This window comes from Tasmannia lanceolata, unplaced genomic scaffold (assembly GCF_043159265.1).
Source record: "Tasmannia lanceolata isolate RefF3 unplaced genomic scaffold, GAP_Taslan_0.1 ptg000037l, whole genome shotgun sequence".
Lineage (NCBI taxonomy): Eukaryota > Viridiplantae > Streptophyta > Magnoliopsida > Canellales > Winteraceae > Tasmannia > Tasmannia lanceolata.
The window spans coordinates 7,509,975-7,654,153 of NW_027518714.1; the positions used below are offsets into that span (position 1 = coordinate 7,509,975).

A 144,179-nucleotide genomic window follows, 5' to 3' on the forward strand; every position below is an offset into this window, starting at 1 on the left:
CTTTCTTTAGAGCTCTCAACCCTCTTTGCAAGACTAGCTAACGAAATAAGCCCTAAAAGCTTTAAGTTAGTCTTATCGGGCGGAAAAACATATTAAACGGGCCGGGGGGTTCGCCCCCAGACCCCCAGGCAATGGTGGGCAAAGCCCACACATTGCCGAATAAACGGGCCTAATCCGGGTCGCACACAATATTTCGGACCCTAAACGGGTTTGTATTCAAGACACCCAACTCAACAAAAAACTAGATGTTATTCTGTCGCACAAACATTGCGCACAAACATTGCACGATCCCTCAAGTCCAAGTGAAATAGCTCTAAGCCACAGAAACCATAACCCATATCATTTCATGAAAAAATGCCATCTATAATCTCATGAATGTCGATAAAATTCAAGCATATAAAAAGCAAGGTTTTAAATTTCGTCCGAAATCCGAAATCCGAAATTTCAGGTTTCGATCGAGAGCGAAACCGAAATTTCGTTAAGTCGAAACGTTACAAAATTTCGAATTTTTGAAATTTCGGGTTTTCCCCAAAATTTCGGTCAAAAAATAAGGAATATCATGATAAAATCTGGATTTCATTTAATATTATCCTGAAATTTCGGCCAGGGATTTTGTTGAAATTTGGTACGGTATAAAATATTAATTCATCTGATTTCGATAGATTTCGTCCGAAATTTCGGTTTTGGCGAGGACCGAAACGCATCCCGAAACCGAAATTTAAAACCTTGGTAAAAAGAATAATTCATTCTCCACTATAGAATCTTCAATTCATTAGATCCAAATCCTCCAGAGTCACTTGCATGGGGAATTTTTTTTTTTTTTTGGTAAAACAAGTATACAACATATGAAAAGTTGGAAGAGATATATGTGAATAACTTGTAGCTGTAATCAACTCACAGATATCCAAGCATGCTAGGACATGGCTTGACACATATATGATAAGGATAATGACCCATTACAACACACCTGAGCAATGATCTTCTAAGGGATGGAGTATCGAATCGAGCTTCTCCAGATCTTTGGCAAAGCTGTCCATAAATAGAAGATTCTCATGGAAAAGCGTCTTTTCAATGAGAAGATGAATATAATGCAAGGAGGTATCAGATTTTCAACATGGCCACATCCATCCTTCACTACTTTATGGTGTTTGCTGTTTCGCTAAAGAACAACTCTAATGCTTATGTATAGGAAAATCCATTGTCATGTTGATGACATAAACAGTCTTCAACCTTAACCAGCTGAAAAGCTCTTTTTCTCCTTCCATTTGAGAAAGTCTTGAAGCTTAACTAAATGAAAAAACAATTTTATCCTTTCATTTTCTTCAATCTTACGGAAGGTAATTCAGCTATGCGGAACTTCCTAAGTCTTAACAAAAGCCAAAGACCTTGTTGAAGTGTTATTGTTCCCCCCTCTTTTTGTTTCCATTGCCTTTGCCAGTAAGTTAGTCCGTGGCTCTGGTATCATCCCTTTCGAAATCATCTCAGAGAAATAATGTAAAGCCTCATCTGTCCTCTCTTTGTCGTAAAGTCCATGGATCACAATTGTATAAGATCGCTGATCAGGACCCATCCCATTTTTCTCCATCTCAACCCAGATAGATCGGACTCCCTCTGGGTTATCCCAACTCATAAATAGTTTCAATATCAAATTATAGGTGTCATCTGTAATTCTGCACCCTGTTTGTCTCATTCTCTCCATCAGTCCAGGAACTTCTTCAGGTTTCTTCATTGATTTGAGAAAATAAGTATAAGTTCTAGCATTTGGGGGGCACCCTTTTCGTTCCATTTCATCCAAAAAATCATATGCTTCTTCCAGTCTCCTAATCTTGCACATGTGCTTTATGAGTGAGTTATATGTTGCAACGTCTGGGAGGCAACCACGCTCATTCATTTCACCAAATATTCTAAGAGCGTCCGGTATTTTCTTCTTAAAGCACAAACCATCAATAATGCAGTTACAGATTGCCACATCTGGAGGGCAATCTTTCTCCCACATGGAAGTGAATAACTTTACCGCAGTGGCCAATTTCCCTGCCTTTGTCAGAGAATTGATGAAAATTCCATAAGTGAACAAATCTGGCTTGCACCCAGAAGTGATTATGTCGTTCCAAAACCTTTTAGCTTCCCTTAAGCTACCCAACACACACCAACCATTGAGGATTATATTTCTGCTTTTTATATCAGGCGGGAACTCCTCTTGCTTCGCAAGAAAGAGAGGCTCTGCTATTTCAACCTGTTTGTATCTACAAAGAACCATCAAGAGTGTCTGGAAAGCAAAGGTATCGAGTTTGAGGCCAAAGTCTTTCCTCTTGTAAAACATTGCTATAGCTTCTTCCACTTTACGACCACCAGCATATCTGTTCAAGAGAATTGAGAACGTACTTTCATTGACGAGAGACCTACGTTTCTCTCGTGGGATTTCGTCAATCAGTTGTGTCATCAATGTGAAACGTTTCATCTTCCCAAGAATATCAAGCATCTCATTGTAAGCCCTAGTTCCATGAGAATAACCTTGTTGGCCAGAGGCCCAATTAAAGAAAAAGAGAGCGGGCTTCCAGTCAGAGCGATGTCTACAAAGCACTTGCAGGACTAAATCCTCAGTCAAGAAAAGCCCACATTGAGCAAGGGCCGACTCTAGCTCCGCAGTGTCTTGATGAACCTTCAGAAGGTTTTGGATCATGGCAGCATCTTTACTAGTTAAGTCACCACTGGGTACTGAACTATCAGAACTGGGAATTGGTTGACACGCAGCAGGTAAACTTGAATCGACATTAGCCGAGTAGGATTGTGTTTGAGCATTAGAATTCCTTTCTGTACACAAATTTTGGTAGGAAACATAATTGGGGAAAATAATGTTCTGCAATTTGTAACACTCTTTACTGGATCTAGTGCAATTATGTCTGAATCTTCTATGAATGTATGATATGAAATTCGGTATTAGACCAGGAAATATCCGCTCAAGTAAATGATCTCTGTTTGTTAAACGCTTGTGATCTGAAGCAGAATATTTCAAATTAATTTCACTATTCCTTTCAAGGGAACAAGAAAGTTATTGTAATACTATTCAAAGCGAGAAAAAAATTGGGCTGAAATTTGCAATGCCGAAACGAATTTGTGGTATAAATAGCAAAATAAGAGAAGGAAAATCACTGAATTGGAATCTAATTGTTCGATGATGCATAATCCCAAGGTCTATGATTTTCGAATTTGCATCGAGATTATGTTTTCTAGGGTTTTTAAAAGAGTATTTCAGCCATTTCTATTATCATTAGGCATCAATGAAGGAAAAATTGGCAAAATTTTAAACCTGAGAAAGACCCAGCAACAATCTATGTTTGAGAAATGGAAATGTTTTATTATTTAACAAATCAAGCAATCGATAAGAGAAAACTATAATTCCAATGCCCTAGAATCTAATAAAACGATACATGATGGCTATTGGAAAACTTACAGTAGATAAAGTAGGCAGGTGAGAGAGGGTTTCGGCCCCTGGGAAACATTGAAAGAGAAAGAGGACGAAGGATTCTAACTGGGTTTTTGCGTTTTTGAGGAGGTGGTCAGTGAAGAAATGGACGAAACTATCCCTGAACCCTTGCTGGAATTACTATCCCTGAACCTATCCTCAAAGCAAAGGTATAAAAGCAGGGGAGGGGACATCTATGTTTGATGGATAGGATTTAGGAAGATTAGCTGGATCTTGACCGTGTATATTGGATCCAGATCATCGGGTCCAAAATTATTTCAGATCCTTGTTTTTTTTTTGAATGGTAAAATTATTTCAGATCCTGATCCAGATGTAGCATCAAATTTCGATAGTAGGGCATCCTTTGATTTGAACTTGATCTGAATGGAGGGCAACAGAGTATGAAAATTCCATTCATGCTTTTGTTCATTTAGAACTATTCAAAAGGGGAGTTTTTATATGGTGTGGCCCTTATAGTCCCGTATTTTTTTCAAAAGTAATGTAGTACGGACCACACTATCGGATGATCCAAACCATCCATGTGATGGGCCACAACGTAAATAGGTTGTTCCCAAAAAAATCATTTCTTAGGATAACATTAGGACGAGTTTTAATATGATTAAAGGCCTTATAGTCCATTTATTTTTCAAATAGTACCGTACGGCTCACACCATAGGATGATCCAAACAGCCCATAAGATGGGACACAACCTAAATAGGTTGTGCCCAAAAAATCATTTCCATAGGTTGATCCTAACCCTCCGATCTATGGAGGGACCGCATAGTAGAGGGTTGATCCTATCCCTCTATATATCGGAGGGTTAGGATCACCCTATGGAAATGGTTTTTGGGGCACAACCTATTACGGGTTGGATCATCCTATGGTGTTGGCCGTACGTTACATTTTGAATTTGCTAAGGTTCATCGCACAAGGAGCTTTTGTCTCCATTCACGAGGTGGCTGGTCTGACGTGCAACAGACCAGCCACGTCATGAAAGAGACAAAAGCTGTTGTCTTCATTAAAAAGGTGGCTGGTCTGATACACAGACCAGCCGCGAAAACCCTTTCGCGATGGACACGCTATAAAAGGGGGGGAAATTATCTCTTCCTTCTCAAGTTTCACTACTCTTCACAACACTAACCGAAGCCCTAGTTGTATGCATCGTGACCTAGACTCATAAAGTAGGATCCTAAAAACGCTAGAAAGAATACGACTAAAAGTCATAAGTGACTGCTTGGCACACCTGGTAATGGTATAATAGGGTCGATAACTCGAACCTTCTTGAAACTGACAGATCCAAGAAGTGGGCCCGAGATAACGGTCGAAGAATACTTTGTTTTGAAACAAGAAAATGGCACGCCCTATAAAAGGGAAATGATATCACGCCCCCCCCCAACACACACACCCCTTAAACCGATAAATCCCCCCTATAACGGTTTCTGTGGGAATGATTCATTGCTTGAGCATAAATTCACTCATTTAACGTTTTCCTTTGCCCTTTAAAACTTAACGAATAACGTTTTTTTTTTTGCCGGGAGGGGGGGGGGGAGATTTTATCCATCAGAGGGAGGGGGGGAAATATCATTCCTCCCTATAAAAAAAAATTTCATGTGAAAACGACCATTTATGAAGAAGTTTTTACGAGGTAAAAATAGAGTGAGCTTTAAAATATAAGGTGGTTAATAGTATAAAGAGATTTATATTTTATAGCTAATAGAGATAATTACCTGTATAAGATTTTTTTTTGGTAGGTACCGGTATAAGATATATTAGGAATGATAGATGGAAGGGCCTCTTTATGCAAGGGCTAAAGAAGGGCTCTTGAATAGATCCACGTCATTAAGTGCAACCGAATTCAGTTTCTCAACAGACGTTAAAAATGACGTGGATCTATTCAAGGGCCCTTCTCCGGCCCTTGCATAAAGAGAGCCCTTGCATCTATCATTCCTCAAGATTATAAATATCTACAAAGGAAATTTCCATGTGTTAGGTACTTAGGTTATTTAATAGTAAATTGGAAGTTTATATTTATAAGGTTTTAAATAAACTCAGGGCCACCTATTATTTCCTCCAAGAATTTGTTGCGGGCATGGCCGATTGTTATCAATTTCCTCATGTTTTTGGATTTTTTCTCAATTTTTTGCAGATTGGACGTGGCTTGTTTTGAGATATACGCCAATCACACTTGGCCCAGTTAAATCCATGCTCAGTGTGGCAATCCAAGCCCTTGATCAAGAGGACCCACTTTAGAGTTTCACACGGAGAAGCATAACCGTTCTTACTTTCGAGCATATTTTCAAAACTTTTGCACAAATATAGCACAAACATGTTGTTTGGGGTATTCTTCTCATTTAGGATCTCATTAACCCTAACACAAGCGACTATAACGTGGTTTGCTCATGGCAAACGGTACTGCAAATTGGAAAAAGCGAATCAATTTCTTAAAGAGTATGCAATAGTTTGCCAAAACTAGTTGGGATTGACTACCCTGCATGTTTTCTCGACCAAGGATAGCAAAGGTAATTTAGCGGAATACCCTACGCAAATCATCTGACATTGTTGTTCTAAATGCCTTCTGCGGAATTCCCTAGCAAATCCCTTTGTTATAATTACTAATTTGCAACTGTTAGGCCACATTTGGATTCCTCATGTTTTTGTATTTGGATACAAAATACATCAGTCATGCATATTTTGATTGATGCTGCAGCAAGGTCAAGGAGCAACGAGGGTGAAGGTAATTGCCACAAATATTGATTTCCAAATAATGTCTTGCAAAACAGATTTGAAAAAGAGGTAGGAAGAGGCAACTCATGCCAAATTCATGGAGTAAAAAGAGATTGGGGAAGACCAAAAACAACTTGGGTAGAAACAACGAGGAAAGACTCGATAGCTAGGAACATAACAGAGAACATGACCTTCGATATGATAGAATGAAAGAAAATGATCCACGTAGAAGAACCCAACTAGAGCCAGGATTAGAGCCGGATATATTCCTTTCACCTTCTTCGTGAAGTTTTTTCTAAAGGATTCATTTAGCCGACCCCAACTAGTTTGGGGCAGAGGCTTTGTTGAGTTGAGTTGAGAACAGATTTGAAAATTGAATTTTTTTTCACTGTTGTAGCTCATTTAGAAATCTAAGGATCTGATCCAGCTCCAAATCTCAACTGCAAATGTGAGAAATCCAAATCTAAATTTTGTGGGTATCCAAAAGTGGCCTTACGGGATTGTGAAATACAAAAAGCTTCACCCAAACTATTTGAAATGACACTTAACCAAAAAAACAAGGAACAATCCAAGTAATTTGTCCTTCGATAAAAACAGTATCTTACATCTGTAGGGAGATTCCTGTACAAGATAGAACAGCACTCTTAAAATCTGTCGGCAGTCATGACAGCGGGCTGAGCTTCACTGCGCTGTGTAGTAAGATAAGGGCCCCTTCTAACAGCTTCCTGAATCTGAAAACAAAATTTAAAATCTCACATCTGAGTCGAGGCACAATGAAAGCAATCTTTCTTAGTTACTTTTTTTAAAGCAATTGGTGGACCCAAATTTATAATGAGATTCAACCATACCTTAGCTGCTATTCCAGCAAGAGCAGCATCATTGAGTTTGTTTGAAGCAGATAAAGCTTTGTAGATTGCAGCACAACAATTATATCTGGCTTCCATACCTGCAAGTTTGCACTCGCACAATCAGAACTATAGTAGTGAGAAGTTCTCAATAAAATAATATGGATCTTCCCTGTTTTAGTTCCTGATGTATCTGCGGTAGTTTAATTATATTGTTGCCAGTTTAAAATTTAAAGATTAAGCTAAATCATGTAGAAATATATCAAGTATAAGTGACCAACACAAAGCTAGTTGTGATTTTCCATGTAATTTTTTTCTCACGATGAAGAAATAAAGGCACTTGCATAATGTGACCATAGCTCAAAATCAGTAAGCATTTTAGCAGGGATCAACTTTCAGGATCTGCTGGCGAAGCAAAAGCACTTTTAGAGACCATGAATCTGGCCTCGATTTCGTTAGGGTCACCAATGCAGCTATGAAATGCAACTGTAAGAAAGAGTATGCAAGAAAAAGAGAATTGCACGAATAATGATGAGAAAACAAACCATTCTTGCTGGTTTCATTGTGCGGATTCGTCGCTATACTTATTATCTCTTGGCTTGAGCAGATCTCCAACAAGCACCATGGCCGAGCTACTAGGCCAGTTATCGCTCTGTAAACCTGAAAATATTTATAACATATTACATGATCTAGTTGATAATGAACTAATGGAGCTACAGTTGTTTTCACGAGGAACTTCACCATTTAAGTTGATGTGGTGGAGCATATATTTGACCATCTCAGCTTGGTGTATTTCACCAATGCCAAAAGTGTGTGTGTGTGTGTGTGTACACACACACACACACACTTCAGAGCTGAGGGGCATAGACGGAAAGAGGATAATCACAAATAGATACTATCGGGCAGGGATGACTAAAACAAATAGCTCAGTCCAAACAATCAGCCTAGGAACGTAAAAAACAAATATGAGAATTTATTCACATAATGAACGTGGATTGAGAAAAGGAAACTTGGAAATAGAACAAGTAAGTGAAGATCAAGCAGGTGTAGGTGATCCTTTACTCTGCTGCATCAGGAGCGATCTGTGAAGTTGACTAAGTTGTATGTTCAAAATTGATATGAAAAGATAAATTTCCACGTATAAAAAATTCTCAACCTGGTTTGTATCTAAAGCTTTTATACAATGTCATCTAATCCCAAAAGAATACTTCAGAGCTTTCGAAATGGATCTTACCGCCAACCGAACTTCTGAGTCCTGTTGAAGAACTGATAGAAACAAACCCTGCAAAACACAATAGAAAGTTTGGTCAGAAGAATTCCAAACAATTTGGGGGTCACAGGCATGAGAGAAGGATGGAGATGAACCAAGACAAGCACGGGTATGCGCACATGCATGCCTGCCCACCAAATACACTAGTGCAGTGATTAGCTGGGTGAATGTGTGTTGGCTTATGGGGGCCAGCAATGCCGCTATGGATCGGAGGGGATGGCCAAAGAGGGTTTGATCAACCTAGCCCCGCGCCGCGATGGTGCTACTCAATAAAGATAATGGTTGCACCTTTCCCATAACCAATTGGTTTTGGGATGGTATCGCCATGATCCTTCAGTTAGTATCAGAGCAAGGTTGCGGATTCAAGACTACCCGTGACGTCGCGATGGTGCTACTCAATAATGATAATGGCTCGCCTTTCCCATCACAAATTGGCTTTAGGATGGTTGGTAGCGCCACGATCTTACGATGTGGCTAACCTAACTATGCAGAACAATTCTATGCTAATTGATGCAGGCACGCCAAACAAACCCATGTAACAGAAGCTACAAACTGGCTACCCCACCCTCAACTTGAAAAAGGAAGATTTAAATCTGCTATAATCAGAAAAAAAGAAAAGAGACATGGAATCTAAAGCAAGAAAAGTCTAAGGCAAGCAACTAACTGATGGTGTCAGCTTTGAACAGTTGGCTGCTGTTGCATAGATCAAACTCCGAAGGCATTCTTCTGCATGACCAGTAAGCAATAGGCTGTCTTTCGACCGGTTTTCCCCAGAAATGTTTGCAAGAGCATGCAAAGCTGCCTGAGTATTGATCAATAGAAACCAGATCAGATAAACAACATAATTGAACAGAACATAGCATGCAAAGCTGCCCGAGTGTAGATCAGTAGAAACCTGAGTCTCAGAACAGATGAACAGCATAATTGAACAGTACATTTACCCCCATCAGAGGGATTATTCTCTCCAAATAAGGGAATAAAAAATAACTATATAAAGTACACTTTGATTTCTTCCTTAAAGCCAGTTGACCAACTTATAGTAAACCTAAATCCACGAGTTTCTGAAATTGGCAAAACATTCTGACAAAATGGAAATCCGCAAGCATCCATGATTAATCAGCACTATAGACATCCAATGAATAAAGCACATAAAGAATAAATACTAAAAAAGCGAATGCTTACACACCAGCTGTTTGCCTTTTCCTTGCCGATCAAACCCGGCCTCAACAACGTGTCTCGCCAGAGGTAATGGAGTTGAAAGCAGCAATGTTGCTCCTTGAATTGCTAGAAGCATCACAAAACAATGAAATGAACTTGAAAAAATATACTTGGGAAGCAATGGGCAACATGAATATAATAAAATCCAGATCAAACAGGATATGCACAAGAACATTAAGATGTTTAGGCAAAATAAAGTCCATTAACGAAGCGTGTGAACGGTAAAATTATTAAAAAAAAGCACATTTAAACCAATTCATATCACTTGCAAGGAATGTGTGGAACAATTCATATATCATTTCTAAATAACATTAGTTGTGAAGACCACCCTGCTAAGTGCTAACGTTTTAGAGCAAAATGGCTCTTCAACTTTTGTATGAACTTTAGCTTGTAAGATGATTGTCATGCATGATTTCAATTTGGTCCAAATATTTTATATAATCATATGTTGATTTGGGACACTGGTGCAAAGGTAACCTTAGTTGCTATTACATGACAGATAAACTTAGTAAACTGATTGTGATGGTTTGCCATGCAATAAACTGAAAAGGGAGGGTAGTATAATTTCCCTCATGTGACAGCTGCAATACAACTATAATTAAAATGCAAGAAATCCAAAGTAAAAATGCATATTGTCTTGAAAGAAATAAGAACAAAGTAAAGTTTTTTCAGTTTACCGAGGATAACTTTGTCACTTATGTTATACCGGCATACTTACAAGTTCCAATTTGACCTAGAGCTTCAAGTGCACTCTCACATTCATCTGCATCTTGATTTTTCAGCAACTCCAATCTTTCATCAATGGCTAAAAGAACAGTTTTAACACCTGAAACACAATGGTCCTGAAACAAAATGAGGACTCTGATCTAGCAAAAGTCTCTATATAAGATTTTTGAAAACAAGCGTATCTCAGAGTTAATTTCTATCTGACTATGATGCATGAAAAGGAGCTTATGTAAAAAATCCAGCAGCAAGCATTAAATTTAAATAAATATAACTGAAGTTGGAACATGAAGAAACCGCGCAGTCCGTGCCTGCCACAGGGTCCGTTTGGATGGCACAGAACAATGGGAAAGTACAAGTAAAGTGATGTTTTTTCTATGATTTGTGGACACGGACATGGAGTGTTGGACACGGCGAACCCCTAAAATTTAGAAACGGGGACATAGCTAAAATAGAAAGTATATATATGATACAACATCAAATATTAGTTAAACAAGAGTGAAAAAAGAGTTTATAATAGAAGAAGAGTTAATAATAAAAGAGGTAACCACAACATGCAATAAAAGAAGAGTTAATAATAAAAGAGGTAAATTACCATTCAAAAAGAAAAAAGAGGCAACCACAATATGCAATAATAAAACAGCATGTCACACTTGTTACAGCACAAAAACGTATCCACGCACCCACATTAAGTCTTTACACTTATAGCAATACATTGAAAAGTGTCCAAACGAGTGTCGACAAGGGTGGACACGCGTGTCGTGTCGGACACATCAGGACACGTGTCATCAATGAATTTAGAGTCGGCTAAATCATAGTGTTTTTTCCCTTAAAAGTTAAAATACTATTCATTGCTATGTTTGGATATCTGGGAAAGTAAAATCTCGAAAATGACACTTTCCTTGTGTACTACTTTTCTGCCCATGTGGCAATGCATTTGGAAAAAAAAATCTCCTCCAATCTAAGATGAAAACGTGGGAAGTAAAATTCTCTCTCTTACTCACAAGAGAGATTCTCTCTCTCTCTCTCTCTCTTACTTTTTGGGAGCTATTCTCTCTCATCTCTCTCTCTCTCCCTCTCTCTCTTACTTTTTACTATGTACTCCTCCTTTCCTCATGCCTCCCAAACAGCCATGGGAACTCACCATCTTTTCCCATTAGTATTTTACTTCTCCTTTACTTCTCTTGTCTGTGATGTCGTACTTTCCTTTTCCTACAACTTTGCCAATGTCCAAACAGACCCTAAGGGATGTATACATATCATATATATAATGATAGGTAAGCTGGTAAGCTGGGGTTTGGCAGGACCTCTACATGATCTATTTAAAAAAGAAAATGAGTAACAATATGGTGTATTCCACCCCATTACAATTGTCTGATATAATAAGTATCTGCAGCCAGGTCATTGGGAATGGAGGAAAGAGGAATACAAATGTTTTTTTTAAAGGCAAGAGGAATAAATATGTTGTGAATAGGAAAGAAACTTTTCGATATTGTATCTGCAGCCAGGTTTGCTTCTCTCAAAGTATGTGAAAACTTCCAATACATGAATCTATCAAGGCATTTCTTAATATCAGCCATAAAACTTCTAGCTTTCTAAGGGCGTGAGAATTCCCCACATTCACTGCCAAAAGAGAGTCAGATTCAATTCAAAAGCGGTTTATGAGAGTTTGATAGCACACCGAATGCCAACATATGTACCTTTTAGCTTGAGCAACCCAATCTCATCACTTATTTGTGTAATCCAGTAACATGAGGGGCGGAGGAAGAGGAACCTACTGAAGCAAAGGGAAACACAGGGGCAACAGAGAGCTATAGGAATGAGAAAGATCAGGGCATACACTAAATTGCATATGGATAGCTAATTCCTTGAGATTCCCCATTTAAAATCAAGGCATACACTATATCATTCTCTTCCACTTCTACAAATTTAGCCATAGAGGGTAAATTAACACCCTAGCCTTGTTTAGGATTAGGTGCAATTTCCTCTTTGGATGCAGCTAATATTATTTTCTTATTTCCCTTGTGGAAGGTATAGGTATCTTCAACCCATAATGAATGAGCCTATTAACAAGCTGCCAACGTCTTCCAAATAAATGGTGGCATGCATCCAAACTCATGACATCACGCCCCACTTAATCAAAATAACTATTAGCAATAGATAAGTTAACCAAACAACGCTTAGTAACGTGTACCCCATTTTTTTCTACCTTCAGATCCAGTTTGAAGACCACCACTTGTGATACAATATTTTTGTAACTCCCACCGTCAATAATTAGCTTGAACTTGTCCTCCAATAGTGCAAATGGCCTGAAATACATTGATGTGAAGCTAATCCTTAGTATTTTCACAATGAGGTGTGATTAAACTCTTGCACATCACCGAAGGCAGCCCAACATTACCTCTGACCAATGCCTCATTATCTTCACAATCAAACTTTTCATCACAATTTGGATCTTCTCCTTCATCCAGGTGATCATCCTCATCTTCACCTCCTTCAATAAGCAACACTTGACCCTTCCCTATTGCTAGCTTTTCTACAATCAGCAGATTTATGACCTACTTTACCACACTTGAAGCATTTAATTGTTCCGCTATTTTTTTTTCTGCCTGCACCAATGCTCGAAACCTAAATCTATAAGGTTTAAGAAACATTCCAAGCCATCAAGGCAAAGGAGGGAATCGGTTGTTGTCTGCTATTTTAGTGTGGCTGAGAAGTAGCGTTGCTTCCCGTTTGAGGTGAACACATGTTCTAAGTAGTTCCCTATGAGCGGACCCTACCACTTATATTTGTTCTGGAGATCATTGGCCAACAACTACACTAAAGTGCTTATGAGGAAGCAACATCAGTTCATTTCTTCCAACCTGGTAATGCTCAACATTTATGTACCAGCAGCGTGAGAGGAGTGCAAGAAAATATAAATCATAGTTTCATAGTGTTTTTTTATGCATCTTTTTTACTCACTTAAGTTCCTCATTAAAGGCATTGGTATAATATTTATCTTTGCATGTTGATTCGTAATAACAGAGGGATGTCCCCACACAAGGGAGACACCTCTCGAATTCTCTCTACTCCCATCTTCTTCTTTTACTCCTCATTCTTCCTCTTCCCTTTGTATTTCACATAGTTAACCTTGATATGAGTTCCATTAGAATGCAAAAGAATTTTTTTTTTTTTAAAAACACGTGTTTTCAGAAGCATAGCCAATTTTGTTCCATGCCATTAGAGAGACAAGCAAAATAGGTACAGTTAGTCACCTTAAAGTCCATAACAGATAATGATAGTTTTTATAGTTACCAATCTGTAAAGCTCATTCTGCAAGCCATAAATTGTAAGACAAAGATTAAATAAATCGTCTTATCATTTACACCCAATCCTTTCAAAAGTAGATCTGCTGTATCATTAATGATAAATTAATAACTGGATAAATCTTTCAAATTCAGTAAGAAATAAATTTAAGGTAACATGAACCTGTAGTGTTTAAAGGATTTTCTTACTAGCTTGATCAACAACTGTGAAAATATCATCTGCAGAAAGAAGTCTTCCACTAATCAAAATTGCTCTTGATCGTAAAATGGATTCCACTGATGAATTGCTGCAGACCAAAAAAAGAATATCCAACAACTTGAAATGAGCATGAGTTTTAAAAATAAAAAGGAAATTGCAAAGATCAGCAAATAGATGATACTATTTAACATAGTACCTGATCATAGAAGACAATAGCTGAAGCAAGGTGGTCCTTAAAAGGAATTTTATACCATGTGGGGACTCTGCTAACTTCACAGCACCAACCACATACATTATAGTAAATTTTTTTTTTCTTGAATAAAAGAACCACTCTAAGATACCCAAGAGATTAAATGCAATAATTGACTAATTTTTAGCTTTGGAAACTTAGAAAGGCAACCATTTGTTCGCATCATGGTTTTAAATTTCGGTCGTATTTCGGCCAAAATTTGGTCATTTCAACCGAAATGACCAAAATTTGAAAGAAAAAAAATCTGTTTCTGTAGGACCAAAACAGAAATTTAAATCCTTGGTCAGCATTACTTAGCTAATGTGAGATATTCAGATTCAAAAGAACAATTTGAAGGCACTCGGTGAATGGCAACAGGCAACTTTCAGAGAGTGTAAAAAGGATATGGAAAGGTTTTTGACTTGGGATTCGGGACAACTTTCAGTCAACTGCCCCAAGAGATCAGGGGAAAACGAGAAGCCATTTTCAGGGAAGTTTGGAAAAGAACATTACATTGTAGATGCTCCTAAAAAGAATTTGTTCCACCACTTCCAATACAAATGTGATTTAGTATTAAAACAAAAGACAAAAAACTAAATACAGCAGAAATTTGAAAAAGATACGAGAGGAGCTTTAACATAGGTTGGAATCATGATCAGAACTAGACTTATCAGAGTTATATAAAATACTTTCTGTACAACAATCCATTCTAACTTCAAATAAGAACATTTATTTATTTGACGTTTAAACAAAAACCAGAGAACCCATATTCGTAAATATCAGTATTTTACAGAGATTATTCAAAAATCTTAGAATCATATGTTAGCATGGATCTGTGAGGGACATCGCCAGTTCCAACATGTGTCCTACAAAATCCTGACACACAAATGATCAATCAGAAACCACATAACGAATCAAAATTATCTGTGTTGTCATGGCGAAAAGTCCTTCCACATTTATATAAAAAAAGAGAACATGGAAGCAAGACATAACCATCTAGACAGCACAGAGAAAATAATTCTTTCTAGTGTGTTGTCCCAAAAGACAACCGATGCTGAAGGGGAGGCACACCACGATCTACCAACACAGAGGACTGCCTAGGATCCTCACCATGAAAGCTCGACAATCACCACCACCGGAAACTATGAATCTCACTAGAAAAGGTACTTTCCTTTTTGTTGTTTTTTTTAAATGATAAATGTTATAAGATCGAAAGGAGAGACCGAGATGGTCAGTACAAGAAAAGAGGAGGAAACAACAAACCAAAACTAATACAAGCACAAAGATCGGAGAAGGGTTATGCAGGAGCATCCCCTGGGCATTTCACATCAGCCTTCCATTGCTCATTTGCATAGGTTTCTTTCATTTCATTGGTATTAGCTATGTAGTGGTAGTTTGGCCATTTGCTGTTTTTTAAAGTCCTTTTAGCTTAGTAGGAGCGGTTTGGGAGATCCATATTTCATTAGGGGTATTATGGGCATTTCTTGTAATAGGATAGCCTATATAAAGCCCATACTATGTCATTTCTCATTGGTTTTTGTTGAATTGAATTGTGTAGAGATTCTCTTCGAGAGAACTTTGAGAGAGTTTTCCCTTCTCTTATATCCCATTTCCTCTTGGATTTGGAAATTGACAATTAGGATATTTCTAATCATTTTTTCCTTTTCTTTCATCCATTATCTTGTTTTATGCAAGATTAGATTTCGGATTTAACTTACCAACTTCTCCAAAAGCTTAAGCTGTTGGAGAAAGGCGTTGTTTATCTTTTATACTTTTAACACTCCCCCGCACGTGTGGTCCACTTGGCAAACACGTGGCAGATGTGGTCCCGCTTTGGGCCGACCATCGCATGTAGATTTTTGCTATCCAGGAGGTTTGAACTCAAGACCTTTGGCTCTGATACCATGTTAACTTACCAACTTCTCCAAAAGCTTAAGCTGTTGGAGAAAGGCGTTATTTATCTTTTATACTTTTAACAATTCCCAAGTTGTTTCGAAGAAAAAATCCAAGATCATCATGCAAGAATCAAGGAAAAGGCAAGTAATCTTCAAGAAATACAGATTAGTATTCTTTCATCGAAACGCTTTCGATTTCAGGGGGGTTCAAAAAGCTCGATAGTTGCTCAATCCATCCCTAAACACCATTGTCAAGTAGAAAAAAAATAGGAAATATGAAGTGCCAACTTAGTTCAAGATGAAAGGAGAAAAGAAAAGGTCAGGGAGCATTTCATATCAATACTATTCATGCATAAATGAATGAAGCAAACAAAATCTGAGTACATAACTTGTTACCTCGTACAAGAGCTCGAGAGCACTTAAAGTCATAAGTAAATCATCTGTGTTGTTAACTTCAGCCTCAAATAAGCTTAAGAGATTAGAGTTGTAAATCGCTGATGCCACGGAAGGAGAAACGGCGAACAGTTTTGCAATGACGGCCAAAATTCGAATCCTTGCCTAAAACGTCCACATAAAGTCATCAAACTTCCCAAATACGACATCAAATATTTAACTGATAATCTCAAATTTGGATAAAGCATGGGCAACAATATTTAACTGATAATCTCAAATTTGGATAAAGCATGGGCAACTTGAAACAGCATAGCTGATTGGTTTTTGCATAAAATAACAGTGTTTTGATCTCCTACGAAGAGTTTCCCAGAATGTAAAATATGGCTCTAAATATGTAGAATATCCTTCAGACAATAGTGAAGTGATCAGGTGAAAAATAGACCATGACAACAAACAAACTTGGCATGCCAAAGCCAAAGAGATACGATCGCACTAGAATAACTTTTTAGCACTGCAGAACAAATCCAGATAATTTGAGTCAAAGTCAATCAATAATATGAACAATGTAGTATTAACTAATCACCACAAATCTCACAAATTTCTAGCAACCCTCAATTTTGAGGATGAAAACAGAAAAGACGGAATATGAAGGAAGCGAGGTAAATGACGATTGGAGAGACGATGCCAATGATGTGAATTCTGGCCTTCGATGGTTGGGAGATGGGATACTATGGGGGTTGAGAAATCTAAAAAGGCTCGAACAAACCCCTTTTCACACTATCAAAAATCCCCATGTGCTCTCTATGCAACGATCTCTTCAAAATCCTCCAACCTGCTGCTCAAAGTCTCCAAAGCCATTGACTTCTCTTCGCAGATCTTTGACCAAGAGTTGCTACTCCAAGAAAACCAAAAACCCATCACGGTATAATTAATTAGGGTGGACTGAATCGCTCAAGGAAACATGAAACCATGCAGCTATGATTGTGTTCTATAAATACGAAAGACGTCAATAGGGTTGTGGCCTTGGAAGAAGAAAGGCATCAAAAAAGTATCCCTCATTAATGAAACTTTTTTTTTTTTTAAATGGTAGCCAATATTATTAAGAGAAGAGAGACCGAGATGGTCAATACAAGAGAGAAAATACAAAAACAAAAGAAAGATACAAAGAAAGGTCTAATCAAGGGGGAAGAGAATCAAACAAGGCCAAAGATTCCTTGGAAACTCCCATTTTAGCAAGGCTATCCGCGACCTCATTGGCGGAATGACAGACATGCTGGAAGACGATTGAAGCCGATCTCACCTGTTGAGAGAGAAAAGTGAGAAAAGAGAAAAAGTAAGTTAGGGCTTCTCCCCCTCACTCATTTATTTATAATATAATAAAGAGATGTACAATGACTAAAATGCCCATAGGCATATAGGCTTATTCTAACACTCCCCCTCAAGCTGGAACGTATAAATTATACATAGCTTGTTACATATATCACTAAGCTTGGAGTTATTCAAAGGTTTTGTCAACATATCTGTCAATTGTTCTACAGAACGAGTGAATACAGCGTGTATCTCTCCTTTCTGAATCCTCTGACGAATGAAATGACAGTCGACTTCGATATGTTTAGTTCTCTCATAGAAGACAGGATTTGTCGCAATATAGATGGCTGCCCTGTTATCACAATATAACTGTGAAGGAGAGGGAAATCCAATACCAATCTCAGTTAAGAGTGACCTCAACCAAATAATCTCAGTCGTAGTATGCGCCATGGCTCTATATTCTGCTTCTGCACTCGATTTCGCAATGACATCATGTTTCTTACTTCTCCATGAAACCAGGTTACCTCCAACAAAGGTACAATACCCGGTAGTCGATCTCCTATCCGCAGGAGATCCAGCCCAATCAGCATCTGAGAACCCCTCAATCCGTGTATGACAATGCCGTTTGAATAGTAATCCTTTCCCTGGAACACCCTTCAGATACTTGAGAATTTGAACCACTGTGTTCCACTGAGATGTGCGAGGAGAGATCATGTACTGGCTAACTACCCCAACGGCGTAGGATATATCAGGACGAGTAACAATAAGGTATATGAGCTTGCCCACAAGTCTTCTATACCTACCAGGATCTTTCAACAAATCACCCTCTTCTGGAACCAATTTCACATTTGGATCCATGGGTGCAGCTACTGGTTTCACACCAAGATTTCCTGTCTCTTCTAACAAATCAAGAACATACTTCCTTTGAGATAAAGATAAACCAGGAGTACGCAACTTCTATCCCAAGAAAGTATCTGAGACGTCCCAAGTCCTTTGTTGCAAATTCTTTTTGTAAGAAGTCTTTCAATTTTTGAATTCCTCCCGAGTCACTGCCTGTAATAATGATGTCATCGACGTATACAATCAACATAATGCATCATGTTGAGGACTGATAGTTGAATACTGAGCGATCTACAGCACACTGTTTGAGACCAAACCTCATAACTGCCTCACTAAATCTACCAAACCAAGCACGTGGTGACTGCTTTAACCCATAAATCGCTTTTCTAAGTCGACAGACAGATGAGGACAACTCCCCCTGAACAACATAACCTGGCGGTTGCTCCATATACACTTCTTCAAGTAGGTCGCCATGCAGAAAGGCGTTCTTCACATCTAACTAGTGAAGAGGCCAACCATTATTAACGGCGAGGGAGAGTATAACACGGACATAAGGTATCTTCGCAACTGGAGAAAACGTCTCATGGTAGTCTACACCGAATGTCTGAGTGTAACCCTTTGCCACCAGACGTGCCTTCAGTCGATCAGCCGTGCCATCAGGAAGATACTTAAGGGAGAAGACCCATCGGCAGCCAACTGGTCGAGCGCCGGCAGGTAGAGAGACAAGATCCCATGTGCTGTTGGACTGAAGAGCGCCCATTTCAAGGTCCATTGCAGCCCACCAGCCTGGGTGGAGGAGAGCCTCATCCAAAGACTGTGGTAACACAGCAGAAGACATAGACAAGACAAAGCTTTTGAAAGGGAGAGTTAGACGATCATAAGAAACGAAATTAGAAAGCGGGTGAGCAGTAGAATGGGAACGAGTACATGAAGCAATAGGAGAATCAGATACCTGAGGAGGGGGTAAGAAGATCTCTGCCTGTGAGGACGATTTCTCGGCTTGCGAGGGACATGCCTGCTGTGGACGACGTTTATATTGGACTGTAGTAGGGGGATGAGCTACCCTGGGAGCACACGAGTCGACTTGTCCAGAAGGGCAAGCAGGAAGATGTGCAATAGGAGTAGTAGGAATGGGAGAAAGCTCAGGAAGAGAAATAGTCACCTCAGGGTCTGATCTGACATTGGAAGGACCAGAGGAAGAGCCAAAGAATGGTTCTGATTCAAAAAATGTGACGTCAGCTGATACATACCATCGGCGCAGACGTGGACTGTAGCAACGGTATCCTTTCTGGGTGCGAGAGTAACCCAGAAAAATACACCGTTCTGAACGAGGATCCAGCTTATCACGGCCAAGACCCAAATGGTGAACAAAACATACGCAGCTAGACTCGCGGCGTAAGGGAGAATGAGTCCTGATGTGGATAAACTATGTGAAAAGGAGAATCACCGTGAAGCACCGAAGATGGAAGACGGTTGGATAAGAAACAAGCAGTGAGAATGGCGTCAGACCAAAAGGATTTAGGAACCTGCATCTCAAAGAGGAGTGTGCGAGCCACCTTAAGTAGATATCGCAGTTTCCTTTCAGCATCGTCATTCTGCTGCGACGTGTATGCACATGATGATTGATGAAGGATGCCATGAGAAGAGAGATAGTCCTGAAAGCCATCAATAGTAGAGAAAAACTCACGAGCATTATCAATACGCAGGCATTTAAGATTAGTACTAAATTGATTTTTTATTTCATCATGAAAATTTTTAAAAGCAGAGAAGACCTGAGAGCGGTCTTTCAGAAGATACAACTAAGTCATGCGTGAGTAATCATCAATAAAAACCACAAAGTACTGGAATCCATTATTTGACGCGACCCGAGAAGGTCCCCATATATCGCAATGAACTAACTGAAATAAACTATCAACCTTAGTAACGACTCGGGAAGGGAAAGACACTCGATGATGCTTCGCGAGTTCACAAGACTGACAATGAAAATGAGAAATAGAACTAGGAACTAAAGATGTCTGCCGGAGACGCTGAAGGGAGGGGTGACCCAGTCGACAGTGCCACTGAAAGGCATCCACGGAACTGTGTAAGGCTGACGAAGAAGGGCTCCAGTCAAGACGGTACAAGCCATCCACCTCACGACCCGATCCAATCGTCCTTCCAGTCAAAAGATCCTGAAAAAGACAGTAAGAATGATAGAATGAGATAGAGCACGACAGATTTTTGGTAATTTGGCTAACAAATAATAAACTAAAAGGAGACTTAGAGGGAGATTAGGTGAAGGACAGGTGGCACCAATACCAATAATAGGTGTAGTGGAACCATCAGCTAAACTGATGGACTAAAAATCAGATGGAAAGGAGCGAAAAGAAGAAAGCTGTGATGAGTTACCAGTCATATGGTTTGAGGCTCCTGAGTCAATAATCCAGGACCCAGAGCTAGAGAATAACGTAGTGTGTGAACTACCTGGCTGGGCAAAGCCTGCAGTAGCCTGGGAGGCACTCTGACGAAGACGCTGGAGCTCCTCATAGTCTGCCTTGGTGAAGGAGACTGACCCATCAGCAGGAGTAGTGGCTATTGTGTCAGACGAACCAAAGGTGCTGAGGTGGGCTGATCGGGACGAGCGAAGCTCTGGATGCAGCGTATAACAAGTCTCAATGACATGGCCATCATGCTGGCAGTGGGTGCAATAAGGACGACTACGCCCACTGCCAACACGGCCACCACCACGGCCACCGCGTCCATGAGCCCGGGAAAAAGAACCACCACCCCAGGAAGGACGAGGACCACCACCTCCATCATATGAGGCAAGGGCCGAACTATCAGAAGTAGGACGGGAGGGGGTCGCGCCAACACACTGTTGGGCGCGGAAATAGACCTCGCGCAACGAAGGAATATCTCCAGAACCAAGAATCTGATGGCGCAGATGTGTAAACTCTCGGCCAAGGCTCTCAAGATAGTGTACGACTCGAATCTGTTCCCGTTGACGCCGGAGAACATGAACATCAGAGGTGAGGGGCATGAAGACATCAAGCTGCTGGCATAATGAAGTGAACTTCCCATAATGGGCCTCAAGTGACATGTCGCCACGACGGAGCCGCATCCACTCAGAGTAAGTAGAGCAGATGCGGGTCAGGTTCTCAGCCCCAGAATACGTCACGGCCGTGTGATCCCAGACCTCCTTCGCAGTCGGAAGAAAAATCATAGAGAGTAAATGTCTGGAGTCATACTCTGCCATAGGAGACTCTGAATCAGCGCATCTTCCTGTTCCCAACGTGTATATAGAGGATCCTTTAGCGAGGGAGGATCCTCGCGAAGAAAGCATACTTTACCCCAGCCAAGAAGATATGTCTCAACCGCAACCTTGCAAGGTAAGTAGTTGGTTCCATCAAACTTGGCAATATTCAACTGTGGATAGGAATTTTCCACAGGTGCCAATTGAGAAGACGAAGAAGAAGCCGAGGGTGTGGATGAAGCACTGACCTCAGCGGTCATGCCAAGAGAAGGATCAACAATGCCGGGAGGATCCATACTGACAGGAAATGTAGAGAAACAAAGAAACCACGACCCACAGCAAAAAAAAGATGAGAAACGAATAGACAGAACCAACTAATCCCGAGAGTTGATCATGTGACAATATCGGAAGGAAAGGACAAGAAAGTAGAGAAGCCCATAAAGGAAGAGGGTAGGGAAAATGAAAGACAAAAAGAAGAAAAAGAAAGAAAGAAAGGTGTTCAGCACGTAGATGAGAAGAAGAAGGCTTCTAAAGAATGAAAAAGGGATGGTTCGGTTGGAGCGAGCATGGGGAGGCTAACCTGGAATTGGTCCAAAACAGGGAATGCCGGCCTTTCTGCAAATCAGATTTCCAGGAAAAAAAGTAAACAAAAAAGAAAAAAATCTAGGAAAATTTTGGGGGGGTGCAAATCAGGTTTCCGAGAAAAACTTTTCCGGAAGTAATATTCCTGGGAAATCTGTGTTGGGGGTGCAAATCCAGATTCTCGGTGGGGGGGGGGGGGCAAATTCAGATTCCCGGCTGAAGAGGCGAGGGGGATAAATGGGTGGGGTTGTATTGGCTATATGAGACAGTGGAGGTGGAAGGGCAAGGGGCGGGTGGAGGAGAAGGGTTGGGGCGACAGAGAGGGGAAGAAGGGTTCGAGTAGGACAGTAGGGGAAGGGAAACAAATAGAGAGAGAGAGAGAGGAATGAGGGTAGGGCTGGGAGAGAGAGATGATTAGGGTTAGAGGTTGACGGAGAAGATGGCGGCTAGGGTTAGGTTTTGGATCAAGAACCCTAAGGCTCTGATGCCATGTTGAGAGAGAAAAGAGAAAAAGTAAGTTAGGGCTTCTCCCCCTCACTCATTTATTTATAATATAATAAAGAGATGTACAATGACTAAAATGTCCATAGGCATATAGGCTTATTCTAACATCACCCAATCAAACATCTCATCAAATAAGTTGTCAAACCTCCATGGCGGTTTTTGAAGGCCGTTCAACCAACGAATCACATTTAAAGAGTCCCCTTCCACCACCACGTTATCAAGGCCCTCTCTTACTAGAAACCTTAGACCTTGGTGCACTGCACGAACCTCCGCTTTTGCAGCATCCGCTTCTCCTATTGGCCCCGCAAAAGCCCATTTTATTTCCCCTTTCTCATTTCTCAGAATGCCCCCAATCCCAGCTGGGCAATGGATTCCCAATACTAGAACCATCAAAATGAAACTTTGATGGATTCCCCATATCAGAACGCCCCCAATCCCCTCGTTAATGAAACTTTCACGTCTAAATCCTGAGGGCTAATCAAAGAGGCTAGTAAATGCTCTCTCTCTCTCTCTCTCTCTCTCTCTCTCTCTCTCTCTCTCTCTCTCTCGGTTTTAAATATCGATTTCGGCATGCATTTTGGTCATCACGGAAATGGAAACATGTCGGTTTTGGTCAGATTTCAATGGAAATCCAGTAAAAACAAGAATTTAAAAAAAAAAAAAACAAGCAAATGATGAAAATTTAAGATGAAACTTTAGGAAATGATAGAATAAGAACACATAAACACTTAGAAACCATTACATAAGAAACACAACAATCCATAATAGTTTATAAAGATCAAATACCGAATAGTAAGGTCCATCAGATGCATGTATTACTGCTCATGTCTGGAATAGTAAGGTCCATTCAAAACTGGAAATGTATGCAACAGCATAAACATAAGCATCAAATAAACAACAAATGTACAGAAAGTAAAATATAATGGAGTGCAATATAGTGATGAAAATTAAAGGATTTTCTAAAAAAATAAAATAAAAGAATCAATATTTGAGATGGAAAAAATGTTAGACTCTGTTAAGAGGTAGATGAACCAAGAATAACTCACATATAAAAAAAATTGATGCTAACATACATATATGATAAGGGTTTTTTTTCAAATATATTTTTCCCTATTTGCAAGATTTTCCAATATAAATTAAACTCATTATTTTTTGAAACAATAAAAAGAGTCCACAAATCGATAGATAGGGCAAGAACTTCTAATAAAATTAGAAGCTAAAATGAATATATGAATAGTTTTCTTTCGAAAAGAAACTTTCCCAGATATCAAGACCATTAATCCACGAAAATAAAAATCCATGCACTAATCAATGTGCAAATGCATCAAATCAATAATTGGCTCATGCATTTGCACCCGTTTGCACTGTAGTTGAAGAAACAAGCAAAAAAAAGAAAAAGTACTTACCAGCACTTTGGTTGACATCCTGATGTTTCAACTGAAGTTCTGTAATTTACATAGTGCTTCGATCGACATGACTGAAACATTATCAAAATCTATAAATGTCGACTGAAGTATATCGTTTCGATCGGGTTGGTGACAGTTATTTCGTGTTGGTTTCGACCAACAATTAGAACCATGTTCTTTCTCTCTCTTGCTAGACCAACATTTAGAACCATGCAATCTCTTTTTTTTCCACCTCTGAGAGGATGAAGAGGGTGATAAAGATTCTCTAATTAAAATAATTAAACTCCACTCACAATACAAATTCCAACATTCATTTCTCTCTCTTGCTACGACCAACATTTAGAACCATTGGGGAGTTGCATCACACAGAACCAGAAAGACTTGCTTTTGAACCACTTGAGAGAAAGCAACAACCACGGCATCTTATCTACCCCAAGCCATGGGAACTCCTGAAACTAGATTCCAACGAACTCCACTCCCAACCCTACGTGCACAACCAGCTGCCTAAAACCGAAACCAATTCCCTACCCCCACTCTATACCTGATTCCCTTCCTAAACTCATCTACAACATGGTATACGAACTACCATGCACCCAAGCTACCCCCTCTTAGTAGTTATCCCATCCAAATTCCACAACCAATACATGTAAAGAAAAGCACAAATACAACTAAAAATCATATGTAATAGCAAATCCATATTAGAGGAGCACTTAATTTCCACATAGTATTAGGCACATCTGAATAACATTTTATCTGCTGAATAACAATTCTCAATGTTTAGTGACTAATCCTGATGAAAGGGACCGCTGGAAACTTGAAATAATTTTGTCATCTAAAACATGAAAGCGATGATAACCAAGTTACAATGACCAATTCATGAAAAATAGCAGATATAGATCACAACTTCAATAGACATGAATTGACTGAACATTGCAACAAAAACTACCTAAAAGAACTGCAAATCAACCATCATACCAGTGATGAAGAATGGATAGCCAACTTTTCAAGGCGTGTTCTTTCATCACTTTTTGTTGGAAAGATTATATCCTAAACACAGTTAGCAAAGCAGATCAGAATTACTTATAATTGTCAATCGTAAGTCACAAAACAAAAGAAATATGAAAATATCTGCCCACACAGCACACAAGTCAAGTAAATCCTTACAATCCCTTGAGGAGACCTCGCAAGATTCTTAATTGCATCTGTTGAAGCTGTTGCAACTAGTTCATTGCTGGAATAGACATACAAATGCACTAAAATGAGTTTGAATGTTTGATTATGAACCAAAGTGAGATCAGGTAAAGCAAAAAGACAACCACTTCAAAATTGTATCAATGAGGTATGCTAGTGTGATGCATAGTTTTAAATTTCGGTTTCAGTTATAATTTCGGTCTTGACTGAAACTGAAATTTAGGCCGAAATTTGGTAATTAAAATTTTATTATTTAATTATTTACCAGATTTTGGAATAATTCTATTTTTTTTTAAATCAATTTCTTGAAATTTTTGAACTTTCCCGGACATCGACAACATCCTTCAAAAGATGCATATTCAGGAGGAGTCTTGGAACTGGGAAGACAATATTCCCTCACAACACGAACCATTCTCTAAGAACATACATAAGACTCAAATTAAGATGAGCCAAGCCACCTCAACTGAGTCACTCGACTCGGAATAACTTGAGTGTATTTTCTCGATATCTTTTATATTAAAATGCCAGAGGTGAAAGCATTTTCTACATATTGCCATTTGAAACTTCAAGATTTTATGATTCGACTCCATTTTACGCCGCCGAATTGACATGGCAGAGTTTTGCATTGACTCATCGAGTTTCTAAACTATGATCAACAGAAACCACAGAGAAATCTGTGTCAGGATCTGATTGCAGGTCAGAAGTGTGAACTTGTTGCATCCAAAGCGATTCCTATCTAAGAATGCAGTATAAAAACATACCAGCAGCTCTAGAAATGGGTGCATGTATCAACATGCCCAAGTAAGTCCTAACAAGTATCACACCCACTAGTGCATATTAATGGAAGCATGGGCTGTATGGTTTTTTTCAGCTTCTAGATTGCTTGTGTCAGTGTAATGGAGAATATCAATTCTTCGGCAGTGTAAGAACATCAACGGCAAACAACTAGATTCAGATTAAACGGATCCTCGAACAGATCCAAATCCAGCAAATTAGTGCATCCTTCTGAGTTGTACACGAAAAGGTTAATTATAGGGTTGTTTAAGCTTTAAAGCATTCATAATAGTCCCGACATTAATTTCTCAAGGAAGCCATTTAGGATTTCCATCCCCAAAATCAGTACATATACTGACAAGTTTCTAGCAGTGTGAGTTTGCACTTACTGCCATTGGTTTGATGATATCTCCCTTTTCGGGCAACTCCACGGTGTTTTCTATGGAAAACTGAAGTTGGGAGATAGTATCCAGATAATCCACAATTTAAGACTCTATTTATAAGAGCTTCCCCAACAATCATGAAAAGAAATGGCAATAAAGCATCCCCAGCCTTAACCAGCTTTCAACATCTGAAGGAAAAAAAACTAGAATCACGTTGACGAGAGTAGTACAAGAAAGTAGTAGAGAATAGAGATACAAGCCTTTATTCATATTATCTAGCACTCTCCAAAGCCCATTCTCATCATCAAGAACAACAAAGAACCTAATTCACGCAATCATAATAATATCAAGATCCATCTTACAAAAGAAGATTGGGACTTCTTTTTCTATTTCTCAACTCAATAATCATCGGTGATCAACACCCCATCCAAAATTTGCCTAACTTCAACGAAAACTCCTCATAAAGGAGGAATCTCTAGGTCTATTTATTTACTTAACATGGAAATGAGCAACCATGATAATGCCTTGAGAACACAATGTAGCTCCAGCTTGAAAACATTTATCCATAACATAATGTGAAGCTGATATGATCATGCCATGATCGCCCAAAATATCAATTTTAATTGCACTAAAAGATGTTTTGACGGATATAAGATTTATGTGCCATGCATAACAAGTGACCAACTAAAATCTCAGTATCAATTTGATCATATAAAGTCATGGGAATAAGGGACACAAAATTGTATGATAACAGCCAAACATGCAGCTATATGAAATGAATGAAAAATATAACAAAATCTGCTCAACGCTCCAATCATATAGAATCATGGGAATAAGGAATTAAAAACCGTAGAGTAAAAACCTAACCACACAGCTCCAAGAAATGAATGAAAAATATAACAAAACCTTATCAACATCAAATGAATGGAAAATATAACAAAACCTTATCAACATCCAATATTTGTAAATTATAATTGTAATAAAAAAAATAGCCCATTATGAGGTTTACTGACAAAAGAAAAGCTGAGATTAAAAAAGCAAGCATCTAGAAAGGAAAGAATTTCTCAGACATACAAGAATTCATAATTACGAAGTTAAAAGCAAACAAAATATTGAAAAAATGGCACTACGAAAGAGCCTTTGGCTGCTTTCATACTGAGAGAGAGAGAGAGAGAGAGAGAGAGGGGGGGGGGGGGGGGGGGGGGTGGGTGTTGAGTGAGTGATGATAGGTAAGAAGAGTGAAAACCATGCGTAAGCAACGTAAGAGATGAAATTGCTAGATTACCCATCAATGAGGCAATTAATCAGAAGTGGGTATATGTCATATTCAAGAAGAAGCTGAACAGCGTTTCCAGCATTTTCATCGGCATTTTCTAAAAAATAAGAAACCTGCGCAACATTATTACAAGGATGGCATAAGTACCTATAAAAACACAGCTTAGCTGTTAAGGGGGTAAGAAAAATAAAGTTTATTGCAAAATTAATAATGAGAATGACCCCGTGGCATATAACTGCAATAAATTTGACCAGAAGGCATAATATAAGCCAAAGCATTACCAAATATCACATCAAAAAATCAATTTCAGGATAAGTTGTGACAGCACAACTAGTCAGCTTCAGCAAATGGGCATATAATAGCTAATCATGTCAACTCTCAAAAAATCGACCCATCAGCATGGTCCATACAAGATCAACTTGAACTTATAGCATGCATTTGTCATTGCATAGTAATGCAAGAAACTCATTATAGAGAGACTGTTCTAAAACCCAAAGCATGCCTTGAAACTGAAAGTATTTCCTAGTACCAGATATGAAGTGGAAGTAGGGCCAATTTAGAGAACTAATTATCTATGTCGTTAAATCGGTCTTACGGCACTAGTTACAAATGGAAAGCAGACCCTAGTTACAAATGGAAAACCAACCCATATACACCAAAAAATTGTGTACGCATCCATAGAGCAGCTATGACATATATAAGTGCATGGATCATGGCAGCAAGTATAGTAAGTCTAAAATCGGAAAATCTAATTTTTGTATTAATATAGACTTACAGTTGCCGTCCAAAAAAAGTCTAAAATGAAATCTGAAAATCAATCATGCATGCATACAGTAATGTAAGCAAAGAACAACATTTATTCACTCAAGGCTTCCACAACTCCCATACATGAACGTATACACCACAGTTGATGTGTGTATCTTTTAGCGTATACACCACAGTTGATGAGTGTATCTCTTTTTAATCATGAAAAACTTTGTTGGAGAGAAAGGAGAATAGATTAATAGAAAGTAAGCTCACAGACCAAGCTTGTCGCGAGTGGAGAAGAAAAGCAAAAAAATGATGTGTACATCTGAGAACAATATTTATTCCCAAATAAAAACAATTTGCAGATACTTAAAAATTTAACATAACTTTGCACTTCAAATGGTCATTCATTCTTTCATATGCATCCACATCTATCATGTATGAAGATGCCAGAAACAAGATTAATGTTAATCTGGAGAATGAAAAATCTTACAAATTGATCATAAATCATGATAATGAACATGCTGATGGATGAGTAGATGTAGAACACTGGTGTAGGACTTTAAGGGAAAGATAAAAACTCCATAATGAACGGATTTCAAAAGACAAAAAATCACAATGTTTCCTTATCCATAGTTGGGAACTTTAACAAGAACATCTCCAGTTTAGAAGCAAATGGAAACCGAGAATGTGTAGAGAAGATAACATGTTACCACAAGCTAGTCCAACTGATCAGATATGCATAGAAAGATATTGAAGATAAGTGGTATCAAGCTTATTTACCACTGAATGATAGAAAAGTAAAATTTCGACATTAGAGCACATCTAATGCTACTTATAAAAAGGAACTAAAAACTGTAGGAAAAGATCAACAATTGAACAGCTAAAAGGGGATTCACGGATTCAGTTATATAACTTTAATCGGTAGCACGTACAGCATTACAAGCTAAGCATCTGAGAATTTGAGAGTTTGCCTGCAGACCAGTTTGTACAAAGGGCTGAAAAAGAAAATGTAAACAGCATTAGCATAAAAATTAGGCATATTTATGTTAAACAATCTTGATTTTCAGAATGAACTCTCTTTTCTACATATACTGAGCAGATATGGAATTTTTTGTAAGCCCGTGAGAAATAATTGAAATTTTGTATAGTGTGATTTTAATGTGACCTAAACTGTTAACCTAATCCTCCTAATACTAAAGAACCTGCTTCTTGAAATTGTGTAGCAGTGAGGTAACTACTGAGAAATGTAAAAATTCATCCATCCTCCACAAACAACTACACATAACTAATTCAAAAATTAAAATAATGACACATACATAAACAAAAGAAAGGGATAATCTACACACATACAAGCGCATGCTAAATTTATCAAAGTTGGCCTCTTCTTACACTTCCTAAGAAGTACCAAACAGGGATTAATCGGACATGGAGTAGATCTGCTCTGATCAGAAAATACTTCCATGAAAAAGCGAATATTTTATGTACAGAGTGAGGATATCATTATTGCCAGTGAAAAAAATGTATACAGCCTTGACCTGTTTTTCAGGGAGAGGAAGAGACTGGAGAATAATAATTAGTCATTTGGGATTTGTATGGGAAAATTTTAAAGACTCCATAACAAACCAATCACCCATGGAGTTCATAAATGTTCTATTATAAGGCTGGCATTCAGCAATCGTTAAACATAAGTAAATGCTAATATACGTACCAACAGGAAGCTGATCAACCATAAGATAGTACATACCATATATTGAGGGATAAGAGAGGAGCCATATTTTGTTTTGAATATCCTCTCTAGACAAGAAACCAAGGTACTTTCTAGCCCAGGTGCATCCACTTCACTTTGTAAGGCGCTATAAGAGTAAATAACTAATCAATGACACAAAGCAACCCCATATAGTTTAAGATGTCTAAATTCTTCAAAAAAAAAAAAAAAAAAACTAATAAAGCTAGATGAAAGATAAAATAGTTCAAAAAGAGCAGTTCAATTGTAACTGTTCTATTTACATAATGTCTATAACAAGTCATGGAATCATAGAATACTTTGAACTTCAAAAAGATGGTGACACGGAGAATGGCGAAAAAACTATAAACCTGGGAACAATGTAAAGTAGTAAACACAAAAACAAACATCCAAGAAGAATAAAATCTTAGACATTCACGATAGTATAAAATATAAATGGCGGAAATGAAATCGATGACAGAAAGAGTTGTATCAGAAAAAAAAAAAACACTAGCCAAAAAAATAGATGAAAAAATTAGTTAAATGAAATGAATTAAAAATGGGGAATATACACAGAAGACTCAAAGCTCGACCTACAGAGACCTAAATTTCCATTAGACCCATTCCAAAGCAAACAGAAATTACAATTTCCTACAGAAATCAAAAGACAAATACGAAATCTGTGACGAAACGTGAATGAATAAACAAGAACAAAAACCTCATACGAAGGGCGCTCATGGAGAAGTACCTGAAAATGAGGGGAAGAGGAAAACGGTAGAGAAATTCCTCTGCAGCAGCATCGTTCTGCACGCCTGTAATAGCATTTTTTTTTTTAAAGAACTATTTGACAATGAAATTTGCAGCTGAATTTTTGGGGTTTTCAAAACCCTAGAAGCAATGGAAAGAGATGCAGAAAACTCAAAAGGATCAGTAGAAAAAATAGAAACGAGGAGAGTACCAGGGTAGGAGGCGAACTCGGAAGCTGCCTCGGCTAGCAGAGATAAATCAGAGGGGTTTAGGGTTGAAGTGCTCGACATTGCTGAAGAAGCTAAGCTTGTGTGAGACTTTCCTTCTCTTTCTTTCCTTTTTGTTCTTGCTTTTGCTTTTGGGCGGTTCGTAAGACTCTGTGAGACAAATGGAGTTCGGGCATGGTTTTATAGAAAGCGCAAACCAGAAACCGGACAGAGCTTTTTGGCTACTGATATTGGCACTACCATGTTTTAATAACTGCATAAATTGCATAAATTCAGCTTGTGTTTTTGTTATTTAATCGGCTTCTGACAGCTTTTTGGGTACTGTATTAACATTTGACAGCTATATATATGTTAAACAGTGAGATGGGTTGGTGCAATTATAAAAGGGAAATGTTATCAGCGATACTGTATTTTGATGAGAGCACTCCTTACTTTTTTCAAAGTACGGTATGGCCCGCACCATAAGATGATCCAAACTGTCCATTAGATGGGCCGCATTCTAAATAGGTTGTGCCCCAAAATCATTTCCATAGGTTGATCCTAACCCTTCAATCTGAATTTTAGAGGGAGGGTTAGGATCAACCTATGTAAATGATTTTTGGGCACAACCTATTTAGGCTGTGGCCCATCTAATGGACGGCTTGGATCATCCTATGGTGCGGGCCATACCGTACTTTTAATAAAGTTAGGAGTACCATCATCAAAGTACAGTAGCCCTGAATCCCTGATAACACTTCTTTTATAAAAACATGGCAGTGCGAATATCATTAGAATTTATTTTTGGATTTTTGAACAAGAAGTCTTGTACTTTGCTTCATTTGCAAAAACATGCTTATAGTTTGACAATTTACAAACGGAGTCTTCATTAGGGATTTGCTAGGTACGACGCAGATGGCATTTCGCGGACTGCCTGTTGCATTAGGGAGCAGCCACCTCAGATGAATAAATGAATAAGACGAAATTAGAGCCTATGTGGATGTTCTCTAATGCAACAGCTGGTCGGCAAAATGCCTTCACCCATGGTCCCTAGCAAATCCCTCGCATTTGAGTGAAATTTGCAATTCCAGTCATGCCATCCATTTGTGACCAAAATACCCATGGTAGATTTTTGTTACTCGTACAAAGACCAAAACATCCCTATATGTGAAAAGTAAAAAGACCAAAATACCTATGACACTTAGTGATATATTTTGATAAGGTGGGTTCCACCAACTCTGCTTAAACACATGCATCACATGGAAGCGTCGAAGGGATTTTCAAGGAGTGGATGTAGGTCCTAAATTTGGACTGAACCACTATAAGACTTTAGTGTACTCTTTCCTAGACCTGGCAAATGCAAGCCGTGCCCGCGGGTCGACCCAACCCACCGCAAATTTGCGGGTATGGGTCGGGGTTTTAGTGACCCGCCAAAACCGATCCGCAGGTGACCCAACCCGCAAAAAACAGGTTAGGTCAACCCGCGGGTAGGGCTGTTCATTCGGTTATAACTGAACCGAATAAGCCGATTTGGACTAACCGAAAAAAAATTGATTAGCCAAAATCCATAACCGAAACCAATATCGAAATCTCCTTGAACCGAATCTAACCGAAGCGAAATAAACGTTTCGGTCCATCGGTTAGTTCAGTTATAACCGAATTATGAAAAATAGACAATCAAAGCTCAAACACCATCTAAAATTAGGGCAGTGAGATATTTTCATCTATAGTTAAATCAATCACCCTTGAAGAAAAAATCATCAAAACCCTAATAATAGAGAATCAGAAATCAATGATTACCTTGGCCACAGGATCCGCAATTTCAATCTTCGAAACTTTCTTATATTCATAGCCACAGGCTACAACAGTGAGAAAAGGGAAGAAATATGGTGGTCATTAGAAAAGATAGTGGAGGATCAGGCATGGTCGCTGTCACCTCCATCAACCGTAGCCGAAATCCAGTCGGAGAGGCGGCTGAAAAACCCTAACCCTAAATGCAAAAGCCTTAAAAATGGAAAAGAGAGAGGAGGAAAAAAATGACCGTGGAAATGAATTAATAGTATATATTATATAATATATATCTACTCTTTAATTTACTCTGGACAACCCTTTCATACTTTTTCAGGTAGACTTTTATCTAGTGGGGGCTGTCCCTAGTAAAAAACAAGGCGTGGGTTTAATCAAGTACAACTCCGAGATTACTTGATTTCAAACCGAGACCGAAACTGAAAACCGAATTTGGTTTGGTTTCAAAACCGAAACCGAACTGATACAGAACTTAACCGAACCGAATTATCGGTTCGGTCGGTTAATTCGGTTTTGACTGAGTAATGAACACCCCTACCCGCGGGCACCGACAATTTTTTGGATTTTTTTAAACATTTTTTATTTTAAAATAGAAAATGAGATCAGGGGCTAAGAGCATCTCACTTTTTAAGCTGGAATAGTGCACTAATGTCTAGAAATCAGCCCTTCTAACAACATCTCACTTTTTGAGGACTCCCAACTTCCAGCAGCTCATGGGCATTACTAATTTACTATGCATGAATACACTCCCTATTTTTCAAAATAGACGATTGGAAGGTACAGCCCACATCATAGGATGATCCAAACCGTGCATTTGATGGGCCATAATGTAAATAGGCTGTGCCCAAAAAATCATTAATATAGGATGATTCTAACCCTCTGATCTAAAGAGGGACTGACAATATGGAAAGTTCTATAGATCGAACGGTTGAGATTGTCTTATGGCAATGATTTTTGGGGCACGATCTATTTACGTTGTGGCCCATCAAATGGACGGTTTGGATCATCCTATGGTGTAGGTTGTACTGTCCATTTTGAAAATTAGGGGGTGAATTCATACATAGAAGGGGGTGAATTTATCACCGCCCAATAAAAACTCTGTTTTGGAAAAACATGCGGGTAACCCGCGGGTCGACCCGACCCACCCGCAGTGGGTACGGGTCACCTGGTTGTTGACCCGTAGGAATGCGGGTCATTTTGACCCGCACCCGCATGACCCACGGGTCGACCCGACCCGACCCACCCGTTTGCCAGGTCTACTCTTTCCTCTCTTTATCTTTAATTGTATCTTGGTGTTTATTTTCATTAATTGGACTTGTATTTGGTTTTGATTTTTTAATTAATTTTAACAAGTGTAAAAGTTTTTAAAAACTTAATTCACATCCCCTTTTGGGTTGCCACGCCTAGGCCTAGCATATCTAACCGAACTCAAAAAAGTCATTAGCTTCCCTAAATGCCATTTGTGATTGAATGGCATCAGGATTGGGCCTAAAGCTAAAGGAACCTCCATGTCCAAAGAAGTTGAGCAAAGAGTTTAATTTGTGCAACAAACGAAATGTCAAGAAGGATTTTTCGAAGAAAAGGAAAGAAACAAACCTGGGAGAGAAAAGAAAAAGAACGAAAACAGATGAAAAAAAAAGAAGAAAAAGCCAGAAAAAAGGCATCAATGATTACAAATGTTGTCAATCCTGACAAGTTCGTAAGTTCGTCCCGAAAAATTTGTCATTTCACTCAAATGGGTCAATGCTATTGAGAAGATTCTCACCTACAACATATCAATCATTCCAAAACAACACAAAAACGTAGCTTTGATGATTTACATTATGCGATCAATTTAAAAATGGAGCTACTTCGCCCCTTGATGATGACTTGCGAAATGGTGACTAGTCGCAAGACGAAGAGAAGAAGAAAGACAAGGAGATAGAAAAAGGAAAAATAGAAGAGAGAAGGATTTTGGAAAGTCCCTTGCAAGAAGACCTCATTTTTTGGAATGTCAAGGATTTTGGGGTCACTACATGGGCCTATGAATTGGGGTGTTCGTTGCTACATTGAAAAAGATCTAAACCAAAGAAAGGGCTCGTGAAAATCCTTAGCAACTAGCTAGTATTTAATCTCTAACCTTGAAGACAAGGTTGATTTCAAGGTGGGTAGAATGTTAGGTACATGGAATGGTGAGTAATTTAGTTGTTTCTTATCTGACAGGATCTTATCAAGAAGGTAGGATAAGAATTATGAGTCAGCATGACTCTCTATGGTAAGGATTACTAGAAGGCTCGTTAAATTGTAATGTTTCTATTTTCACCGTCGAGGAAGAATTTTACCCTCTAAGTAGATCAATCGCGCGTTAGGAGCCGGACAGGTTCCTAACAAAAAATCCAAATTAATGAGCATTAATCTATACTTTTCTTTAACTTTAATAGGTAATTTCATTCCCACCCTTTTCTCTGTTTTCTCATAATCTTATTCTTCATGTTGGTTTAGTTGCAGTGACAGGGGGAGATATCTTTACCAGTTTTTACTTTATCGTAAAAGTGTTAGGGCCTTTTGCATACGAAAGTTTTACGCAAAAACTCAGATTTCTACTGTCCACGAGTTTTTTACTTAAAAAATCAGACAGGGAAGATATTTTTATCGGTTTTTACTCTACTTGAAGGGCTGAGATTAAATTGCAAAATTAAAATACGGCTGACATAAAGCAACCAAACGTTTTCGTTTTTGGCACGATTAGCTCATGTTCATTTCGGGTTTTGAGAATTGATTAAAATTTGATTTCAAGTCAAAAACTGATTATGGGACTCGATTGTTTTTTTTCCCATTTATCTTTGAATTGATAAATCAAAGATTTCAAAGATTTGGAAATTGATGACCAACAAGTGTCTCCATCTTGCATTCTCCACCCCCCAACTAAAAATATATTGATGACCAAAGATTGCCTTTCATTTACTCATCACATTTCCTCTATGAGACTAGTCAGAGGACGTGTGCTGAAGGAAATGTAAAATGCTAATCATCTGCTATCCATGTGATCGACTGTTGATTTACCAGATATTCAGGCGATAAAAATATGGCAGTTAGGCAATCAAGACTGTCACTGAGAAGATTAAAGCGGCGATAGCAGAGGCTCCTAGACCTGCTCGCTCAATTGGGTCCTTGTCGTAGTAATTCCGGAAGCAAGGAATCATGGCGTTGAACCAGAGAAGCAGGAAGGCGACCGAGATAAAAGAAAATGACCCAATCTTAGACCCTAAACATAAAAGAGGCTTATCATAGAGGCAACCAATGTAGCCATCACCGCAACAGAGTTTAACTTTGAGTAATGCAAAACCAATTCTCAAAATCCAAAACGAATGGGTATTAGATCACTCCCAGATGACATTGGTGGTTGGTACGGTAGAACAAATATTTCATTACATTTTGGATGATAAATTTGCAGAGAACCCTTTTTGAGGATCCATTTCCGCTAGGCCTTGTGGGTCTTTAGCTTCCATACCGGGGGAAAAAAGAAAGGAAATAGTAAGGATCAAGTCAGGCACAAACTATTGATCTCTCTACTTTATGAGAATCATCTCAGTACTGCAAGTCTCCAACAACAAAAGTGAGAAACTAGAATAGTAGAAAATGGAGAAGCTACGAATTCATGTTACAAAAAGAATGGCATCTGTAGAGCCTGAGCTCCTTACAGATTTTAGTTTGAACAGCTACCAGGTATGCAGTTCCATGGATCCTTTAAAAGAAACTAGAACTGGATTCAATTTATTTTTTATTGATTTTTTTGAATGGTTGGATTCAACTTATAAATGAACAAAATTGTAGGTATTACCTCCAAGTTACCAACTTCTCGCCCTGCTTACCATGGATTTCTGCCTCTGCACGAGAATGTGCCATTCAACTCGGTAATTATGAGGCAATTCCAGTAAAGATTTGAGTTTGATGAATTGAGTCCTGTTCCACTAACTAATCAGATGACTCCAGCTTGTCGGTTGTAACATATTGTCACCAATAATCTCCACAAGAACACGATCCATCTCTGAAATGATGGAATCGGTTAATATCTCTCACAATAATCTCCCTCGAAACAATTTTACATATGAACTTAAATGCGGTATGGCAATCCCTACACACTCGTAAGTTTTTCTTCACTCGAATGGGAGCCCCAGCCGGTGTGCTAATCAACCCAAAAGCCACGGCAAGCTTCTCGCTATGGTGGGAGAGAAGCAACTCTTTCTCACTTCTTTCCACATCATGAAGATCAATCTCTATCATGGGTACATATCCAGCTTTGCTCATCAGATCACTCAGCTCATCAAGCTTGGCATATATCTCTCCAGCCCTCGAGTGGTTTCTATCCCCTACTATAAAGGTATGTATTTTGTCTTTCACCTCAATCCAACTCATCCCAGGCTCCTTTTTAACTTTGCTGTCTTTCATCAGTCTTCTCACTTTGGCTACATTTCCCCACATGCCCGCCGATGCATACAAGTTTGCAAGAAGCACGTGCGTACCCGATTTCTCTGGCTCGAGAGAGAAAAGCATCTCGGCCGCGTGATTGCCCAACTCTATATTCCCATGCATTCTAGAAGCACCAAGAAGTGCTCCCCAAACTGATGCACTGGCTTCAAAGGGCATCTTATTTACGAGCTCTACCGCCTCATTTAATCTCCCCGCACGTCCAAGAACATCAATCATGCACGCATAATGTTCTTCCATTGGTTCTATGCCAAACATTTCTCTCATCGACTCGAAATATCGTTTGGCCTCTGTAACCAGACCCGCGTGATTACAGGCACAGAGAACACTGACCATAGTTATATGATTAGGAACAACACCCTCTTTAAGCATCTGATCAAACAATTTCAAAGCCTCCTTTCCATGCCCATGTTGAGCAAGTCCTCCAATCATTGCAGACCAAGAGACAATCCCTCTCTCTGGTATCTCCAAAAATGCACGACCCGCATCCTCAATGCTCCCACACTTGGCATACATATTAACAAGTGCATTCCCCGCAAACACATCCAAGTTGAGCCCCAATTTGATGATATGAACATGAATTTGTTTCCCTTGTTCGTAGGCTGATAGATTTGCACAAGCATTGAGGAGGCTACTACAAACAAACTGATCTGGCTTGAGCTCCTTATCAAGCATTTCACAGAAGAGCTTCATAGCTTCTTCTCCTTCACAATATTGAGCATACGCCGTGATCATAGACGTGAAGGACACTACATCCCCAATAGGGCACTCCTCAAAAATTCTCCTAGCATCCTCTATGTAACTAGATTTCCCGTAGGCATCAATAAGACTGTTTATAACATAAATATCAGATTGAAACCCTGATTTAATAGCAAGTGCATGAAATTGTTTAATGGCATCAACAGCTTGAAAACTAGAAATCGATTTAAGGATTGTAGATAAAGTCGTCTGGTTGAAACTAATTCCTTCTTTTAGCATCTCATAAAAGAGAGAGATTGCTTCCTTGTCCTTCAAATTATGGGAATAGCCTGAGATCATAGCATTCCACGAGATCAAATCCCGCAAGGGCACTGAATCAAAAACTTTTCTCGCATCTTCTATAAGACCGCTCTTTGAATACAGATCAATAAGCCCAACACACACAAACAAGTCGGAACCAAATCCCATCTTAATTAACTTACAGTTTATCTGCCTACCCAACTCCTCTAACCCCTTCCCAGCGCAAGCTTTAAGAACACTCGACAAAGTGAACATATTTGGAACAGTCCCCAACTCTTTCATCCGCTCAAACAATTTGAGTGCCCAATCATTATACCCATGAAGAACACACCCAGCAATAACAGCATTCCATGAAACAATATCGGGCCACGGAATTTCTTCGAAAACCATCACTGCAGTCTCTACATCTCCAAGTTTAGCATACATATCAACAAGTGCATTGGCCGAGAATGAATCTGAATCATGCCCAAGTCGTATCAAATACCCATGAATTTTCCTTCCTTCACGTATATCTTCTGACCCAGTGCAAGCATTCAAGGTACTCGACAGACTAAACTCGTCAGGCCTAATTCCGCTCAAAACCATTTTTCGAAACAGACAAACTGCCTCTCTGCAGTAATCATTCTGTACATAACTAGATAACAGCGCGTTCCAAGACACAACATTTCGTTCAGGAATTTCATCAAACAGTTTCCTCGAATCCAATAACTGACCGCATTTTGCATACATGACGACCAAAGTGTTTGCGACAAACACTTCAGATTCAAATCCCATAACAATCACAATGCCATGAACCTGCTTCCCTCCTTTCAAATCCATCAATATCGAACACGCTTTGAGCACGCTCGGGAAGGTAAATTCGTTACACTTAACGCCCGCCAAATGCATCTCACGAAACACGGAAAGAGCTTCTTCCACGAGCCCGTTTTGGGCATATCCTGATATAAGAGCGGACCAAGCAACCAAATCTGGTTGGGGAATTTCGTCGAACACTTTGTGGGCATATCCGAAAACACGGCATTTTGAGTAAAGATTGATGAGATGATTGCGGAGGGGGGTGTCTTGGGAGAATCCGGATTTGGTAATATGGGCGTGAATTTGCATGCCTTGGGGGAGGGATTTGGAGGAACTGCATTGTGCTAAGAGTTTAGAGTAAGTGTTGGGTGTGGGTGAGAAATGGCCGGTGTCGATCAAGCTCAAGATAGCGCTTGTTTTCTCTAGTGAAAATTTAGAGGAGGTTTGTATGAAGTTAGAGGAATATTGAAGAGGAAGAAGTGAAAGGGGAAGGAGAGGTTTAAGACGTGAATAGAGACGTTGTTGAATAGATGGGTGCACGGTGTGGAGTCGCCACAGCTTCATCACCCATGAGGTTGACGAGCTCGTGGACCGGTTTGGGTTTCACTGGCTCAAGGCAAACAGCTAGGAGGAAAGAAAAATATAAATAAGCATGTGGAGAAAGACGATTTTTACCGGGGGAGCTTATACTAACATACATCGATTTTTTTTTTTTTACACTTCTTCAGTCGGCCAAATCGCTCTAAAACCTGAGAATGCTGCTTCTTGAAAACACTCCCATAAATACTATTTTTAGGAGAAATTATATGATGCCCGACGTCAGAATGTAAAACGCGGGTAGTGACAAAACCTGTTGTCTTGGCTTTCTCTTGGATTAAAAATCAAGAGAGATGGTTTTCTCTCTCCGCCCTTTATAATCTCACGATCGGGTGTCATATAAGTTCTTCCTATTTTAGAAAGGGAAATGATTACAGCACATACAAGACGCTCATGTTTCTGGTCTTTTAGTATTTAAAGAGCTGTAAAAGGGTTTTTACAGTTCCCAAGAAGCACTTACATGACAATTAAATGCTAAAAGACAAGATACATGAGCATATAAATACTATTTTAGAAAGGGAAATGATTTAAGCACAAGAATGTTTTGATACAAGACGCTCATGTTTCTTGTCTTTTAGTATTTAAAGAGCTGTAATAGGGTTTTTATGGTTCCCAAGAAGACTTACATGACAATTAAATGATAAAAGACAAGATACAAGACACATGAGCGTATGTATCAAAATATAGTTGTGCTGAAATCATTTCCCTTTTAAAAAATATTGAATTTCTAGAACAAATTTGTCCCTCATGTTAATTTTTTACTCAATCTGGAGCCGACTAAGCAAATTTTGGGGCTGTCTAAGCAAATTTGGGTCCGACAAACATATTTTAGATTCGGCAAAGCACTATTGGGCCCGACTAACTCATTTTAGGTCCAAAATAGTGGAATAGTGCCAATTAGTGTTTGCTTGTGCGACTGTCCTCTCGAAGAGTAGTGGAAAAGGTCCGAGTGTATATAGAGAGTGAAAAAAATAATAAGGAAGACAGGGCTTTTTCCACTATTCTTCTACAAAAATTTTAGTGCCACATGAAAAAAAAGCAATAATAATGCCTGAAACATGTTTGGGAGTCAAGTGAAATTTAAATGCAATATTAGCTACCAGACAATAAACTTGGGCAACCAAACGATAAGGAAGCTCGATCTGACAGCTTCAAAGACACTGAATTGGTAACCATCAATGGTTGTCAAGTTAAGGCAGAGGAAACTCAATTTAACAGTGACAGGGACATTGAAATAGTAACTATTTACACCGCAGAAAGGATGTTATTGATCTGATTGATTTTCATAGAAGCTGTCCGTAATGCTTCTATTATCTATGCCTTAGTTGTTGCTGTAGGAAATACAGAGGCCACAAAGCGAGTGGTGGTTAGCTTCTGTCACCACATCATTTCAAGGGATTCTAACCTATGGATTCCAACCAAACTGAGCCTAAACAATAAAATTAAGGAAATGATATCAGCACTGCAGTGTCACAATAACATGCGCGAAGTATGTTGTCGTTCAGTATTTAAAGAGCTTGAAAGAGCTTCTTGAGAAATGTAATATCCCTCTGACAACCCTTTAAATACTAAACAATTAGATGCTTTCACTCATGTTATAAAAACGGTGGAGTGTTGATATTATTTCCCCAAAAATTATTCAAGACTACAAATAGCGTTGTACCAGATTGAAAACCACAAATGTAAAAAGAGAAAAGCACTCGCATTTCATTCTCTTTTTATGCTGTTTCCTTTTAGTTTTGTCGGTTTCGAACCCTATATTCCAAACATTCCACACCTCATCCGTTTACCATGTAGACACCGCCTCTCCCTTGCTTTATTTATAGCTACTTGGATCACACAAAACAAATAAGAACACTCCCACCCTCTAAAAACAAACAAAAACAAAAACAAACCATGCTCAACCACATACGGAGTCTATAGAGTAATTCTATTACAAACCACCCACCAACTCTCTTTATTTTTTAAATAACTTATAGTTGGTAAAGCTCATTGGGAATCATATCATCCAATGAAAATGGTTAAAAACAAATAGGGGCGGAAACTACTAAAAAAATGAGGTAGTAGTTAGAACATCACATGAACGACAAAGTTGCATTATATTTACAAGGGTACGTATGCTTCAACCAACGCACTTGGTCCATGAGGGCCATGCCTCTTATTCTACCATCCAGCAAAACCGAGAAAACTGAAACCCAAAAACAAACAACAAAACAAATCATCAACAAAAAATTTCAAATTGTCAAATAAACTTGGAAGTATGTGTAATCAACATAGTATAAATATGGGTACGAGCTTATGAATCAGATATTGAGTGTCGGATTCAGCAAACCTCAATAAAAGAGATTCATAAATTTGTAATTTACATTGCATCAGTATGGGTACCACTGCGTATGCACGAGGTCAGATCCGATGATTCGTATCGGCAAGAGGAATCCATTAAATCCGATTTCACGCTCCGAATTCATATGCATAATTTAAGAAAGAAATCATAAGTTGAATCTCCAAAATTCTAATTATCTGAATTCAGATTCAAATATATTGATTTTGAGTTGGTTGGAATCATAATTCAATATCCTTATATTCACAATAAATAAATTTAATTTATTTCATGCTCGAAACACCCATACTAATGCAGTTTTCTTCTTTGGGAATGGGCTACACTCCAGTCCCAAGAACTCCAGAGGAGCTCATAGATGCCCCCAATTAAGAATAAATATCATTTGTTTTGTTGTATCTTATTGGGTTAAAGACAAGGTTCTGCACTCTCTTTTACTCAATATTCTATCATATTATTCCTAGGTAAAGTTGGGATTAAAAAAGTGGCATAGCATATAGGCCGAATGTACACACCACCGCCCTTGTTCCTAACAATAGGGTGATTAAGCGGTCTGGCAGGTGATAATGCCCCACTAACCACTGACTAATCAATATCCAAATATACTTAGGCCCTTTTCGTTTTATATTGTGAAAAACGAGTCCAATAATCGGTTTTGGACTCGCAATCGGTTCACTAAAACGAACAGGGCCTTAAGAATCTGTTTGCAGATGTTATGTGATACAGCTAAAACAAATCATAAGAAAAAAATAGAGACAAAATATTTAAATCCCCTCGATGCTTAAAAAAAAAATCAGAAAAGCAGCTTCTTGATAGGGCATAATTTCCAAGAATACAAGAGAAAAATGCAAAATAAATCTATATTCGAGCAATCAGAAGAGAAAGAAAGCGAGAAAAGAAGGGGAAAAAAAGAAAATGAGACGGTCCTGCTGCATACCTCAAAGATCGAATCGCCATGTGTTTAGAGATAACGTGGAAGAAGAAATTCGCTCCGTGTAGAAAAACGACGACTCCCGTGCACCCTAAAAGGAACAATTCCAGCATTCTTTCTCCTTCTCAAAAAAGCCCCTAACAAAACTTTGGAAATTCCACAACAATGGCAAAAAAATAACAAAGATAAAGAGATTCCCAACAAATAAAAGGCGTGCCTATCACGACACCAACAAACCTCTCTCCTTCCTTCCTTCCTGGTATCTTCCTCTTCTTCTCCTTTCATCTTTATAGGCGTGAGGTTGGACGAATAAAGAGCAATTCCCCATAAGATGATGACGTCAGCATCCTTACTCTTTACGACTCTTCCCAACCTTATGAAATTACTAAAATACCCTTAATTTCCTGAATTTTTTTTTTCATGGGCAAACAAGTGAATGGGGTGCAAGACCATGGTTTCAAATTTCAGGCGTGCAACTTGGGTCGGGTTGAACCTGACTTTGGGTTGGGTTTTTTTCAAAATTGGGTTGGGTTGGGTTGGGAAAAATCAACCCGAATTGGAAATTGGGTTGAGGTGTGGGCAACCCGACCACACCCCAACCCGAAACCCAAATTTCAATTCCGATAAGTGCTTAAAACCCTATTTCAATTGAACACATTTCCCATTGAAGCTAGAAATGTGCTTAAATTTCAACATAAATTTATCCTTCAGTTCAGTTACAGAGTTTTTATATGGTGGATGCCTGTGTGGGAATGTGAGCAAAAAAAACAACAACAATGGGGCCCACAAAAAACATGTGCATAAATTGGAAATCGGGTTGGGTGGGGTTGACCCAATTGCAAATCGGGTTGGGTCGGGTTGGGTCCAGCCGGGTTAGAAATCGGGTTGGGTTGGGTTGGGTCGGGTTGGCCTCAACCCGACCCAACCCGACCCGAGTTGCACCCCTATCAAATTTCGACTGAAATCCAAAATTTCGGATTTTGGTGAGGACCGAAACAGAAATTCTCCGAAATTCCAAATTTCGCCAATTACCAAATTTCAGAATTTTCGGTCCAAAATTTCATTTTAATGGCATTTTTTTATTAGAAAAAATTGTTACAAAATTTCGGCCTAAATTTCGGTCCAAAATTTGGAATTTCAAACCCAAATTTCGAAGCTTAATACCAAATTTTGGATTTCGCCGAAATTTTGGATTTTACCGGAATTTCAGTTTTCTGTGAAGTCCGAAATAGGTACCGAAACTGAAATTTTAAACCTTGTGCAAGACAAGGACTTCCCAGGAGGTCACCCATCCTACTACTACTTCACTCAAGCATGCTTAACTTCGGAGTTCTGATGAGATCCAGTGTATTTGATGTATTTGATGCATTTGTGCTGGGCAAATTTCCTGAATTGTTGTGAATAGATAGAAAATGATCCCGCTCCTAGGAGGGTTTCTCTATATTAGGTGTTTCATGTAGGGCTATACTGGTCAATGTAGATTTTTTGTAATGGGCATTCCTGATTCCGTATGTGGGGTCACCGACCTTGTTTTACTCTCACAACCGACGGAGGTTGTGACAATGTATGCATACTATGTCTTCTAAGATGCTTTTATATGTAAAGAGAAAGAGAAGATTAGGTGTAATGGTAAGAGATGGAGAAGAATTGAAGTGAGGAAGGAGATGTTTGTTAGTAGAACTACAGAGTCTTGAGGACTCGATAAAGATAATTGCAATAAATCAATGTGCATAATTACAATGAATTTGTTTACATAATTACAAGCAATGAACTATCCTAATTGCATCAAGAAATTGTCCTAAATAGGAAGGGTGCTAGAAGAGGAAACTCATGTAAACTCGACGGGAGCATGGCATTGAGTTTGCCACGAAAAAAGTGAAACATTTTACAGTAAGACCCTTTCTCTAAGACTGTTGGTTGTTTCTAAGAGCGCCATTGAATTAAAATTGGACTAAGAAAAAATATAGCTTCTTGTGGTGGAGGATCAATCATCTGGTGATCCGGCCCAATCGACGTCGGAGAAAGCCATCATTGAGACATCATTTGAGGCAGAAAACCTAAGTCCATGGCCTAAGAGATTCTTTGAGATATCGACGACGTTTGGCAACTTCCAAATGAGTAGTTGTTGGTTTGTGCATGAATTGGCAAAAACCTAGTTAACCACATAGGAGATATCAGGGCGGGCCAAAGTAAGATACTGCAGAGCCCTAACTATTATGTAACAGGAGGTGACATCTATTAATGGGATACCGATATGAGCAGATAATGAAGGAGTGGATACAGGCTTGACATCAAGCATGTTTGGCCAACGGAGGAGATCAAGAGAATACTTGGTCTGCATAATAGTCAGAGTGGTGGCCTTGCGTGCGACCTCCATGCTAAGAACAGGGAGGGAGCCAGGAATTTGCTCGATGGGGGGCAAGAAATAGTTGTTATAGAATAATCAATAAATTATTATAAAGTAAAAAAAATAAATTCGCATAAATTTTAATTCAAACTAGTTTCAATTTAAAAATTATTTATGTTTGTTTCCTACATGTAGACAATTTACTCTCATGTTTTGATGTATCATGAGGAATAGATTTGCGAAATTATATTAAGCTCATGTTTGGCAAACATGAATTTTTTTCATGATAAATGAGACATATCTGTTGCTTATTTTTGGGAGGATAATAACCAAAAAGTGTTACCTAAAAACGAAAAATGCCACGTATGATTTCCTAATAAAATGATTGGAAAAAAAATAATGCAGTAAATGACTAATTTATGCATCATTAGAAGATTTCATTAATATCTATGTTTTTGCATTAACATTTGTATGAATATGCAAGATTTAATTGTAGCTAAATTTAGCTACATTATACTGAAAAGTTTGAAATAGCGTGGAAGCATGGCAGGACAGCCCACATTTTATATTTCCATTATCAATGTTTTCAAAATATACATGAAATGATACTTCTGCCTTCTATCCGGGTCTTTGTACCTTTTGTTTTGTTAACTTTGATTTTTCTTGAAAAGGACCATGTTAAAGGCATGTTTGGGAACCACAAAAAATTATTCCATGAAATATTAGTGGGAGCGGTTGAAGAAGATGGATGGGAGGAGAAATTTGAGAGTGGGAGTGAAAGGAACATGACAGGGAAAAAACTTTTTTTTTTTTTGTTTTTTTCAATATTTCTTAGTGATCTCTCATGCCTACTATGCTCTCTGGGTCCCTCTAATTGTACCCACTTTAAGTCTCTCCCCCAAAACATTCCACGAAATAAATTTTCATAGTTGTCAAACATGGCCTAATTGATCCTTACACCTCCTTTCCGAGCCTTTCTACCCATTTTGCTTACATTTCCACCCCTTCTTTTTGCCTTTAACGTCAATAGATTTTCTCTTCATTGTTTAAACCGGGACAGCCGCCTTTGGTGTAAAAGAGGAATCATAAATGCACCACAGGGGGCTGTCCCAAGTAAAGGGGCCTTCTCAAGTAATAAAATGGGTGAATATATCATTCCTTATATATTTTAAACTGGAAACTTCTCCTTTTGGTACCCAAATTGCGTCCTCTTATTACGTCTCCAGTTTGGGGAATGAATGGGGGACCAGCACCTAAAAAACCCTCCTACTATGCCGCTAGCTTTCGCCCAGAATTTGAGTAAAATTTGGATTCCCAAAATGGAACTTATCCAAATCCCTTTATATAGAAAAATTTTCGGCAAAATTCGAGAGGGGGGCAATTGCCCCCTTCGAGATCGCGTAGATCAAAGCAAGTGGAAAGATAAGAGAGAAGCAAATAAATGCATGTGGTGTCGCTTCTGGTGATAGAGAAGACGATATATAGAGCCATGCTTGGAGTGATGTAGAAATAGAGAAGAATCACTCGAAGAGCAGTGCACTCTGTGGTGTCGAAGAGCGGAACTAAAGTGCATGAACCATGCCTGTGTGGCCTGTGTCGAGACCATAAGTGGCTATGCGAAGTTGACAAACATGATCAGGCCGTGTGGGATCATCAAATCCTAGAGGTTGTTGCATATATACTTATCCGTGAAGAGTCCCATGAAGGCATTGCTAACATCGAGTTGTCGAAGAGGCCAATGGCAAGCACATGCGAGGGCTAAAATAAGCCGAATAGTTGATGCTTCGACAATCGAACTGAAAGTATCCTCATAGTCATTCCCATGGTGTTGGTGAAACCCCTTTGCAACAAGTTGGTCCTTATGTTGATCAAGTGTTCCGTCCAATTTGAGTTTTGTTCTAAACACCCACTTCCATCCAATAAGATTGATGTAAGGTGCCGGGGGACCTCACATCTAGGTGTGAATACAAATAAGGGTGTTTAATTCATTTTGCATTGCAAGCCGCCAATTAACATCTTTAAAGGCATGGTTAAAACAGGTGGGATTGGGAGTGGTCTCTAATCGAGTGGAAACATTGATGAAGGGGCTGCTTGGTCGAGAGAAAGGCTCTGGGCTTTCTGATTCCGTATTTTAACCAAGTAGTCATAGGGTGTGCATTGGTGTTGAGTGGTAGAGAAGGAGGTTTGGCGAGGGAGCTAGCCAGCTAGGAGGGGTGGGAATTAAATTAATAAGACAAAATCTGAGCCTATGTGGCTACTCTCACATTAAACTTTATGCAATGGTACCTAGCAAATCCCCTATAACAATTAGTTATTTACTAGGGGAACCTATATAGAAGGCACAAATAGCCAAAAAAAAAAGAGGTAATGGTCTCCATGTATACTAGTTGTTGGGCTAAGATGAAGGGCCCAATACCCAAAATTCAATGGGGCTCGAGTACAATAAATGAGTCACATACCATTGTGGCTCCCATGGAGGGTATAATAGTAAAAAAATAATGAAACCCATATTATGCTAATTAGTGATTTACTAGTGGGGTACACAAAGAGGGCATATGCTGTAAAAATTTATATATTAATCACCTCTAACCAATGGATCCCCCGTGTATAAATTTTGCTCAATGTTGCCTCCTATATCGAAATGAAAGCTACACCGGAAGAAGGGTTAAGAACTTAAGATAGAAAACTTTAAGACAAAGAATGGGTTTTATTCATACCATGTGGATACTGATCAAGATCATTCAACTACTAGGCATTGCCAGGGATGGCCATGCATCAAAAGCAACTCATTCGACAATCCTAACCCTACATTTTGTATTAGTTGAATGGAGAGTGATTAAACAAAGAAATAACTATCTATATTTTACGACCTTAAAAAAAGGGGAAATGATAAATGCACCCCTTTTCATATCACATGGGACACCCAGCTGCATTGTACTGGCAATGTCACTTCATTCCTTAAGATGTGAATTACATCAGGGAAAGTTCCCGTCCCCGCTTTGAGGATGGCGGGGCCATCCCATCCCTACCTCACGGGGAATATCTAATCCCCGCCCCGCCCCGCCCACTAAAAGACAAGGAAATTTTATGTCCCCGGTTCGGGGATGGCGGGGAATCCCTGCCCCCGAACCGCACATTGAAAAAAGGCCAAAAGGGCAGATTTGGAATTTTAAAAATATTTTATAATGCAGGTTGTGTACTTATGATGGCATAATGTTAATGTAAGGGGAAATGATATATCCGCCCCTTTTGATTACCAGGAACACCCCCTTTCAGTGTATCAATGACTAAAGAGGGGCTGCTATACTTATGTCAGAAGAATTCAATGCCCCTAATTGCCACAAACACTGAGAGAGGGTGTTCCTGGTGATCAAAAGGGGCGGATATATCACTTCCCTAATGTAAGGTATTGAATTGGGGCAGGGCGGGCCCAAAGCAATCCCCGCATGGGAAATTTTCAAATCCCTGACCTGTATGGCGGGCCCCGTTTCTACGGGTGAAATTGCCAGCCCCTAGATCCCTCAATTTCTCAAATCAGAAATACGTTCCTCCAGTTTCTCTCCCTCCGAAACCAGTTACCAAAATTTGAAAAGAAACAAAAACAATAGAGGGATTTCCAATGTGGCTTTATTGGTTTGAAGTACGTGGTTTTGGGGTGCCGCCAAAGGTTTTGCTCTTTTCGACAACAGCATTTCATCGCACGCAGTATCTCGCTATTGCAAAGGAGCAACTCAATGAGAAGGTGAGAATTCTGGCTGAGTTTATTTGATATATTGATTGTTCATTTATGTATGGATATTATTTCTTGGGATAGATGGCAGGGTGTTCTTTCTCCTTTTTCTTCCTTGTTTTTTCTTTGTTTGATATGAGATTCTTAGGACAATCAATTTCCTAAATCCCAAATATCCATATCATTCGTCAAGATGGTGATGGAAGATATAAGAAGAAACATACAACTCACAAAACAGTCGATGAAATAATGAAAAATGAATTCATTTCTTAAAGCAAAAAGAATTGCCATTAGGAAATTCAAGAAAAAAAATGTTTGAGTACAGATTAAAAAAAGGAGATGATGGAGAACAGAGGATGATGATTGGATCTGCTTATGGAATTTTATATTGGGCTCATTTTGATCACCATGAACAGAAATTAAACAAAATCATATGTTTTTGTTTGAATCGAAAGATTTGGAAATCAGATTAAACACTATAGAATCCAGGGCTCAATGCCACTGTGCTCACTAGCTTGTTTGATTGCTCATCAATAATCAAATTAGATCACAACGAGTGTGGACTACTGAGAAGGAACATCAGTAAGTAACTGCGGATATCAAAATTTGGAGAAACTATCTATGGCGTAAATTTGACTCATAACAAAGTTGTCAAAGATAGGAGGTGATACATATACAAAATGTCTATAGGGCATTAGCCTACCATTTGAACAGAAACAATGATGAAGTGACAAAAGTACTCTTTCTACAATTTTTCAGTCATTTTATTCCTAATGATGTAATATTTCTCAAGCTGCTCTTTGTCTCTGTGACATGGTCTCCAATCCCATTCACTTCATTGGTGAGGCCATCTAACCTTCAATTCTCTTTTGGGCTCCTTGTCTCTGTAACATTGAAAGATTTCTAGATATAAGCTTGTCTCCATTCACTTCCTTGGTGAGGGTATTAACCACCTTACCTTCACTTCTCTTTTGGGGTTTAACATCTGCTAATAACAGTTTAGTCGAAGTAGGTGTATGTGTGTGGTTTGCACAGAGTAATGTATTGTAACCGAAATATCCTTTAAAACTAATCATAATTCATAACCAACTTAATTGTTGTTGTTACCCACATATGAGGTAGCAATCATTCTTGCTTCTTACTGGACCACTATTAGATTATTGCTGTAATAGCCAGAGCCACTCTATTCACCTATAAGCAGACTCAAGTGCTGATTTGGGCACAGATATGCTTCTTCACATATTAGACTGTATAAGTTTGTTTCCATATAACTTTTAGTTTTGCTCCTTTTCTTTTTGTATTTCTGCCTTTTCCTACATTTACTTTTTTTGTAAGAAATTATCTCTATTATTGCTGTCAGAAAGAAAATAAAGGAGAAGAAAAAGGATACATTACAGATCCTTGTCAGATTACATCTGTAAGATGCATAGAGAAGTGAACAAATACCTTCAATGTGATCCCTTTCTTGTTGCTAATAAATAATAATAGTTAAGGGAGTAGCTTTACCTAGCTTATTATTGGCACAGGATTTGTGTCATTTGTCTTGCAATTTATCCTTTCATTTGACTCTTTGTATATCTTTATTTACAAGTTTAGATACCTTTGTTCTGCTTGCTTGCAACAGTACTGCTTCCTGAATTGGTTGTCTTTATTGATTAGTTTAGATTTTTTTTGTCTCTTTTCATGTTTTATAACATTTTATTTACCGCATTTACTAAAGTATAATTAGTTGTTTGTTACTTCTACACGCCTCAATTGATTTCAAACATATTGTGGGAGACAATTTTAATCTCATTTTTCTGTTGATGCATGCTGCAGTTATTTGTCATGGATGCTTTCATGATTTGGTGCCATGGCCTAAGGTATGGCAGTGTGAATGTCTCCTCAAGGGTTTGCTTCACCAGGGAAACGTGGTCCTAAGTATAATGTAGATCTTGCAATTTATGTTGCATCTTCATTTAGGTGATGCTAGTTTCTAGTTCTCATTTTACTAAATTAAGAAGCAAGAGAAAGTTGCAAAACTATTGTTCATCTATTATTGTGCCTGTTATAGGAAGACAGTGACGGACTGATGGCTTATAGTTGATTTTTTTGGGGGGCAAGATGCATCTTATAACTTGTAAATGTTTTGATTGGATTTGGAAAATAATGCAATATGATTTCTCTTATCTTGATTGCTTTTTTTTTCTCTTTACATGTGACGTGATTTCTCTATTTTTGCCTTTCAAAAAAATAAAATAAATCTATTGTTGCTCATCAATGATCTTGATGTCTTCAATGTTAGTTCTTACTATAGTCATACTTCCAGACAAAAGTTGAAAATTTGTGAATAATTGAAAAAAATTGAGGACTCACAAAAAATTGCGAACTTCATGATTATTCAATACAAATCCATTTTGGCATTGTTTGAAACTCTGTAAAGTAGTGACTTATTATAGCTGAAAGGATTAGTTTATGAGAAAAACAGTGACTTGTAACTGAAAGAACCCTAAAAAAACGAAATGAGAAGCTTAAAATAGCCACACATTTTTTGGTTATCCCATCTCTAAATGTTTAACAACATAGCCAAATGATTCTTATGTTTAACACCTCTCACCAAATTATGCCTTGCCTTCATACCTCGCATTTAGCCAGAATGTGGAGTATATCTGCTCCTTCGAGGGTCTATGTGTTCAGCTGGACAACCTTCCTTTACAAGATTCTCACAGCGGAGCATCTGAGGAATTGGGAAATGCTCATCCTTGACCATTGCGCCCTATGTGTGGGAGCAGAGGAGTCAGTGGACTATATTTTTATCCATTGTAGGATAGCTAGAGAGGGGTGGAGTTGTATTTTAGGGAAATTTGAGATTTCCTTGGTCTTTCCTCATTGATTGGCCAATCTCCTAGAGTCATGGTTCTCGGTTCTTTGGAGGGAGAAACGTAAGATTTTGTGGAGAGTGGTGTTAATGGCTACGATATAGGCATTATGGAAGGAAAGAAATGCTAGGGTATTTAAGGGTTCAACAAAAAGTTTGCTCTTTATTTATACAAAAGGCTATTGCATTAACCATTTCTTGGGTGAAGATCCTCCATGCTTTAGATGGTCTCACTTGGGCCCTATACCCATAACATATAAATGGTCTCACTTGGGCCCAAACAGGAGGCCCATTAAGAGACAGTCCAAAGACCATCATTTCAGGTACAAACCACCACCATCAAACATGTGAAAATCTTATTTGTAAGGTGTCTCGGCTCTAGGTAAAAAATATGGGAATCTGGCATAATTTGTAAGGTGGATTATGCGAAAATCTTATGACTTCGTGGATTGGGATTTTGCTAATTATATTATGAAGAGGATGGGATTTGAGAACATGTGGCGAAAACAGAATATCTCATTTCTCCGTTCTTTTCAATGGGAAAGCAGTTGGTTTCTTTAAGAGTTCTGGTTTGTGACAAGGCGGTCCTTTATCCCCCCCTTCTTATTCACTTTAGTGTGTGAAGCTCTTAGTAATGAACTTGCTCTCTAGGGCGGAGCTGATTTGGTTGGTCGAGGGTTTCTTTACAGGGAGACAAAATCTGGTTTTCACTCATCTTCAGTTTATTGGGCATTGGTATTTTGTTGGAATTCTCCTTCTCAACTTCACAACTTAAGAGTTGTTCTTTGGTGGTTTGAGGAGGTGGTGGGATTGAAGATCAACAAGGGTAAAAGCTTCATGGTGGGTATCAATGTGGGCGTGGGTAGAATGGTGGATTCTAGGGGAGGCTTTTGGGTGTGAGTTGGAGAAGCTTCCTTTTACTTACCTCGGGCTCCCCTTTGCTGGGTATTCCATCAAAAGCTATGTGAGACCTGCGGATAGAGTGCATTGAGTGGAAGTTGGCTCATTGAAAGAATGAGAGTCTCTCTGTCGGTGGGAGAATAACTCCATCAGGGCTGCTTTAGCTACTTTGCATGCATATTGTTTGTCACTTTTCAAGATTCCTGGCATTGTGACATCAAAGACAATCAAGAAGCTCTAAAGAGATTTTCTCTGGGAAGGCAGAAGGAAGGCTTTGAATGAGAGTTTGATCCCATGAGCCATTGGAGAATATCTGATCAACACTAATATTGGTAGGGGTAGCTCTCAAGGTATGACCTTCAGGGTATTGTTGGAGTATTGGTCCATCTGGGTGCCAAGGCTGAGTCCAGAAGTCAATTCCCTTACCATCATCCACAATGTAGCAGATACTGTTTTTGGCCATGTCTCTGTGTTTGAAAGCAGTTCTGGCTCCCCAAGACATGATCGAAGGGGCTTTGATGGTCCAGAAATTTCGATTTCTAACATATTTTTCATTGAACCAGCGAGACCAGAGGGTGTTGTTGCCTCTGATAAGGTGCCGCAGTTGCTTAAACTTGCAGGCCAGGTTGATATCTTGGAGTTTTCGAAGTCCCATTCCTCCTTCAGCTTTAGGCATGCACATTACATCCCATCCCACATTGTGATAGGATCTTCATTGTATGTTGGCTATAGATTCAGCAAACGGGTGGGTAGGGCCGGGTTTCGCCCAACCCATACAGGTCCGGGGGGTATGGTCCGGGTCACAAATGACCTGGAATATTACGGGTTCACTATTTTGTGAACCCAGACCCCACCCATATGGGCTGGGTGGACCCGCGGGTCACCCAAATTATTATTTTTTGCTGTTTTTATGAACTTTTGCTCCTAAATGAGGAGAAGGAGAGTGAAGATGATGTTACTAGTAGCATGGCACAATAATTTTTATGGGCACTACTAATTTTTTGCGCCTAAATGAGATGTTTTTTTTGTACTACTAATTTTTATGAACTTTCTGACTTTTAATTCATTTGTGTTTTTACGGGCACCCGTGGGCACCCGCGCGTTTACTCAGCTTGGCCCAGTTTTGACGGGTTGGGCTGGGCCGGGTCAAATTTCAACGGTTCACTAATTTAGTGACCCATGCCCGTAAATTACTGGCGGGCTGGTGGACCTGTAAGTCCGGGTCACTTTTTGCCAGGTCTATTTGGGTCTTCCTGTTTTCTTTCTCGGCCTTGTTGGAGTAGAATTGTTGCCACTATGGGAGAAAGGTTGTGTCCTGCGTTTTATGCTATATGTGATCGCTTGGGTCTTATGGAACATTTGAAGAAAAAAAGAGAACGGTTGCACTGATTGTGGGGAAAGTTAAAAGTCTCTCATTTCGGAAGTAATTGTGAAAGAGGAATTATAGGGGTACTCAACTCAAGACCTTTGAGGAAATGAAAGGGGATTATTACTGATAAAATGGGAAGTAGAAGACGAAAGCCAAGTGATTCCTCTGCCCCTAATTATTCTAAGCTTAATTTTGATGGTTTTTCCTTGGGGAACACAGACCAATGGGTTTTCTGGAATTTTTTTTGGGAATGTTGTGTTATCCTTTTTAGTATGATTGGGTTGAAGGATTCTATTGAAGCGCAGATGCGTTCTCTTTAGATCGGTCTTAAGCTTTTCGACAGCGATCTTGATGGCAGCCTTTTGGTCGAGTGGATTCCTATGATATTATTTCGTGGGCTAAGAGTTGTTTGCCAGGTCTACTGAGATTAATGACCATTATTGATGAGTTAAGAGAAGCTTGTAATAGAAATTACTTTTCTCTTTCCTATATTTCTGGATGCTCCAACAAGAGTGTGAGGTAACTAGCCAGGGAAATTCCACAAGGATTCTTTGTATGTGGGAAAATCTCCTTTTAGAATTTTGTTCACTCTTCTTAATAAATTTTTATCCTCATAAAAAAGGTAGTGTCTCACTTTTTATTTAATGGAGCTTTCCCTTTATTGATAAAGCAGAAAGGCAAGCTCGTACTACATTTACATAAAGGCCATATCGCTTACCATATCCTGAGTAAAGATCATTCCCTTCATGTTTATCTCTAGTTCCAATCTCAGACGTTGCTGGAGAGAGATTTGTGCTAGTAGGAAGAAGGATGAGGTTCCTTCCACTTGGATCCCTCTTGGACTAGGGTTGTTGAAGCCTAGCTTCCTGGTTCGAGCTTGGGTAAACCGGGGCTAGTTGGAGTAGGTGGAGTCCTTAGGGACGAGTTGGGTCTCACCAATTAGGCTTTCTTAGGCCCCATTGGGATCACAAATTCCAATAAAGCGGAATTACGGGTGGTATTATATGGCATTAGCATCACAGAGAATAGACTGATTGTGGAAGGAGATTCCCTTAATGTCATCGAGTGGATGGATGGGAGCCACTCTCCTCCTTGGAGATTTGTGCATATGATCGATGAGATTCAGGACCACGTGGTGGGTATCTCAGTCCGCTTCCAGCATGTGAGGAGGTCAGCTAACGATGATGCGGATAGGTTAGCTCGGGTGAGAGTTGGTAGGGCTAGTTTGGCGATATTTGAGTTTCTTCCTCCTCGACGTCCTTTGTTTTTTGGTGTGTTCTTCGTATTTTGCTCTTAATTTTATTTGTTTTGACCATCTTGATCGCGGGATTCTTCCCTTTTCTTCCTTAATAAAATTCTTTATTATTCAAAAAAAGAAAGTAGAAAAGACAAGCTGTGTGTTCTCCATTGACAAGGAAATAAAATTCTTTATTATTCAAAAAAAGAAAGTAGAAAAGACAAGCTGTGTGTTCTCCATTGTCAAGAACTAGATAGGGATGTTAAGATGACTTATAATAGTAGTTGTCTCAACAAGTTTCTTACCTTTGCTCTCCAGAAAATTATTGAAGCACACGTGATTTAAAAAAAGGCTGGTAATTGTTCGAGTGTTTCATGGTTTCACCTTGTAAGCGACACTAATTCTAACATTGTTTGCTTTGTCACTTAACACTTTCTGACAACATCTTTTGCAGGCCTTAGAACTCCCACAAAACCTACGGGATGGTGCCCAAGAGAAAAAAAATTGAACTCCTAAGGAATGTCACCTTAGTCTTGGAAACATCTCTTCTAAAGCTTGATGATGCTCTTTTACTCTTCCATAACTTCTAAAGCAATGGCAGGTATTGATTGATTCTTTTTCGCTCGGGGAATTGCATATTTACACTGTGATTATGTTTTCTTGTGTTGCTTCTGACAGATGCGTCACTATATACCAGATAGACATCTATACTAAGTCCTTGTTTGGATTGCAAGAATTTTCTAGCAAAGTTTGTTCAGGAAAAATAGTTCTATAAGTTCTATTTTTTTTTGAGGTATTCTAAACTCACAGGCGCCCTTGCTGAAAAGAGCTGAAAGGGCGCCCCCATTGGCTGAACGTGGCTGCATTTATGATGTCAAAAGTCAAAGAGTACTAAATGTAGCTACGTTCAGCCAATGGGGGCGCCCTTTCGGCCCTTTTCTGCAAGGGCGCCTGTGAGTTTAGAATCCCTCTTCTTTTTTTTTACAAACGAACAAAGATAACTTGAACCAACCCTGTTAAATATTTATTTAGAGGGATCCTCAATCTATGATGATATTTCTCTAAATTAACCATAATGAAAGAAGAACAAAGTTCCAAGAACATAAATGTTTTTCTTGCAATCAAAACAAGGCCTACTAAAAACGAGACATGTCATCGAAGCTGGTGGCCATTTTTTTGAAATGGTATTTGTTGTGGCATGAGTTTTTGCCAACATCATGAAGGTCGCTCTCGATCAGGTTATTAAGGATGTCGGTTGATGTGTCTTGGTATCAAGGCTTTGAAAGGAATATGTCATGTGAACTATTCAGAGGCCCCTGTTTTATGTCCCCATAAATTCGCACCCTCTGTAGGATAATTTGCACCACTTCAACGTGAATTGATGTCAAAAAGCGTTAAAGTCTATTCACGTTACCCTCTTTTTGACGTTTTTTTAATGTCAATTCACGTTGAGTGGGTGCGAATAATAGCGGTGCAACTCAACTCGGATTGGGACGGGTCGAGGCCAACTCAACCCGAGGAACCTTTTTTCCTAACCCGGTTTCCAACCCGACAAGGTTCAACCTGGCCCGACCCCGATGAACTTTTTTTCCAACCCGACAACCGACCCAAGTTCAACCCGACCCAACTTGAGTTTTTAAGCTTACAAAAAACAAATTTCATAAAAAATGTCGGGTTTCCATTTAAAAACAAATGTTGGGTTTCACTCGTGTTGTGTTTCCTACACCCTCAACCCGACCGACTTGACCTGAATTAAACCTGGGTTTGCGAAACTTAGCTCGAACCCTACACTGATCCGAGCTCAACCCGACCCGACTTTTTTTTCGGGTTGAACCCGACCCGAGTTGCACCCCCAGCGAATAATCCTACAGGGGTGCGAATTTATCATCTCCCCATTTAAAATAAGCGGGGGTATAATATAAGCTATCTTGCTATTTAGGTTACGAACACCTTACTCTTTATGGGCTTTCTCTAAATCTATTGCCATCGATTTTCAGTTCGTGGGTGCTACACGGCTGGAGCACCGATTTTTCAAATAATTCCGCAAATCACTCGCTGCGTTGATAATGATACGAATGGATGGAAAAAAAATCATCTCTCTCTCTCTCTCTCTCTCTCTCTGGAGGTCACATCATTTCTAATTTTCATTTATTTAGAAATTGAGAATAATAGTAGTGGTAAAACACAGTTCATTACCATCAGTATTTTATTACATAGTCCACTTTTTATTATTTTAATTCCAGGTTCTTTTGAAAATATTCACAAAGGCGTGGGGCATTGATGTGATCTTGGATGCCAGCAAAGAGATTCTAAATTTTGTGGAAACCATGTAGAATATTCATTATTATTCCATTTTAAAAAGGGTGATGATTTTTTCACCCCAATGTAGGATTATGCGCCCCATTTTAACAGAATTGTGGGCAAACTATAATGTTTTTTTTTATGTCAAATCACGTTAACAGCGGGGCACATAATCCCACTGGGTGGGGTTTAAAAAATCATTTCCAACAAATATATTCATTATTTGCAAATAATCTTTACTGTCTTGTGATAGGAAAGCTAGGATCTCCCCTTTGATTATCATAACCTTGTAAATGTAAAGTTGCTTTTTAACTATTAAATACCTTATGAATGTAAATTTAGTTATAACTATTAAATAATTTATGCACTAAATTTTTATACAGGAGAAATTATACGGTGGCCTCCCTTTACATATAAAGGGCGGAGACAGAAAATATCAACCCCCTTGATTTTTTATCAAGAGTAAAGTCAAAAAAGGGAGTTTGACCTATATCAAAAATGAAGAGGGAGAGTTTTTTCTCTCTCTGCCCTTGTTTTTTGACAGTCGGCCACCATATAAATTCTCTTTATATAGATATTAAATATCTTATGTAAATGTAAAATTTTATTGTTGCTGTTAAATACCTTGCGTTTAATAGCTTCTTCACTATTTTTAGTATATGATTCAAACATAAAAGCATATATTTTTCACATGAGTTACCGCGTGCCATTTCTTGTCATATTTAACATTAATATCATTTGCACATAAAGATTATACGCAAATAACTTTTATAGATGAGAATTTATATGATGGGTGGCAGTGAAAACACGTGAAGTCTGAAAAGGTAGGTACGGCCCACTCCATATGATGATCCAAACCGTTCATATGTTTGGGCACAACGTAAATAGGTTGTGCCCCAAAAATCATTTCCATAGGATGATCCTAACCCTCCAATCTGAATATGGAGTGCCCCAAAAATCATTTATGGAATCTTCTACAGATCGGAGGGTTAGGATCATCCTATGGAAATGATTTTTGGGGCACAACCTATTTACGTTGTGCCCAAACAGATGAACGGTTTGGATCATCATATGGAGTGGGCCGTACCTACCTTTTTAGACTTCACGTGTTTTCACGGCCACCCATCATATAAATTCTCTAGATATAGATAACCAAAAGAGCTTTAATCTCTTCTCTTGCTATAGATAACAAAAAATACTTACCATTTGTGGCTTAGTAGGGAAAGCCGGAAAGGGAAGGTGGCAATACTTTATTCTTCCCAGCATCACATGGCCCTACGCTACATGTGGTTGATGAAAGGTTTGACAGGGATTGAGTGGATTATTGCCTAAAAACCAACTGTCATTGAACATCTTGGCCGTCCAACGTGGCTGAGAAATAGACAGAAATCTAGATTAAACAAGAAAGGTCCAAAAACCCTGTTCCAACGTGGCTGAGAAATATACAGGAAACTAGATTAAACATGAAAGATCCAAAAACCGTGTTCCTAATCAAATTGATACGTCCGGGTCAGCGCTATTTTGGCCATCCCACCATGTACACACCATTGAACACCATTTTTTCCTTGAGTGCCAGTGTCAAAAGACTCAAAACAAGGGAGTGGTAAATACTTTTAAAAGTTTCCATGCATGAGTTGAAGAAATATTGAACCGATTCTGCTCCAGCAAAAGTTCTCAAACCTAGCCTGGCAATAAAAATAAAATCAAAACATAAAAATAGCAGTCAAACTTATTCGTTGACCTCTCCGGTGCTTCTACCATAGAAATATTTTTTTCCCAGATAAGCTTTTCCCATGATCCAAACAACCCCAACAGAGATGAGGGAACAAAGACAAGGGTGGAAATATCTAGCTTCCTTGTTTTAAAATTAAAACTGAAAGAATAAAAATATAAATCAAAGCTAGCTTCCTGTGATTTTTCAAACGATTCCGTGCTTCAACAGCTGGTAATCTACCAAAAGTCAAAATCACTAATCTAGTTCTGGCCAGGCACACCTTAGAGATACCCCATACCCAATTTTTAAAGGTGAAAATCCTTAGTTTATATTTATTTTTATAAGAGGGTTGAATTTAGACCCAATCATCATGTGTAGTAGATATCACACCAATGTTTACTGTATGCAAAATGATTGAAAAAAGTAGAGAACAATCTTTCTCCGGACAATCATCAGATGAATACAGAGTGGTAAACATATGGTAGTCCTCGAGCCATCTGAATTAGTAATCTGGTAGCCCTGTCTAGTTGCACAAAAACCAGGATGGCTTACGGGTTTTGCTTGGCATTCGGGTGCCCAATCAGCAAAACTCATTGTTTGGTTGTCCATATAGCATTGAAATCCCTGGTTACTGTGATGGATGTTTCCTGATTAATCATTGCATGTTTGCTATTGTGTCACCCTTCTCCCTTCGCTGTGATATCGAAGCCCAAAATCACAAAAAATGTTAAATTTTTCTTGGATTTCTTGTGAATGATGCTTTTTTACCTCTTTCTCCCTCGTCCTTCTTGCTCTTCTTCTCTCTATATTTGTAATGACACCGCCGTTGCTACTCTACAAGGTCGACAACCAAACACTACTTACCACGATTCTTTGAGGTAAGTTCTAGGCAAATCCAATTCTATTCTCCTCCATGTTGATTACTTTTTCCTGTACTCTCCGGAGTCTATGCGCAATGCAACCAGTCCACAAGTTACCAGTCCTGTTAGTTTTGTGGGCCCCGGTATCCTACATAGGCCAATTCTAAACTACGGTGGACCGTGGACATTGTCACATTGGGGTTGGAGCGGATACAGATTTAGGTAGTACGAGAGCCACGAAACAAAGGCCTAATAAATTAAAGATATTACCTAACTTCACAGCCATAAATAAGGCAAACGAAAACCAAAAACAAAACGCGTCCCTTTGGAGATTGAAAGAAGCCTGCTTATAGATAGGGTCACTTCTGAAACAGCAACAACATTAACAGCTCTAGGAATAACTGAAACCTGAAAAACCATCTCGGCCACCAAATCTTCTTCCAGAAAATGTCCTCAAATAAATCACCACCACCTTTTCCTTTTCCCTTTCCTTTCCCTTCTTCTTCTTAAAAAAAAAAAAACCTTCATTCTACTTCATTCTCCCTGTTTTCGAAATGTCGCCATTGATATCAATCTTCCTTATCCTTGTTGGGTTTTTCATAATTTCCACAGTCTGTGAAAACCCATCAAATTCGCTCCGGTTCGAGTTAATCCACAGACATGGACCCGAACTCCTCCTCAGACCCAAAACCCGGTTCGAGCGAGTTCAAGAGCTCGTCCATAGCGACATTCTCCGAAAACAAATGATGTCACAAATCATCGGACAAAGAAGAAAGGCAACTGAGATTTCCCAAAACGACGACTCCTTCGAAATGCCGATATTTTCCGGGGCCTATTCTGGGACGGGTCAGTACTTCGTCCGATTCCTCGTCGGAACCCCGGCTCAGAAGTTTTTGCTCGTGGCTGACACGGGGAGTGATCTGACGTGGATGAATTGCCGGTACCGGTGCCGGAATTGTATGAATCCCGGCAAAGGGCGGGAGTTGAGGCGTAGGATTTTTAATCCCGACGAGTCCTCTTCTTTTGATCCAATTCAGTGCTCTTCGGCAATCTGTAAGACTTCATTGCCGTTTTCTTTGACCATGTGTCCGACTCCGGCAAGCCCATGCCAGTATAACTACGGGTACGGCTTCTTAATATCTTTTGCTTCTACCGAGTCAACTCGGCATATTTCCTTAAGCACCTGCTTAGGGAGCACTTAAAAAGCCACCGATTGGGTCGTATGGGGTCCACCTCGACGGACACAAGAAGTGACTAATCGGTGGCTTTTTAAGCCACTTGTGCTTAAGGAGCTCCTCCCTGTGCACGTGCTTAGAAACACAGGTTCTGCTAAAAGGTTAAATTACTAAAATCTCCCTGCAACAGAGCAAAAATTTAATGCATTGAGAACTTATGCTTAATTGTTAATTAAAAGTGTAAGGGAGGATTGCGACCTCATTGTAATACAATGTAGCGTGCCCAATACCGCATAATGGGCCTCTCCCTCGGTTGATCTAACCCGTCCATTTTAGAGGCCTTATTTTGAATCTTCTTTTTTTATACGTTTAATATGAATATGACTAAAAAAAGCATACAGCTGGTTTAGACACGATGATAAAATATGCATTGTCTGATGTTACAATAACATTATTCTCCCTTGAACAGGGGCGATGGCACTTGAAAGGAAAGGGGGACAATTATAAAAAAAATATGCCTTTATTTTTTAATATTTTTTTATACTAACCCCATTTTTAAAAAATATGCCTCCCTTTCCAATCATCCTAAGATAGAAAATAAGTTTAAAATTTTAATTTTACCATTTTTATCTCCCTTCCTTGTGCAAAATTTACTATAATTTTTGGCCCCTGTGCAAAATTTCAGATAGAAATTTTTTCTATCTTAATTTTAAGATAGAAAAAAAATTACTATAATTCACCCCCCGTGCAAAATTTCCGGCATCGCCCCTGCTCTGGAATGAACGGTTTGGATCTTGGTCGCCACGGAGGTGAAGCCATTTCTTTCTTTCCAAGTAAAAAGGATGCAAAAACATACTCTATAATCTCATTTTACTGAAGAAACGGAGCCTAAATTGTGTATTAAAGGGCCAGAAAAAATCATTCAAGTTCGAAGAATTACCCTTTTTACGTTTGATTCAATATTAGTAGCAACCTGCAACCCTTACTTGTAGAAAAACCCAACATGGCTTTATTGTACTTATAAGCAATGGTTGTCCAATAATTTATGTTTGTGTCGGGAGAGGGAAGCAATGTCTAATGGTTTTGTTAGCATCAACACGGCCTCTTACAACGTGAGGTTAAGGATTTTCTTTATAAATCTGTATAGATACGGGGAAATGATATCCCCCCAATGGATAAAATCCCCCCTTTTAACGATTTCTCGATACATTATAGCTATAAATTTCCTTCTTTACTAAATGCCACACATTTTAAAGACGCGGGCTTTGTTTTTAGCTCAAAATTTTAGTTATAGGGAATTGCTAGCGTCCATGGCAGTAGTCATTTCGCGGATGGCCTGTCGCATACTTGCATGTGAGAGCAGCTGCATAGGCTGACTTTTCAGCAGATTTTGTCTTATTCATTTAATTCAGTGGCTGTTGTCACATAAATATAAGCTCCATCGAATAAGTGTGCTTACTTCAATTTAATTTCGGGATTTGCTAGGCAATTTCATGCAAAGCCATTTTGAGGCTCACTTTTGCAGGAGAATACATCCATACAGGCTCACTTTTTAGTAGATTTTGTCTTATTATTTTAATTCATCTGAGGTGGCTGTTTTCTCCTTCAAAAGTGAGCCGCAAAAGCCGCAAGTGGTCAAAGTCTTTAATGCCAGTGGGGTATTGGTAGAGAGTAGATTTGGAGTTATTGTAGACTCTCTGAGACAGATACGTGTTGTAATTAATTTCACGCATTTTCATGCAACTAAGATTTAAGGAAACTGAAGAGCAACCAAAATCAGACGGAATTTAATATAAAGCAGAGAGTAAGAGGAAAATATTGGGGAGATGATATCCACACTCCCTTGCTGTGAAACTGACTGTGCCATCTTTACGTCAAGTCTCTCTTCCTCAGCGTCCAGTTAACATTCTATCATAATTCCCCAGAACCAATCAATAGCAAACAAAAAAAAGTTGTGCAATTATCAAAACAAGGAGGTGCCTATACTTTTCTTACTTTCTCATTTTGCCCCAAGGTCCATTGATTGGTTTTGTTCTCTTCCTTTTCCATTCATCCAATGAAGTTTCTTGCTGTCTTACTCTACTGTTATAAAAGGACGAATTAAAACAAGATTGGGTTTGTGGGGCTCTGGTTTTAAAACCTTAAAAATTCACTGAATGGAAGCAACTTTGTAAACTTAGTATGTACCCATCTGACTCGGGCGAGTCATCCAAGTCAAGACCCGGTATGAGATCTATCAGAGTAATCTATCATGTTTTGTTTGGACGATTCCAATAGGTATGAGGACGGGTCAAATGCTCAGGGCTTCTTTGCAAACGAGTCGGCAACAATCATCACCTCAAATGGGAGAAAAGCAAAATTCAAAGGAATCATCATCGGCTGCAGCTCGGCTTTCGGCGGCTCAAGCTTCCGCGAAGCTGATGGAGTCCTAGGTTTGGGCTATAGTCCAACCTCTTTCGCAGTTAAAGCCACAGAGAAATTTGGAGGCAAATTTTCCTACTGCCTAGTCGACCACCTAAGCCCCAGAAATGCCTCAAATTTCCTCATATTCGGAGGCTGCTCAAGTTCCAAGCCGGCTATGAGATACACGAAGCTCCTTCTTGAGAAACAGCTCGAGCCGTTGTACGGCGTGCAAGTGTTAGGAATCTCGGTGGGAGGGATTCTGTTGAGGATCCCACTTGTCGTTTGGGATGTGAGTTCTCAAGGAGGGGTGATTTTGGATTCTGGTACGAGCTTGACCATGCTAGTTGAGCCGGCTTACCGAGCAGTGATGTCGGCTCTGAGCGAGCCGTTGATGGGACTAGCTAGGGTTGAGGTTAAGCCGTTTGAGTTTTGCTTTAACTCGAGGGTGGGGTATAATGAGGGGCTGGTGCCCAAACTGGTGGTTCATTTCAGCGGCTCAGCTCGGTTTGAGCCGCCAGTGAAAAGTTATGTGATTGACGTGGCGCCTGGAGTGAAGTGTATTGGGTTTTTGCAAAATTCTTGGCCTGGGCTTTCTACGATTGGGAATATATTGCAGCAAAATTTCATGTGGGAGTTTGATATCAGAAGGGGTATGTTGGGATTCGAACCCTCCACCTGTGCTTCTTCTTCTCATTGAGAATTTTCTTCTTTTTTTTGTTCTTTTTTTTTCATATAGATTTAAATGCAATAAGATTGGGAAATTGAGAACCAAAACACGTCGAGTTTGTGTATATTATAGATGGTGGGCCAACTTGAGACTGCTGATATTGCTCTCTCTCTCTCTCTCTCTCTATGTCGTGCAAAAGAGCATCATTCGATAAATGGGCATATACAGATAATTATAAAAAATTCATTATAAGGATAAAAATAAGAGATTTTCTCTCCATAGTATTATTCATTGAGGCTCTGTTCACTTCGTTTTCTACTTGTAGGAAAAGAAAAAAAAAAGGAAAAGAATCTGACGTGAAAAACTGAAAAAGAAAAGAAAAGAAACTGTGAGAAAATTCTTTTTGTGAGAAAATTCTGTTATTCACTTAGCCGAGAAAGGAAAAGAAAGTATGCAGGCAAAGTAGTTTTCTCAGGAAAGTGATTTTCCATCCTTTTGGTGAGAAAATTTAGAGGGAAAGTGCAAGAAAGTTGGTTTTACACGTTATTATTTATATTTTCCACCTGTGTAATTATGCTTTCTTGAGAAAACAAGTGAAAGACGAAAAATGTCAAATCATATCCAATCAGGGGAAAGTTTGGCTTATTTTCTTCTCCTTTCCTTTCTCAAGAAGGCAAATGAACATAGCCTGAGTGCTGCTAGCAAAACTGGATTTGGTTCGGAAAATGAAGACTTGTATCACATGAGCTCGAATTCCTATGAAATGCAAAAAAAAGAACAAAAAAAAGGAAGAAGAAGAAAAAGCTCGTCGAAATGACCAAATCATTTCCATCACATATGGTCAATTTTGAGATAAGTACATGGGGTTTTGTATATCTTCAGAAGTGGTTATCTAATAATTTCTGGAAAGCCATTTCTCGGTGGGTTTTTGCAGGAGAGAACAGCCAGGTAGGCTTACTTTTTTGGCAGATTTTGTCTTATGCATTTAGTTCATCTAAGGTGGCTATTCTCTCCTGCAAAAACCGGCCGCGAAATGGCTTTCCACGAAATCACTAATAATAATGGTTCTGATTTTGGTAAGGGTAGTGTGGAAATTGGTATATTTTATAGGGCCCACAAGTGTGTAATATTCTTTCAGTGATAGCCAGGTAAAGCTACTGAATTGCATATCTATTGCAAAAAATCATTAAATCCGGGCACCATTGGATCATTGTATAGTTCGACAATCTTAACCATTGGAGCTGTTGATTGGTCAAATAGAAAGGCCCGGTTCATTTTTTTAGGCTATATGCACAAGCATTCCTCCAATACCCACATTAATATTTAATGTTTTAATCAACCAATGTAACCCATTTTGTACCTTTATGTGCCCTTCTAGGGTTGTTAGGCAGACTAATCATACTAGTAGTACTTAAGGATGAGTCAACTAAATGAGAAATTATATGGTGCCCGACCGTCAAAATGAAAAGGGCGGAAGGAGACAAAAATTGATGCCTTGGTTTTTGAACCAAGAAAAATTAAAAAACGGTGCTTTCCCTTGGAGTAAAAATCAAGGGAGAGAGATTTTGTCTCTCTCTGCCCTTTATTTTGACGGTCGGGCATCATATAATTTCTCCAACTAAATATCACCGTTCAATGAAGATCCAACGGTTATGAGATGTGGGATCCACCCACGCCATGATGGGAGTGACATATTCGCCCCCTTTTCTTCCCCGGTCACCCCTGTGCAGTGCATATCCCACGACGGAAGTGATATACTCACCCCCTTTTCTTTCCTGGGCCACCCCTCAAGTGTGTAATAGTATATAACTACTCTTTTTGCACTAAAAGGAGGTTGCCCGAGAAGAAAAGGGGGCGAATATATCATTTCCCCTCTTCTTCTTTTTTTTAATTAAAACAGAAGGCAAAGAAATTAAGAATAAGTGGACCCCACATATCATCACTTGCATTTGTTTTAGTTGTATGATGTGTTTGTATTATAGATGTTGTGGAGAATAAGAGAAAAAAAGAGGGGAGTTGGTTGGGTAGAAGAAAGCTTGACGTGAGGGGTGGAATCATGTGGGTTTCATAAATCAAGGCGCCTTTCCGGGGCCTAACTCCATTGCTTTCTCTTTCACCAGCCAAAAAGAACTACAAAGTCATACACACACCATGTGCCTAATTCGCTCTTTTGTGTGGTTTTATTATCTTTCCTTCCATGCTATTATATTATCAAAACACACTCCCTTGTTTTAATAAAGGCACTCCACTCACACGTTTTAATTAGCCTGTTACAATTTTGAAGATCCTCTCAATCGGAAAAGCGGTTAACAACAAATGGTGGAGTGTAATTATCAAAAAAAGGGGGTGATGAATGATGTCATTTCCATGCACCATGATAACCTGTTATCACATCCCAACACATGCAGAGTTTGCCTATTCTCCTTCGAGTGGACATTATTAGCCGTCTCGCTCAGTGTTTTATTCCAAGCATAATCACGAAAGCCTAATTATTAAAGAAGTAAATGGACCAGATCTACATTGATTTAGTGATAACTTTGTGTTTTTGTACTCATTCTCCACCGAGTCAAGGGATTTTATTTATTTATTTTTTTCTTCTCAATCAAGTGGATATTATTGTTACGTAGGCTTACCGTAGCTTGCCCTAGCTGGTCGGTGTAGGTCCCACCTCTTTGTTATGAGAAAGTCATGATTCGATTCGAGATTTATTCTAGGAGTAGTTAAGTACTGTTATTTAGTGTTACAACACTCGCATGCAAAGAAACAACTCTCCAAGCTTTGCCGGAAGGGAAAATGCTAAAATGAAGGTGGCTGTGAGGATCGCTTGATCCAACCAGCCACCCCATGTCTGGGAAACTGCCGTTTAAAAAATATATCTTGATCAGATGATCTTAAGCCCTTGATCCATCAACCTCTGTTGAGAACACCTTGATCAAATGATCCTAGGCACTAGATCCATCAAGCCTCATTTAGGATTATGCAAAAAATGCTATGCCCTTGTTCGTTTTAGATTTTAAGAATCGATTTTGAGTCCAAAACAAATTATTTCACTCAAAATTAATCAGGGCCCAAATCTTTGATTTTTGTTATACAATACCATTTGGGTCACCTCCTGATGTTATATGATGTTATACGAGATCAGTGGTCTCGATTTCACTTACATATCCTTGTGTTATAATTTTTGTTGGTATTTTAATACAAAAGTGGCCTTTGTTGGTATTTTACAAAGTTTGTTTTGTTTACAAAAAACAGCCACTTTGGTTTAGAAAATGATTTTACTCACTTCCTTCACAAAAGCACATAGTCCCATATTGGAAAGCGGAGGAAAGGGTCAAGAGCTTATATAGCTTTCCACTTCCATTGCTTTGTGAATGAGAAGAGAAGAAAGGGGGGCCTCGCGCATGAGCCACCAAGTGGACCCTGTTGGCTTTTGGCTATTCCACAAACGCACGCCGGCCGTGCGTATGACCCAAAGTTTTTCCCTTTCCCTAAATTTTATTTCTGTCTTTTGTTTTGTCCGTCAAAACTTACCATTACCTTCGCCATTCTTAAAGAATAACGTCAACGTTATTAAGTAAGCCGGCTTACTGGTACGCCAATGTTGTTTGGTAAGCCACCTTACTTGAACGCTTATGCTATTAGGTACGCCGGCTTACTGGTACACTGCAATTATTGGGTAAATAACACAGCCGTTATTCTACGAATAACTACATCGTTCCTAAGCGTTGTGACCGTTGGGAATGCGTCTCTTCACATCTGTAATGTCATTGAAACGGCTCTTTTCTTAAAGGGTGCATTTACTGTATTAAAGGGCATGTTAAACGGACATGTTTGGGTTATAAAAGAGGAACTTCTTTGTATTTTGTACTACGATGAAAAAACAAAAGCAAAATCCTTTCTGTTCCTTCTTGTTTTTCATTATCTTACTGTAAACAGATTTCTCTTTCTTGATCTTCCTATTTTACTATTTTACGTATTTTGGTGGGTAATCGGAGTGTTCGTGTGGTTCGAATCTCATGGATCGTGCAATTCCTAGAGATCGACAGTGCGTTGGGCTGTTGTATTGTGGCCAGTAATCTGCTGCATCGGAATCAATTTCTGCAGAGGCACAAATTCACCTTAAAGAGAGCGACATAGTCCGTGCGTCATCTCGCCACATCGAAAAGGTTTATCTAACTCATCTATCTTTTGTTTTTAACAGAAATCAAGTACGCCATATTTTGATTTTGAAGGAAAAAACATCAACAATTTTACCATTTAAAACTTTAGTGTTCTTGATTATTACTAGCTCTTTGACAATCGCTCTAACCTGGATCTGATATCACTTTGTCATAAATAATCAATCAGGCCTATCACAATCTATACGTCACTGTCACGTACATGATAAAATAGAAGACAACTCAATCACAAAGATACCCAAGCATTTTCCGTGGTTTGAAAACAAGGATTACAAAGACATACTTGAAAAATTAACTAAAGTTCAATTTTGACTAAGGTGCATATTGTAAAGAACTTAAGGAGAAAGAGTAACCGGTTTCCAGTGTTCTAGCTTACAGACAATGGAATTCCCATGTACATAATGAGAGTACTTTGGCATTCAAAAAAAAAAAAACATAATGAGAGTACAACTTATTAGGTTGGTGTCGTGAAGGCCATGCTACTAACACGTAGACGAGCTTGAAGCGTGAGTGTCTATATGATAGGGTATAAGCCAACACGAAATTAAACAGAAACCCCGTGAAGAAGAGAATGTTGGCGGCATTTGCTGTCTTGAATATGACACAAAAAAGGCAAGTGAGGACGTTGTGTCCCTCACCAACACATTGCTTATCAAATCTTTGTTTCTCTCTCTGGTGGGTGTTTAATTAGTACAGTGAGGAGTTGAGGGAGTGCTCATATCATTTCACTCGATGAAGTAATTTATCTCAAGATGTTTTGCTTAGATGCAAGAAAAGGGTTTGGATAGAGTGGGCGGGCCCACCTTGATTATGCCCTATTAGTGGTTTAAATTTTGCAGGCCATGGGAGGTGCATGGTGGGCCCACTTGCATGGGGATTACCTATACAACACATATCTTAACTTTAAGTAGTGAATTGAGCTCTGATAGAACATCATGTTAAAGAAACTAATGGGACTGCTTTGGATACTTCTAAAAATCATCTCGACAATATTATATGCCAATGGTTTTGAAAGCAAATATGATTATCTGCAAATAATAGCTATAACAGTTCTATAAATGATATAGTTAATGTCTTTTAAAGAGATCTTAATGTCCCATGTATAAAAAACATTACATTAAGACAATGTTATATGCAAATAAGAACTACTAATTTCTGTTGCATCCAACTCGTAATCGGCTGGAGGCGCATCTTTTAAATAGATGAACTCACCTTATTGATATTGGGCGTCCATCTTGCAGAGCCCACCTTGATCTCATTACGTGCAATTGTGGCCGTTAGTTGTAGACTATCGCGTAGATCATTTAGATAAATAACATAGAAAGCATTAAAGAAATACATCCTAGATACAGCAGATTAGGAAATGATATATTTGCCCCCTTTTCTTTACTTGGGACAGCCCCCTCTAATGTAAAAGAGTAGTCATAACTCATAAATACACTAGAAGAGGCTATCCCAAGTAAAACAAACGGAGCAAATTTATCATTTCCCCTCAGATGCACCTAGTTGCAAATAGTAAGGAACCATCCAAGGTATAACCAAATACATCTAAATTATCCATTGTTAGGTTGTTTCATTTGGGCTTAACTGTACTTTTTTAGCTGCACCTGCAGGCAGCCACACGCACGAACCTTATAAAAGGGGATTGATATGTGCACGATCCTGTTTTAATAATAGAGCGACTTACCTTGTTTTTCACTTTTGTAATTGGCTGCTACACGCGTGGAGTGAGACTTATAATAACTTTGCATAGCGGGTTAAAAAAAAGTGTAAAACAAGGTGATTCTCTCATTATCAAAACCTAGTGGTGTGGATATCAGTCTCCCCCTTGTAAAGCTTCTCTCAAATTTCTCCCTGCCTTGCACTATTGCTCGTTTTGTATGTGAGAATTGATTTTGAGTCCGAAACTGATTAGAAGACTCAAAATTTTACGAATGGGAAGGACTTAAAATATAGAATTTATTCTTTTAACTACTTTTTTTTATACCGGAATTTATGTAGCACCATAAAATTTTATTAATAGGGAAAAATAGTAACAAGAAGAGGTCATAGAACCTTGCCTCTAAGTCCTCTAACCCACCGAGATGCAAACGAAAGTATAAAAATTAAAACCCCTTTTACCCCTGTAACAAAAAAGAAGCCGACATTTATTTAGTACGAATATAAGAAATGCATAGCTGGTCACATCTAATAGGTCCTCTAGAATTCTTAGGGAGAGTGTCCCATTCCCAGAAGACCGGATCGATGTTTGTGTCACAGCATGATTGGCTAGGTGTCCGCAACAAGATTACCTTCCTTGAAAATGTGAGTAATAACAAAATCTATAAAAGATAAATACGTCCCTTATCTCTTTTAGAATATAGTGAATGTGCCAATGGAAGTTGTCTTTACCTTTGATGATATTGACAAGGACAAGAATATTAGATTCAATCCAGAGTTTTTTAAATCGGAAAACATCACAATAAAGAAGTTCATCTCTCGCTTCAGCCAACATGCTAGTATTTACACCATAAAAGTGAGAGAAAGCAAACTCGACCCTGCTGTTATCATCTCTCATAAGACCCCCTCCTCTAGCAATACCAAGATTGCCTCAGCTTTAAAATATCACCACTAAGTCTTTTCCAGTAAACCAAATACAAGTTCTTTTTCTCTTTTTCTTGTATTCTTTTAACCACTTGGACACTGTTCGTTTTGGTTTTTTAGCCTAAAACTAATAATTGGACAGAAAATTGTATTTAATTTGGAGTCTATTAATTAGTTTTGGACTCAAAATTGAAAACGAACAGAGCCTTACAGCCTTACAGGTACAGGTAAGCATAATTCAGAAGGATTGATTTTGGAGTATCAAGTCCCATGCCAAAGTGGATGATCCTAGCCCCTTAATCATATTTGTAGATCATGATCAAGATCTAGAAGTCCATCAATCCATCATCCGAGGATAACCCTTACACGCTGTCTTTAAAATCCCTCTGTTGAAGAGGAGGTGAGTTAACCTTAATTTTAGGGTTTTCTCATTTGGTTATATGTGGGTTTTCCATTTGAAGGTATTTTGGGTGTTTTTTTTTTAACTTAGGTGTATGAGTTGAGTCTGTGCTGTTGCAGATTGAGGGAGTTGACGATGTCTAAGACCTGAGTGGATGGGTAATGAAGAATGTCGAGCACTGAGATGCGGCTTAAGACAATGATGTAAGATCTTATTGTGGGCAATCATTGATATAAGATCGACGCTCTAGATTAAAGAATGAGATTGAGGGTGATTAATGGAATTACCCACTGTTCAAAGTGACATTAAAGTGTCTTTGGGTAATCTTGAGACATGATGATTAGTGTAGCCGACCAAATGAAATCTTCCCTTTTGTATTCTAGTGATCTTGCACTGTTATATCTACAGAGTTCTATTAGAACTTTTAAGGTTTATAGTTGGTACAAGAAGAGACAACCATGCAAAACTAGGATCAATATAAAGATGATTGAAAAGCTAGGGTTTTGGATTTGGGTTTTTGAATAATAGAAATGTGTGCCAAAAGACCCCTCTATAATAGGTGTTTTTTATGCTTCAATTTAATTCGAATCTGAACTTCAAAACTACTCAAGTTGTATTTGTTTTCTTTCTATCTAGTTCTTTAGAACTATTCGACTTGGCCATGTATTTGGCCATGAGGAACTAGCACCATACGGTGGCCTATAGGTTTCTTAATCTTTTTACTGTATTCTAGTTATTTGCATGGTTAGATCTGTTTAGATTAATAGATCTATTGTATGTGTGACATAACTTATTCTAAATGTATGATTGAACCCCATGATCTGATATCATGACTTAGTCCTAACCATTGCACATTGTGATGTTATCCCAAAGGAAAGATTACTTGGATGCATAATAAGGGACTTCCATTGAATTATTAAAAAGAATTATGATAAAGTTCTGGACAGGACCGTTGCATATTGTATTCTTGTCCCGAGGGAAATATTACAAAGGCCCAATTGATCTTACAAGTAAAATTTGATTCAATGCAAAATTTATGATAGTATGCTGAGAGTGTATTAGCCTGTTAAGGCTAATAAGAATAGCTATCATAAAGTGAAATCCAAATATCAAAGTGGACTAATCATATGATAAGGCCAAGGATTTCTCGGATGCTGTGGGCAGCTGAAATGGAGCTCCAATATATAGGCTATCCACATTGTATTTATCAAATGGGAAGCAGGCTTATGAAGTGATGTATGAAATAAAGGGCGGGGCAATAATGGCATAGGAACAGAGGGGAAATGAAAATGGTAAGAAAAATAGGGAAGAAACAGGAAAAAAATGATTTGTTTCTCAAATTCTTTTGTGTAACCCATTTTCATTGCATTTCCCCATGAAATTCTCGTTTTCCCCATGTTTTTGTCTTCTATGAGAACAGAATTCATGTCATCTCGAATGTCTTTTCCACAATTGGGTGGCAACCATTAGTAAACGAAAATTTTCTAGAGAATTAAACAATCACACTAACAATCCAATAAAAGAACAAAATTTTGATCAAAACATAAAGGCCCCACATGAAAACCTCACAATTATTCAAAAGAAATCTTGAAAAGGACTTCAAAACTTCATGTAAATATGATTTTGTATCTATGTATGTACACACTATTAAAACTCTAGCTTAATTCTAACCATTGGTATAAGATTAATTTCACCCCTTTTATCAATAGACATATTATTTTAGAGTAGCCAAAAATAAAAGAGGAAGTCTAAACTGAAGGGAGCCCTTGCAAAAAAGAGGTGAAAGGGCTCCCCCATTCGCTGCGCATCACCATCGTGTTTGACTTTTCAGCCACTATTAATGAATGATGGTGATGTGTAGCCAATAGGAGAGCCCTTTCACCTCTTTTTTGCAAGGGCTCCCTTCAGTTTAGAATTCCTCAAAATAAAAATAGAAAGTATTACATTTTACATCTAACTTTATATGAACTTCCAGATCTACAATACATGTCGTTTGCTTGTTGATTTTGTCTGATAAATGCTTCCCATACGAGAGAATTAATGTAATTATTTGCTTTTTCTACCCATATATTTGATATCATTGTTAATATAACAGTTCTGCAGATTTATAAAAACAGTAAATGCAAGAACATCCATTTTGGAAGCTGCCAACCCCACCGGTGGGCGCTATGAGAAGTCAAAAAACCAAGGTTTTAAATCTCGGGTTCGGTGATAATTTTGGTCCTCACCGAAACCGAAATTTTAGCCGAAAATACCGAAATTTATTTTATCAAAGATTTCACCGAAATTTCCAAAATTTCGACCTAAATTTTCGGTAATTTCGGTTTCGGTCCTCTCCAAAATCCGTCAAAACCACTCAAGATGAAAATTCTCCACACAGATGAACACCCATATATTTGTCCTCTTGTAATTAATATTAATTATACTGTTTTTTAAATTGAAAAGGGGAGATCATTTCTTCTACTTGATGCACTCGAGAGCCTGCCACACAGTTCAAATCTCCCGAGCAAAACAGAAAATAATCCTCAAAGATGAATTTGGGATTCAAACATGAAAAATGATCTCAATCTCCTGTTTAGTACAGTGTGGCCTTCCCTCCTGCAATCCTTTCAAGGTTTGGTCTGGCAGACATTATGATTTGATCTGGATTACCATATTGCTCATCACATTGTGAGAGTTCATCAGAAACGTGAAGATGCACTCAATTTATCAAATACATATGTATTTTATGTACATGATTTAACGATGCACCTACTCAATTTATTTTTGATGCACACTATTTTCTCATTTGCTGGGCATTTTGTGTCGTGCCTTGTTTTAAATCTGAGCTATTGGTTAACTAAAATTCGATTATTATTCGTGTGTCTGTGATTAGTGTTTATTAAGGTTTCAGTGGTTGGATGTAGGGGTGGCAACGGTTCGGTTTCGGTTCGGTTTGACCCCCAAACCGAACCAAACCGAAATTTGAATTGATTTGGTTCTACCGAACCGAAACTGAACAAAAATTTGAATTTTCGGTTCGGTTCGGCAAATTTCTCCACCCCTTACTCATAATCATTGGAAATCGGGAGCAACGGTTCGGTTTCGGTTCGATTTGAAATTGAATCAGTTTGGTTCTACCAAACCAAAACCAAACCGAAACCCTAGTTGGATGGCACCAATGGGATTATTAGCCATTATAGTTTATTTTTGTCGTAACCCTTTTATTCAATAGATTTTTGGATTCTTACATGTTCGGCTGGCCCATGTCCCTGTTGTCAATGATGCTTATATGCGTCAACCTTGAATATCTTTGTTATTCACAAGCAAATTCATTATAATACATTGTTGCATGAACCTCGCTTGTGGACTTTAAAATGATGATGATGCTTATACGAATTTTGGAGGCTGCCCCAAGTAAAATAAGGGCGAATATATCACATCCTTTTAATAATTACACAAACTCTACTTGTCGTTTCTTTTTGTAATAGGCTTTTTAGAGCTTTTTGGGAACTGTGATAACCTTTTACAGGTGTTAAAAAGACAAGCTGTTTTTACACAATTATTAAAACATGGTAGTGCCAACATCAGTAGCCTTAATATTGTAGAATGTATTCATGGATGTAGCTAGGTTGCCTCTGTAGAAAAAGGGGAATGACATATTCTGCCCAATTCATTCTACATACGATAACGTGGTCTCTCTACATCTAATAAATATCAATACCTTATATAACTAGAAAATTTGGGCTGCGAGGAGCAATCCCAGAGTATTTGCCACAAATGTAAAAGAAAAAAACCAATATGAAAATGGATAGACATCTGCACATGCCACTAGGTTACTTAAAACCTTATAAATATAAATCTCTCATTACGAAAACTTTATATAACAAGAAAAGGTCATTCAAAACCTTACATAACCAAGGGAATCTATAAGTTATTATGAACTATGCTATATTGTCATTTTAATTCATGCAAATAAAAAAGAAAAAGAAAACTGAGTCTATCAGTCTAGGCCCAGTGCAGGTCACGCACACTAAGGGGCCGTTTGGATACCCGGATTTTAGAATCTAGGTTTTAGTTTGAAAACAATATAAAAGAGGGTTCATGATCAAGCTGTTGAATGGCGTTTCTTGGATTTTAAGTAAGAAATTTAGGTTTTAGAAATCTCTCCCACATGCTGAGGTTTCTAAAACCTGGAAACATTGGATGATCTGCTACTCTCTTGCTGACGGAAAGAATGGCGTGAAATCAGAAAACGACGGCTGGTCCACTTCTTCTCTTGTCTCTCATCTACAATTTTGAAGAAATCTCATATTCTAAAATCTGCATATCCAAACGGCTCCAATGACCCTAAAACGACTTCTTTAGACGCGTCCAGAATAGTTAAAACTATTAGGGCCCGTTTGGATACCCTTTAGATTTGGATTTGGAGGTGAATTTGGATATTTAAATCCAAATTCGGCGTTTGGCAAGCCTTTATGACATCTGGATTTGGATTTGAGTGAAATCCACAAGATTTACAAATTCCTCATGTTAGTGTAATTTTTTGGATTTATAAATTTTTTCTGCGAGAGGTTATTTATAAACCTAAATCTCACCCGTAAGGGGGGGTTAAAATGACCAAAATATACCAGAAAAGTGTTAAATGACTTAAGTACCCACATGACATTAAAAACTGATCAAAATACATCGTATTAGGTAAAATGACTAGAAAACCCCCGAGTCAGGCAAAATGACTGAAATACCCCTATAGCATGTAAAAATGACAAAATACCCCTAAGTCGTGCAAAATGACTAAAATATCCTTATGACATAAAAATGATCAAAATAACTTCATAGAATGTGAATTGACTAGAATACCCCAATATCATGAAAAATTACTAAAATACCCCTAAATCAAGTAAAAATAACCCATGGCTCATAAAAAATGACTAAATGACTAAAAATACCATCATGAGATAAAAATACGCTATATTAGGTAAAATGACTAGAAATACTCTTATACCAGGTAAAAATGACAAAATACCTCCTAGTCGTACAAAATGACTAAAATACCTTTATGACATAAAAATGATCAAAATAGCCACATAAAGGGTATAACTAAAATACCCCAAGATCATGAAAAATTATCGAAATACCCCTATATCAAGTTAAAATGATCTATGGCTCATGAAAAATGACTAAATGACTAAAAACACCCTCATGAGATAAAAATACGTCATATTAGGTAAGATGACTAGAATACCCCCAGGTCATGCAAAATGACCGGAATACACCTTTACCAGGTGAAAATGACCAAATACCCTGAGTCATGGCCTTATGACATAAAAAATGATCAAAATACCCTCATATAGGGTAAAATGACTGGAATACCCCTGGATCATGGGAAATGGCTGAAATGCCCCTATGTCAAGTATTTTAGGGCTTTTTGGTTTTGTTAGATTTCAAATTCAAATCCAAAGAGCGTCCAAACAAAAAAAAATTATTTAGATTTGAAATCCAAATCTATACGTGGTCATCCAAACGGAATTATTTATAAATTTGTGAATTTTAAAATTCTTAATTTCAAATCTATGGATTTTGAAAATTCAAATTCACCTCCAAATCCAAATCCAAAGGGTATCCAAACGGGCCCTTAATTTATTTGGGCACTGGCATTACAAATTCCGCATCGGTGTGGCATGTGACCAACCAAGACCTTGTACGTCAACTGTTGGGGTCCATCTACATGTGCAATGTGGGTATATTTTTGCCCGAATCACGTTCGAGCTTACTCTTATATTTGAATCTATGAGAAAATCCAAAATGAAGAGACGGAAGAAGAGCCAAAAAAGAGTTGCAATATCATTTCCAAGAAGATAATTTTGGTTCTTAGTGAAAGTTCAAGGCTGTAGCAAATCTTCCGAGATCTTTGAATACTATGTAAATTTGAACAAGAAAGCAAAAAAAATAGTAATGCTTTACATACTAGACGTACAAGGAAATTGTCACTTAGGACACCCTGTAGCGGAGGATAATTCCCTTTACATTTCAACCAGCATCGGACGGTGGTAGGAAGTGGGTCCCACTCAATCATGTCCACGTGGTCGCTCATGAACACCTTACAACAGTCATGTATACGTGGTTGCCATTTTCCAGTCGTGGTCAAATTCCTTGCTTTCGTGGTCCATGTGACCCTCCAATTTTAGAGGATTTCTTGTGGGCCCTATTATTTTATGAATCACAGCTCAAAATTATATACTCGGTGCTGACAAAGTGTAGTGAGGATATTTGCACTATCATGTTTTTATATTAAGACGAACTGAACTTGTCTTTCGTAATCTAACGGTCATGGTTATTTGATTAGTGAAGTCTGGGGGCAATAGGCCGCCTTTGACTGTGGGGCCTTGTAAATGGAGCTAGTTGCCATGTATAATAGGAGAATTTATATGATGCCGGACCGTCAAAACATAAAAGGGCGCATTTATATATAGACAAAACCTGCTGCCTTGAACTGAACCAAGGAAAAGTCAAAAAGAGGATTTCTCTTGGATTAAAAATCAAGGGAGATATGGTTCTCTGTCCGCCCTTTAGGTTTTGACGGTCGGGCACCATATAAGTTCTCGTATAATAGATGGGCTTATCTAAATCCTAGAATTTTGAACCTAGGATGGCTGCCTATTTTTTTGACGATGATCTTTTCACCCCCTTTTAACATGATTTGACGTCAAAAAGCGTTAAAGTTTGCCCACAATTCATGATAACAAGGGGCGAATCATTAAAAAATGATCTCCCCTTCTTATTTATCGTAATGTGAATGTTCATAGCATCACAATAAATGAGCTAGTGGGTGTACCTATCAAAATAATGAGGGAGTGAGGATCGAATTATCACCTCCCTGCATGATTCCAAACATCACAACGCTGGCAGTTTGTTCTGCACGTCTACTAGAAAAACTATAAAACTAGAAAAACACCTACACTCTACCAAGTAGGTTAAGGTCTACAAAAACTCGACGCTTCCGATTCGCTCAAAGGAATCCTAAAAGTGGTCAAATAGATCAAGAGTTTAGAATTATTCTATTAAGGTGGGGCCAACTTCAATTGGGTATCTGATCATGGGGTACATGTGGGCCATGTGGGGGCCTAAAAAATGCACATTATTTATTAGTATTGCCACTCTCAAAAGTAAGATTTCCACCCATGTCAGTTCGTGCAAAAGATTAACACCGGTGGATGTATCTGAACTCTCAAGGGCCAATTACAAATACTTTCGATCTTCTGAAAAATATTGGCTACAGATAAGCTCTACAAGAGACGTTTATTTTAGCAATAATCGATAGCTTTCCTATGAAGGTGACATTTGAAAAGTTTTCCATTGGATACCGTTCCTTTCAAATATGTCCTCTTTGAACATTAATTTAATCCCACGAGTTCTTGCTTTTGATAATTTTCTACATTCTAGAGGCTGATGAGTTAGCTTCTAAGTTTATTCGTCCTCGGGTAAGATGAATGACAATTCTAAGATAATATCACGCTAATTGACCGTTCCGGCCCATACAACATAGAAACGTGTATATACTGGTTGGTAATCTCTACCCTGATTACATAGATTATCCAATCAACTTAAATTAATGACTAGAAATTGTAGATTTGTTCAATTGTGTGGTACATATAAAGGCTTTGAAGACGTACACGCATCGTTCATTGAATAGTATTTTGAGATTGTGTGGTCACCATTCTTGTCAATTGATTTCCAACTTAGACACCACGACTGATCTCATCCACTTGAAATTTTGTGCATGTTTGGCAACTATGGAAAAATAAATTCATGGAACATTTGTTTAGCCAAGGTTGGAGAAGGGCAAAGAGGGCTGGTGAGATGGGGCTGGAAAACAGAGAAACAAAATTCCTTCTTTAAAACAGTCTTTTTAAATTTTCCCTGTTTCAACCCCCCTCAAATCTCACTTTGTATACCGCCTCCCAACACCCCTCTTACATCAGAGAAACAAAAATTCCCTGAATCTTTCTACATGCTGGATAAAGATGCCCTTAGGCCCTGTTTGGATTGCAAGAAAAAAACATTTTTTATGGTAAAAATTTTCTCTGAATTTTCTTTCCACAATTTTGATTGAAATATTATGATTATGATTAAGAGGAATGATAGAATGAAGGGCGGCCTTGCAAAAATCAGCTTCAGGGGCGCCCCTATTGGTTAATTTCTGAAGAGTGCATATGGTGGCGCCGAAAAAATTGCATGGCACCTAAAAAAGTGGAAACCGTCTTAACTTTGCCGAAATCGGGCGCCCTTGAAGCTGATTTTTGCAAGGGTGCCCTTTATTCTATCATTCCTCTGTGATCAATTAAGAGGGATTTCATTATAAATTGAAGGTCCCTTCGAATTAAAATTAAATACGGTTGGTTCAAATTATCTGTTATCTTTTTTGTGTGTAAAAAAAAAAAGGAAACTTTAGAAATATTTTTCCCTTTCTGAACCTTTCAAGAAAACTCATGCAATCCAAATAGGGCCTTAGGGTAAAAGTTTGTCATTCTTTCCATGGTTTTAAATTTCGACCGAAATCCTAAGTTTTGGACCGAAATCCGACTGACCGAAATTAATGAAATCCGAAACGGTATTTTATTTCGGTCGAAATCTCGTTTTTTTCAAAATTTCACCCACAAATCTGTTTTTCTTTTAATTAATTTAATATTTTACTGAAATTTCGACCGAAATTTTATATCCAATAAAATAGTACTTTCCTTGTTTACTGGATTTCGGCCGAAATTTTGAAGTATTTGTCGAAATTTCGATTTCGGTGGCGTCCGAAACTGGTACAAAACCGAAATTTCAAACCATGATTCTTTCCAAGGGTCACGGTTCCGGAGCTGTAGCCTGTAAGAGAGAATTTCGAGCACTCTGTTGATCAATAGACATCACTACCTTAATTATTTGCAGGTTCAAATGAGCTAGCTTTACGTGGTTTCTTCTACTTCTGGTCGAGGGAGCCATTAATTAATTCCCTCAAATGAAAGGATAGAAATACCCGGATAAGCTGTTTCTGAGATTGGCTATCCTACTCCAGTAATAAGTTTTTTCATGAAATTACAGGATAACCTGTTCTTGAGATTGGATATCCTGATTCAATAAGTTTATTGTCTAAAAAACTAATAATCCTCTCCACTTTTCATCAATTTTGTTCATGTTAGTATTTTATCCAAGAACAAGAACAAAGGATGTCCACTCAACATGAGTTGTAAAGTCTATTGATGATTTGGCCCTCGATTTGACTTCTCACCTTCCCTCTCAATTCTTTGGCCCCATCACATGAGACATCATTTAATATCAATCTTCCTTTGCATGCTTCTCTCAAATTACCAATCCAGTTTCAACATGCATTCAAATGCTTCTGTCCCACCTGACATTTGTATGTCTACGACAACACCCTATCTGAAACTCATCCCTTACGGATACACAACCTTACAACGTATTGCCAAAATCCCCAACATTCTTTCTATTTTTATGTGTACATTTTAATAGAGACACGCCGAGTACTATAGAAAAAAATTAAAAAACAGCCCACATACACCCCTTGGTTTGATAAGGATGTAGCACAGGTAGCTAATTGCAATAGCAATTACTTTGGAGAAAAAAAAAACCCTAGCACCCAAACAAACACAGCTCCATTTATCAGAGATTTTTCTTTATAGATGAAAGAACATATCTTCCAAAACCAGAAATAATAATACAAACCATACATGGAAATAACATACTTGAGCAAAAAGCTAAGAAAGAATAACAAATCAAGTAACATGGGGGTAGTTTTTTGAGAGAGAGAAAAGGTTTCATTGAGAATAATTAAACTCTCAATTTACTCCTTGGGTGCTTCACCTTCTTCCACCTTAGTGGATTCCGACTGAGTTGACTCAGCAGCTTCTGATTTCTCAGCCACCTCAACCTCTTTCTCTTTTACCTCCTCTTTCTCTTCCCCTTTTTCTTCCTCTTTTTCCTTCACTTTCTCTTCTTCTATAACGACTTCTTTTTCTTTGCTAGTTTCTTCTGTTCCAACTACTGTCTCTTCTGTTATAATAAAACTCGAGACCTTTTCGAATACAAAGAAAATCGGACCTGATATATAAGAGGGTCCGAAACTCGAGGATGCTTCACATACTTGCTTAGATCCTGGGAAATCTGCAAATAACGAAGAAACACGTTAATACTCTCCAGTCTCCAATTATCCACTTTGTTAATTTACTGTGTCGTAAAAACTGTATGTGAGAAGTTTTTACATGGTGTGAGCCCTTATAGTCCAGTATTTGTTACCAAATACTGTACGGACCACACTATAGGACGATCCAAACCGTCCATGTTGGGCCACAACATAAATAGGTTGTGCCCAAAAAATCATTTATATGGGATGATCCCAGCCCTCCGATCTATAGGGGAACTGCAAATTATGGAAAACTCTATAGATCGTAGGGCTATGATCATCCTATGGAAATGATTTTGGGGAACAACCTATTTACATTATGTTCCATCACATGGACGGTTTGGATCATCCTATGATGTGGTCCGTACAGTAATTTTTGAAAAATACGTGACTATAAGGGCTTACACAATATAAAAACTCCTTATATGTATACCTATTTTTACTAATTCGTCGAGGAATTTTTGTACGGCTGCAGGGTTCTTCTTGATTCCATCATCTTTACGTTCCTTCACAACAGTCTGTTAAACAAAAACATAAAAAAAAAAAAAATCAATTATTGAATTTTTCTTTCCTTGCTATAGAAAAGTGCATAAACTTTTCCCAGTTTTTATCTAGAGAAAAGCTAACCTTGATTTCAGTTGATGAAGCTTCATAGATTTCTATGACTTTGGGTTGGAGTTCGATTTTCTTCTCTTCAAATTCCTTGTTGATATCTTCCTGCATAGAAAAGGGAAATAAAAAAGGAGAAGTATTATTGGACTAATATTAGAAAGTATGAAAGATGTACTATGAGAGAAAAAGAATAGAACCACACCTTAGAATCATCAAAGGACTTGCATGCCTCTGCAGCAGCAGCCTTTTTGGCTGTGTTTTTCTCAAAGACCTTCTTGATCCTGGGAAGAACCTTTGATTTCCAGTAACCCATGTCTCTTTTTTCTCTATTTGCTCGTCTGAAAAGGAACAAAGAGATCCAAGTCTAGCGTATAAAGAAGGAAAGAAACTAGAGAGAAGGATTGTTTAGATGGGAAAAACTGCAATCATATCATAGTATATATAAGCAAACAATAATAACAAGAATTCTGCAAAATTTCTTACGAGAAAAGGAGCAAAGATTCTTCTTTTAGGGCTATCTCTCCCCCTCTCTCTGTCTCTCTGAAATAGAACTTGAAGGGCCCTTTGCCAACTGTCTTTCCGAAGTTAGGCAGGGAATATAGAAGGACATGCTACAAAAATATCCTCTGATGTGGGATTAAATTGCTAAAGTACCCCTGATTCAGGATGGCATGTGTTTTGTTGGAGTTGTTAGGAAGAAAAAATCTTGGGTGGGAGGTTTCGTAACTGTCGTTCGGTATCTAACAATAAACTAATGACCATCTTATGACAAGAACACCGCTGTTATTTTATAAAATGACAAACATACTCCCTATTTTCAGCTGTCATTGCTCTAGAAGTGGTGGGCCAGCCAAGGATATTGTGGCGGGCCCACTGGTTAGGCAAAGGAGGAGGAGGTTGTCTAAGTTCAATTTTGACCAAGTCTATTTGGTTTAATCGTCCGTCATCACCCTACATGAAGATCTGTATAAATCGGGTACCAAAAATATTCTCCAATAGGAAAATCTTAGCCCTTGTAAGAAAAATTTTAGCCCTTCAAGCCAGAGAAGTAAGATTCGTACCTGGAGTTGGGGATTCGCGAATCTCCAAATCGCGAATCCGAACCGTGATTCAATTTGAATCCCCGATTCCCAATTTATGAAAACCCCGATTCCCACTTTATAGGAACCCCGATTCCCAGGCGAATCCACATCGAATCCTAACTCCCCAGCGACTCTCAGCGATTCCTCAGCGAATCTCCGGCGACTCCCCGACGAATCCCAGCGAATCTCCGTCGATTCTCTGGCAAACCCACGATTCCCACTTCCAACCATCCCAGGAGCCTTCGATTCCCGCTTTCGAATCCCGCTTTCGATTCCCGCCTTGGCAACCTTGCTTCGAACTGTGGAGGTTTAAATTATATGGCAAGATATAAAGAGCTCCGGCCACTGATGGAAGGGTTGAGATCAATCCCATGAAGAAGATTTTTGGGGGCATGGCCTATCTAATCTCCGGCCCAACAAACGAACAGTTTAGAATTTACCAGCACCCTCTAAAATGGGGTCACGTGCTGAAAAGAGGGCGAATTTATCAGCACCTATTCATTATAAATGCAATGGCACCCACATGATTGGATGATTCAAAACATTCGTTAATTCGACCCCAACTTAAATATTTTAATTAGTACTAGAAAATCATCCCTATCAAATGATCTTAACCCTCCGATACTTTGGTGGATGGTCAACCCAACAAAACTCAACAACGCCTTTGTCCCAAACTAGTTGGGGTCGGCTAAATGAATCATTTACAAAAAATTTATGAAGAAGGTTAAAGCAATCTATCCGGCTCTAATCTTGGTTTTAGTTGGGTACTTCTATGTGGATCATTTTCTTTCAATCAATCCTATCCAAGGTCATGTTCTCTGTTATGTTCCTAGCTATCAAGTCTTTACTCATTGTTTCTACCCAAATTGTTTCCGGTCTGCCCCTACATCTTTTTACTCCATCAATTTGGCACTAGTCGCCTCTTCTCACCGGAGCATCCACCGTGGATGATACTCTCCAAAAATCTTCGAATCCGAGGGTTAAAATCATCTTTTGGAGACCTTTGGAGATGATTTCTGGGGCACAACCTGTTTAGTAGGGCCCAACAAATGAATGGTCTGGATGATACAACCATGTGTCAATCTGTAACTAAAAGTCGGTTTTTTGGAAGTCTATTGGAATGGCATGCTCGTAGTTTTGTCGGAATCAAGGCATATTTTGTAAGCTTTTGTGGGAAGGTACAGCTGGCAATAGCCTCATTCCCGGTGCTAGCTAATTAATGTGGGGTCTACACCTGATGTCGATCTGTACACCACTTCCAATGAATCGTCCAAAATACCCCTCTAAAATGATTAGAACGACACTTCTCACCTCTTTGTTTCCAAAGGAAAACAAAACCCACCCCTGAGTAATGCTCGTGAATCAGTTTGTCCTGGTAGAATAAAACATAGAACATACGTCATGACAAAAAATTTAATAGAATTATACTATGAGTGGCCTTAATCAGAGAGGGGTATGAGAAGACTGATCACTTGATATTAAATGACCGGACCCTTTTCTGCCCCGGGCCACCCCTTGTACTATAAATTTTACTAATCTTAAACTTAGTCAAATAAACCCACTTTAAGGAAAAAAGAAAACAGAATTGATCACAATTCTTGGTTATGATTAATACATAATGACGTTATTGAAGTAATAGTTAAATCTTCTAATGTCGAGGCTTGGTAAAGAAGCTTTGATGTTGATGAAAAAGCATCCACCTAATAAAATCATATCTTATGGTAAATGAATGTTTCTTTTTATAATTTATGGTAAATAAAAATTAACCCACTTAAAAAGGGGAGAAGGATTATACTATCGGTGGTGCTCAATATATGGACAATCGTTTTATACTTTTATCCTTGGATAGACTTGTTATCTTCGATCAGTTCAGGTCTAAATTTGCAACATACAAGATAATTTTAAGATAAACTTATCCATGCAGGGTATGATAAATTCTAGAGATGTCACTAAACTTGGATGATTTCATTAAAAGAGGTGAGTGCTTTTATAAAGCACTTACGAGATGAACATGGCAAAAAGATAATCACAATCTAAACCTAGTTGCCTAATCTAAAGGAACTTGCTTAATCTTATCCCAATCCATCCAACAATCAAAATTTGGAAGATATGATCTTATTCTATGATGGATCATTCTCTAAAATTCTTCAGGGTAGCCAATCTCAAAACAACTAATCCAAGGTTTTCGATCCCCATGGCGAACACTCTAGTAGGGCTGTTTGGTCAGTGGATAGCAGAGATTCTGGCTTCCCACTCAATCTGTATTATGTAGTTTGGGAGTACTAGGAAAACCGGAATGGGAATCGCTCACACCGGCCTTCTTCCTAAAAATCATAATTTTACCTACTCACAGGTTAGGCCCTATTTGTTAAGATTTTAAGAAACGATTGAGTCCCAAACTGATTATCGGACTAAAAATAAAATGTAAATTTGAGTCCAATAATTAGTCTCGGACTCACAATCAGTTCTAAAAATCCAAAACAGGTAGGGTGAGAGTAATTCTACTCCTAATTATCCATCCGAAAACCACAAAGCCCAGTATGTTTTTCATCTCTAGCCAAAATAACTCGAAGTGTAAAACCTTTCCTCTTGATGACATTATCAGGCACAGTAAGAACATGGTGTTTTTGTTAACTGATGATGCTCAGAATCCGACTACTCGGTCTAGCCTGGCAGAGCATATGATCCTGCTCTCATCGAGAAACAGTCAATGCGCCCGGAGGTGTGGCTCCGGGCGGCCACTTCAACACTCAAGTCAAAAATGGGTAACACAGACAAAAGGGACGAAGGGAAGTGGATGAGAGCTAGAACGGATTACAAGCCCAAAAGGATATAAATGCTCTCTCTTCTTTGAGTGTGAGGATGCCCTTTTATAGGAGGGGAGGCCCATGATGTCTACAACGTCCATTACGCCCATGACGCCACTGATGTGTCACGGATTGAGTGGTGATTACCGTCTTGGGGGCGTGATCTTAGGAAAACGACCAAGCGGGGATGGAGGAATAGCGGGCTCGGTGGAAGCTCACGATCTCTCTCTCCCTTACGTGGAGGCGGGATTCCTGCAAAAGTCAACCTGAGCTTCCGCTCTCTTGCAGGATTTCCGCGGTGGTGTCCCATTTTCTTGTGGGTCGGTACCGATAGTTGAGGGCGTAGGCCCATGCTAGATGTGGCCTGGGTTTGGGGGTGGCTAAGCATTAGTACCAAATTTTTCAATTTTACCCTCAACATTAACATAACCAACCTATTCACGTGGGTGTCTTCAAAATTTCAATGAAAATTGAAATGGCCCTAAAGGTGAAGAAGTGTTGCCTGTGTACAAAAATAAACAATCAGAAGACCACTTGGAGTTTGGACTATCGGAAGGCCCACCGATGCTTAAGTTAGGGACAGGCAAAACATACGTAATGGAAGAAGAATAATGATTGTAGAACACATACCTTTCTGCTTTATGGTGGTTTTTGTAGGAGGAGACCCTTGGGGAGAGAGGGAAAGTTGCCTCTCGGCTCTCAAGGGCTCTTTCCTGATTGGGACTCATTTTCCGGATTAGGTAAGTTTCCTGGAATATTGGATTTCCAAGTTTAAGTTTGACGGGTTTAGCTTAGAAGCCGTAGCTTTAGAATTACGGTTTCGTGGGCTGCAGAATTACCCTTTACCCTTTGCACATTTGGACCTATGTCTGCCACGTGTTCGCCTTTTATTGGGTATCAATTTTTACCCCATCTTATAAAAAAAATGAAGTGATGCAAAGTTGGTGATTGTGACGCACATGATTGGCTCTGGAATCATTGAAATATAAAGAAATTTATGCCATCCAAGATCAGGACGCAACGATGTTGGTGAAAGATAATATATATGTAATTAAATTGCGTATAAATTCTTAGGCAATCTTCCGTATGACTTGGGGTATAATAGCAAGTAATTACTGTAGCTGTACGGGTGTAAACGGATCGAATTCGAATCGGATATGGCTATATCCAAATTCGATTCCAGTATACACTACCCGAATTCGGATTCGGATTCGAATTTGACGGATATTTAATATCTATTACTGAATTCGTATCCGTCGGATATTGTTCGAATTCGGATATTATCCGTATCCGTATATCCGGTAAATTCGAACATTGTATTGCAGCACTTTATCTTTCTTCTTCTTCTTACTCCTCGAATAAATTTTCCAAACCCTAAATCCAGACCTCTACCTTCTCTTCACAAAATTAACTCTCAAACCCTAAAATAGATGAGATCCTCTTCGTCCTTTTAAAACAAAGGCAGAGAGAGGCGGTGGGGATGGATGATGGTGTTGTTAGTGCTCTTTTGGGTTTTTCTTTCTTTTTTTATGTATATGATGGAATGGGTTTGGGCTATTTTGAACAGGGAAAGTGAGAGTGCTGATTGTGGAAGATTAAGAGAAATGGGGATGGAGATGGGGATTGGGTTAGAGATTGAGGTGATTCGGATAATATTCGCTTGAAACGGATCTAGATAATTGTGGACCCCGATCCGAGAGAGGCGGGGGGGACGTGCCCCCCAGACGAGTCTCGGGATCATCCACGTGAAGGAGAGCTCCACCAAAGAACTCTCAAAAGAGTGCCCCTCACAGCATAAGCGGCGATGTAAAGTGAGATTCCTCTCGATTCGGGGACTAGCCCAGATTCGAGGCGTACCTTAAACAAAGAAAGAGTCGCCATCAAAGGAAGTAGGACCTGGATCCCATGCTGTGCTCTGTCGCAACAGATAACCAGAGATATAAAAGGTCTGTGCCTGATGACGAATGGGGAAGGGGTTAGGCGCCCCCAATTCGCCCAAGTGCAAGCACCTGGTCTCTTATGCCATTTATTATTAACTTTGAAGAGTTTTGGGCGAAAATCATGCGGAATGGGAACGAATATCCCCGAGATAATGTTTAGCTAATCATGCATGTCTCGGAGATGAATAAGAAGCACGCACAAAAGAAATGAAAGACATGCCACCTAAGAATAGCTAGGTTATGCGTGCCATGCCTAATTGGTGTCTATGTTCTGATGGGCAAACGCATGCATGCTACAGCTAAAGGTATAGGATCTGTACAGGAAAGTAAGAAAACACAGCAAAACATACAATATGACAAATCCTAGACTCTAATGCGATAATTGACTCAGACCAAGATGGCCATCCATCTTAGCTGCACTACGTATCCCGGCCTCGGGAAGAATCAGAGCCAACGTAGTTTGCTCTCTCTCTCTCTCTCTCTCTCTCTCTGTGTTAAATGAAAAAAATGGGAATGGAAAATAAGAAGAAATGAGGTGGGATGGGGTTTTGAAGTGGGTAGAAATGGGGTGAAGGATTTGGGTTTAATGGTGGAGGTTGGCTGAGATGGCAGTGGAAGATCGGTGCGGTGATGGGGATAAACGAAGGTGATGGAGGTGGTGGAGATGGAAGAAATGGGGGTACGGTGGCTGTGATGGTGGGGGGAATGAAGGTGGGTTTTGTAAAGATGGTTTTTTTGGGGGGGAATGGCAGAGGATGTGGATGGGCCGGAGATGGAGGTGGCTGGTGGTGAAGAGAGGAAGAAGAAGATGGTGGACGGCCGGAGATGGAATGGGGGCCGGATTCCGGCACCACTCGCCGGAGAAGAAGGATTTTCTTCTCTCTGCTCCTCTCTCTCTGCTTCTTTCTCTCTCTCTCTCTGTTTTCTCTCTGTTTTCCCCTCTCGATTTTTTCTTTTTTTCTAGGGACGAGGGAGAAGATGGAGGAGGATTACAGAGGTTGAAGAGTGAGATGGGTTTCGGTGGTTTGGCCGGAGGTTGGAGGGTGGCCGGAGGATGGGCTTGATGTAGATGGTGGCTGGCGATGGTAGAGTTTGGGTTTGTTTTTTTTGTTTTTTTTTTTCGAAGTGGGTTTGGCTCGAAAATGGGTTTTGCGTAGAGATGGGGGTGGAGAGGATGGGTTTGATGTAGATGGTGGCTGTGGAGGTGGAGGCGATCGGTAAGGGTGGCCGGAGTTGGAAGAAGTGGTGGTGGTGGATGAAAGGTTTAATGGAGGTTGGGGATGGGGGTTTGGATGTGGTCGGTAAAGGGGCTTGCCGGAGATGAGGCCGGCGGTGGAGGTTGGGCGAATGGTGGTGACTTGCAGAGGGAGTGGTTGATGGAATGGGGAATAGAAAAAGAAGGAATGGTGGAGGTAGGTGGTTGGGGCGAAAATGAAGAGCAAGGGGGAGGCGGCTGGCCAGAGATGCTTGGGTGGCCGGCGGCTCCTTCTTCTCCCTCTCTCTGCTTTCTCCTCTCGAACGAAAAAATGAAGAATAATCTTTTTTTTTTTTTGTAACCCTAGCTCGAGTGAATATATAAAAGGGAAATGATAAATTTGCCTTCCCCCCTTTTACTCCCTGGACAGCCCCCACCTAGTGCATTTTTTGACAATTTTTAACCAAAAAGGGGGGGGGTCCGTGTAGAAAATAGGGTAACGAATTCTTTTCTGTTCAAATGATCTTAACCCCTTGATTTGATCCAAGGGCCATTAGGGTTTGCTTACACCCTAACTCTTATCAGAATTCCAAAATCGCCCTTCTAAGGATGACAAATCACCATTTTACCAACAAAAATATCTTGTCTTTTTTGGAAAAAGGAGGGTGATATCCACACAACCATGCTTTGATAATTCACCCTATCACAACCCAACTTTGATTATTGCACACACTTCGCCTGTCTTATTCTACATTTCTCGCCTGATTGCCGTGAAATTTTGCAGGGGTATCCCCGAGAATACTAACAACCTCCTGGGGATTTTGTACCTAGGCATACGCACAATAAGATGCTCAGAGACTCGAACCTTCTTCTCATTTTGGGCCCAGTCCCTCAGGAATTTGCTGAGATTAATTTCGGGACATCGTGGGACTCGAAATTTGGGAATTTTATTAGATATTCAATTTTGGGGACCTTAGGGCCTTGTCAAAATGGGGTGTCTACAATAATATTCGCTTTAAACGGATTCGGATGCGGACGGTAATAGAATTTTCGAATATCCATTTACACCCCTAGCTGGATGTTTGTAAACATGAACCCCTCTCTCTCTCTCTCTCTCTCTCTCTCTCTCTCTCTCTCTCTCCACAATTTAAGGGAGGTCCTCACTTTGCCTTTGTAGAAAACATATGTTGGAACTTAAAGGTCCTAAAATGGTGTGAAAAGGAAGATGAAATCAAAACCGTGAAAGCAAGAATGTATACTAACGAGAGGCAAGCCACTTGAAACTGCCTTAAAAGACATTTATTTTTCATTCATACTTATACAACAACTTGAAGGGAAAGTTTTATAAGACAACTGTGAGGCCATGTACAGCTTAAAATGTTTGGCCACCAAGAAGCAACATGTGGATAAGATAAGTGTAGCGGTGATGCGAATGCTTAGATGAATGTGCGGCCACACAAGGTTAGATCGAATTAAAATGGAGACATCCGTAAAAAAGATGGAGGTGGCACCAATTGAGGAGAAGATAAGAGAGCACCACTTAAGATAGTTTGGGCATACCCAACGTTGGCCTTTGAATGCTCCAGTGAGAAGAAGTGACTCGTGCCAAGTTGATGGAGTAAAAATAGGTAGGGACATACCGAAAACAACTTGTGTAGAAACAGTGAGAAAAGAGTTGAGGGCTAGGAACATAACAGAGAACGTGACATTGGATAGGAGACAGTGGAAGAAAATGATCCATATAGACGAATCCAACTAGTGGCAGGATTAGACTTAGCCAATTTGAGCCGGGTAGATCCTTTCACCTTCTTCATTAAAATTTTTGTCTGTTTGGTCGCCAGTAAAATTTAAAACCTAGGAAGTTTTTAGTGAAATTTTCGTCAATCCCATGTTTGGTTGCCTTTTAGCACTAGAATTTTTTTAATCCCACTCTTGTAATGATTGCTTATGAGTATGACATAGACTCCTTGTCCCCTGTTTTTTCTTTCCTAGGAAATGATGTCCTCTCTGTTTCTCTCTCTTCCCTTCCCATATTTGGTAATGTCACCCCTAAATTCTTGCTGGAATTTTAGGAATTGTAGGGGGAAAAAAACCTAGCAAATACCGTTGACTTCACTGTTGGGATTAAAAAGCTCCTAAGATAAAAAATTTACTGGCAACCAAACAGAGCGAATCACATTAGCCCAACTAGTTTGGGACAAAGGCTTAGTTGAGTTGAGCTTATAGAACAACTAATGAAAATAGTGTCGTAGGATAAACCACATTTGTTTTGAATGGCAGAGTAAACCTCATCTGTACACGTCAAGTTTAGCCTGTGATTAAAAAAAAAAGACACTTTGTCTACATGAACCTACCTACAAGAGCTGCATTAAAGTTTATGAAGACATGCTCGTTACCCATTATTTTACAGCATGTTATGTCATTTTAGGGGTACCCTTGTCATAGAAAACTGGTTATTAGTGTGATGTTGTACTCGTGGCACAGTTTGGAGGGCTATTAGGGACATCCCGAGAATGTGTGCTCCTAGAATCTTTAGGTTTAGCGTCAACCCCTAAACAATAACAATATCATGCAAAGCTGGAAGAATCCGAAACCATGAGCGGTAGACATCAAGCTAACGTATGATTTCGACTTTGCCCGGAACAAAATTGGGATGATTATGAAAATCCGATGAGAAAGCCGACCATTTCATACGGTGAGACAGAATGTCACGTTTCATCCAACACTCCAAGAAGAGTGAAAGACACAACCGTGTCAAGGATGGTCCTAACGGCCCCTCCCATTGCAGCCCCTCCCATTTCTCCTAGTCATTTTCGTAACGTGAGGGCCCTTGTCTGTAAGCAGGTAGTTACTTGGACTGCACCCATGTATTCAATGCTATCTACGTAGCCCAATCTTATGAGAATGAGAAAAGGACAGAGCAAGTGGAAAAATTAGGGGTGCAACTTGGGTCGGGTCAACCCGAACCCAACAGGTTGAACCCGATTTTTTGGTCGGGTTAGGTTGAACATTTCCGGGTTGTGTTTGGGTCCAGATTGGGAATTATCAACTCGACCGAAAATTGGGTTGGGTGGGGGTATCGGGCAACCCGACCCAACCTGTAACCCGACTAATATAGTAATATGTATTGATATTTCACGTTTTTTATGAGTTTTGCCGTTATTGGGGTTTCTCGAATGTTGCCGAGTTGGAAACCACAATCTATAATTGATTCATTAATTCATTTTGTAATGCATATTCAGATTTGATAATTGTATTATGTAAAATAAAAAGACAAAACAAATATAGACTTTGAAAATGAATGATGTATGGTGCAAGTAGAGTGGAACAGTGATAGGTTGTTTTGCTTTTCTATGTAACAAGCATCTCCTCAGCAGATCAACCGGACCCAACCCGACTTAGGAAATCTGGTTGGGTCAGGTCAGGTAAAACCAAATCCAAGTTGGTTCGGGTTTACCAAACCAGGTTAAGAGTCGGGTTGGAGGTTGAGGCTTCTCGGCTGGGTCGGGTTGGCCTCAACCCGACCCGAGTTGCACCCCTAGGAAAAACCTTATGTACCTCCTGTATTAAATGTGGGTTTCTTTTAGACACTAGTTTTTTCAAGACGCCTTGTTCAAATTGCAGCTAAAGCAAATCTTAGTGGTCAATATTACTCTGCTGAACATGTAAAGCAAATTTTATGTTGGATAATTTGCTTTTCCACCTGCTGGAACAAAATAGACAAAAATATCAGCGACGCATAAAAATTCAAATTTGATCAAGCATAATTTTATGTTGATAATTTTCTTTTCCACCTGTGGGGAAAAAATAGATAATGGTTATGTAAAAAAATAATTTTAAGGTAATTTTAAGCCCAAACACTCAGATCACATTGTGCTATAAATTATAATTCCACAAGATTAAAAACACCAAGCACACAAAATCCATGAGATAACAATTATAATTCCATTTTGTCTGTGTAGTTCGGTTTTTCCATTTACCCATTCGCTTTTCTTTCTTTTTATTTTGCCTTCATACAACACTGAAAATACTGCTCTCTAAATCCACTTCAAAAGCCGAAGACAGGCACAAAGAACCCCCAATTCAAAAAACAATTCTCCTTCTGTGCTGCACCTGACAGTTTCCAACCAAACAATAGAACCCAGGAAAGATAATGGGAAATCGAAAGCAAAACAACAAGAGAGAGCAGCTTTACAGATTGCCTTGCCAGGGCAGCTATGGTACGACATTGGAGCGAGGTTTTTTAAGTCCCTGAAATTTCTATAATTGGAGGGAGTTCAAAAACAATTAATTTCCCTCGCATCCTTCCTGAGAACCAAAATAAGGCTTTTTTTCTTCCCGCATTATGTTCCAACAGCCACTGAGCCAGGTTTTACAAGTCCCTTGAATAGCCCCTCTTGGCAAAATGCACCCCAGCCAAAATACCAATCATTCTTGTCCTTCACAGCCCACCTCGAGTTCCTCATGACTCTTCTTAGAAGCAGAGGATTCCATGGACTTGGGGCTAGGGACATTGGGCTTCGGCTCACTTAGCTTTGTTAGTTGGTCAGATTCAACTGGATTCAGCTGGAAGAAAAGATGATAATATATTTAAAACTCAGAATTCATTGGGGAAGTGAATGGGAGGGTAGTAACTGCATCTACAAAAAAAGTATTTATCACTTTTGTATAGTAGAGAAAGATTATGAAAAGATACCAAAATACTTGAAATGAGAAAATCTAGGCGTTTTTTTTCTTTCTTTTTTTTTTTAAAGAGCCGTTTTTCCAATTTGGCGAGATAACAAATAGCCGTTTTTCAGTCCGTTGGTAATAACAATTTTGGGTCGGGCACAGCATATGATGCACCAAGACGAATAGAGCAATCGTCACTACAAACCATGCGACTAATAGAACATTCATCAACAGTCAATCTCTCCAACATCACACTTCTCTTGACAATGTTCTAGTGTGTGGGCTTGATGGCAGCACATTCAAGATGATGCTATGGAAAGTAAAGGTTTTAAGATGATGAGGCCCCACATTGATGTGAGAAGAGTATAATTTAGTTTTTAGAGTTATAAGTGTCAACTTGCAGTTTTTAAGATCACTGTTCTTTCGTTCTCTTTGTCTTTTCATTTTTTGAATGGCAGGATCACTATTCTTTTAAGCTATGCAAAAATGAAATTAATAGAGTATTTAAGATGAAGAGGCCAACAACATTAATGTGAGAAGAGTTTAATTTAGTTTTTAGAGTTGTAAGTGTCAACTTGCAGTTTTTAGGATCACTTTTCTTTCGTTCCTTTTTTTTTTTTGAAATGGCAACATTAAATATATTTATATACAGAACGGAGGTGTCCAAAAAGATTACATTAAGCGAACATTAAATATATTCGTTCGTTCTTTTTTTCTTTTCGTTTTTTGAATGGCAGGATGACTTTTCTTTTAAGCTATGCAATAATGAAATGAATAAAGATATGCAGTTTTTGTTTCTTATGTGCGGTTGTGATGCCTTGCCTGAAGTGAAATGCTTTTATAGCAGGTTAGTTTCAGCCAGTAAATTCTTTTCTTTGTTTTATCTTCTCATTCTCTTCGCCTCTTTCATCCCTGTCAAGTGGGATTATAAACTGACAAACACCTCTCTCTCTCTCTCTCTCTCTCTCTCTCTCTCTCTCATGATGGCTATTGAGCTTGTGTCTGACAGATTTGGAATTTTCATTTTCAGAATATCCCTGAAAAGTACGCAACGAAAGAACTCAACCAAGGTAAAAGGGGCTCAACTTGGGTCAGTCAGCGATTGATTTGAGGAGTTTTTAAACTATCCTAACCACTTTTAACACAATAGAATACATTTTATATTGCCACCAATTAGGACCTAAACAAACTCCCAAGGACAACCAATTTAAAGAACAAAAGAGAATCTACAATGAGAAATTGAACACTATAAAATAGGAAATAAAATGGCAAACCATAATTGAACTGATAAAAACTGATTAAGGGCTGCAAGATCATATGGATCATTCCATTAATATATATTTTTCTAGTAATATTTTACCTGCAAATTCTCCAAAAGCGGTGTAAATGGCCTGATTTTCTTGTCTTGCATTGCCTTCTGCCGGTGTTCATAGAATCCAAAATCATCCAGTATGGATGTCTTGGCTGAATAGTTTTTCAAAATGTTCAACATTTCGAGGCCTTGAGATAATTTTACCTGTATGAGAAGTATGTACACCATGATTAATAGCCAAGTAACAGCAAATATATTACAGAAAATATTCTAGAATACAAGGTAAAGGATTAAAGATTATCTCGGAGAAAGCTAAAACAAGCGAAAATAAATTGAACCGTAGCAGTAACAATGAATTATAGACTAATGACTTTAATGTGAAATCAGAAAGACAAGATCTTAAACCAGATGATTTTCCTTTTCTACAACAAAAGGTATCACTTCAACCTGGAGCCTTGACAGAAAAATCTTAGAATTTCATTTGGACATCGAAACAAGTCGTTAACATGAAGGGATCTTCATCTCTCTTTTTCCTTTTCTTTTGAATTATAGGGTGCATCATCTCATAGGGAAAAAAAAGACTTTAAAAATCTTAGAGCTAAAGGAAAACTTTGTGATTATAAGTACGGATGCCTTGAGCTATATTCTGTTTTATTTCCTAAATCGATTTACAATCCTAAAACAGCAGCTTTGTAGTTAGCCATTGGTGAAATGACCAAGAACCAAAATCTACAGCATTGATCTGGATCAAGATTAACATTAGCTTGAATACATACCTCTTGTGTATCTCTGCTGTTGGTAACAGGCTTGCACTCATTGTTCTCAAGTATTATATGACGAAACTGTGGATTTGGAACATCCTTTATGATGTGCCACTTGACAGGGAAGAAACCATTCCACTTATCCTGCTGCCAAAACTGCATGTTTTTGTTGAAATCTACCCGGCCAATCATCTCTGCTACTCCACAAAACTGACCACTTGCATTTACCTAAGCCAAAGGCAAAAAAAAGAATCTTATAAATGAAACTTGCAACAGCCAAAGACCACCAATTCTGAAGCTGTTCACACATTTGAAAGCATTAAGAAATCTGACATCTGTGGATAAATGTCATGCAAACTGAAAAGACAATGCAACAGGATTTCTAAATTATAGGAAGATGATTTTTTACGGCAGTTGATAAGATATAAAATTTTCAAATAATCCATGCGATTATGTACACATTTGTGGGAGGAGTTACCAGAGCACATACCGAAAAGAAAAGGAAAACAGGACATTTGCTGCCTTTCTCTGCCACTCTCTCTTTGGCATCTTGAAAAGCACTGTCAAGCCTTTTATTCCCATTCGGAGTGCTTGCCCAAACACTATACTTGATACTTTTGTGAATGTCGTCCTCACTGTATGACTTTATTACATAAAACAACGCATTATCATACTTGGTTGGGAAATTTGGAAGGTTGTACTGATCCCTACTCATTACAGTAGCAGAGCCGTTACTATTACCATTGCCCTCAGATCCCACAGATGAAACTGCATCATTTTCTGATACCACAATATTTTTGGGACTGTTGGTTCGAGGGCCACGGTCCTGTTCATTTAGCAAATCAAAATCGCTAATTCCATTAGCTTTCCCTCTAGTTTTAAGTTTGTCAGTGCCCATCCAACCTCGTCCATTTGGCTTGATATTGATGGGGCTGTTAGGATATAACAAGCCACTTTTTCCCCGATTAGGGAACGAAGGGAACTTTGATGTGGGGTAGTAACTTTTTGCTAGAACACTGCCAGCTGGAAAGCCAGACCCAAGTTGAGACACCTGAAAATTGGCATCTGTTGTCAAACCAAAGTAAAGCCAAAAACTAATAACAAATTCAATAGTTAAAAAATAATAACAAGACAATTATATGCAAAGCACTAATAATAAATTAATTAAAAAATACTAACAAGACAATGCTATATAAAGCAATTCAATTACCTTGTTTGCTGGTTTTAAAGATTGGTTTTGAATTCCAGGACTCGGTAGCACATCCACCAAGGGCGACAGTCGTTTTGTTTCAAGTGAATTACTACACTTTGAGGGTGGAATGGGTTTTGAAGGAGCAAATATCTGAGTTGGGGCAGTAAAATTGGACTTAGGACTGGGGACTGCGGGGAGTCCACCAAAGCCATGGACCGCATCGCTAAGCAGAGGAGAAGCATCCCACGTATACGCAGGCACTACCTCTGATCCATATGGAACTGGGGATGGGAAATATCCTGGGGAAGCAAGAAGTTGGGGAATGCCTGGGCTTGAGAAATATGGCTGTTGACCCAAATATTGACCATCCATGCCAACCATAGCGCCAGGTATGTACTGAGTATAAGGACTGTAACCAGTCTGAAAACCTGGCATGTAATATAAGACAGATCCATTATCTGCTTGAATGGCCTGAAATGAAAAGGAAATAATTTAGAGAGCAATGCTTGTAAATCAAAATGAAACACACAAAGCTTACGAAGATGACATCGTACAAGTACAACCATGTAGACATATTAATAGACCAGTAACAGTTTTGTAACCAAACACATCTAGATCAGAAACTTTGATTCAATTGAGTATGCAGATCAAACTTCCCAAAAAACCAAAAGGAATAGAAAATGGGCTGAATATCATTTGAAAACATAGAGAAGTACACAAAAGAGAATAGCTTGTTGAGTAAATCACGAATCTCCTACAATAAAACATAATCTTGGACTCAAGTCAGGCATATAGAAAAAAGGCTATCAAAATTCAAAAGCATGCTGTATCGTTCCGTGGGGGAGGAGCAGGTTAATATATGAGCACGTCTTCCACCAAATGCATCTAACTAACACGAAAAAATTAATCTCCAAAAATTTCTTAGAAATTGAACCAAAAAATTTGAAGTTTAGATTAATAACTAGAAAATGTTAATTTTTGCTTGCTTGGGTTAGACAAAAAATAAATGAACAAAAAAGAAATCCGGCGAATGCATCGAACTAGTACTATGAATTTTTTCTTTTATTTTATTTTTGAATGGGTCAACTACCACTATAAAATTACTCACAAAAAAAAGAGTACATAGAAACTGAACCGAAAAAATTGAAGCTAAGATTAATAACTAGAAAATTGTGTAAATACATATAAAGATCTAACATGAAGATAACGTCAAAACTGACTTGAGTTGGATATTGAATCTCGAGTCCATCACCGCCAAAGAAGTAACCCTGATCATCCCATTCTCCAAATGAACGATCATAACCTGAAACCATGGAACATAAGATGCAAAAACAATAACAATAACAAAAATGAGAAATAGAAATCACAACGGTATTTTCCTTCTTCACCAAAACGTATATGTAAAAAATTAAATATGAATAGGAAAACAAAGACAAACCAGGATAATAGTATCCATAGTAGCTGCCGGGAGGATAATACATGCCATGATCAGCCATCAAAGACTCCTGATCCAAATCACTCTCCTTCACACTGCTTGTTGCATCACCTGACGAGGAAATACAGGATGTTGCATCGGACGGGCTTCGATCCTTCAAACCAACCTGATACAGAGGTAGTATAGAGGCTGAATTTTGATGAAAGTGAAACCCAATTTAAAATGTAGATTATACTTCAAAAAGGACAAATAAATGAAGGTTGCATCAAAAATGACATTTTTTTTTTTGAATCGTACGAGATTTTACTAACAGAGAAAATGAAGGAACCATGGAACCAAGGTGGTCAGTACAAGAGAAAATAAAGCATATAAGAGAGGGCCAAACAATAGAGAAACAGAGTCCTCAAAGAGAACATATACCATGTTGGTTTCACTGACTTCAGAAGAGGGATCTACTTTCAGGTTCTTCATCATTTCTTCCAAAGCTGAAGAAAAAAGTCAAGGTTCCAAATCGAAGAACAAGAACCATACTATGCAAATTGAGTTCTATATTCTTTTTTATATGACCAAAATAAAGCAAGATCTATATGATTTTCTACCGAAAAAAAAAAATACAAATCTTCAAACAGAAACATATAATCGAAACAAAGTAAAATACAAGTTCTAAATCGAAATGAAGCAGAATCTGACTACTATAAAGATCAACCGACTCGTCTTCCTCTAGATCAAAATGGCATTTTTAGGCTAGATCGGATCGAAAACAAATCAAGGAATCAAAATATACAGATCTGAACAGATGAAAAGATCTTGACCTAGAACAGGCAGGATATGATGATTTAAACCATAGATCTATTACAGTGCTTTAATCGAAGCAGATCTATGGTTGAATATCCTAAAACCTGATAATAGGGCAATAGAATAAAATTAAATTCTCTACTTATAGCGACAAATCGCCTCAGAATAAGGCAGAACAAAAAAACAAAGATCAATCCAAAAATAAATAAATAAAAACTGAAAATCCAGAAAATTAGTAAATCAATAAATAGACGAACCGAGTTCAGAAGAAAAACATCGGACGAATAAATCAACGATCCGAGCAAATAGATAAAGAAACAAAACCTCAAACCAGAGATGGAACAAAGAAACAAGATCAGAACAGAACGAAAAAATCACAGGAAAAAGTAGTAAAAAAAAAGAAAGGATACGATTTTCCGGCTGTATTTCTGTGGCCATGAAATTGCACCAGAGATCTCCGCAAAAAAATCCTCGAATTTCTCCCTCCAGTTCGAAAGACAGCTCGAATTTTCCAAAACCCTAAACAAAGGGTTGTGTAAATGAGAACGGAGGATCCAAATGTGCGAGAGAGGGAGAGTTAAAAAAGGAGGGGGAAAATAACGTTTTGTTCAAGGCTGGAAAAGGCAGAGTTGAAAAGAACGGTGTTAGGGTTTCCACGTCACACAGACGACAAATATCGGATGGTCCTTCTCGCTCACGCTTTACTAGAAGTCTAGAACGGAGGCTTATGATTCCAATCATACATACATGCATTCTCTATTCGGATGTATGTATCATACGTTTTGGATACTTTTATGCGGAAATGACTAGAGTACCCCTGCATGTATTTTGTAGAAGACATCTTACTGGGGAGAAAGCAATGGGACCCACCTTTTTTCCAATGATCCAAACCGTTCATCTCCTTTTTTTTAATAAATGTTACCAGTAACTTATTATTTTCCAACTATCTATTTTTAATGGACGTGAAAGCCACCGGTGGGTTAAATAAATGAATGATTTGGATCATTGAAAAAGTGGGCCCGCCTTGTGCTGTGTTCTACTTATCATCAGGAAATTTGCCTAAGAAAGCAATCGAGGCCGTTGATCTTGTGGGGTCACTGTTCCATCGTACGGGCAGGGTCCTCTTCAAGCCAAATCACTAGGGTGGTGGCACGCTAATCAAGTCAGACATTCCTGCACATTTTTCTTCTTAAATAAATGCTCCTGCTTTCAACGTTCCCAATATGAGTCCTTTTAACAATTGAAGAGCGCTAAAATTCAAATTTCAAATTTGGGAATTATTTCTTGAACCTTTTTTTAAGTTAAACACGAATTGAGCATTTGAGCTTCCAACATCGAGGTTGAAAAATACAGCCTTAGCCCGTTGAACTAGAGGCTCAATCCCAAGCTCAGGGCTGTTTGGATACATTGATTTTATAATTTAGGATCGTAAAATCATGGAATACTTAGAAGTTAAAACCTGGATATTATAAGCTAAAATTAGAATTTTGAAAGCTAAAATCTGAATTTTATAAGCTCAAACCTGGAGTATGTTTGCATCTATTCATTTTCAAAATCCCGGATTTCATGATTATTAAACATCTGATTTTTAAATGTTTTGAAAATACCCATTATGAATATACATTAAAAGGGCGGCCCAGCACCAGGCTTTCGCCATTGCGAGGTCGGGGAGGGCTAGATGTACGCGGCCTAAACCCTACTTTGCAGAGAGGTTGTTTCCGTGACTTTAACCCTTGACCACCAGGTCCCAAAGGAACAGCCTTACCATTACGTCAGGGCTTGCATACATTATTGAACGAAAATATAAAAGATATTACATTAGCGTACTCCATTCATATCTAGGATGCTCCATTTGATTACGTGACTATCAGTGTCACGATTAAAAAAAAAGAAAGGATCTTAGGATATGGATCCAATGGACATCGTTAGATCAAAATACCATGCCCAAATCTACTCCATTAACATTCCGTTCTTTTGGACTGTCAAGGCCTGGTGAACTCCCTAATTATGGCGGTTGCCCTAAAGTTGTGAATCAATGGGCTACCTAGAGCGTGTAACATTATATAGCCAGTTCTATTTTAATTGAAAGGAGTCATTATTTTTGTAAAATTTAAAAGCTATTGGGAGAATGTCGAGCGTCTTCGATCCAAAAAAAAATTACATTGCATAAGAAGCATAATGGTAGGAGTTGGGCATGTAGCTCAATGGTTGAGGCTTTGTTTCTCGACCTCAATGTAGCAGGTTCGCTTATGTACCAGTAAAAAGCATAAGGGCAGAAAGCACAAAATCTAGGTGTACACTTGCAGAGATACATAAGACTGTTACATGCATACATAGAGATTTTATATGATATGTGGCTTTGTAAACCCATATTATGGAAACGTCTATAGATCGGAGGGTTAGGATCATCCTATGGAGATGATTTTTGGGGCAAATTTACCTTGTGCTCAACAAATGGATGGTTTGGATCACACAATGGAATGGGCCGTACCGTACATTTTGAAAAAAAAAAGCATATATATGGCCACACATCATATAAAATCTCGCATACAAATGTGTACGCGATTTTGAGAGGCATAAGTAGACCTCGCGTTTGGAACTAGTAATCCTCAGAAGCACTAGTATTTATAGGTTCACATCCGGAATATTCTTGAAAGAAAAAGGGTATAATGGTCATCACAGGTGACCTCCAATTTCAATAAATTTGTGAGCCCATGAATATCATGGTTTTCATGCCCATACCCTGCTTAATTTCAATACCAACAACCAGACAACACGAGCGCTGGAATTTCCACGCAATAGGTGGTGTGCTTTTCTAGCTTTTATTTTCAAGTTTCCCTGTTTTAAAAAGAGATGATTTTTCGCCCCCCTTAGGATTATGCGCCCACTGTTAACATGAATCGTGGGCAGACGTTAACGATTTTTGACGTCAAATCATGTTTGGAGGAGCGCGTAATCCTACTGTTGGGCGAAAAAATCATCTCGTTTTTAAAACAAGGAAACTTGAAAAAAAAAACAGGTCTCTTTTTTTATAGCTCGACTTTTGGACTGTGTAGTGTCTACCAAAAAAAAAAAAAAGAGATAATTACATTTACACCCCCTCTAGTTTCTGACACATCCACTTCAACCCCTATAGTTTAAAAAGTGACAAAGACATTCCCTCTAGTTTCGTTTTGTTTAAGGTTTGCCCCCACAGCTGAAGGTTCGTCCATAGATTGAAGGGTTAGGGTGATCCGATGGAGCTGATTATTTGGGCACACCCTATCTATGTCAGGACTCATCAAATGAACGCTTTGGATCATCCAAATAATGTGGGCCCATACCCGAATCCTGACATAGATAGGGTCCTGACATAGATAGGGTGTGCCCAAAAAATCAGCTCCATCGGATCATCCTAACCCTTCAATCTATGGACAAACCTTCAGCTGAGGAGCAAACCTTAAACAAAACGAAACTAGAGGGGATGTCTTTGTCACTTTTTAAACTATAGGGGTTGAAGTGGATGTGTCACACACACTAGAGCGGGTGTAAATGTAATTATCCCCCAAAAAAAAAGGGACTTGGACTGTAGGAGATAAAGACGCTCGGAATTTTCTAATGAGTATTCCGGGCGAGTCAAAACCTCTTACCCGGAATTTTCTCGAGGTGAGTTGTGCCACGTCAGCCACAATCTGCCGCTGTGCGTTTGCCACGTGGACTGGCAGCCAGCACTCAAGCCTCTATACATGGCTCATGCCTCTATCTACTCGCAAGAAGACAGAATTCGAGTCATGACACGTGTAAAATCAGAGACCTCGCACGTGCGAGAACTTAAAAAATTTACGTGGGAAGAAATAGAAGGTATAGAATCATCTAATGGGGATGGAATATTGGAATGTGTTCCACAGCCAAGCAAGAGACTGCTACTTGTACTTTTGCCCTCTCGCGGCAAGACTCGCAACCACCGTATAAACGAGAGAGTGAAGAGTGCCATTATAAAAGCAAGGGGATGTGTTTATGATATCTTTTTAATGTGAGTGCCAATATAAAAGCAAGGGAGTGTGTTTATAATATCTTTCTTAAAGTGGAGCTCGGAATCGAATCAACAAAAGACAAATAAAATTCGAAGGGACCATTTAAATTACACTTATATCCATATATATATATATATATATTGTAATTTATATCATATGACTCCAAGATCTGTCTTTTTCTTTTTCCTTTTCTTTTTCTCGCTGGCCCGTACATATTTGTATGGTGATAGAACTTGTTGATGATCACGAGTCACAAATTGCAAGCATCAAATCTTCTGATCGAAGGGTGAGGGGCTAGGATCATACATTTGGCAGGGGACACTTACGCTCTGTTCACTTGCGTTTCCGGGAAAGCAAATTCCTGGAAAACAACCTCTTTTTTCCTTGACAAGACAGAATTCTGGTGTTCACTTGCTTTCCTGAGAAAGTAACAAGCCTTGGTGGAAAATGTCAGATAATGACATGAAAATTGTCAAAAATGATGTGCAAATGTCTCTTTTCTCACAAGTGTGGGAAACCAAATCCCACTATTTTGGTCGGATTTGCTTTCCTGGAAAAACTAGTGAAAAAAGGTGGGCAAACAGTTTCTCGAGAAACCTTTTCCTGCACAGTTCTTGCGCACGTGAATAGGCACGAGAAACCTTTTCCTACACAGTTTCCCTGGATTTCTTTTGCTAATGCCACATCAGATTCCTGGGAAACCTTTTCTTTTCCTTTCCCGAGAAAACAAGTGAACAGAGCCTTAATAGTCTTGGTGGCATCTCACCTAATCCTCCATACCAATCAGTGTTCAAAGCAGTGTTGTTTTCAAAATGTGGACTCGGGTCAAAACAAGGCCGGAACAAATCCTAGTCGACTCGGCACAATTCGATCGAGTACTCGGCCAACGGTGTTGCGGTGAAAACATGTTTTCCACATAAAAGTTATCCCTTTATGGTTAAATGCAGGAAAGTTGTAAGTGGAGGGAAGGGAAAAGCTCACTCCTTTGTGTCTAAACTGATATGCAAAAAGATCAGGCCTATTTTAGATCGAGTACTCGGCTGACTTAATTTTTAGGAAAAAGACAAACAAGAATGACGTGGAAATGCAGGAACAGTGGGTGTAAGTATCATTTTCTTTTCAGCTTTCACTACAAAAGAAAAGACCTCCTTAGGGATGGATTGATAGACGGGGCTAGGATCCAACGTATATGTCACTTTCCCACCATTTGACCTCTCTCTCTCTTTCACACACACACACAAAACAGGAACAGTTGGTGGGCCCAACAGAAACCGTTGATGGAATCGTGGGCCCATCTTTGAACAACGTAGGCCCATCTTTGAACAACGTAGGCCCCGCCCATACCACACCATAGATAATCCAAACCGTCCATTTGATGGGCCATGAACGTAAATAGATTGCGTCTCAAAATATCATTTCCATAGGCTGATCCTAGCCCTCCGATCTAAATAGAAACTACATCTTATGCAACCTCTATAAATTGTAGGGTTGTGATCATCCAATGGAAATGATTTTTGGGGCACAACCTATTTACATTGTAGCCCATCAAATGAATGGTTTGGATCATTCTATGGAGTTGGTCGTAATGTAACATTAAGGCCCGTCCACAACATAGGACGATCCAAGACGTCCATGGTTTGGGTAATCCTATGGAGTTGGTCGTACAGTAACATCAAGGCCCAATCGTAGGCCCCACCGATATTTTTTCAAATTAAAACGTACTGTCCACAACATAGGATGATCCAAGCCGTCCATGGTTTGGATCATCCTATGGTGTGGTCCGTAGAGTAACATTAAGGCCCAATTTAGGCCCCACACATATTTTTGAAAATGAAGTGTACCGTCAAGACCATAGGATGATCCGAGCCGTCCATTTGATGGGCCATAACGTAAATGGGTTGTGCCCCCAAAAGGGTTGGCCCATCAAATAAATGGTTTGGATGATCCTGTGGTCGTACAGTAACATTAAGGCCCGTCCACAACATAGGATGATCCAAGCCGTCCATGGTTTGGATAATCCTATGGAGTTGGTCGTACACTAACATTAAGGCCCAATCGTAGGCCCCACTGATATTTTTCAAATTGAAGCGTACCGTCCACAACATAGGATGATCCAAGCCGTCCATGGTTTGGATCATCCTATGGTGTGGTTCGTACCAATTTAGGCCCCACCCATATTTTTGAAAATGAAGTGTACTGTCCAGACCATAGGATGATCCGAGCCGTCCATTCGATGGGCCACAATGTAAATAGGTTGTGCCCCAAAAATCATTTCCGTAGGATGATCACAACCCTACAATCTATAGAGGTTGCATAAGATGTAGTTTTTATTTAGATCGGAGGGCTAGGATCAGCCTATGGAAATGATATTTTGGGACGCAATCTATTTACGTTTATGGCCCATCAAATGGACGGTTTGGATTATCTATGGTGTGGTATGGGCGGAGCCTACGTTGTTCAAAGATGGTCCCACCATTCCACCAACGGTTTATGTTGGGCCCACCAATTGTTCCTGTTTTGTGTGTGTGTGTGAGAGAGAGAGAGACCGGTCAAATGGTGGGAAAACGTGCGTGGGGGGGGGGGGGGGGGGGGATATCAGCGCCCTTTTCTAATTCTTTTGTAGTTTCATAATTTTGTATTCATTTTCATTTTTCAAATTACCAAAATCTCCTTAATTGGTTGTTATTTTGGAATCCCACAACTAATTGTATTTTAAGTTAAAATTTAAGAAAAAAGGAAAACAATGCCAAGGCCGTGTTACATTCTCTGCCAAATCCATTAAGAAATACCTTGTTGGCCCTGTTTGGATGCAAGAAAATCATTTCTGTCGGAATTTCTTTTCTTGTCACGATTTTGAGGGAAATGATATGATTATGGTTAATTTAGAGGGATCTTATCATAAATCGAAGGTCACTCTTAAGTAAATATTGAATAAGGTTGGTTCATGTTATACCTTTCTTGTGTAAAAAAGTAGCAAATGTTAGAAATATATTTCCTTTCCAATGTTTTCAGAAAATTCCTGCAATCCAAAATGGGCTTCAGAGGAAAAAGTAAATTTTATGAGGGTAAATTTGACTGTTCCCAAGAAAGCTGACATGGGTTACTGGATTCTAATCTTCCTCTTCCCAACATGTCTACAAAAACCCTTCTTCACTTCTCTTGTAAGCTCTTCCTCGTATCAATCTTTGTAGGCATGCTGATGGACTTAAAACAACTTTCTCTTGATTTTCTACCTATGTCTTGACCTTCTTTCTTTCTTTCTTTCACTCTTCTGTTCACTTTCTAACTCACCTCCAATCTCCTTATCTGTGTCATTCTTGTCAAGCATAACCAAACCTTTATGAATGTGAATGAAGTGATTCTAATAGCGCTTAGTTGAGTTATTAGTAATTGTGCCTTCAGAAAGCAATCAGTTTAACTTTCTTACTTAGACATTGATTGATAGGTTTATCCTATAAGTGTTGGGCCTCTCCTATATATGTTATATTGAGAGCTATTGATATTTTATGATTAGATCTGAAAATTTTGGAAATTATCATTTGGAATAGTAAGTTGCAAGTGATCCCTTCATTAGATAAAGTACTGTGTCCCTTTTTTCCCCCAAGGTACAGTGTCTCTTAATATGCATAGGCAAATGAAATGTTATCACTATATAGGGGTGTGTTGGGAAAGCTCACTTACATATGGGATCGTTGTATTTGGAATTGTAGTGATGATTTTCAAACACAAGAGGGCTCCCTATCCAGATATGACTCTGGGCTCAAGTTGTTGAATTATTTTGAAAATGAAGGAGTTTTAAAAATGGGGCTTTTCAAAGTATGTCATAGAAAGCTTGTGGGAAGATTACAAGTCTAGTCACACATGGAAACCTTAGAATAGTGGAGAGGGCTTTCTATCCAAACCGTCTCTTTGACGCGCCACGCCTGCCCCAAAAATCATTTCCATAGGATGATCCCAACCTTCCGATCTATAGGTTTCCATAACGTGCAGTTCATCTATAGACCGGGGGCTAGGATCATTTTATGGAAACGATTTTTTGGTCACAGTCTATTTACATTGTGGCACATCAAATGGACGGTTTGGATCATCCTACGGTGTAAGTATGGTACTTTTTGAAAAATACTTGACTCCTCATAAAATCTCTTTTTAAGGATTCCTTTGTCCCTTTTTTTTACTTGGTAGGCCATAGGAGGGTGCAACACACCCAGGCACACAAGCATACACGTGTGTAAAGCAGGAGTAGTAAGCTGGACGGGGGTATAGACGTATAGTATCGCTTCGGTTGGCGCACTTCAAGGTGCTACTAGGGGACTTGAAATTTTCTTTGAGTAAATTTAGGTCATTGATCACGATCGAAACTGATTCTCATCCGTTGATATAATTATATGAGATGATATGATGATTGGATTACACTGATGATGAACGCGTGGAATAGAAGCCAACAGTCGGGAGTAATCTGAAGCAAGTATTAAACACATTTTTTTGTCCAACTTTACCGTTACTATATTCTGTAAATTACAAAATTTTGAATGCATTTTTTTTGAACCAAAACATATTAAACTCGAATTTTTGCAGTCCCATTTTATTGCCGAATCACATTTTGCTAGCTATGATCTGAACCGTAGATTCATGATCAATCACGATCAAATGGTCAAACAATTACTTCGAACCTCAAGATTATTACTATATAGATGCCAACAGTCAGGAGTAATCTAAAGCATAGATTCATGACCAGTCATGATCTAATGGTCACCCAGTTACTTAGATCTAATTTGGACTACTAACTCGCATATGAATGCATTAGGGGTGGACATGGTTCGGTTCGGTTCGGTTTTGGGTTAAACCCAGAACCGAACCATGTATAATCGGTTCCCTGAAATTGGAACTAGAACTGAACCATATATCTGTGGAACCGAACCGAACCAGAACCATATATAATCGGTTCGGTTCGGTTCGGTTCTGGGTTTACCCAACCTTCACCAATGTCCCTGTTTATATATGAATTACAAGCACTAACAGTAACAGTAACAGGCACAAATTTGGGCAATGCAAAACTTATATAAAGTATGAAGAAGTACAAACAGGTGGGATAATCATGCACAAATTTTGGCAATGCATGAAGCCATGAACTACAAATTTGGGAAATAATCAGGCCCTAATATCCAAAGCAAACAGGCCCTCATTAAACCAATTCGGTTCTCGGTTCCGGGATCCCAAACCCAGAACCGAACCGAACCGAATTTTCACCGGTTCCCGGATTTTGGAACCGGAACCGAACCATATAGAAATGGAACCGAACCGAACCGAACCAAATGTGCCGGTTCGGTTCGGTTCCTCGGTTCGAACCGGAACCATGTCCACCCCTAGAATGCATTCTGAACACTATATGGACTGCAGCCGAATGACAATCAGGTGTGATCTAACAATCTAATTGTTGCCTGCATTGATCAGATCACACCTGGTACAATTCCACTTGAAAATTCACTAGTAGTTCTATAAAAAGAGGGGGAAAAAACAGAAATTTTTTATAAACCTATAAACCCTCTACCTAGTATGAAAAATTTTGTGGACACCCTATCTGTGTGAGGGCCTTTAAAATGAATGGCTTGGATCACCCAAACAATGTGGGCCCCTACTGTATTTTAAGCTAGTGTGTAGATAACTTATCTACACAAGTGTGGAGGAACCATTTTCTCATTAAAAAAATGTTATACATTTAGAAATGTACCATATTGTAAAAATGAAACCAAATATTTTTAATAATTAAACAACATTAATTGAAAGAAATTGAAACGCATAGTTGTCCTCATGTGGGCCCAATAGTGATAATTAGCCACACAGAATAAAAGGATGAGGAGAGAGATCTTCATATAATAATCTCTAATTTATTATATTAAATTATTGATTATTCTTTAATAAAAAAAAGACTCCTTGCACTCATGACCACATTATAACTTTTAAGAGAATCCCACGAATTTTATAATCCTTGGATCATGAATTAATGATTAGATGCAGATTTTCTAATCCAAGTAGGTCTAATCTTGTAGGTGTTTCTATAAAGAGGGGAGGGGACCAATAGCTCGAATAATCTCCATCAACTACTAATTGGTATAGAGACTTAGAAGATAGGGGAAGATGGGGAGAGAAGCCTGGGGTTTCCTATTTTGGAAGCTCCAAAGGTAAGGCAACTAAATTACCATCATGTTTGAAGTATGCAATTTATTTTTTTTACTTTTTATTAAGACTTCATTGATGACCATGATGATCCATATTATATAGGGCCTAGATGTCTGTGAACATATAGGCGGTGCACCAAGTTCCTAAATCGGTTCCACTAGCATTGGTTTTTAGTTCAGACCGACGAAATCAAGACACAATTCTCCTAGTTTTTATTGATTCTGAGGCTGCAACCCTTTTCACGCTCTATTCCTTTTAATTGAGCTGACCTACAAGAAGGTCTCCCTTTATTGAATTGTGATAGAACCATGGTTTTAAATTTCGGTTTCGGAATGCCGAAACCAAAATTTAGGCCGAAATCAGGTACACCAATAAAAATAATATTTTATTTAATATCAAATTTCGGCCAAAATTACTTAAATTATGGTATTTTTGGTCAAAATTTCATGACAATACTAAATAATTAAGAGAGTTGAGATTTTTGGGTTGAAATTTCGAACGAAATATAAAAAATGAAAATTCCGCCGAAATCCGGTACCATTTCGGGTATTGGATATTTCGGTTTTGGCGCTGACCGAAATCCGAAATTCTGTCGAAATTTAAAACCATGGATAGAACTGCAAGTGGTGATGTAGATTGTTGCAAAGTGTTAGAATATATCCGATCTAGCCATGAGAAGGAAGAGGATTCCACTAATCTTAATTATAATTAATTAATCATAGCCAGTTCTTATCTAAAGTACTTAAAGATAAGAAAGAGAAGATGTTGATAATTATTGAAAAAAAAAGAAGATAATCCTAATTTATCCTAGCCACCTAGTTGTTAACCTAACATCCAAATGACCTAACGGTCAGATCTTGCCAGATCCAATCTATTCTAACCGTTGGGTGATAATAATAGATGAGGGTTTAAGGAGATGAGGAAGGATGAGGTAGGCTTTGATTTGGCCCAATGGAGAAAGGCAAGCTCTATGTGAACAAGGGGATGCACAAAATGGGCGAACACCCATTAGGCAACATCTTTGCGAACGGGAGGAATGGTCACGTAAACAAGACACCTATAAATTTTCTGCCCTCCACAGTTTTGATAAACATGCACTCCAATTTTTATCGTGTAGTATTTAAAGGGCTATCAGCGGAATATTACGGTTCTCAAAAAGCTCTTAAAACCCTTTAAATACTACACAACAAACATGTGGAGCTCATGTTTATCAAAACATTGGAGCGCTGAAATCATTTCCCATATAACATGCTTTGAACACCGTAGATCATTGGGTACACTTTCTTAATTTCTCATTTGCAAGCCTTCGATCGATAGGACGGTTAGCATAATTTGAACGGTGAGATTATTGGTGCATTACCCACAAACAATTAAGCATCAGTAAATGATGGGCCCCAGTTTTAATATTAATGGTCTTCCATCATTTTATACTTCCCTTGTCTTAACCGTCCGGCTATAGTTCAAATTTCTATTGGACCTTGACACTAAGGGCATGTTTGCTAACCATGATAAAATATGGCCCCTAAAATAGACTATGGAATGTTAGTAGGGCAAGTTGTAAGATACAGGTAGCTAGGGAGAGACCAGAGAGGAAGAGAGGGGTCAGGGGAGTATGAACTTTCACAATGGCGCCAATTAAAATTCCAAGGAATAATTTTTCTAGTGAGATTTTGAGTGATGTGTTGCTGTACAGTCTGTCCAGTAATTTTTTCAAAAAGTACTGCACATCCCACTTAATAGGAAGATCCAAACCATTCATTTGTTGGGCGACACCGTAGATAGGTTGTGCCCTAAAATTCATTTCAATAGGGTGATCCTAACCCTCCGATCTTAGAGGTTTTCACATTGTGCAGTCGTTCTCATGATCAGAGGGCCGGTTAGGATCTTCCAATGAAAATGGATTTTTAGGCACAACCTATTTATGTTGTGGCCCAACAAATGAACGGTTTGGATCAGCCTATTATGTGGGTCGTACAATCCTTTTTGATAAAAAGTGGACTATACGGCCACACACCATAAAAATCTAAGGGTCCTAGATAACCTTCCCCTCACGTTTTCCAATAATACTGGGCAGATTGACCCTTATCTGGGTAGCTGTGTATGGGAAAAATGATTTTTCAACCCTCATTCCAGTATTTCCACTCCCTTGTCTTTCCTGAAATATTTAGAAAAAGACAAACAAAAGGGAGTGAAAATGCAGTCATTTCATTTTCAGGGGTGGAAATATCATCTTTTCTGAAACTCTTAGGAAAAGGCAAAGAAAAGGGAGTGAAAATGCAGTCATTTTCAGGGGTGGAAATGGTAAAAGAAGGGGTGGAATATCAAATTCTCCCTAAATTTTTAGGAAAAGACAAACAAAAGGTGGTGGAAATGCAGCCATTTTAAGGGGTAGGAATGGTCAGAGAAGGAGCGAAACATCACCACCACTGTGTATGTTTAAAATATTACCTCAAATAACCAAATAGCCCATAAGTAGGTCTATTTACTAAAGCCTCTTTACCTTCTCCATTTTTGGTGTTCCTTTCCAAATAAAAGGGATTCTCCAACACGTACACCTCCAACCTTGAGAAGAGGTGTAGGACTCAGAGAGAATATAAGGACAACATAGGAAACTCCAATCAATGGTGTATAGGCATTTGGAAGAAAGCTACAAGCAGAAAAACAAAGGGAAAAGATATGCATGGCTACTGCCAACTTTCACTCTTATCTTCCCATTTACTAAACCTGCTTATTCTATAAGAAGGACTTAATTGCAGCCGTTTCAAAACCCACTAACACTTGCCATTCGTACTTCTCTTCATGCAAAAAGCATCTCACCTCTTTAATGAAACCCTCCAAAGTTAACCTCATTTTCTCGCGTCCTAACAACACCTTTCATATCAGGTGAGAATCCAAAAGCTCGGTCTTATAGAGAAAAGGGCATGGTGTATGTGTTCATTCTCAATGGGGCTCACCATTTCAAGGGGATAGTGTGGGGCCAATATAAGAGCTCGGTTGGTAGAACGTACTTAATAAATTTTTTGTCAAATAATGAACTCATTTGCTAAATAAAACGTGATTAGGGTAACTTGTTCTGTTATAGAAATACCCTTTTTTCTAGATTTATAATTTGTATGGTTAGGGGTGTCAATGGATCCACATGGACCGCATCGGATCAGATGGGCCTATGTCTTGGTCATGATCCATTTGGATCTCTCATCCTTCGGATCATTTTTGGGGTACTTTTTTTTTTAATTATACTTTGAGTTTGGGTCAAAATCCGTTCCAAATCGGACTGTCCATTGAAGTGCCCTAGATCCTACTTATGCTGTACATAATTAGGGCTTAGGTTTAGGGGAAGAAACTTGAGGATGAGAGGAGAATTGTCATCGAAAGATGAAAAGCGAGAAAAGAAAATATTGCATGTCTTTTTTAGTGATGTTTTTAAATATTATAAAATTACTCTTAACAGATAGACACAAATAAACGAAAATATGACAGGAATTTTAGTACATTGCATTCTCCATTCGGACTTGGATGCTCCATCGGTTTTTGTTGCTATGTACGGACCACATTCTAAAATACTTTCGGGCCTTAGGATATGGATCTTGTTGAGAAAATCTGCCGGGCAATCCGATCCGATCGTGCACAAATTTAAACGGAAAAGTAATAGTAATAAACCAAGTCAAGCCACAAGATGAACACCAAGATTTTACGTGGTTCGGCCAAGCCTACTCCACGGGCGAGAAACACGATCTTCCACTGTGAGAAAAACAGTATACAAGGATTACAATGGATTAATCACAAACTAGCAACTCTTTCCTTGCTTATCAAACCCAAGACCGTACACAAGAGATAACGCGAGAGATAAACCAGAAAAAGAACCTAAGAGAAAACCCCGAGATGAAAAACCTCTTCTCCCTTTCTCTCTCCTTTGGCAGCTGACACACCTAAGACGACTTGCTTCGCCGCAACCTAAGAGAACAACACTTCTCTTTTTATAGTTTAGTTTTCCCAAAAAGCAAAAAATAGGAAATCTCTATTTTTGCCTTTGCCTTTGCCTTCCCACCCAAGCAACCACCGTGGATGGGAAATAAGGCAACTTTCCCAACAATAATGAACATTGCTCGGATCTATCTATTTTGCCCATCTAGACGGTCCATTAACACCCTTATTCATGCTAACCCACTTTACGTTTTTGTGTCCTTCTAACACGATCAAGGGGCATAAGCTACTCTTATTAAAAACTCAAGAATTTGCTAGGCAATTTCCCGGAAAGCTATTTTGCGGCCTGCTTTTGCAAGAGAAAACAGCCACAAAGGCACACTTTAAGCTGATTTTGTTATGTTAGGAAAATGATATGGAGACCTAGAGTAGGACCTAAAACGGGACCTGCAATGAAAATACGACGTATGTTAAAGAAAAAAAATTACTTTTTGATTATTTCCCTAAACTCAAGGAATTGCTTACATCACTAGCGAAACAATTTGTTCGGTTCCCTTTTAGGTCCTACTCTCGGTCTCCCTGGCATTACTCGTTTTATTCATTTAATTTATTCGAGGTGTAGGAAGCAAGCATCTCTGCCTTCCAATGATGCGCCTGCTAATTGATCTACTGCATCCAATCAATAGCTCCTTTGGTGGAAGTCCCAACCCTGAAAGTAATATCAAAAGTATTCCTAACCATTGGATCAATGCACATTTTGACATGTGCAGATTCGAATATTCTCTTAATTTTAATTTTTAATGGTGTGGCCCACCCAAGTGGGCTCATGCGATTTAAGATAGTTTATACACAGAAGATTAGTGTACATTGGTTAGCCAATATCATGAGCCGAGAAATTGGAAAAGGCAAAAAAATAGTGTAAAGGTCTGTCCATTTTTAAAGCTTTTTTAAGCATTAACTTCATGTGAATCCTCCTAATTCAGAGAAAGACTGATTAAAATCCCCTTAAAAACCAACTTCCTTCTAACAAAGTATAGAGAGAAATAAAACAGAAACAAAGAATAGAGACTCTTTACTCTCCTTCCTCTCCTTCAAAAAAACCATCAATGGAGGTGTTCCTATCACCCTCTCAAGACTCTATTTCTCACCCCCATATCAACCCTGAAGAGAAACAAGCAGATTCCAGGATAGCTATCAACAAAACAAACGGGGGTTATTGGATCCTTCTCATAATCAACTACGCGTCTTTATTCATAGGCTCCATCTCTTCAAGCTTGCTCTCAAGGTTCTACTTCATCCATGGTGGCTCGAGTCGATGGCTATCTACGTGGGTCCAGTCCTCTGGTTTTCCTCTCCTCCTAATCCCAATCTATTTTTCTCGTTTTCTCCTAAAAACCCCACACCAAACACCCTTCTCTCGTTTTTCCAAGAAGCTTTTTTTTGCATCCATTTCCCTAGGCTTATTAATGGGGGTAAATAATTTCCTCTTCTCGTGGGGAATTTCGTATCTATCCGTTTCCACCGCCTCTCTTTTACTCTCTTGCCAACTCGCTTTCAATCTCATTCTCTCAGTCATTCTCGTAAAACAAAAACTCCACTTCAAAAACGTGAATTGTGTTATTCTATTAACACTTAGCTCTGTTTTATTAGCCTTTGGTTCGAGCCATGATCGGCCCTTGGGGGTCACAAAAACCCAATTCTTCTTAGGGTTTTTATCAATTTTAGGAGCTGCGGCTCTATTCGCACTCACCCTTCCTATAATGGAAATGATTTATAAAAAGGTTTCAACCTATGGAATGGTGATGGAAATGCAAGTGGTGATGGAGATCACTGCAACGATATTTTCAACGGTTGGGATGATAGCCGATGGGGCCTTTAAGGAGATGAAGAAAGAGAGCGAACGTTTTGATTTGGGGGTGGGGCAGTACTGGTTAACGGTGGGATTTAACGTCGTTACTTGGCAAATGTGTTTTATGGGGACTTCGGGGATTGTTTTCCTTACCACGTCACTAACGGGAGGGATTTGCATGACGGCGTTACTGCCCATGAACGTAGTGGGTGGAGTTTGGGCATTTGGAGATCATTTTGGAGGCGACAAAGGAGTTTCTACTGTTTTGTGTTTGTGGGGTTTTTTATCTTATTTGTATGGAATGTATCTTAAGAAGAAAAATGTAGAAAAGAGGAAAGAGAAGGAGATGGAGATGTTAGGGAGAGGGAGTGGGATTGATGAGGGTAACACTGTTACTGTTTAGTCTCTTTCTGGCTCCTTCTGGGTAGTAAGTGGGTGAGTGGGCTTAAAAGTAAGGAATTTTCTAGGGTTTGATAGGTCAGTCAGTTCATCAAAAAAGGAGTAACACCCACTACTTTTAGGCTGTTTAAGAATGAAGTTTTAGTGGGTAATTTTTTTTAATTATAGTTTAATGTCATGTTGTTTCCAACAATACAATATCATATTTCAGCCATTAGTCTTGGTTTATATGGAGTGAAAAGCACACTACTACCTATAAGAAATTAAAAGTTAGTATCATGTAAGGGAAAACAGTTTCTGAGCTAGAGCTCAAATAGCTTATCTCGAGCGTCAAAAATTCATGTGGGGCCACATTGTTGGGGGTGATTCAAAGCATTCATTTGAAAGACTCTTATATAGATAACGTGTGTATAAAAAATCAGCTCCATAGGATCATCCTAACCCATCCAAAAGTGGAGGTTAGGGAAATGGACAGATACTTTTTCCCCACAAGTCTGCCCATTTTTCCCTCCACAAGTGAAGGGTTAGGATGATCCTAACCACCTGATTTTTTGTGGACATCCTATCTATATAAGGGCCTTTCAAATGAATGCTTTGGATCACCCCAACAATGTGGGCCCACACTGTTTCTGAGCTCGAGCTCACAAACATAAACAGTTTTCTCATCATGTAATTTGAATTTAGAATTTTTTTAGTATTTTTTTTTTCATTTTTTACTGAAAATTATGTTAATGATGGTGTAATATGAAGAATATAGCTCAATGATCATAGAACATTTTTCTAAGAACGCGGGGATGAAAAAAAAAGGTTGTCTGATTAGTGAAATATATATTTTGAGCAATAAGATTACTGGGTTTTTTGTTCTTTGTTCTTTGTTAAGAGGGAATACATAGAAAGAAATGTGGGTCTAAGAATGGGGACATGGAAGAAGATAGGGCAGAATCATTTTTTCTATTTTAAGGAACATTTCATTCAATGGAAAAAATAATGGGAGATATAGGTCAATTTGTTTTGAACAAGGTGGCTGCTTGTCCCAATCCATTCTAGAGAGGCACAAATCTTTGGACTATGGTGATCTGGACCATTGATCTAGCTAGGGAGTGCTTCGATGGGGAATAGCCTAAAAATCATGGCAATCTGAAAATGGTCTAGCTAGGGAGCCCAGTAGATTTGTCTGTTTTTTTTTTTTTTTTAATACTGGAGAGAAGGTTTCTTTGAAGCAAAAAGATGGGAGGAAAATCTATATATAAAACGTAAAAGATAGAAAAGAAATGGAATATCAGAATATATTTACGCATGCAAATGGTCTCTCTCCTTCTGTTGGAAACGGTCGTTAGGTGCAATCCTTATCTCATTATGCCCGAAACAATGCCATTTGTTACTGTTAAAGAGGCCAGAACGTTGAACCTGCTTTTTCTCATTCATTAAAACTGAACCCGGATAAGGTTCTCCGTTTAATTTCAGAACTACGGGTGGGGCCACTTTTTTTTAACAATGCATCAGGTCAGTTGTTTTAGATGGGACCCACGGATGGGTCCCAAAAGTCTAATATTTCTGACGATTCTAACCCTCTAATAGGTGTGTGGCAAAATGGATGGTTAAACCCTAATCGCATCAACCGGGCAAGGGCAAAAACGAAGAAGTTTTTGGGCTTTGTTTCTCTTGGATGGGTTATATTCCCTATAATTGATATTGGGGTCATTGTTAAAAGGAAGAAGAAGACCATTCTCGTAGACATAGGCTATTGCCTAGCTACGTTAAATTTGTTGTCTCTCTTGTGGTTTCTTTTGGCTCTTTCTCCATTAATCTCTCTTTCATTTTCTGTTACATTTTTCTGTTTATCTGCAAGTATCTTCTCCTCTACTGGGGGCTATTTTGTCCAAGAGAGTACTCTGCCGATCATAATTCGGGAGAGAAAGGAGTTTTGATTGACTTTAGGGAACTGATTTCTGCGCTCCAATTTTTGATAAACATGCGCTCCAACTTTTGTGTAGTATTTAACGGGCTGTCAGAGGAATATTACGATTCTCAAAAAGCACTTAAAGCCCTTAAATACTACACGACAAATAAGTGGAGCACATGTTTATCAAAACATTGGAGCGTTGAAATCATTTCCCTTGACTTTATAAGGCAAAACAAACTGAAACAAGAATGCGGCTCTAAGGGAGTCGACGAGGATCGGGAAGAGTTTTTAAACTATGCAAAATATGGCACTAATACACTATGGGACGGTGAGCTAAAAAATGGTAAGAAAGATGTGATGGTCAATAGAATTAGTAAGAAACGTTGAAATTTATTTATTTGTCTAGTTGAAATTTGATGGAAATTAAAAAGAATACGCTGGTTAATAGCATTCTCAATAAGTTTGGGGTCTCTTTGGATTTGCCTAAGAAGAGGAATGATAGAGGCAAGGGAGCCCTTGCATAAACAAAATAGAAATCTGGTAGATTAAGATGGAAATTACTTCACAGAGGAGAAAACAACCCAAGCATGCAGAAGAAAGAGGGCGCAGGACCTACCAAAAAAACGAGCGCGAAAGGAAGAAGACGACTTCCACTCAGTTTTTGATATTTTATCCAGAAAGAAAAAATGGTATGTAACCTTGCATAGATTTCGATCGATGCTTAATAACCACTTATTCAGTCAAGTTTCTGGATTTTAGGTACCAAATGTGTTGAAAAACTAGTGTTATTATCCTTTTTTCCATAGCATTTTTTCGATAAAAATCGAACGGTAAAGTGATGCTCTTGAAGTTTTCTTGTTAATTGGCCTACTTTCAAAATTCCATCACAAAGGAAAGCATCACAATCTCCAAGTTTCCCCCCATTTTTTGCCATTAAAGCTCTGTTATGGATAATTAAAACAATTTTTTTATTCAGTTCGATTAATTTTCTGTAGAATAATCTTTTTTAAGGTATGGATTCTGTACATATGTTGCTGTACGTTTTCTAGTGTCTGGTTACTGTATTACGGTCATCTGGAATTCTTGAATCCCATGGAACTTTGTGCTTTGAAATCTCATCTTGACAGAAGTGGACACAAAGAGAGCATTAGTTTACTAGTCTTTAGATTTAATTTGTTTTTCCTTTTTTTCCCACCATGGATTGGCCTATACAATCTTGTATTCTTGTTCACAATTGTAGGCAGGAAGAAGATATAGCAAACTAAAGTAAATGAAAAAAATTCATAAATATACTGTTGTTGCCAGAAGTGCCTTAAATGACTGTTGGAATGTGGCGTGCATGTTTATCTGCTTTAATTTTATGACTGACCTCCTTCGATCTAAAACTCGCCAAATTTCTCTCGACTAAACTGATCTTTCTTTTTCTTGTAGAAGAAAAATTATTTTCTACGAAAAGGCCTTGGGAAACAACCTAGCCAAACCGTAAACACACTCCATGTCATACGCATTGCACTAAATACCCATTTTACCCCCAAGTTATATGTAACTTGTATCATTTCAGGTACGATTGCATCTGAATATGTTTCTTGGTGAGATCAATGATTACTTCCTTAATTGAAATGGATAAAGCATCATATGGAAATGAGAAGAATTCATCATTGATGGGATACGATGACACAGAAGTAGAAATACACAAGAGTCAAGATGAAGTGGAAGTGAGTATATTTCTAAAATCCATGGGTCCTTTGCCATATTTCTAAAATCCAACCCACTAAAAAAACTTAAAAACATTCAAACATTTAAAGTTTCTAAAATCCAACTCAATTATAAAATATTTTCTCAGAAGGAAGATACGGTGATGTATAGCCAGAAAGAGTTTTTTTAGAGCCATGACCACTAAAACACAAATGGATGGAAATCAAAACACATGAAAGCAATAAATGCACATTGAAAAGGATCAAATCAACAGTCATTCAGTTCCATTTTTATTTTGAGAAAAGTACGGAATGTGAGCTCAAGTTTCGAGGAATTATGGATTTCAGGCACCTTTTAAAACAAGAATCAAACACTGGTTATTCTTCAAAATCGGGTGGGGAAAAGACCCTAATACCCTTATGACATCATAAGAGTCGTCGTATGTTGCACTTCCATATGGATGAGATTTGAAAACGTCCAATCATTATGTTAAAGATGAGAACGTGGGGTGAAAATATCATCCAAAAATGTGCCACGACAGGATGATCTTAAAGGATGAGAACGTGGGGGAGTGAAAATATCATCCAAACTGTTCATTTGTTGGGCCACAACATATATAAGATGCGCCGCATAAATCATCTCCATCAGATGATCCCAAGCCTCAGATCTATATAGGTTTCTATAACAAACAATCCCATTGTAGATAGGACGATTAGGATCATCCAACTTTACATAACAATAAGAGAGAGAGAGAGAGAGAGAGAGAGAGAGAGAGAGAGAGAGAGAGAGAGAGAGAGAGAGATTAGGAACTAGTTTAAGAAAAAAAATCCGAAAATAAAGGGGAACTTTTCGGAAAAAATAAAACTACACAGAGAGAGCGAGAGAGCTTAGGAATTGATTTAAGCAAAAAATCCAGAAAATAAAGGGGTAAATTAATGGGAAAAAAAAAATCAAAGAGAGACCTATTTAAGAAAGAATCCCAAAATTAGGGGGGCCAACTTTACGAAAAAAATCAAAATAAGTTTATCAACTTAAGCCGAATAAAAAAAATCCTAACTTTTAGGGGTCAATTGAATACGCCGCCGGAATATCAAGGGGTACATCGGCGGAAATAGGGAGTAAGCGGAAATAATGGTACGCCAGCGGAAATAATGGGTACACCGGTGGATTCTAGAGTACGCCGCCGGAATACCGAGTACGCTACCGGATTTTCTGGGTTCACCGCCGGATTCTAGAGTACGCCGCCAGAATATCAAGGGGTATGCTGGCGGAAATAGGGTGTAAGTGGAAATAATGGGTATGCCGGCGGAATCTCATATAGAGAGAGAGGGTATTATTAGAAGACGTCGGCGAAAATAAGGTGTAAGCAGAAATAATGGGTACGTACGCCAAATAATGGGTACGTACGCCAACGGGAATAGGGTGTCAGTGGAAATAATGGGTATGCCGTCGGTTTTAGAGCACGCCACTGGAATATCAAGGGGTACGCTGGCGGAAATAGGGTGTAAGCGGAAATAATGGGTATGCTGGAGGAAATAATGGGTATGCCGGAGGAATCTCATACAGAGAGAGAGAGAGAGAGAGAGAGAGAGAGAGAGAGAGAGAGAGAGTATTATTAGAAGACGTCGGCGGAAATAGGGTGTAAGCGAAAATAATGGGTACGACGGCCGAATATCATACAGAGAGGTGGTATTATTAGAAGACGCCTGCGGAAAAAGGGTGTAAGTGGAAATAATGGATACGCCAGCGGAAATAATGGGTACACCGGTGGAATCTCATACAGAGAGGTGATATTATTAGAAGACGCCACCGTTCCATATTGATGTCCACGTGTCGTGGATCCGACCGTCTATGCATATTGGCGACGGTCAAGATTTAAACGAACTCAAGGGACTCTGGGTTCAAAGAAAGAGTTCAAATCCAAACCAAACCCCAAACCGGTTGCGTGTAAAAGCGCCAGCGTTTCTAAAAGTTTTTCAACACGTGTCAAGCATCCATCCGTCTCTAGTTATTTTCGACGGCCAAGATAGAAGCAAACCCAAGGTACACATTCAAACAAACCAAAAGATGCCTTGTTTACCGCTCCAATTGAATGGGCAGTAATGAAAAAGGAAGCTGAAGGACGTTTCTGTTGATGTCAAAAGGGTATCAAGGTCTTTCTACCACCCGATTTTAAAGAATAACCCGTGTTTGATTCTTGTTTTAAAAGGTGCCCGAAATCCCTAATTCCTTGAAACTTGAGCCCGCATTCCGTACTTTTTTCTTTTATTTTCCAAACGGAATCCCGTTTTCAAAGTGTTTTCCTAATTTTATATTCATATAGCCTTAATTATTAACACAGGTCTCAAGGAATACGATCTAAAAGCAAACCACAAGTAATTACTTCTTCCTAAACACCATCTTGCAAACCAGAGTAAGCCATTTTTTTATTGCATTTACAAGTGAGAAAACCCCCCATTTTCTTTAGCTTGATCTTGTTCTTGCCTTTTAAGAAGAGGAGAAACATTGCTTAAGATTCTTACCACCTACACTAACTTGCTATGCCAGAAATAAGGTGTAAAGTGTGTTTGGATCTCCAATCCATTGTTTCTTGCATTACTAATGTTCCTTTTTCCTAAAGCTGCATCAAGTGGAATTTAAAATAATTTGATATTCCTAGCAGCCTCAAGCAAGATGTATGTATATGATCTAAAACATATAACAACTCGATTGAGAAGTATTAGGGAAAGCCAAGTAGTAGCCCTATTATTGATTGAATCGACACGGGCCATATTATTTTTGTTATAGTATAAAAGATTAAATAATGCCTATTAGAAGTAGTAAGATATAAGTTGATTTCTGGACAACACACTTAGTCTTCACGGAGGTGAAACATAAATATACTATTGAAGGGTATAACAGACAATTAGACAAATTTTTGAAAGGTATACCATGTTGTGCAGTCCCTCTTTAGATTGGAGGGTTAGGATCATCCTGTAAAAGTGATTTTTTAGGGAACAACCTATTTCAAGTAGTGGCCCAACAAATGAACAGTTTTGATCTTCCAATTAAGTGGGCAGTACAATACTTTCTGAAAAAAAAATAATAGACTATACAGCCACACCATAAAAATAGGGAAACAGGCGCTCTCAAATTTGTCGTGTAGTATTTAAAGGACTGTCAGATGAATATTACGGTTCTCAAAAAGCTCTTAAAGCCCTTTAAATACTACACTACCAACATGGCGGCGCATGTTTATCAAAACATTGGAGCGCTGTAATCATTTCCGTAAAAATATCCAAGGGTTCTAGATAACCTTCCACTAAAGTTTTCCAATAATATAGAGTACTGTGGTACCTTAGCAGATTGCTTTAACTGCCCCATAAACATTGGAAGGGGGGTTGCATGTTACATATATTTGTAAAGTGGGCCATGCCTTAATTATTAGAAAATATATCCAGAGGCCTTAATTAGAATGGCAAGAGGCAGGCTTACATTTTAAATACCAAATTAACAGCATAAATGAAGTGCTTAGTTTTCAGGTTTATGAGTAATAATCTACTGCCTAGTTTGTTTTTTTTTTGAAAAGAAACAGAAAGGAAAAGGGTTATACTTATCTCAACGTTCTAAATTTAGTCATGCTTACCGGATAATTATGCATTGGAAAAATGATACTTCCACCCTCATTCCCAGAATTTACATCCCCTTCGTCCTTTCCTGAATTTTTGAGGTAAAGATAAACAAAAGGGGATGAATATGCGTCATTTTAGGGGTGGAAATATCATCTCCCATGTGTATATTTAAAATATTTCCTCAAATAACCATCTATGCTTATCATTTCAAGCTAATTTATCTAAAATTTGCCCCAACATTAGTAGACCTATTGAGTAAAGCCTCCTTTACTTTTCCTTCTCTATTTTTTTGGGTGGTCTTTTCCAAATAAAAGGGATTCGATCTCCATCACACCTTCTCCAAACTTGAGAAGAGGAATAGGAGTTAGGAGAGAATATTAGGACAGAATAGGAAACTCCAATCAATGGTGGATAGACATTTGGGACAAAGCTATATGCAAAAAAAACAAGGAAAAAGATACGCATGGCTACTGCCAACTTTCACTCTTATCTTCCCATTTACTAAACCTGCTTATTCTAGAAGAAACACTTAATTGCGCCTGTTTCAAAACCCACAAACCTTCACCATCTGTACTTCTATTCATGCAAAAAGCTTCTCACCGCTATTAATGAAACCCTCCAAATTTAACCTCATTTTCTCGCGTCCTAATAACTTTTATATCGAGAAACCAAAAGCTCGCTCTTATAGAGAAAATGGCATGGTGTATATGTTCACTCTCAATGGGGCCCGCCATTTGCATTTTGCAATGGGATGGTGTGGGGCCAATCTAAGAGCTCGGTTGGTAGAAGTTCCTTATTAAAAATTTGATCAAATAATAAGCTCATTTGCTCAATAAAAGGTGACATGAAGGGCAATTTATTCAGAAATACCCTCTTTTTTTTTTGTAGATTTATATTTTGTGTGGTTAGGGTGTCAATGGTTAATTGGCCTATCTATGTCTTGGTCATGACTCATGATCCATTCGAATCTCTTATCAGTCGAATCTTTTTGGGAATACTTTTTTTTTTTATAGTATTTTCCGAGTTTGGGTTACAATCCATTCTGAATCGGACCATCAATTGAAGTGCCCTAGATTTTGCTAGGCAATTTTGCGGACAGCCATTTCATGGGTTGGTTTTGCAAGAGAAAACAGCCATAGAAGCTCACTTTTCAGCAGATTTTGTCTTTATTCATTTAGTTCATCTTAGGCGGCTGTTCTCTCCTGCAAAAGCGAGCCACGAAATGGCTTTCCGCGAAATTGCCTAACAAATCTCCTCTACTAAAGTAATTTCCACCCATGTATATATCTTAGTTAAACTCCAGTTCTTATCCTCATCTAAAAAACTCCAATAAAGGCTCTAAACAAATCCTACTTTCTAACATTAAAGTTAAAAAGAAGAATGATTTTGTGTAGGAAGCATCTCTCCCTTACAAATTTCCAATGGTGCGCCTGCTAATTGATCTATTACATCCCTAATTGATCTCTTGCATAATTGATCTCTTGCATCCAATCAATAGCTCCCTTAGTGGAATTCAAGCAATACCAAAAGTAATCCTAGCCATTGGATTTATGCACATTTTAACATGTGTGGATTCAAATTGTTCTGTTAGTTTAATTTTTAATGGTTTGCCCCACTCTCATACGATTGAAGGTTAGTTTATACACGGAAATTCAGTGTACATTGGGTAGCCAATATCATGAGCCGAGAAATTGGATTCTCACTATTACGTGTAAAGAAAAAAAAATAGTGTGGAGAGGTCTTTCCATTTTTAAACTTCAGCCATTAACTTCATGTGCATCCACCTAAACCCAGATAAAAACTGATTAAAATCCCCTCAAAACCCAACTTTCTTCTGACAAACTACAGAGAGAAAATAAACAGCAACAAAGAATAGAGACTCTTTCACTTTCCTTGCTCTCCTTCAAACAGCCATCAATGGAGTCTATACCTCACACCCACATCAACCCTGAAGAGAAACAGATAGATTCCATGAAAACAAATTCCATGGAAAGGGGTAATTGGATCCTTCTCATAATAAACTACGCAGTCCTGTTCATAGGTTCCATCTCTTCAAGCTTGCTCTCAAGGTTCTACTTCATCCATGGTGGGTCCAGCAGATGGCTATCTACGTGGGTCCAGTCCTCTGGCTTTCCACTCCTCCTCCTCACAATCTATTTTTCCCGTTTTCTCCTCAAAACCCCACACCAAACACCTTTCTCTCGTTTTTCCAAGAAACTCTTTTTGCAATCCATTTTCGTAGGCTTGATGATGGGCGTAAATAATTTCCTCTTCTCATGGGGAATTTCATACCTTTCTGTCTCAACCGCCTCTCTTTTACTCTCTTGCCAACTCGCATTCAATCTCATCCTCTCAGTCATTCTCGTCAAGCAAAAACTTCACTTCACCAACGTTAATTGCGTTGTTCTCTTAACCCTTAGCTCAGTTTTATTAGCCTTGGGCTCTAGCCATGATCGACCCGTGGGGGTCACAAAAACCCAATTCTTCTTAGGGTTTTTATCAATTTTAGGAGCAGCATCTCTATTCGCACTCACCCTTCCTATAATGGAGATGATTTATAAAAAGGTTTCAACCTATGGAATGGTGATGGAAATGCAAGTGGTGATGGAGATCACTGCAACGATATTTTCAACGGTTGGGATGATAGCTGATGGGGCCTTTAAGGAGATGAAGAAAGAGAGTGAACGTTTTGATTTGGGCGTGGGTCCGTACTGGTTAACGGTGGGATTTAACGTTGTTACTTGGCAAATGTGTTTTATGGGGACGGCGGGGATTGTTTTCCTTACGACGTCGCTGACGGGAGGGATTTGCATGACGGCGTTACTTCCCATGAACGTAGTGGGTGGCGTTTTGGCTTATGGAGATCATTTTGGAGGCGACAAAGCAGTTTCTACTGTTTTGTGTTTGTGGGGTTTTTTATCTTATTTGTATGGAATGTATCTTAAGAAGAAAAATGTAGAAAAGATGAAAGAGAAGGAGATGGAGATGTTAGGGAATGGGATTGGTGAGGGTAACACTGTTACTGTTTAGTCTCTTTCTGGCTCCTTCTGGGTAGGAAGTGGGTGAGTGGGCTTAAAAAAGGAAGGAATTTTCTAGGGTTTGATAGGTCAGTCAGTTCATCAAAAAAGGAGTAACACCCACTACTTTTAGACTTTTTAAGAATGAAATTTTAGTGGGTAATTTGGTTATAGTTTAATGTCATGTTGTTTCCAATACAATATCATATTTCTGTCATTAGTTTTGGTTTATATGAATGAAAAGCCCATTACCTTTAAGAAATTAGAAGTTAGAATCATGTGTTTTGGAATTTTGTTAGTTTTTTTTTTTTTTTTTTTTTTTCATTTTTTTACTGAAAGTTATGTTAATGATGGGGTAATACGAAGAGAGGAATGATAGATACAAGGGAGCCCTTGCGTAAAGAGCCGCAAAAGGCTCTTGATTGGATTCACATCATCAAGCTTTTACTTTTTCAATTGATTTTAAAATGTAACTGAAAATGACGTGGATCCAATGAAAGGGCCTTTTGCAGCTCTTTATGCAAGGGCTCCCTTGTATCTATCATTGCTCATATGAAGAATACACTTCTAATTATTTGTGAAATGTATATTTTGAGCAATAAAATTAGGGAAACTAATGATTTTTGCACTTCAATGTTTTGATAAAAAGGCGCTCCAATTTTTATCGTGTAGTATTTAAAGGGCTGTTAGAGGAATATTACGGTTCTCAAAAAGCTCTTAAAGACCTTTAAATATTACAGGACAAACAAGTGGAGCGCATGTTTATCAAAACAATGGAGCGCGAAAATCATTTCCCTAAAATTACTGGGTCTTTTGCTCTTTGTTAGTGGGAATAGATAGAAAGAATTTAGGGTCTAAGAATGTGGACATGGAAGAAGATAGGGTAGGATCATTTTTTCGATTTTAAGGAAGAATTCATTCAATGGAAAAGATAATGGGAGATATTGGTCAATTTGTTTTGAACAAGGTGTCTGCTTGTCCCAATCCATTCTAGAGAGGCACACATCTTTGGACTATGATGATTTGGACCCTTGATCTAGCTAGGGAGCGCTTTGATGGGGAATAGCCTAAAAATCATTGCAATCTGAAAATGGTCCAGATGAAATGCTAGCGCGAGTCCCAGTAGCATTCTCTTTTGTTCGGTGATTTGTCTGTTTTTTTTTTTTTTTTTACTAGAGAGAAGGTTCCTTTGAAGCAAAAAGATGGGAGGAAAATCTGTATATAAAAAGTAAAAGATAGAAAAGAAATGGAATATCCGAATGTATTTACGCATGGCTTGCATGCAAATGGTCTCTCTTCTTCTGTTTGGAAACGGTCGTTAGGTGAAATCCTTATCTGAATATGCCTAAAACAATGCCATTTGTTACTGTTGAAAAGGAACGTTGAACGTGCCTATTCTCATTCATTAAAACTGAACCCGGATATGGTGCTCCCGTTTAATTTTCAGAACTAAGGGTGGGGCCCACTTTTTACAATTCATCGGGTCAGTCGTTTTAGATGGGACCCACGGATGGGTCGCAAAAATCTAATATTTCAGACAATCCTAACCCTCTAATAGGTGTGTGGCAAGATGGATGGTTAAAAATATTAAGTTGGGCGCATGGGGGATTTTCATACATCCCAGCTGATGAACGGTTCGGATTAAAAATAAATCGTTCATCAGATACGAGATATATCTCCTTTGATTCTTGACTTTCATTTTTCTCTTTCACGGATCAAGTTGGTCTTGCTTTTTATTTCCAAAAGTAGTCTAAGGCGTTGTTTTTTTTGGATTTTAAGAATCAATTTTGTGTCAAAAACTGATTATTGGGCTCAAAATCTAGGCCCTGATCGTTTTGGATTTTGAGAATCAACTTTGAGTCCAGAGCTGAGTATTATAGTAAAAAAATAGCATCAAATCAATTGTCAAAATCCAAAACAAACACAAGGCTTAAACATAATTTTGAGCCCAACAGGTCTGGACTTAAAATCTATTCTCAAATAATCCAAAACAAAACATGGCCTAAGGAAAAGTAGATTAATAGTTTGGATCAAGACTTGTGAAAATGAAATGAATAGTCCAATAGAAAGCTTTGATAAAGAGTTTGGTAATCTGATAATTAAAACATGTAAAGCGACGTTGTCGCTAAAACTTTTTCTCTAACAATGTACCAATCATCTTCACGTGCAGACTCAACAAGTTACTTTTTCTCTAATAAAACGGTACCCATAATAAAAAAAAAAGGATAAGGTTTGTAACCATATGTTCCACTAATATTATCCAAATAAAGGTTTGTAACCATACGTCTCACTAATATTATCCAAATAAAAGGTTTAACCATATGTCCCACTAATATTATCACGATAAAGCAAATGCATTGAACACTGATAAATTGTTAAACTAAAGTTGCGTGATCAAACCATAAGCATGCAGTTTTAACAAGAAAAATGCAAATACCTCACTCGGTAGTTTTGGTACTTTGGCAGAAATACGACGCTCAATCCTGGGATGATGCCACTCATACAAATGATCTGGGGTGACCTACTCTCTACACAATAACGTTTGTTGGACTTGGTTCCAATGTGCAGAGTAGGGATCAATCCCATATATAATTAACTAAAAGCAAACCTTAGAGTCCATTGATTGGGGGCTCTTGTTCCACAAATAACGCCACATATATACCTTATTGGGCTTACATCAGTCCCACAGTGTTATGCAAGTCCATTCGATTCCTAGAGATACCTACGTAAAGAACATATTGTATCAGTAAGTAAAGAACGTACTGATATACTTAGATTTTTTATTTTATTTTAATTTTTTTCCCAAAACTTATGTTATTGATGAGGTAGTACCAAGAATACACCTCTACGATTAGTGAAACGTATGTCTTGAGCAATAAAATTAGGGAAATGTTATCAGCACTACTGTATTTTGATGTGGGCACTCCTAACTTTATTAAAAGTACGGTATTGCCCTCACCATAGGATGATCCAAACCGTCCATTAGATGGGCCACAGCCTAAATAAGCTGTGCCCCAAAAATTAATTCCATAGGTTGAACCTAACCCTCCGATCTATCAAGGGTTATGATCAACCTTCTAACATTTAGATCAGAGGGTTAGGATCAACCTATGAAAATGATTTTTAGGGCACAACCTATTTAGGCTGTGGCCCATCTAATGGACGGTTACAGTAGTTTTAATAAAGTGAGGAGTGCCCTCATCAAAATACAGTAGTGCTGATAACATTTCCAGTTTTAATAAAGTGAGGAGTGCCCTCATCAAAATACAGTAGTGCTGATAACATTTCCCTAAAATTAACGGTTTAATTTAAGAATAGGGACTTTCAAGAAGATAAGGTAGAGTCATTTTTACAATTTTAATTAAGGAAGATATCATTCAATTTGCAAAGATAATTCTCTATACATGTCAATATGTTTCGTACAAGTTGGCTGCTTGTCCCAATCCATTGTACAGAGCCACAAGTTTATGGTGATCTGGACCATTGATCTAGTTGGTGAGCGCTTGGACGGGGAACAGCCTAAAAATCATGACAATCTGAAAATGGAATGCAAAATTGAGACGCCAATAATATATCTACAATGGGCCTACACTTTGAGTCCCAACATATAGATAAATACATGTAATGCTCGCGCAAGTCACAGTAGCATTCTGTTTTGTTTGGAGATTTGTCTATTTTTTATACGATAGAAAATGTTTGTTTCATGCCAAAAGATCGAAGGAAAATATTATATACAAAAAGTAAAAGGTTGAGAAGAAATGGAATATCTGAACGCATGGCTTGCATGTAAAGAGTCTCTCTCCTTCTGTTGGAAACCTATGTTTTTTTTTTTTATGGGTAAGCTGGGGTTTAACGGGACCGTACCGATTTATTAGATATAGAAAAAGATAGAACAATAAGATAAAAAAAATCAGCCCTAACTCGGAACAAGCGAGAAGGGGGAACCAAGGCTCTACAACTATGAGTGACAAGCACTAAGCGTAAGAGAACAAAATGATCAATACTTCTGAATTACATAATCATCTAATTTTGATGGGGAAACCGTCGTTAGTCTTAATCCTTATCTCAATATGCCGAAAATAATGTCATTTGTTAAAGAGGTAAGTTGTACGTGCCGATTCTTATTCATTAAGGTACTGTTTTCTTTGGTGTTTGATGAAGTAGATGATTGTTTCAGCCCCTGTAGGATTATGCGCCCCCCTTGTAAAGTGAATTGTGGTTAACGCTTTTTGATGTCAAATCACGTTACAAGGGGGCGCATAATCCTACAGGGGGTGAAAAATTCATCTCCCTTTGATAATTGATTTCGAGTCCAAACTGATCATTGGACTCAAAATCAAGCGCAATTTTGAATCCAATAATCAGTTTTAGACTCAATCAATTCATGAAATGCAAAATGAACAGGGCCAAAACTGAAGCCGAATATGGTGTTCGGTTAAATTTTCAGAACTATAGGTAGGGCCACTCTACAATGTATCTATCAGGTCATTCGTTTTAGATGGGACCCAGGGATGGGTCCCACCGATCTTATATATATTAATTCAAAAAATCCTAATCCTCTAATTTGGGGCTGGGAAGATAAAATGGTTAAAAATGTAAATGCAATTAAATATCTACGTTTAACTGGGAGATAGATCTCCTTTGATCATAGGGTTAAGATGGGTGCGAGCTAGATTTTTACACATGGCAACCGATGAACGGTTTGGATCAAAATTGGACAGCCAATGCAATAGGGCATGATCTTGACTTTTCATATAACAGAGATCTCATTCTGTTTACACCCGTTTTTTTTTTAAATAGTTCCGGCAGGCCGAATTAGGTCTTAGCTGGCCAAATTATTAATAGATTCGGCCTTGTATGACTGAATTATTTCATTAGTTCGGCCTGACTCAATTACTATATGTTGTCCATAAGGTTTTCAGCGAATTTAGTGAGCAATTATCCACCAACGGCTACTTCCATAGAAATCAGGATGAAAGGTTTTATGAAGAGAAGATATGTAAAAAGGAAGCCCCATTAGCCATTAGGAGAAGAGGTCCTTGGTCATCACAACAATGCATTAGTTTTCTTTTCGTAGATTCTTAGTTCACTTTAGTTCATGCATTGGGTTGTTGTCCGTTCTTATTCTCTTTTAAGAAAATAATTTTCTCTCGCCATTCCTTTGTATTTTGTCAACTTTAAAGTTATTTTCTATCATTAACAAAGGCAGCACGAGCATAAGGAAGAAGTATGTTCCACACTTCTTCTCAATCGCTTCAAAATTGAAATCCCGTCGAAGGGGACGAATTGATTACCTTAGCATTGAATTTTGGGTAGAAACACATTCACAACATCAAGCCATGTAACAATCAGTGGCTTAAAGGCATATTAAAGGGCGTTTCCTTTGTTGTACTTGATCAAGGGTCTAGATTAAGCAAGTAGGAACGCGGTTAGAGCATTAGGCTGGACTTGTAATGACCAACAATAGTCATGAAAATGATCACCGGACATATGGTTGTGGGTTCATATTGTATGATGATTGTTGTCTTTCGACATGATATGGATTTTATGCCTATTTTCCAAATAATTGGCGACCAAGAGTGGAACCAAACAAATAGCCTCCTGACACATTAGCAATCTTTCGCTTGATTTTTGGCTTTTTTCTCCATGAATATCGCAGAACTACCTCTCTTATGGCATGTGGCATGTGGCATGTGGGGATTTCTTAGGTTCGACCATCGATTCCACTCTTGGTCACCATAGCAGCACTAAAAACATGAGCATAAAGTGTAGTTTTAATAATTTCACAAACTCTTCATGTCTTTCCTTAATTGTCTTGTAAGAGCTTTTTGGGAACTCTAATAACCTTTTTAACAGCTGTTTAAATAAGAGGAATGATAAACTTAAGGCGCCTTTGGTAAAACCAGTTACAAGGGCACCCTCATTGGTCCATGTGAACAAATGGCATTTAATAGGGCACTGACAAACATAAAATTTAAACGAACATTAAATACACATGGTTGAAAAGGATTGCTAGGGCGTCCTTACGTTTGTCATTCCTCAAGACGAGTTAGTGCAATTATTAAAACATGATAGTGCCAGTATCAGTAGCCAATGGATTTTATGCCCATTTTATTCGCGGTCATTTCGGACCTTCAATTTACGATGATATCCCTCTTACTATAAGGGAATTGCTAGGGAATTCTGCTCCCAACTGTTCGACACAATGCCCGTGAGAAATTTAGTGTCTTTCAAGTTCCACTGCTATGATCACTCGTTATAGGAAGAGTGGGGATCTTAGCAAAGCCCAGAAACTCTTGCATGACCCTTGTACGTTGTTTGATAAGATTGTAGATAAGGATGACCCATGTACATTGTTTGATAAGATTGTAGATAAGGATGACGCTTGTACATTGTTTGATAAGATTGTAGATAAGGACGTTGTTGCTTGGAATTCAATGATTGTTGGACATGAAATCCATGCGAACTTAAAAGTGGGAAGAAGTGGCAAGGGTGAGGGCCTGGATGAAAGAGAGTGGATCCGAAAGGAGCGGGGTTGCACCTTGATCCAAGTGAGTAACAAGACACATGAATTTGTTGCAGGAGACTTGAAACACCCAAAGAGCAACGAGATTTATGACATGTTCCCCAAGGCGGAGATTGTGTCATGCGTGCGGAATTTGGATTCTCCAAAACGGCTACAAAATGGGGTGTCTACAGCCGCCGGAATACCGAGTACGCTGCCGGATTTTCTGGGTTCATCGCCGGATTCTAGAGTACGCCGCTGGAATATCAAGGGGTATGCTGGCGGAAATAGGGTGTAAGTGGAAATAATGGGTACGCCGGCGGAAATAATGGGTATGCCGGCGGAATCTCATATATATATATATATATAGAGAGAGAGAGAGAGAGAGAGAGAGAGAGAGAGAGAGTATTATTAGAAGACGTCGGCGAAAATAAGGTGTAAGCGGAAATAATGGGTACGTATGCCAACTGAAATAGGGTGTAAGTGGAAATAATGGGTACGCCGTCGGATTATAGAGTACGCCACCGGAATATCAAGGGGTACGCTGGCGAAGATAGGGTGTAAGCGGAAATAATGGGTACGCCGGAGGAAATAATGGGTATGTCGTCAGAATCTCATACAAAGAGAGAGAGAGAGAGAGAGAGAGAGAGAGAGAGAGAGAGAGAGAGAGAGAGAGAGGGTATTATTAGAAGACGTAGGCGGAAATAGGGTGTAAGCGGAAATAATGGGTACGACGGCCGAATCTCATACAGAGAGGTGGTATTATTAGAAGACGCCTGCGGAAATAGGGTGTAAGTGGAAATAATGGATACGCCAGCGGAAATAATGGGTACACCGGTGGAATCTCATACAGAGAGGTGATATTATTAGAAGACGCCACCGTTCCATATTGATGTCCACGTGTCGTGGATCCGACCGTCTATGCATATTGGAGAGGGCCAAGATTTAAACGAACCCAAGGGACTCTGGATTCAAAGAAAGATTTCAAATCCAAACCAAACCCTAAACCAATTGTGTGTAAAAGCGCCAGCGTTTCTAAAAGTTTTTCAACACGTGTCAAGCATCCATCCGTCTCTAGTTATTTCCGACGGCCAAGTGAGTAACATGAATTTGTTGCAGGAGACTTGAAACACCCAAAGAGCAACGAGATTTATGACATGTTGGAGGAGTTGTATGGGCTGCTCAAGGCTTACGGATGCTTCCCCAAGGCGGAGATTGTGTGATGCGTGCGGAATTTGGATTCTCCAAAACGGCTACAAAATCTCCCACAAATAAATCTCCAAAGTTTTAGGCTTCTATTTGTTTTATTTGAGTCCTTAAAGTTATGGTTGTTATTAGGAATCTCGGTAGCTGTCACTTTTTCTGATTTTTCTCATTGTTACTTATCATTTGGATCATGCTATTATCCACTTAACTGTAAAACTGCTATTATCCACTTAACTGCAAAACGTGGGATGGAGTTGCTCTATTTAAAATGGCATGTTTATCATTAATAAAAGAGGAGAATTTTACAGCAGAAACATAAACTATATTTCTAGGAGAGTAATGGCTCTTCTCGAATTGAGCCTTTAGGAGGTCCGGTTGCCTCGAATCAACCATCCCCTTCTCTACTCTATTTTGTTTTTCTTTATTTGTGTTACGGCCAATTAGGCATTTAACATTGTGTTGCACAACATTGAAGAGATGAAGAATGTGAAACAACCAATTACTCCAAAAGCTCAAGCTGTTAGAGTTGGTGTTATTTAATCATTTATACTTCAACACTCCCCTTCACATGTGGCCCTCTTTTTCTGAGTTAGCTGTCACATGAATTTTTAATATCAAGGAGTTTTTGGGAACAGTTGACATGTCATTATTGTGTCCAGGAGAAGCTAAGCAACTACCGAGTTACCCACGTACCAATAAATACCCTTTAGAAGCTCAAAAGACAAGACACAGATACACATATACAAGCCTCCCTTATATCTGACTATTTACTAATCCGAGATTGCTATTCAATAGCTCTCTAATTGTTCAAAGACAAAAAATAAATTAGACTGGTTTGAATTTAGCCAGCATTTGGTAGATCGAAGTTGCTGGACTCAAGACAGAGGAGAAGATATTGAAGGTTAAGATTAAAGGTATACCCTTCTTTTGCATCTCGAAAAGTTCCTTATAAGCTCTTGGGCCAATTATCTCTCATTTAAAAGATTTTTTTTTAACCGAACCGATTGAAAATTCGGTTATTCGGTTATAACCGAATGACCGAATAGTGGGAGAAAAAGAGAAAAAAAAAAAGGCAAAATCTTGATTTGGATCGGAGGGCTAGGATCATCCTATCGAAATGATTTTTTGAACACAACCTAATTAAGTTGTGATAAATTAAATGGACGGTTTTGATCATCATATGGAGTGACGATATAGCACTTTTTTTGAAAAAAGGGAAGTGATATTTACGCCCCTTTTGATCACCAGGGACACTCAGCGCCAGTGTACGGGGCAATCAAACCCACTGGATTTTTCTGAAGTCAAGTACATTAGCCCCCTTTTAGTCATTGATACACTGGCGCTGGGTGTCCCTAGTGATCAAAAGGGGCTGAAAAATCACTTCCCTGAAAAAATAATGATTTTTTATCAATAATTTCGGTTATTCAGTTAACCGATTCTTTTTTTGAGATAACCGAAACAGAATCCGAATAACCGAATTTAAAAAAAAAACAAAAAATCCGAAACCGAACCGAACCTACCAAACCAATTCGGTTCAGTTCGGTTATTCGGTTATAACCGAATAATGAACACCCCTGCATGCAAAACATGGAATAAATACAAACAAAAGAAAATCCATCATTGGACAATACACTGAAAAAATATTGCAGAGTACAGTCGACTAGTACGTACCATAATAAAGTACACTTGGCACTGTATCCATGTCTCCACAGGGTTTTTTAGACACTCAAAACACCCCCAAAATCTAAAAATGAAACTTACGAAAATACCCATATCCACTGAAAGAAGTCCTCTATATTAAGATGGCCTCTTTCCCTCTAGTGCTTGGGCGGAGCCCGTCAATTTGGACCGTTGGATTTAAGAAATAAAGGTACAAATCAAAACTACATTAGCAAGAAAAAGGCAAAATTCATGGAAGAATGCAATCCGACGGCTCATATTACACTAAGTCTGTGATTACTTGGCCTGTGCAAGCATCTGAACGACCTCTCTCATGGTGGGCCGTTCCACACTTTGCTCTTGCACACAAAGCATCCCTACAAAGAAGACCTGCATTGCTTCGTCTAGCGGAACGTTGGTCAGTCTCTTGTCTAAGATCTTCACCACCCCTTCTTTGCTCCAATTGGTATTCATCTTTGCCCATTGGACAATATCTAATCCTTCTTCTTCGAATACTGGTCTTTGGCCCGTTATAAGCTCTAACAGTACCACGCCGAAGCTGTAAACATCGCTCTTCTCGTCAACTTTCAATGTGTAGGCGTACTCTGTTTCCCCAAGAAAAAACAGGTAAAATAATTACTAAAATTGACATGGACAAAATGGTCATTTTATCCCTCATGAAGCGTCAAATGGGTCTTTTTACGAAGGTGAACATTAGTATTCCATTGCACTCCAATTTATAGACTAGAAGCCCCTTTCCTTTTCAATGGACACAAACAATACAATGGTTAAAAAACAGGCATGCCTGTTATGCTTTACTGGCTATAAATGTCTTTCTGGGGTTTGGAGAAAAAAAAAAGAAGGTTTGATCCCAATCAAGATTCTTTAGGACTGTGCTTGGATATAAGTTCTGTTATTTTCACTTGAATGTGCACGGTTTATGGATTCCAAGACAAACAAAAGCTCACTCAAATGCTGCGTCTGCGATGGGAGATGGAAAAAAGCAAAAGAAGGATGTTGCTTTGTGTTTGTGCTGTTCTTGGACTACAGTTGATAAAGCTTACTACTTTGGGTCAGCAAATAGGTATTCTACAATTTTTATTTCTATACAATCATTCTTCAAAGAAACTAGGAAAGGGTGAAAGGAAAATTTGCTTTTGCTTTTAAGATAGTTTTGAAGTAATTGTTTTCCTTAATCCATAAATCAAGTGGGTTTCACTATTGTCCACTTTCCCTCAAACTATGATCAAGACCCATGTGTTTAATTTCCCCTCCAAATGTGACCAGCCCTTTTCTGTTTTGGGAAAGGAATAAAAAACTTGGAAAATAGAAAAAAATGGTGAAATAAATAAAAGAAAATGATGAAAGAAACCAAGAAGATAGAATGAGAGATACATTAGCTAGTGGGTTAAGAAACTAATGTCATTTAATCTAATATATTAAAGTTTAGAAGGATGTTTTTGCTCTTCAGACTCAAACAGACAACCAAAGAGTAGGAATGGAATTCAAATTTTATCTCAAAGAAATTCATAATTTTGTACTTTTTAAGGAAAATATGATATGCTTAACCTTAAAACCGATTTGGTTTAATAAAATTGATTCGTACCTGGTGCAATGTAACCGTAGGAACCGGCAATGGCGGACATATACTCAGAGGTACCAGTGTCCTGCAAGAACTTGGCCAATCCGAAATCGGCGACATGGGCTTCAAAGTCAGAATTGAGCAATATGTTATTGGACTTGACATCCCTATGAAGTATCAAAGGGCAACAATCATGGTGCAAGTAACAGAGGCCTTTCGCCGCTTCCATGGCAATCTTGAGTCTAAGTTCCCATTTGAGATTCGCCCCTTTCTTGCCATGAAGGACTTCACCCAAGCTTCCATTAGGCATGTACTCGTAAACGAGTAATTTCATATCTTTATTCGAGCAAAATGCTATCAAACGAACAATGTTACGATGCCGGATCCTACCAAGTGTTTGAATTTCAGCTGAGAATCCATTGTCATGAGATGAACCCTTGCTTATCCCCAACAATTTTTTCACTGCCACTTCTTCTCCATTAGGCATTTGTCCTCTATAAACAATACCAGCCCCCCCTCGCCCTATAATGTTTTTATCTTTGAGACATTCTAGAATATCTTCACTCCCAAATTCTAGCTTCTGAAATGCAGTTAGCTTCCATGACCTTGAATTCCTCCTCCTTATTGATCTAGTCTTGATGATCGCCGCTATGGCGAAAACCGTAGAACATGATAAGAGGCCCAATGCAAAAACAAGTTTAAATTTGCTTGGAAATTGAGATTTAACATCGCTTTGCTCTTCATATTGTAATGGAGATGCTGATGAATAATTGCATGGGTTCAAGTATGACCCACAGAGATGAGGATTACCTGCAAAAGAAGAGGCGTTGAAGTACGCAAACTGTCCTGTTTCGGGTACTCGTCCGGAGAAGTCATTATGTGAGAAATCGGCCGATGTTAGGCTCTTCATGCTCCCTATTTCCTTTGGAATGCTCTGAGTTAAGAAATTCCAAGAGATATTAAGGTAATTGAGTATTCTAATTTGACTGATTTGAAATGGAATTGGGCCAGATAGCTGGTTTTGGCTCAAATCCAAGTAAGTTAGTAAGGAGCAATTACCAATCTCAGGCGGTATTCTACCAGAGAAATTATTTTTACTCAAATCTAACTTCCAAACACGCTTTAAGAGTCCTAATTCAGATGGAATTTCCCCTGTAATTTGGTTTCCACTGAGGAGAAAAATCTGCAAACCTGAAAATTTTCCTAATGAAGAAGGGAGGGGACCCACTAAGCGATTGTTTGACAAGTTCAGCTGGACTAGTTTTGAAGGTACCTTAGTTGGTTCTTCATCAATTCTCCCAGTAAGGTAATTATTTTGCAGTTCCATGAGTAATAATTCAGGCAAGTAAAGAAACCCAGAAGGGATTGATCCAGTCAAGTAATTCTGCCCCAGTCGAACTCTCAATAGCGTCGTACACTCTCCAAGGTCATCAGGTAGAGGACCCAATAGAAAGTTATTGAACAAAATCAGAATCTTTAGCCTCCTGCCAAAGCATAGACCTCTAGGGACTAGACCAGTAAGTTTATTAGTAGACAGATCAAGATCTGTAAGTCTCCCATGCCGTCCAAGCTTCGGAGGGATCGTTCCGGTGAAATTATTCTGCCAAAGATTCAAAACCTCCAAATTGGGTAGCCCTGCTATGAAATGTGGGATCTCCCCATGAAATCTGTTGATCAGAAGATTCAATAAAGTGAGCTCTTTCAGCTCCGAGAACTCGACGGGGATCTCACCAGTTAGTATGTTGTTTGAAAGATCAAGAACTTTCAAGCTGCTTAAATTACCAAATTGGGCTGGAATTGAGCCAATGAGCTGATTTGTTTGTAAGTAAAGGGCATCCAATTTCTTCAAACTACCCAATTGGGGTGGAATTGGACCTTCTAAGCCACAATTTGACAAGTCTAGATGAACTAGATTGACCAGCTTTCCAAACTCAGGTGGGATTCCACCATCAAATTCATTGTAATAACCCAAATAAAGCTGTTTTAAGTTGGTAAGATTACCAAGCTCACCTGGTATAAAACCACTCAAATCATTTCCAGCAAGTGAAAGATAACTCAGCTCCTTCAAACCTCCATAACTTAAAGGAATACTCCCTGAAAAGTAATTTCCACCAAAATCCAAATGCCTCAGCTTAGGAAGCTCTGAAATCCCCATTGGAAGAGACCCAAAAAAATCATTATTATAAGAATCCAAAACTTGAAGCTCCTTCAAATGAGAAAAATCCAAGTCCAAGCTGCCATTGAACTGATTGTTGGATATGTTGAGGAATCTGAGGTTTGTTAGATTACGAATCTCGGGCGGGAACTTGCCAAAGAGATTGTTACCAGCCACAGAAAGATTCACAAGGCTTTTAAGCTCTGAGATAACAGGCAAAAAATTCCCAGAGATGTTCAAATTTGATATGTTGAGTGAAAGTACTAGTCTCTTCATGTGATCACACTGGAGACCAGTCCATGAACAGAGGGACATGTAGTTTGATTCATTCCAGCTTTCTAATGAGGAATCAGGAACCGAGAAAGCTTGTTTGAGAGATATCAAGATAGAGGCTTGTTTGCTAAGAGATGAATTACGTGAAAAATTCAAAGAAGAGGTTGAAACAGAGAGACAAAGAAGTAGAAAAGAAAGTAAAGGCATCACCTTCATATTGCAAACAGACATTTGAAGATTTCTGGTTTGAAGAAGGTGGGTTCTAAAAAACTCTATCCATTTTCCGGAAAAATGAAAAGCATAGCATTTCTATATGCATTTTCAATGGTCTGAGAGGGGGAGCCTTGGATGCTGTTAATATGAACTTTGCTTTTTACCTTGGTCGTCCTTTCATTTTCTTTGTTTTTCTTCTTTCATCTTTTGAAAGCAAAAGCAAAAGCGCGTGTACAAAGGAGGCCTCCACCAAAACCGTTGGATCGGAAAAAAATGGTCGAGTAGAAATGTAGAATGATATTGTGTATAAACTATACACCGAAATTCAGTGGAGGGTTGGGGTCATTCCATTAGTACAAATCTAAGGCCACGGCCTATCAAATGGAAATCTAAGGTCATGGCCTATGAATTGGACCATTTGGATTGATGGGCATGTGCAACTTTGAGGCTCGATCCTCTGTGGTTTATACACAGGATCATTCTGCAATTTGCTTTGCAAGATAATTCCTTGATTATTCTACTTCAAATTTTAGTTACTGATGTTTTTTGTTCTGATGCCTTGTATTCAGGTAGTGATTTATCGCCCCGACTAGCTAATCTACGTGACTTTGGTAGAAAAAGTGATAGTTTATTGGTATTTCTTGGCCGATATAAAGAAAGGGTAGAAAGCAGAGTTTGTAAACTTTATATCGAAATAGTAAAACCATCCTCTCCCATGGATGCAGTCACATTGTTGAACCAAGTAACTTTTGTATTTGTTGCTTTGTGTATGTGATTTTTTGCATCCTATCTTGTCGTTGATTGTATGTCAAAGTTTGACCAGTCTCTGGGGAGATTAGAGATCTCTACGTTTACAACAATCTCGATAGTAAATATGGAAGTTGATATTTGTATCCAATTTGATAAAAATCAATATTTACAAGTAAAGACCAGTGACACTTGAGGAGTCATTGGGTGCACAAACCATATACCATTATTTGGTGTATGGTCATTATCATGCATCTATAGCAAAAGGATTGTGGAAAATGCATAGTATCTTGGATGAGGTTCGCAATCTAATCAGAGCAATCCATCCCCAGCTCTATGTCAGACATAGAGCTACTAACTCGAGGGCTGACGAACTTGTGAAAGCTGGAGTTGATATCATGGAAACCTGTATTACTGTGTATGATACGGGTTGATATAACCTGCTAGTTGGTCATCTAATGTAACATGAAGTATCTGGGGGACCTCTTGTCCCCCCAAATGTACTTTGCTCATCTGTTTTGGGAATGAAATTTTGTTACTTTAAAAAAAAAAAATAGCAAAAGGATTATGAGATAGTGTGTTATTGATCCCATTGTATTGTTTTATGTTGTGATTAATTTGATGGTGAATGTTCGACTATACGCCGAAGAATAGTATATCTTAGGGGAATCTAGATCTCATCCCTTAGAAAGTGCAAGGGTATACTAACCTTCTGCCTTGATTTCTTTTTCTCTTTCTTTATTTCCATCCCACTTCCCTTTAGGGACCATCCAAAACCGTTGCTTTAAGACTACACTGAAGAAAAGAAAAAGCAGCAGACTGATTTAAAGCATCCATCAATATAAAGAAAAAGCTGTCTTCATGTCTGAGAACAGAGATCTATTTGGCCTCTTCAGGCTCTCAGTGGATAAAGATTTTGATGGAACTCTTAGAAATGGGTCCAACCATAAATTTGTGTGGAATATATAGAGATGACAAGTGTGATGAATAGGGAGGAAATGCTAATGAGTCTAGGAAGAATATTTTTTAGTGGGCTGTAAAAGAAGGTCCATTGATTGATCTACTATAGGTACTTTACCTTTTTCTTTTAGCCTATGGAGGGTCACTCCTTGCTCATTTTCATGACATAGAAGCTTGTAATATGATTACAATGATCACAGGAGTTTTTATAAGGTATCTGCGCATAATCAGGGGGCCAGCCCATGATATTTGATCCAACAACAGCTGACTTTTTAAGATGGCTCTGCCCTGGTCATCCCCACACTATCGATACCTTATATATTAGTAGAGTTTTTGAGTTCTAAACCTTTTTCCCTGGAATGTATTGACGCTTTATTCAATAAAACTTCAATTTTTTAAAAAAAAGGAAAACTCTATTTTATTCAGTTTTCAAAAAGGAAAAAAATAAGTTCTTAAAAGAACTCTGGAGTCTCGAGTGAAGTAGTTTCTCTTCCATGGGGACCTGTTTTCACAGTACATTTTTACTATCTTTCTTTGTTTTTATATTTCCCTTTTGATTGAGCTCTTCTAGTTGATGAAATTCATTGAGATAAAGGGAAATAATGATTTTTCAAACTCAGCCTGAGGTCTGCATCCTAGTGTTGGATGTAGAGAATAAGGTTCTTAGTCATAGGCTATCGTTGGACCTCTGAATTAGTCTTTACTTAAAAATAATCTAAGGTGGTTGTATACTTGTATGTTGTTTAAGTGCTTCTTAGAAACAACAAAAATAAGGTTCTTAGTCATAGGTGGTGAATAATATAGGTAAGCTTACCATTCAAAAAAAAAAGAAAGAGAAAATAGTTTATACACACTAGTGTAGATAACTTTATCTACACACTAGCTGAAAATACAGTGGGGGACCACATTGTTTGGGTGATCTGAAGCATTCACTTGATGGGTCCTCACATAGATAGGGTGCCTCCACAAATCATAGGGTTGGGATGATCCTATGGAGCTGATTTTTTGAGCACACCCTATCTACGTGAGGGCCCATCAAATGAATGCTTTGGATCACCTAAACAATGTGGACCCCACTGTATTTTATGCTAGTGTATAGATAACTTAACATAGATTAAGGCCATTGTGCCAGTAGGAAACATTCCATTTCACTTTCATTAGTCTTACAATATTTTTTTTTTGGTATGATTTAGTTAGTAAAATATGATGAGCAATGGATGAAACATTGGTTGTTAATTTATTTTAGATTTTACAATTTTTTTTTATGTATGCGCACACATTTACTTACACAGGGAATGTCTATGCACAGGAAGCCATTTCGTGGCTCCTCGTTGTTTTCAAGCGAAAAGAGACACCTCATAGCTGAATCTGTCTAATTCATTTAATTCATACGACTTGACACTTCTCTCCTCAAAAGGGGGAAAATCCCTTTTTTAATTAACTGAATCTCTATTCTATCATTGGGATTTGCTAGGATCATCGCCCAGACCGGATGTTGCATAAAAGAGCAGCCACCTCGGATGAATTAATGAATAATATAAAATATAAGCCTATGTGGCTGCTCTCTCATGCAACAACCGCCCACCAAAACACCTTTTGAAATTGCCCTTAGCAAATCTCTTTATCATTCAAGATTATCTTATGATTTTTTTATCCTTTAATTTAAAATCCATGAATTAATAACAAGGTTTTGCTCTGCCTTGTTATGAGATTTGGCGTCTCGGTTATGAGATTATTACAGTGAATGCATCTCCCTACAGATTTTCAGTCTAGTACATCTTAAGATAGATTAAAGCTATAAAGAGTTGCACATTTGCTACAATAATTCTCCAAAAATATGGTACTTTAAAATGTCTGTGCAATACAGAAAAGTCATATGAACATCAAAGTGGTTGGCACTTGGCAATGCAAGATCTTGGCTTAACAATTGCAGACATTCGATGTATTTCATAGTATGGATGTCAACAGATCAATTTGGATCAAACCAATAGTGATTCATACAAGGATTTGGATTTAGAATATATTCATATATTCATGATCTACATTTGGTTGCAGGTACTTACCTCATAGATTAGTTGTGGGAGTAGTCTATGAGGAGACGAGCATTGAATTTACCTGGAACTTACCTCGTAGAATAGTAGCAAGCAGTGTTTGGTTGTCAACCACATAGAGTAATGGTAGCCACTGTCAGTGCCAATATAGAGAGAGTAAAGAGAGAGAAAGCATCGTTCTCAAGAAATCCAAGCAAAAGATCACCTTTTGTAGTTTTTGGCTTGGATATTATTGGGAGGAGATGAGGGTAACACATCAGCATACAAGCAATGATTAATCAGGTAGTATCCCCCGTAGTCTCGAGGGATTACAATGCTTATATTGGCAACTAAACAAGGGATTTTGCTGACACGACATCCAAATGCAGAGCAAAACCTTGTTCATTCTCTTTTTACACCGTTTTGCAACCGGGCATTGGCCTGCAAGAATAGA

General features: G+C 38.6%; 7 protein-coding genes, 2 long non-coding RNA genes and 2 pseudogenes across 15 annotated transcripts; 4 read left to right on the forward strand and 7 right to left on the reverse strand.

Annotated features, from left to right (window-relative positions):
* Positions 1-754: 754 nt before the first annotated feature.
* LOC143860584 (Tetratricopeptide repeat (TPR)-like superfamily protein) lies at positions 755-3,591 on the reverse strand. Of its 2 annotated transcripts, none has more exons than XM_077371293.1 (2): positions 3,452-3,591; positions 755-2,994 (listed from the first exon to the last, which is right to left on the reverse strand). In XM_077371293.1, the coding sequence occupies exons 1-2, from the start codon at positions 3,498-3,500 to the stop codon at positions 1,361-1,363; spliced, it is 1,683 nt and encodes a 560-aa protein (XP_077227408.1). In that variant the 5' UTR covers positions 3,501-3,591; the 3' UTR covers positions 755-1,360. The 2 variants fall into 2 exon arrangements, with proteins under 2 accessions (XP_077227408.1, XP_077227409.1); XM_077371294.1 differs by having other exon boundaries at positions 755-2,811; positions 3,452-3,532.
* A 3,151-nt stretch (positions 3,592-6,742) lies between these two features.
* LOC143860109 (ARM repeat superfamily protein) lies at positions 6,743-33,204 on the reverse strand. Of its 2 annotated transcripts, XM_077370630.1 has the most exons (18): positions 32,987-33,204; positions 31,195-31,360; positions 30,985-31,048; positions 30,258-30,366; positions 29,446-29,508; positions 27,773-27,876; positions 25,304-25,370; positions 25,115-25,186; positions 16,271-16,432; positions 13,947-14,020; positions 13,741-13,838; positions 10,239-10,346; positions 9,489-9,586; positions 8,967-9,104; positions 8,267-8,314; positions 7,578-7,692; positions 7,036-7,133; positions 6,743-6,918 (listed from the first exon to the last, which is right to left on the reverse strand). In XM_077370630.1, the coding sequence occupies exons 2-18, from the start codon at positions 31,271-31,273 to the stop codon at positions 6,832-6,834; spliced, it is 1,584 nt and encodes a 527-aa protein (XP_077226745.1). In that variant the 5' UTR covers positions 31,274-31,360; positions 32,987-33,204; the 3' UTR covers positions 6,743-6,831. The 2 variants fall into 2 exon arrangements, with proteins under 2 accessions (XP_077226745.1, XP_077226746.1); XM_077370631.1 differs by lacking the exon at positions 32,987-33,204 and having other exon boundaries at positions 31,195-31,378.
* A 3,242-nt stretch (positions 33,205-36,446) lies between these two features.
* Positions 36,447-40,105, reverse strand: LOC143862209 (pentatricopeptide repeat-containing protein At4g14850 pseudogene; annotated as a pseudogene).
* Positions 40,106-41,778: 1,673 nt separating this feature from the next.
* On the reverse strand, positions 41,779-43,499 carry LOC143861726 (uncharacterized). Its single transcript, XR_013240005.1, has 2 exons — positions 43,126-43,499; positions 41,779-42,038 (listed from the first exon to the last, which is right to left on the reverse strand). It is a non-coding gene; the product is annotated as an uncharacterized LOC143861726 (long non-coding RNA).
* A 5,245-nt stretch (positions 43,500-48,744) lies between these two features.
* Positions 48,745-56,314, forward strand: LOC143862382 (uncharacterized). 2 transcript variants are annotated; one of them, XR_013240279.1, is made up of 3 exons: positions 48,745-49,208; positions 51,015-51,158; positions 56,014-56,314. It is a non-coding gene; the product is annotated as an uncharacterized LOC143862382 (long non-coding RNA). The 2 variants fall into 2 exon arrangements; XR_013240278.1 differs by having other exon boundaries at positions 51,068-51,158.
* Positions 56,315-60,738: 4,424 nt separating this feature from the next.
* On the forward strand, positions 60,739-64,786 carry LOC143862596 (aspartic proteinase NANA, chloroplast-like). Its single transcript, XM_077373659.1, has 2 exons — positions 60,739-61,557; positions 63,887-64,786. Exons 1-2 carry the CDS (start codon positions 60,989-60,991, stop codon positions 64,707-64,709), a joined length of 1,392 nt encoding a protein of 463 aa, XP_077229774.1. The 5' UTR covers positions 60,739-60,988; the 3' UTR covers positions 64,710-64,786.
* Positions 64,787-81,456: 16,670 nt separating this feature from the next.
* LOC143861865 (plasma membrane-associated cation-binding protein 1-like) lies at positions 81,457-83,246 on the reverse strand. Of its 3 annotated transcripts, none has more exons than XM_077372818.1 (5): positions 83,101-83,246; positions 82,820-82,955; positions 82,633-82,722; positions 82,439-82,523; positions 81,457-81,986 (listed from the first exon to the last, which is right to left on the reverse strand). In XM_077372818.1, exons 2-5 carry the CDS (start codon positions 82,928-82,930, stop codon positions 81,667-81,669), a joined length of 606 nt encoding a protein of 201 aa, XP_077228933.1. In that variant the 5' UTR covers positions 82,931-82,955; positions 83,101-83,246; the 3' UTR covers positions 81,457-81,666. The 3 variants fall into 3 exon arrangements, with proteins under 3 accessions (XP_077228933.1, XP_077228935.1, XP_077228934.1); XM_077372820.1 differs by having other exon boundaries at positions 82,820-82,952; positions 83,101-83,239; XM_077372819.1 differs by lacking the exon at positions 83,101-83,246 and having other exon boundaries at positions 82,820-83,093.
* A 10,321-nt stretch (positions 83,247-93,567) lies between these two features.
* Positions 93,568-100,403, reverse strand: LOC143860456 (YTH domain-containing protein ECT4-like). Its single transcript, XM_077371120.1, has 9 exons — positions 100,218-100,403; positions 99,433-99,497; positions 99,016-99,178; positions 98,798-98,880; positions 97,596-98,048; positions 96,876-97,436; positions 96,401-96,613; positions 95,673-95,828; positions 93,568-94,207 (listed from the first exon to the last, which is right to left on the reverse strand). The coding sequence occupies exons 1-9, from the start codon at positions 100,243-100,245 to the stop codon at positions 94,070-94,072; spliced, it is 1,860 nt and encodes a 619-aa protein (XP_077227235.1). The 5' UTR covers positions 100,246-100,403; the 3' UTR covers positions 93,568-94,069.
* Positions 100,404-114,970: 14,567 nt separating this feature from the next.
* LOC143862408 (putative purine permease 4 pseudogene) lies at positions 114,971-116,383 on the forward strand (annotated as a pseudogene).
* Positions 116,384-125,102: 8,719 nt separating this feature from the next.
* LOC143861928 (putative purine permease 4) lies at positions 125,103-126,687 on the forward strand. Its single transcript, XM_077372898.1, has one exon. The coding sequence runs from the start codon at positions 125,296-125,298 to the stop codon at positions 126,406-126,408; it is 1,113 nt and encodes a 370-aa protein (XP_077229013.1). The 5' UTR covers positions 125,103-125,295; the 3' UTR covers positions 126,409-126,687.
* Positions 126,688-135,699: 9,012 nt separating this feature from the next.
* LOC143862406 (uncharacterized) lies at positions 135,700-140,163 on the reverse strand. 2 transcript variants are annotated; one of them, XM_077373451.1, is made up of 3 exons: positions 138,158-140,163; positions 137,372-137,995; positions 135,700-136,370 (listed from the first exon to the last, which is right to left on the reverse strand). In XM_077373451.1, exons 1-3 carry the CDS (start codon positions 140,004-140,006, stop codon positions 136,063-136,065), a joined length of 2,781 nt encoding a protein of 926 aa, XP_077229566.1. In that variant the 5' UTR covers positions 140,007-140,163; the 3' UTR covers positions 135,700-136,062. The 2 variants fall into 2 exon arrangements, with proteins under 2 accessions (XP_077229566.1, XP_077229565.1); XM_077373450.1 differs by having other exon boundaries at positions 137,372-140,162.
* Positions 140,164-144,179: the final 4,016 nt, after the last annotated feature.

Bases quoted from the DNA above. Each gene is read 5' to 3' on its own strand.
- LOC143860584 (XM_077371293.1), bottom strand. From the start codon at position 3,500: ATGTTTCCCAGGGGCCGAAACCCTCTCTCACCTGCCTACTTTATCTAC. The intron at 2,995-3,451 runs GTAAGTTTTCCA...ATTCTGCTTCAG, and splicing joins ACCTGCCTACTTTATCTACT to ATCACAAGCGTTTAACAAAC.
- LOC143860109 (XM_077370630.1), bottom strand. From the start codon at position 31,273: ATGTCGAGCACTTCAACCCTAAACCCCTCTGATTTATCTCTGCTAGCC. The intron at 29,509-30,257 runs GTATGTACTATC...TTTCTTTTTCAG, and splicing joins CTCTTATCCCTCAATATATG to CCCTTTGTACAAACTGGTCT. The intron at 27,877-29,445 runs GTACGTGCTACC...AATGTTGCGCAG, and splicing joins GATGCTTAGCTTGTAATGCT to GTTTCTTATTTTTTAGAAAA.
- LOC143862596 (XM_077373659.1), top strand. From the start codon at position 60,989: ATGTCGCCATTGATATCAATCTTCCTTATCCTTGTTGGGTTTTTCATA. The intron at 61,558-63,886 runs GTACGGCTTCTT...CGATTCCAATAG, and splicing joins CCATGCCAGTATAACTACGG to GTATGAGGACGGGTCAAATG.
- LOC143861865 (XM_077372818.1), bottom strand. From the start codon at position 82,930: ATGGGTTACTGGAAATCAAAGGTTCTTCCCAGGATCAAGAAGGTCTTT. The intron at 82,723-82,819 runs GTGTGGTTCTAT...TTTTCTATGCAG, and splicing joins AGTCCTTTGATGATTCTAAG to GAAGATATCAACAAGGAATT. The intron at 82,524-82,632 runs GTTAGCTTTTCT...TTTGTTTAACAG, and splicing joins CTTCATCAACTGAAATCAAG to ACTGTTGTGAAGGAACGTAA.
- LOC143860456 (XM_077371120.1), bottom strand. From the start codon at position 100,245: ATGGCCACAGAAATACAGCCGGAAAATC. The intron at 98,049-98,797 runs GTCAGTTTTGAC...TTTTCATTTCAG, and splicing joins AGATTCAATATCCAACTCAA to GCCATTCAAGCAGATAATGG. The intron at 94,208-95,672 runs GTAAAATATTAC...CTTTTCTTCCAG, and splicing joins CGCTTTTGGAGAATTTGCAG to CTGAATCCAGTTGAATCTGA.
- LOC143861928 (XM_077372898.1), top strand. From the start codon at position 125,296: ATGGAGTCTATACCTCACACCCACATCAACCCTGAAGAGAAACAGATA.
- LOC143862406 (XM_077373450.1), bottom strand. From the start codon at position 140,006: ATGTCTGTTTGCAATATGAAGGTGATGCCTTTACTTTCTTTTCTACTT. The intron at 136,371-137,371 runs GTACGAATCAAT...TTGGGGAAACAG, and splicing joins CTACGGTTACATTGCACCAG to AGTACGCCTACACATTGAAA.